The sequence below is a fragment of the Cavia porcellus genome, unplaced genomic scaffold (assembly GCF_034190915.1).
Source record: "Cavia porcellus strain 051 isolate PalLab524CR breed Dunkin Hartley unplaced genomic scaffold, mCavPor4.1 scaffold_31, whole genome shotgun sequence".
In the NCBI taxonomy this organism is placed as follows: domain Eukaryota; kingdom Metazoa; phylum Chordata; class Mammalia; order Rodentia; family Caviidae; genus Cavia; species Cavia porcellus.
In genome coordinates this window covers 8042436-8182086 of record NW_026947514.1, presented here as the reverse complement: position 1 = coordinate 8182086, position 139651 = coordinate 8042436, and the positions used below count along the sequence as shown (strand labels likewise).

The 139651-nt window shown below is 51.1% G+C and overlaps 5 protein-coding genes and 2 long non-coding RNA genes across 20 annotated transcripts; 5 read left to right on the top strand and 2 right to left on the bottom strand.

The window, feature by feature from the left end:
* Positions 1–2648: 2648 nt before the first annotated feature.
* LOC100726993 (plasma serine protease inhibitor) lies at positions 2649–11261 on the bottom strand. The gene is made up of 5 exons (XM_003463003.2): positions 11165–11261; positions 6578–7178; positions 4601–4871; positions 4135–4282; positions 2649–3656 (listed from the first exon to the last, which is right to left on the bottom strand). Exons 2-5 carry the CDS (start codon positions 7161–7163, stop codon positions 3471–3473), a joined length of 1191 nt encoding a protein of 396 aa, XP_003463051.1. The 5' UTR covers positions 7164–7178; positions 11165–11261; the 3' UTR covers positions 2649–3470.
* Positions 11262–36565: 25304 nt separating this feature from the next.
* Serpina12 (serpin family A member 12) lies at positions 36566–48111 on the top strand. 3 transcript variants are annotated; one of them, XM_063241564.1, is made up of 6 exons: positions 36571–36749; positions 39867–39956; positions 41084–41746; positions 43358–43628; positions 46347–46494; positions 47720–48111. In XM_063241564.1, the coding sequence occupies exons 2-6, from the start codon at positions 39929–39931 to the stop codon at positions 47909–47911; spliced, it is 1302 nt and encodes a 433-aa protein (XP_063097634.1). In that variant the 5' UTR covers positions 36571–36749; positions 39867–39928; the 3' UTR covers positions 47912–48111. The 3 variants fall into 3 exon arrangements, with proteins under 3 accessions (XP_063097635.1, XP_063097634.1, XP_063097633.1); XM_063241563.1 differs by having other exon boundaries at positions 41081–41746; XM_063241565.1 differs by lacking the exon at positions 39867–39956 and having other exon boundaries at positions 36566–36749; positions 41081–41746.
* On the bottom strand, positions 39111–50650 carry LOC106026016 (uncharacterized). 9 transcript variants are annotated; one of them, XR_010045003.1, is made up of 8 exons: positions 50411–50650; positions 50045–50239; positions 48647–48889; positions 48439–48557; positions 43092–46173; positions 42163–42267; positions 39973–41619; positions 39111–39899 (listed from the first exon to the last, which is right to left on the bottom strand). It is a non-coding gene; the product is annotated as an uncharacterized LOC106026016 (long non-coding RNA). The 9 variants fall into 9 exon arrangements; XR_010045005.1 differs by having other exon boundaries at positions 48665–48889; XR_010044998.1 differs by having other exon boundaries at positions 48439–48889.
* A 9070-nt stretch (positions 50651–59720) lies between these two features.
* On the top strand, positions 59721–74815 carry LOC100727548 (serpin A9). 3 transcript variants are annotated; one of them, XM_063241606.1, is made up of 5 exons: positions 59721–59836; positions 63645–64289; positions 69480–69753; positions 71399–71546; positions 72435–74815. In XM_063241606.1, exons 2-5 carry the CDS (start codon positions 63662–63664, stop codon positions 72636–72638), a joined length of 1254 nt encoding a protein of 417 aa, XP_063097676.1. In that variant the 5' UTR covers positions 59721–59836; positions 63645–63661; the 3' UTR covers positions 72639–74815. The 3 variants fall into 3 exon arrangements, with proteins under 3 accessions (XP_063097676.1, XP_063097677.1, XP_063097675.1); XM_063241607.1 differs by having other exon boundaries at positions 59740–59840; XM_063241605.1 differs by having other exon boundaries at positions 59799–59932.
* A 7490-nt stretch (positions 74816–82305) lies between these two features.
* LOC100724253 (serpin A11) lies at positions 82306–96924 on the top strand. The gene is made up of 5 exons (XM_003462994.3): positions 82306–82442; positions 83926–84571; positions 86138–86411; positions 94876–95023; positions 96573–96924. The coding sequence occupies exons 1-5, from the start codon at positions 82386–82388 to the stop codon at positions 96774–96776; spliced, it is 1329 nt and encodes a 442-aa protein (XP_003463042.2). The 5' UTR covers positions 82306–82385; the 3' UTR covers positions 96777–96924.
* Positions 96925–121229: 24305 nt separating this feature from the next.
* Positions 121230–129825, top strand: Serpina3k (serine (or cysteine) peptidase inhibitor, clade A, member 3K). 2 transcript variants are annotated; one of them, XM_013144836.3, is made up of 5 exons: positions 121230–121343; positions 125351–125976; positions 127085–127355; positions 128561–128708; positions 129552–129825. In XM_013144836.3, the coding sequence occupies exons 2-5, from the start codon at positions 125355–125357 to the stop codon at positions 129741–129743; spliced, it is 1233 nt and encodes a 410-aa protein (XP_013000290.1). In that variant the 5' UTR covers positions 121230–121343; positions 125351–125354; the 3' UTR covers positions 129744–129825.
* Positions 129826–133428: 3603 nt separating this feature from the next.
* On the top strand, positions 133429–134870 carry LOC134474191 (uncharacterized). Its single transcript, XR_010044854.1, has 3 exons — positions 133429–133603; positions 133901–134029; positions 134686–134870. It is a non-coding gene; the product is annotated as an uncharacterized LOC134474191 (long non-coding RNA).
* The last annotated feature ends 4781 nt before the right edge of the window (positions 134871–139651 follow it).

Below are 139651 nucleotides of genomic sequence, written 5' to 3'. Positions count from 1 at the left end.
AGTTGTGCTGACACTGAGGAGCATTCCCATTGGGCATCTCCCACTCCCCCGAGGTGAGCACAAGCATCTCTGGCGACCCCTGAGCATGCAGCCAGACTAGGAAAAGAGCCATGTGACAGCTGGAGTGAAGTGGGTTTCATCACTTCAACACAGCCCCATGTCACCCTGGTCACCACGTCTCCCTGTCTCCTCCAGTCTGCAGGCGGCTCAGGTGTCCTTTCCGTCCCCGACCTGACTCCTGAGTGACTGTCCCTCTGATTGGATGCGGCTGCTGCTCCCCATGACTAGATGGAGCCTTGAGACGGGGCAAGACCGTGTGGCAGTTCTCCTCCCCTGCTGCTGGGTGACATCTGCCTCTGTGCCTGGGCCACGGGCCTGCCCGGCAGGAGACGTGACCGCCTTTCACTTCCTGTGCAGTGCCTGGCTCACGGTGGACAGCCAGCAAACATCTCATCACAGTCTGCCATCCCACATTTATTCACTTGTTTACCTGGTTATTGCCCAGGCCGGTGTCTGCCGGGCTTCCCACCCTAGCCCGGCACTAAAAACATGCCTGATTTCTTCACCAACAGTCTTTGAATTGTGATTTGACTAAGCCCACAGTCATAGCTGTTCACTGGAGTGGGAAGTTTTTCCTAGGAAGAGCAAGGTCAGCCTCTCCTTTGGGTCTTTGCAGGGAGAGATGGGAAAAGCGGCTCTGGTTCTGGCTTTTTTTGTTGGTTTTTTTGGTAGTACTAGGGATTAAACCCAGGGCCTTCACACCGTGCTGTATCCCTAGCCCTATTTATTTATTGAGACATAGTATCTCTTTAAGTCACTAAATTACTCAGACTGGGTTTGAACTGGTGATCCTCCTGCCTCAGCCTCCCTGAGGGCTGGGATTACAGGTATGTACCACCACACTCTGATATCTCTGGACTTCAGCAGGGCATGATTTCTCTCCATCTGGTTGCAGCTCACCCAGAGGAAGAGTTAGAATCTGTGTGGCCAGAGGGCAATAAAAATTGGTTTTCTAAAACTAAGAATGAATTTGGCAAGAGCTTCAGGAAGTCAAAACTTTAGGTGATGCTACGGGCTGCATTGTGCTCCCTCCCAAACTCGGGAGCTAGGGTTCCAACTCCTGATCCCTCAGCATGTGACTATATTTGGAGATGGAGCCCTTAAAGAAATGGTTTGGTTAAAGTACAGCCCCTATTTAAATATAACCAGTGTCTTGATAATAAGAGAAAATTTAGATACAGACCCACACAAAGGTCGCAGGTGGCCACCTAAAGCCAAGGACAGAGACCTCAAAGGAAGCCCGCTTGACTTCCGGTCTCCGGAAATGTGAGCCAATCAATTTCTGTTGCATAAGCCTCCCTGACCCAGACTTGGTTATGGCACCACTAAGAATGGAATTCAGAGGCTAAAATGAAGGTCCCCAGGGAAAACCGAAGAAGCCCCAATAGTACCAAACGTTGGTGAGGGCGGGGGAAAATGAAGTCCCTGCATTGCGGTGGGAATGTAACCTAGTGATACTAGTATGAAAATCAAAATAGAGGTTCCCCAAAAAACAACCCAGATATTCTATTTGACCCAGATATTCCCCTTCTAGGTATTTCCCCAAAATAGTTAGAGTTGCCATATTATAGGGGTACACACATGCCTATGCTTACAGCGGTACAACTGCTGATGGCTAAATTTTGGAAACAGTGTATATGTCCATCAGCAGGTGAATAGGCAAGGAAAATATGGTATTTATGCAAAATGGAGTCCTGCTCTGCAGCAAGAAGGACAGACTAGAGGCATTCATGGTTAAATGGGTGTAGTACTTTGAAAATAATAATACACTATGTATAACTATGGTTTTTCTCTTATTAGTTCACTATGAAATTTTGGGGTGTTTTTCCATTAAAAATTAATAAAAAAGAAAGGAAATTAAGAAGCTTGCAAGGGGGACTGAGGCTGAAACCCTCGGATACTAGACCCCGATCTCCATCACAGAGCATGTAGCTGAGCTGGTGACCAGGGCCATGCCCCTCACCCACCTGTAAACAGACCATCTGGTGTAGGGAGCAGCTCAGAATGGCAGCTGCTGCCCTGCCCCTCCCACCTGAGGGCATGTTGTGTGTCAGCGTACATTTGCCATGATCCTCCCTTTGCCTACAATGCGCATGACGTAAGCAACTTCCTGCTTCAGCCTACATTTCCCATGATCCTCATGTCTGCCTACATTACCCACAATCCTCTCCTGCTTATGCCATATATCCAGATGTGTTGATGACCTATCAGATAACACTCCGTTCCCTCTTCCTGCCCCATTGGCCCGCCTCCACCCTATAAAAGTTGTAGCCATTTCAAGAATAAATGAGACTCGATTGGAATCTCATCCTGTCTCCATCTCTCTTTTCTCTTGCCCTGCCCTTCATCCCCGTCCATTCTCCAGGCGAGGCCCAGGGACCGATCCATGGGACGGATCAATCTGGTAACCACCAGACCTCTCTGGGCCTGGTCTTCCCTGTCTTTATAGCAGCGGTTTCTGGCCCTGTGCGGTCTTGCAGGGTGAATGTGAGCATCCAGGTGACATGACCCACACCAGGTCTGGATCATGGTAAGCACTCGTGCCTCCCTTCCTGGAGCTGCCTCCATAAAGACAAGGGTACCCAGTCTTTGCAAAATGCTTTATTGTAGAAGCTAACATAAAATTCAGCAGGTTAGCCATAGTGTCTGCAATCGACCCTCTATGGTTGGTGTAGACCTCAATTCTCTCACACCAGCCAGGCCCAGAAGGTTACAGCTTGATTTGTGGGATGGCACCATCCTGCACTGGGACAAGTCCAACCTGATGCCCAACTGCTTCACTTAACTCCTGACTGTACTGAAATTGACCAGGGTTGGCACAAACAGGCCCACCTCTTAGTGACATCCAGGGACCTTGAATGGGAACCTTGCCCTGATCCTTGGCTGTATACATGAAGAAGAGGTCCAGAGAGAGACAGTGCTATGCCAGTGCCACACAGTGGGTTACAGCAGGGACAATGGCTCCACTGCACACCTCAATCCAGTGTTCTCCCCACACCAGGATGAACTGACAGCTGGGGTGCTCACAGATGGGAGACCAGGCTTGCAGAATGCTTCCTGGTGGCCCACACCTGCTGGGATCATGCTGTCACAGGGGTTTTTGAGCACTAGACTCAGCCTCAGGGACTTGGACTCTGGGCCTGTAGGTGTTGCTAATATGCTATGTGAATGTGGGCAGGTGAAAGCATCCTGGATTTTCTGGGACCTCTGTGCTCATCTCCACTCCAAGCCACCTATGTCTTGCAGCTGAGTGACAGGCTGTGATCACCAGCTTATTGATCTTCTTAGGATTACTTGACACCTCTTTAGTAACTAAATCTAGGTAAATCTCTAGCTACCAGCAGACAGGCAGGCTAGAACACAGCTCTGCCCCTACCTGGATCCACGCAGGCCTGTGAAAAGGCCCTACCTCAGGGCTGGGCCACTTTGCTAAAGAAGAGGATGTTCATGTTCTCCACAATGACTAACAGAAAGGGCCTATTGAAGAAGATGGTCCTGGAGTTCGGATAGGCTGATCGGAAGCTGAAGACTGACCCAGTGCCTGACGCCGCCCTGGTTCCTGACTCGTCCACCTCCACCACAGCTTTGTGCACCACCTGTGGGAGACACCAGGCATCACAGAGCTGCCAGGGGTCAGGAGAAGGCTCCAAAGCAGACAGCAAGCCTTCTGCCTGTGAGCACCAACGCCAAACCATCTGTGCCAAAATAAGCCACAGAACAGGAGGAAAAGGACCCTCAGATGGTTCCCCTGTCCCAGGTGCCATGCCTGGAGCTGCCTGCACAGGTCGGTCGTTCAGTTCTTGTGATGCCTCAGAGTGAGGCGAGATTCTCCACCTCTCCAGATGGCAGAAAGGAGGCTCTGAGGCTCAGTTGTTTGTTGGAGAAGCAGCTACTTGCCAGAGTCTGAGTTCTGACTGCTTAATACAGGGCCTCCCCATCTCCCCTCAAGGTACCATAGAGAAGGAGGTGGCAGAGAAAAGAAAGGAGGAGAAGGGAAAGAAGAGGAGAGGATGGGAGGGGAGGGGAGAAAAAGGCAAGGCGGGCAGGGCGGGGCACAGTAGCTTTGGGACCCACCCGAGACAGCTTGACTTCGGAGTGCTTGAAGATGCCAGACAGATTAGCATTGCTGGTGAAGATGTCCCTGATGCCCAGCTTGGGGAAGAATTTCTCCAGGTGGTAGGAACCCTCAATGGAGAACTTGGGGAGATAAAGTTTGAGGCGCCTGGGAAAAGAAAAGAACCTTTCTTGGACTGAGCATTTACTAGACTGAGCATTCCAGTCACCTCCCCTTGGCCGCTCACACTTGCTGGCTCTCTGTCTAGGAAGGCGTTCCCTTTGGCCTGGGTTTGGGCTGACCACAGGGGTGCCACATAGAGGTCTTAGCTTCCAGCTCTGGCACCCTCCCCCCAACTGGAGGTCTCAGGACCTCGTGGGAAGTCTCTGGGTTTGGAGAGAGTTCACTGGCTGGGTAGGTCCTTCCCTCCATCACTGTGTGGCCCAGGGCATGGGTCTCCGGGGCGGGGTAAGGTCTGAGGAGTACCTCTGGGTCAACATCTCAGTCCACTTCTGCAGCTTTTTCTCCCTTAGATTATTCTCCACCTGCTCCATCTTGCCCTGGTTGGGGAGAATGAAGTAGGCGGTGGTATTGCCTTCGTAGGGGATGCCCACCACTGTGCAGGAGAGCTCCTTGTCTTGGAAGTAGAAATACTGATCCTCGTGTTTCATCATGGGCACCTGTAGCTTCTTCTTCCGGGTCACATAGAAGTCCTGATTCTGAGTTGTTTTGTTGTTGAAGCCAATCTCCCACTTAGCTAAGGAGGAACACGGGGTGAGGAGAGGAAGAGAACTGTGCGTAAGAATGAGAAATATTTAGCTGCCGATGAAGAGAGCCGGGCATGAGCAGAGTCACAGAGAGTTCCTTTTTGGGGTGGCCTCAGCAGCGGGGATCACCTGACCCCTTAGCTGCCAGGGCCGGGGCCTTTCCTGGCCTCCTGTCTTACAAAACAAGAAAACTGGCTTTCAGGGCTTCGGAGACTGGATCTCTACCGCTCTTTGATTCTCTGATACTATGTAAGGCCAGGCATTCAAGTGAAGAGGATTTCAAAAATATACATGGCTGAGAATGCTACCTGACCACTGCTCTGTTCACCTTGTTGCCCGCACTGGACTCTCGTCTAGGTTTGGGAGGGAATGTGTAAAGGCTCTGGAAATACATGAGCTTTGCTGTGGAGTATTTCTTTGCTTGTGTTTCCTTTCCTAGCTGCTTCCTAAGTGCATGTCTCATCAAATCCCTACAGGAGACTGGTTTTGAGTTCTTAATCCTAACCAAGGGTAGATTCCCCACTCTGCACCTGCTGTCGTGGGGTTAGCTCTGGACTGGAATCCAAGTTCCACCCTCACAGCTGTGGCCTGTGCTCCTTCCCTTCCTGGATTCCTTCATGAATATTGCAGCCCCCAAGGCAATAGTGTTAGGAGACCAGGCCTTTGGGAGGCAAGTAGACGGTGGGAGCAGAGCCCCTACAATGGGATTAGTGCCCTTATAAGAGGGTCCTCAGGAACCTTGTGCGTTCTTTCCAACCAGGGAAGATGCAGCTAGAGCTATAAATCCAGTAATTTGGCCTGGGAATTTAAACTTTCCAGCATCTAGAACAGAAAGAAATACATTCCTGCTGATACAAGCCACTCCCGTTTCTGGTGCTTTGTTAGAGCATCCCAAAGGCACTGGAGACCCTCATCCTCTGTGACAGCAGGAATGGGTCTGGTGCTAAGGATTTAACTCCCTCTCCTGTCCCTTCAGCCTTCCCCTCTTCCTCCACCCTCGCCTTCCTCCATCCACACTTCCCTTGGGCATAGGGCCCCTGGGGGCCACTCTCTGGAGGGACATGGGAGCCGCAGCGAGTGCCTGAAGCTGGAGATCAGTCACACGTGTAAGGCTAGAGCAAGGCCAGCCCTGAGAACATGGAGAGCCCAAAGCTGTGCCAGCTCCAAAAAGCCTAGAGGCCCAGGCCAGACAGGCAAGCAAGTCACTGGGCAGTGGGGTTGAAAGTGATAGTGTCCTCCTGCACAAATAAAGGTGCTTTGGTGACTTGGCAGTTTCTTTTCTCCCATCAGGAGACCTCAGCTTTCCTGTCTTCCCTTTATTTTCCCATCCTCTCGCTGTGCCCCATCCCCACCCAGAAGCATCATGAACTGGGCTGATACTGATGCCCAGCAGGGAGCAGGGCATCCACAGGGGATGCTGGGAGACACCAACCAGGCTGCTCTCACTGAGGAGCGGGGAGAGGGAAGCTCGGCAGGACAGTCAGAGCCTCAGGACAGCCTAAGACCCTAGAGGGCAGTGGGGCCAAAGATGAGGGTAAGATGGGGAGTTGGAGGGCCCTCCTACCTCCTGTGCTCCTGCCGTGAGTGGCATCTGGTGTGATGGCCTCAGCAGACTCCTGCTTCCCCAAGATAGGCAGGGGCATGGGTATGGTTTTGATCCCAACAGCAGAAAAGAGAAAGAGAGTACTGGGCTCACCTTTAAAGGAAATGTAATTTACCATCACCGTGATGTCAGTGCTGTCAAGGCTCTGGATCAGGTCTGCAATCTTGCCCTGGGTTTGCCTGGCCACATAGTCATTGATCTGCTTCTGGGCTGCTGCGGGGTCCGTGAAGTTGGCCGTATAAATGTCAGCCAGGTACGTGTCCTTTATGGCAAGCTGGAAGACGTTGTCGATGTCCAGCCCCTCACTGATGAAAAGGGCGTTGCCGAGGTTCAGCTCGAAGCCATTTCTGGGGCTTGTGAGCTCCGCCAGCTGACGCTGGAAGCCGTAGTGGAACTCGGCTGCTGTTTGGCGCTGGGGGTTGAAGCCCAGAGCCTTCAGGATCTGTGCCTGGGTGTTGCCTTTGGCCCCCATGGACAGTATGGCCAGGATCGTGGACACGCTCAGCGGGGAAAAGATGACGTTCTGGCCAGGGGAGGCAGAAGCCAGGCCCCTGTACAGCTCCAAGGCAAAGGCCCTGCCACTGGGCTCCCCAGGCTGCTGCTTCTTGGCCCGGAGGCGGCGGAAGGGGGCGCCCTGAAGGCTGAGGGAGGTCAGGCACAGGAGCAGAAAGAGCTGCATTGCTGCTGCCGGGTCCTGAGGGGACAGTGGGAAGGAGCTCTCAGAGAGGATGCAGGCCAAAGGGAGGAAGAGAGCAGTGAGCCAAGGGAGCTGTCCCTGCTTGTCACCCATCACAACCCCAAAGGGGATTGGGGGCACCCATGACGTTGCAGGTGAGGCTTGTGGATGGGGACCTCTGTGGAGGGGAGAGAAAGGAGAAGGCAGAGCCATGGAGGCCTGCAGCAAGGGCCCGGCCACCAGACAGGAGTCGGCCCCTCTTGTCCACACTAAGGCTGAGCCTGGGGGCCAGCCAGCGCTTGGATTCTGCCAGTCCCCGTCCCTGAGGTTGCCAGGCAGCAAGGAGCTGCCACCCTGTGTGGCCACCCACCGTTCCCTCTGCCCTGGTCCAGCCCTTGGCAAGGCCCTGTGGTCCCATCAGCACCTCTGGCTTTGTTCTGGGGAATTCGATGAACACACAGTGAGCAACCAGAATGGGTACCTGCTCCTGGGGCTGTCCCGGGCCACTCCTGTCCCTTCCTAAGGAACTTGCCCTCTTCATGGGAGCATCTCAGCTGCCCTCCTCTTCCATTAGGGGCTGCAATGTGTCCTTCAGGATTGCTGTGCTGAAACCTTCACCCTAACTTCTCATCATGGGACCATATTTGGGAACAGGGCCTTTAAAAGGCACCACCTGCAAGCCAAGCAGACCTGCCTGCCTGACTCTGACCCAGACTTCAACTGCAGGCCGTGAGACCCATCTAACGTCCTGCTCAGGGCCACTCAGGTGGAGCTGGCCTGTCCTGGGCCTTCAGTGCCCCTCTCCTCTGCCTCCTGCCTCCTGCTCCACCCTGGACCTTCCCCGGCCTGTGCCACCCCAGCCAGCCTCAGCCAGGGTCCTCTAGCACCAAACCCCTTAGTGGTGAGGAGCCTGCTGCCTGGGTTCGAATCCCAACCCGCGTGACCTCACGTGTGCTTTGGGGATGCCAACACTTCCGGAGCACTTTCCCACCCAGGAGACAGGGTGGTGGCAGCACCAACACAAGGGGAGCTAGAATAAGGCTACCACCACCAGTGAGGTGCCCAGCCCTGCCCTGTACGGAGCCCATGTTATGGAGCTGGGGGCATCAGCTGGCAGCATCTGGCCAAACTCCATCTGACACGCCATCTCCTTAGCCTTGCCATGGGCGCCAGCTTCGCACATGCTCTCCTCGGTGACACCCCAATCTGCAGCTCTTGGAGTGTCTCCTCTGTCCCTCCACATGCACCCTGGCCTCAGTCCCCAGGCCCAGGTATGCCAGGATGGCCTGCTGTAGTCACGTGATGCAAAGCAAACCAAACCCCAGAGGGCCCGCTGGAAAGAGCTGCACTGGAAAGGACAGCAGCTTGGCCTACGAAAGGCAGGCCCTGGGACAAGCTGGGCCCCAGGTCGGGCAGCCTGAGGCTGCAGGTATATGGCGTCTGCATGGAGCTGCGTGGCTTTCACGCAGACCCTCCCCAGCCCTGGTCTCCAGACAGCACCAGGACTCAAAGAAGGAGGCTCATGGACAGCACTCTGTCTGCAGAACCTGAGGACACCGGGACACAAATGGGCAGCCTCTGTGATCACCAGCCACGCTCTGCTCAGCCCTGGCTGCCTTCACCCATTAGCTCCTGTGGCCACACACCTGAGCCATTTTACAGGTGGGTAAGCCGAGGCTTGGAGAGTTGAGTCACTTGCTGGCTGCAGCTGCATCTCCTGCATCTTTCAAACCACTGTCCACTCCACTCCTCTGCACCCGTGGCACTCCGTTTCTGTGCCACAGCTCCCTGTGCTTGGGATCCCTGGCTCAGCAGCCACTGCCTTCAGCCCTATCTGCAGATAACTCAGCCTTGTCCTGCCTGCTCCTTAGCCACACTCCCCCTCTGTTCCCATGGTGACAGCTGCCCCTGGAGGTCTTTAGGGACACGTGGGGGTGTACTCTTGTGTCCTCTAAAGCAGTCTATCGTAGGGCACAGCCTGGCCCCTCCCACGATGTGAGAAACCTCTGTGTATCGACTTGCTCTGGAGAAACCGTTCCGATCCCGGCAGCTCTCAGGAAGCTGATAACCAGAGCAGCTGGGAAGCGGGGGCTGAGCCTGCTCCCCCAGGCAGCCCTGGGCAGCAGGCCGAGTCACTGCCAAGCCTCTAGTTCTTCCTCAGTGGCACTGGGTCTGTCATGTGCTGTGGCCACCACACCCTGCATCTGCAATCACCTGAAACCCAGCGGCAAAAGCCCCCTCGGGTCTCTCGGGAGATCGGGGTCTGTTCTGGGGAGAGGCTCAGGTTTGCTCAGGCTCCCTAGGCTGTAAGACTGGAGAACAGATATCTTTCCCCATGTGGGCCCCTCTTGTATTAAGGCAGTATTCAGGAAGGACCTACCAGATGCTCTATAAAGATTACTACCTCTGATCCTCACCAAAATTAAGTGTCATTAGTCCTATTTTACAGTTGAATAAACTGAGGTTAAGTGAAATGGAAGGGTGTGACACACTTGTGTCCCAGTTTCTCACACACAGCAGGCTCTGTCTCATCCCCAGGGCCTTTGCATGTGCTGCTGTCTGCTACACTCCTCTCCTGACCTTTGTCATCAAGCCACTCATACACATGCTTCAGCTCTGCTTGGATGTCACTTTTGGAGACACCCTTTCACGCCCAGCCCTCTCCTCTTCCATTGTTATCCTCTGTCACAGTCCCTGGGTTGTTCCGGTGTGCAATCATACACCCTTGTGGCATTGACCTCTTTTGTCCCATCCTCTAACCCAGAGAACATGTGCCCAGTGCGGGGCAGGCCAGACCGTGCATAAGGGTACATAAGCCTTTGCCATCATGGTGGGGGGCACCATGCCCATTGTGGCCGAGTGATGAATGAGTGGATGAACGTGTCAGCACCCCAGAGGCCTCCTGCTTCTGCCCTCCAGGTTTCAGCTGTTCAGAGGACAAGCTGGGGAACAACAGTTCCCCCTCACACTCCTGTTCCTACGTTCTGCCTGTTTAGAAAACTGCCGAGCGGCTCCGCAGCAGCTCACAAGCAGCTGCCCGAGCCTCCCGGGTAGCCCTCCAGCCCGGGGCTGCCTGTTTCTGGGAAACCTTGCACAGTTCTGCTGCTTTCTAAAGGTCTGGGGCTCCAGGCCGGGGTGCCGCCTGCCCATCAGATGCTTGCTGCTGCTACGTGGTTTCGGGGTTTCTCATCCTTTGCCCTGCTGACATTCGGGCCAGGGGCATTCTTTGGGGGGGGGGCTCCCCCAGGCAAGCAGGACGTTTAGCAGCATCCCTGGATCTGCCCACCAGATCCTGTAGCATCTCCACATTTGCAGAGGGGGCCGCTTGTGTCTGGGCGAAGCCTCCTCTTCATCCTCCCGTAGAGCACACAAACACTCCTACCTTTCTAGGAGGAAACTGAGGCCCAGCCAGTCCTCGTGTGCGGAGCCTAAGGTCACACCGAGGCTTCGGAGGTCCCAGTTTGTTCCAGGACCCCACAGAGGACCCTACCATCACTCCGGGTCTCCCCAGATGTTTGATGCCTCTGAGCCCCGTGCTCCGGGATTCCTCTGCACCCTGCCTCTCGTGACCTCTGTCAGGTCTCTGAACTAGACCCCCACCCAACTAGGAAAGAGAAAACCCCCCCAAACAGATCTCTTATTTGCACCTGGGGGGCCATGGCGTTCAACAGGAAGTCGGCAGCTGCCCCCACACAGCTCAACCTGCGAAGAGCTGGTTTCCCGAAAAACCACAAGAGACACGCTGTGCCTGCCAGCGCCCCGTACCCAACCCTGCCAATCACCCAGCCTTGGACCCCCTACTGTGCACCCCCTCAGCAATCCCCCTCCCTTACCTAAACTCCCCTATAAAAACGCCCTCACCCCTTGCTCAGGGCCAGTGGTCTTTTCACCCTTGACCTGATCGCACCCACTTGGCACCCGATCGCAGGTTACTTAACTTCGCCTGCCTCAGTGGCTGCAAGGCCTCATTTAGCTTCACACCCTCCCCTGGCATCTGTACTCACTCTGTCCCACTGTGGACACCTCAGAGATGGCCGTCCACCAGGCTCAGGAAGGGACAAGGGGCAGGCTGGACTGCAGTGTGCATTTGTACCCGAGGTGCTGTCCCTACCCCTCCCCTGGCCACGCCCCGACCTGCTGGTCCTTCCTGGCAGGCCTTCAGCCACTGGCCAGCTCCAGGTCAGGGGCTGCGCCAAGGCTCTAACAAGATACCCACTCCGTAACGCAATCCTAGCAGGGCACGAGACTCCAGAGTCAGCACAGTTGGCCCGTGGGTGATGGCCTCAGGTCCCTGCTCCCTGGCCCCACAGGAGACAGGCTGCAAGAATCCAGCCCTCTCTGCTTGCCGGGTTTGCACCCTGCAGCCAGCTTCCTCTGGGAGTCGAGTTGAGCCCATCTTCCACGGCCAGCTCTGCAAACCAGACCAAGACCCAGCATCCGATCCTCATGGCAAAGAGAACCCCAGAATGTCTGAGATCCGAGGGTCACCAAGTCCACTCCTTTTGGGCTAATAACCCAAGTGAGGCCTGCAAGACTAGTGAGACAATCGAGTCACACATGAAGTTAGCCGGGATTAGTACCCAAGGGGCCGACTTCAAGGCCAGTGCTCTTTGCCCAGGAGAAGACAAGAGCTGGAATCTCTAAGGCTCAGCTGCGTCTTCCTCTTCTGGCCCACACTGTCCCGTGCTGGGGAGGGCATTTCAAAGATAAGGCTGCAGGGCGCTGGCTACATTTCCAAGGTTCCTGTGTGTGGCTGGGTCCAGGCTGGGGTGGGTGCAGGCAGGATGTGTAACCAGCTGAGCAATGTAGGAGCTGGGAATCTCCCAGGGGAAGTGACCTTCACGGGCAGCCTGCTGCTCCCTGCACACCCTCCAGGGCTTTCTCCTGATCTCCAAGGCACTGGGGCCAGTTATGGGGCAGGGTGGGGAGGGTTGCCAAGCACCGATGAGAACTAGTTTTCACTGTTGCTTATACTCAACCCATGCTACGTGCGCATACCTCTCCCTCTCCTTCCAACAGTCCTCAGGGATCTTAGCCTCAGGGTGGCCTGGGAACCCAGGAAAGGGTCCTTTACATCACCGAGTAGAGACCCCACACTGCATCTCTAGCTTGGAAACGGACCTCACACAGAGCTCTGGGGTGGATGGCAATGCACATATCCCTTTCTAATCCTTGGATTCCGTGTGCCATACCTGCTATGACAAGGACAACTTTGCAGATGTGATTATGTTCATGGGTTATCTGGGTGGGTCTCCATAGTCTCACAGGTTCTTGGAAGAAAAAAGACAGAGGAGATGGAGTCAGGACATAATGATGAAGGCTCAGGGGACCAGCTCAGGGGATTATGGCGGTGTTACACAGAAACGACTTTAAGTGAGCCCTGCTCCCATGCCACCCGTCAGCCCAGGTCACCGGTAGGAATGTGCAGCTGGGCTTCATGCTCCAGAGGGCAGACTTGTGGCACAGATAAAACTCGGTGCCATAGTTGATGTTTGTGTGGCATCAGTGAGACACTGGCTTTAAGTGCTTTACACATAGAAACTCATGAGGTGACTTCAGTGGCTGGTGACCTGGGTTTGGGCATGCCCACTTCACAGAAGAGGGAATGAGGCTCAGGGTCCCAACCCACACCCAGAGTAGGGCTCAGCTGGGTTCCCCTCAACTCTGTATGTTGAAGGGTGTGGCTTTAGTGGTAAATAGAGTCTTTGCAGGTGCATTAGGTAAGTCAAGGTCTCTCCAGAGCAGGGTCAGTTCTATATTAATCATTTTCCATCACCGGGACAAAAAATCCCTGACATCCACAGCTGAAAGAGGGAGAGATTAATTTTGGCTCATGGTTTCAGAGGATGTAGTCCATGTTGTTGGTTCCAAAGCAGAAGCATCATGGCAGAAGCACGTGATGGCTCAACTTACGGCAGGCAGCGAGGGAGCAGGGGTTATGGTTCCCTTAGTCTCTGAAAAAGTTTAGACTCTCTCTGAAAGATCTGACAGTTGAGGGACATGCTTGAACCCATGTGCTAGGGCTGTGGTTTCCTCCCTGAGGATACACCAGCCCACACAGCAGGAAAGTGACAATGGGTCTCAGGCCACCCACTTGAAGGTGCAGGAGGAGGGATGTGAGCCGTGGCTGCAGACCTCTAAAGGCTCAGGAATGGCTCAACCTCTGCACCCAGCTGGGTCACTACAGATTTCTCCTGAGCTGTCTGTGAGGTTCAAGAGTCGAGGACATGTGTCACTGTCACATTCATCTCTCTGCACCCGGAGGGGCCAGGCTGCAGAAGCAGGGGCAGCACAGGCTCCCAGACACCGTAGCTGCTGGGCAGGTACTAAATAAGCTTAGCAGGAGGAGCTGCAGGGGCTGACCTCTGTCCCAAGTGTGGATTTATCACACTGAGTGAGGTGGCAGGCGGCACAGGGCTGGGAGCTGCTGCAATGGGTGTCCTTGGGCACATCAGGGAGGCAGGAGAGGCCGCTCCCCACAGCCTGGTGGCCTTGGCAACCTGGCATGGGACTCATTTTGGCAGGAACAAAGGAGTCCTGACAGTGCTGGGAGAGCCCATCCCCTGATGAGCCCTATGGAGGAGGAACAGGGTCACGGAACTGGCTCTGACGAATGTCCTGGGAGTGGGTATCAGAGGGCCCAGGTTGCAGCTCCTTGTCCACCGTGGATTGCCGAGCAGCCATCAGCGAGTTGCTTTCTCTTTAGGCCTCAGTTTCTCCATCTGTAAATTACAGTACTTTGTGCAGGTGCAGCTGAAATGTCACAAAACTGGACTGCTTATGTGACAATAACGCAAGCGCCAGGAGCACGTATGAACACGGCTGTCGGCTGTCCAGAGACTCTGACTTCTGACTGTGGCACTGTGTCGCACAGGATCGGAGGCTGGGGCTGGAGTCGCTGTATGCTAGACACTCAGTAAACATTTGCAGGAGGTCTGGGTGAACCTGTGTGTCCAACCTATGGGCTACTCCGGTAGACGTCCCGATAGGTCCAGGAAGTTAGAGATTGACATTTCAAAAACAATCAACTTTCCCTCATTTGTAAATCCGGACCCCTTCAATAAGCTAAACATTTTCATGCTTATCAAACAGTGCTAGTTTGTGTGAGTTTCATTAAGAGACCTCCAAGGTCAGATCTGCATTCTTGAAGGAACAAAAATCATTTACTCTAGAGCTGCTGACATTTCTGCAGGCTCCTGTGGTATAGAGCTGAGGGCACATCTGTGACAAGGCCAGGTCCACTGCCACCCCAGACAAGGCGCACTCCGGGAAGCTTAGTGTTCACCTTAGGGCACTGTCTCAGCTCCATGGTGCTGACATTCTGGGCTGGAAACTTCTAGGTAAGGTGCCTAGAATTGTCCTGGGCATGGTGGGATGTTTAGCAGCATCCTGAGCTGTACCACCTAGATGCCTTTGGCACCCACTTTGCAAATTTTAACAACCCCAAATTTCTCTAGGCAAGTGTCAGGAGGGGACCAAATTGCCCCCACCACGAACACCTGATCCAAACACGCCTGCAGCTTTTCACACAGGACCAGGTTAGCCCCACAGCCTGGCTTCTGCCCAGACTTGATATTATTTTCCCTCTGTTTCCACAGGTCGGAGCCTCTGAGCCAAGTCCAGGCCAGGCAGGCAGCCAGGCTGGGAGAGGACGGGGCTCTGGGTGGCCAGCAGGTGGCAGAGGACAGCTGTCATGGCCTCGTAGGTACTGCTCTTGCTGCTGCTTTTGCTGCTTTGAGTCTGCAGAGGATGCTGAACTGAGACAGGCCTTAGCGCTAGGTTTTCACACTGGCCAGAAGCTGTGGTATCTACTACAGTGACACTGGGGATAGCTCTGAATGTCCTAGAACTCAAGGACAGCCCCTCATGGCAAAGAATAATCCAACCCAAAATGTAGTCATGCCAAGATTGGGAAATCCTAGCTTGTGGAGGGACAGGGGAACATATCACTGTCCTGGCTTCCACTGTGGCCACGTCTTGTGGCTCCAGGACGGGAGCAAAGCCTCTGGTTTAGGTTGGGAAGTGTCTGTGCGCCATATTCTACATAGGATGCTTTATAAGGACTGGCTGGCTTTTGCAAAAAAAGGCTGCACTGTCTTCCATGCTATTTCCCATCATCTGTGTGACTGTCCAGGCACGGGAGGCAGGACCACTCGGACACAGTGACATTCCCTGGTCAGTCAGCAGCCCTGCCGGCTCGCTCTGCACTTTGCATGTCTGCTCACCTTGCAGAGTGACCTAGGCCTCCTCCTCCAAGGCCTGGGTCACCCTTCGCCCCTCTGGAAAACTTTCCCACCTCCCAGCCCAGCCCTAGGCAGGCCTCCTGTTAGGATTTAGAAATAGACATTTCTCATTTGGGAGAGTCGACTGGGGTCCGGGGTTCCACTGGGCGTTGTGTGTATCTCCCGCTTTTGAGACCGCATCATGGTCCTCAAATGCTGGGGCCTGCGGTCCCACTTTATAGGTGCAGAAACAGATGACCACACACACACGTGGGCAGGCAACAAGCCTGAGGGTGACCTCTTTGAACGTCTCTTTTATTGACATGGATCTGTTTTATAGCCTGGATTAAAAGGTCAAGAATTGGGATAGGAGATGACATCATGAATAAAATGAATGAAATAAAATTCCCTTGCATTTTTATTTGGCTGAATGTCATTGAAGTTGGCACATGTGTCCCTCCATGCCCCTGCCCTCCTGCCCTCTCCCAATGCCACTCAGCTCTCATCTTTCCCCAAGGCTGAACTGTCAAATGCTTGCGGTGTCTTTGGGGTAATCAATACTGCTGTCCCCCCCAGCCTGCTGCTCAGGGTGGCATCACAGACCCAGTCCATTTTCTGCTGAGACCGAGTCCACTCTGCAGGTCTGTTCTTCCCAGGGTCAAGTCACATGCGAGGCGCATTCTGCATTTCAAAATTTGGTACCTGAAGTTAATTGTACTGTAGCATAGGAGATGTTTTAATCACTCAGTGCAGCCAACAAAGCAAATCCTTTGTACAAAGAACTAAAAAATTACCCAAGACACAATCCCAAAATGGGTGCGTATCATGAATAGACACTTCGTGTAAGAAGCAGTTACAAATGGTCAGTGAACAGAAGAAATGTTCAACCTCCTCCCTGGCCATTAGAGAAATGTGAATCAAAACAGCAGTGACATCCTCTTACCCTGGAAAGAATGGCCATCATCAAGAAACCAAATAATAGCAAATCCTAGAGAAACTTCAGGGGAAAAGGGACCTTCTGTGCTGCTGGTGGGAATGTAGACTGGTACAACCTCTGTGGGAATCAGCATGGAGATTCCAGAGAAAATGAAAAATAAAAATGCCATTCAACTCAGTTATTTTCCTTCTAAGTATCTCCCCCAGAGAGTCGAAGACTTTGTGGTACAATGATACATACAGGCCGGTGTTTTTAGTAGCACAATCATAATAGCTAAATCTGGGAATCAGCTATCAGCAGATGAGTACAGAAATTGTGTTTACACACAATGGAGTATTACTCTGCCATAAAGAAAGATAAACTTGTGACAATTATAGGAAAATGGGCGTACCTTGAGACCTTCATGTTAAGTGAAATAAATCAGATGCACAAGCTTAAATACTGCATAATTTGATATGAAAACCCTTGAGTATAAATACAGAGCAAAAGAAAAGGTAGATAGTAGGGAGAAGGAAGATAGGCCTTTCTCAAATGGGAAGGGAACCAAAAGATGGAGGGAAGAGGGAGAGAAGGGAAAGGGGGTGAGAAGAAAGAACTGGGACGTGTTGTGTCCTTGCGCCAACCTCACACAAGGAACACAGACTGATAAAAAAAAATCCTGTGGGAACAGGGCTTCTCTGTGCGCCATGCGGAGCCCAAAGCAGGAGAAGACAGAGGACAGAGCCAAGGTCCAGAACCTGAGTTTGGACCCTGATTTTGGTTTTGCTGGCTGCGTGACCTGGGGCAAGTCCCTTAACCTCCGAGTCTCCAGGTCCTTCTCTAAGTGACCCAGGCGTGGTGGGGTGAGGATGAAGGACCCTAATTCAACGTCCAGCATTTGTCTCTGGCCCTGGGAAAGCTCAGCACCACATCTGCTTCCACACTTGCAGCCGTCCGGGAATCACATCTATTTGAAAAAAAAATTTAAATAGAACTATAAAACATACAAATAAAAAACAGTGCATTTACAACAGCTCTATTTACATTGCATTTGCATGTGCTAGACATTACAAGCCGTCTGGCTGATTTAGAGTACATTGCCGAATGTGTGTGTGCACTGGGGAGACACCGCACCTCTTTGGTTGAGATCCGTGGATTGGGCATCCGCAGGGGTCCTGAAACAATCTCCCAGGATTCCAAGGGACAACCACACACAAGCTCCTTCTTCCCCGTAACTCGGGAAAGTCACATCATCGTGCATTCTCATCGTTTAACTCTGCTAAATTAATTTGAACGGCAAAGTTCCGAGCAAGGACAAAGCATTAGCCCATAGCAACTGGGTCAGCGGTTCTTCTGGATGCTTCAGGAAGGCAGATCAGAGAATCACAGGAAGAAGAAACAGACCTGACGTTCATTTTCCACAGATTTAGCTCCATAATTGCAATCGCTGCACTTGGCTATCCACAAAATCTCTCAATATGAAGTATATGAAATATATGATTTCAATACATTTGTAATTAACTCCCTAAACAGAGTGAACATGTGGCTTTTTATCCTTTATTCCTAAAAGCTTATATCTTCATGCGGCCATCCCAGAGAATCCTCCCCCTCATTGGGCAAAGGGAAAGAGTAGGTTTTTAATTTCAAAGGAGTTGGAAGAGTCACTTCTCAGGGCTCAGGGCTCCTTTGAAGCGCAGATGGAAGTGGCAGAGAATTCCTGGACCGGAGGGCTTTGTGATGAGCGCGTGTCAGGACTCCTCCTTGAGTCGCAGTTCCAAGAAGACATTCCCAACACGCCCCTTGGGACAGAAGCGGAAAACCCACTCGTGCTTTTTTTGGAGGGCTGGTTCCACCCCAAGTCTTGGACTTGGGGCTAGAATGGGGCTCAGCTGATTTCCTTCTGCCTAATGTCCTGCAGATAGGGAAGGCAGGACACTCAAAAGCTGAAATCCTACCTTCGGTGTTAATGATCCATGGGAGATATTATCGCCATTCTTTAATTCATGTTACAGCATTAACATTTTCTTACTTTCGAAAATAAATTACAGAAAAACAAAAACCCCATAAAGCTAATATTTATTCAGCACACTGTAACTTAAAACAGAGAGAGGCAAAGTGTTTCATTTCTTTGCAAAAACAAACTTGCCCAAACTAGACAGAATGCCGCTTTCCTCTTGTATTCCTTTGTCATCCATCCAAGGCTGGAATCTGACACATTCCTTTCTGAGGCTGGATGAGTGTGTCAGCCATTTCCTCCTGTGTGCTTTCCATGTGGTGAAATATCTGAGTCTGACCTGGACCGAGTTCCCTGGCCGCTTCATCTGCAGTCTCTGGAGCAGCAGGATGTTAGCTGTTCTCGGATACCTCCCCTGCAATCTCACTTCTGTTCTATGCAATTTTCTGCATCTTGGCTGCGTTTCTGTCTTTGCTGCTAATTCTCTCCTTTAGTGCCTGTGACAGCTCACTGTGTCAGGAGACCACACACCTGCCTGCTCTGTGGTCCACGTGTGAGCCAATCTGCAGATGTAAAGCAACTGATCCACGGACAGGCATCAAAAGAAGGCGCGGATTGGCCGCTGATCCCAGTGCTCTTCTCCATCTGCTGTGCAGCGACCACTGATGCTGGCGCTTTGGACAACAGTTCACCCTGCAGAGGCTGAGGCTGGGCCCGCGCTGCTGGACTGCAGCTGCTGGGAAGCGGGAACCATGGACTCACTCTGATTTCGTGTGGAAAGTCTGAGTTCGGATTAGCATGTCCTTCATCTAGGACCTCTTTCCAGGTCACTCTGGAGTCCTGAGACCCTGGGATACAATACAAAAGACAAAGGAGGGCCTCGTCAACTAGTGTACTTTCATTATCACCATGAGTCAAAAGCTCCCAGGCAAAGGGCCAGGGTTGACCTTGTGTTACAGAGAGGTGCCAGGGGAAGGGCGGAAAGGGTGTTTTTCTTGGCTTTGTTGAAATAGAATGGGTTTATAAAATAATCCCTCATGTTTAATGTATACAGGCTGAGTTTGGATATATACATGCACAGACAACACGTGCCCAGCACCTCCAAGCATTCCCTGTGTTCCTTTGTGGATTTCCTTATTAAATGCCGCTTACCGCGAAATCTGCCCTCTTGTTTTTAAGTACCCAGGATGGTCCGGTTAACTGTAGGCTGGCGGGAGGGTTTGGATACAGGGCGGTCCCTGGGCAAGGCTGGCTTCCTCCCTGCAGTGAGTTGCTATTGTCTTCACCTTCCCAAGGGAGCCAGCCACTCTTCAGCTGTGCATCCCGAGGCCTAAGCGGTGTGCAATGAGCATTATCTCTGTGTTAAGGGAAAGGACAGTGTCTTAGCATCCTCCCCGCAAATACTTCTGGAGCGCCTACTCTGCAAGGCACGGTTCTCAGCCCTGGAAAAACAGCAGAGCTGTGTCTGTCCCTACATGGGCGACAGGGGTGTGGGAGTACACAGAGATTAGAGAAACAAGCACCAGAGACCAGATAAACAGGTGCTCAGGGAGGAATGCAGGAAGAGGGGGGCTGGGTCGCCATGGTCACTGGGATCCCTCTCAGTGCTGCAAAATGAACAGAGGTGAAGGCCACTGATCTAGCTGTGGTGGGTAGGAGGGAGGGAAATGGCTCCACCGGAAGAACATTATGCTGAGATGTGATTTAGGTGTTGAATTGTGTCTCTGCTCCAAAAGATGTGGTGCTGTCATAACACTCAGCATCTTTGGACAACAGAGTATTTGGAAAAAAGCGTCTCTCCAGAAACTGCATCCTTTTGGAGGTTACTGGTTCCCAGTTCTTCTTGTTGCTAGTGTGTATGCTCAGGGCCCAGAACAGTGTTGGCATGTTACCTGAGCTCCACCAATATCTATACAATAAAGAAAACTGATGTCACCTTCAGGGTCCCCAGGAAGCAGATGCTGAGACGGATGGAGCTCAGAGTACAGGATGCTTGGCAGAAATCTGTGCCCACTGAAGGAAGTGGGAGGCCACAGCAGGAGGCAAATGGAAAAGCCAAGCTGCAGTACTGCCCTGAAGAGCCTTGCCACCTCCTGAGCTGGACAGAGGCCACTGCTGCTGAAGTCCCCTGCTGGGCTGGAATGGCCAGACCTTTGTGTCTCCTTCTTGCTCAGCTCCTGGGTGCCATCTCTCCTGGGAAAGCCAGGCCTTGAAGGAGTCTTTGAGGAGGATGGGGCACTGTTTGCTGACCCCAGTTGATCCCTACATCTGCCCACAGATTTCTAGGGCCACAGTGCTGGTAGCGGTGGTGCTGAGACCCAGAAGTTGAGCTGCTGGTCAGTAGTGCGGGGGCTGAGTCCCAAGGTCAGGCCTGGGGTAGGGGAGGGAAAGATGCGGCCTATCCTAACCGTGGGGGTGGTGATCCGGGGAAGGGCAGACCCAGTGGGGAGGCCGTGGGTGCCAATTAGAAGCTTGGTGAATGCAGGTGTTCCAGGGGACAGGCTTAAGGCCCAGGAGCCACACAGCAGGGCCAAGGGGCCAAGGCTGGTCTTCCTGCATGCAAGCTCTGCTGGAAAGGCAAACTCTTTCCCAGCAACTGACAATGCCTTGGCATTGTCTTCTTCGATGCACCAGGGAAGCAAGCAGTGCAGATGGCCTAAGAAAGGGACAGGGCCACCAGGCAAGATGTGCAAGTGGAGGCCAGACTTCTGCAAAAAGCCAGCTCACGCAAGCACTCCAGCATTGAAGTCACATTAAGGGAGAAAGAAGCAGAATTCAGGAGAACATGGATACACAACGTTTTAGAGACAGCCTAGGAGGACAGGAAGCAAAGAGAATCAATCACCAGGTGAGGGCAGTACCGTCACCATCACCACCATCATCACCGTCATCACCACCACCACCCTCATCATCATCAGATCCACCAGCACCTGAAAGAAGTGATATCAAAACTGGATTTTGAAGCTGCATAACCTGTCTCAGGTAGATGACAGGCAGGAATTAAAAATCCAGTGTGCTGAGGGTATAAATATTGAAAGGGCTTGTTGGAGGTAAAGACCAAAGGTTTTGGCTCTTGCGGGGAACAGCGGTAGGAGAAGAGGCTGCACGGGCAGATGACCAAGGGAATCGGGGTGCTAGGTGTTGGCATTGCAGCTACATTTCTTACTGTTGCTGTTTAACAAAGTTGGGTTTTCCGTCATAGGCAGGGGTTTGGGGGCAGGAGATAACATTTATTCACTAATGCATTCAATAGATATTTATGAAGGTACTTTCCGTTCAAGGGATATAGGCAAGAATAAACCCATAAAATCTGTTTAATTGATCTCATGAACCCTCATGATAAATGCAGTGTATATTCCTGTTTCTGTTATTGAGAAAATAACTTCTAAACCTTAAACTCAGCATTCACAAGATTATTCTCTGTCACGGCCCCATATGGGTGCATGAAGCCCATTTTCAGCAAAGACTGAAGGCTGGAGAGAGGTTAAATATTCTGTCCAGACACATAAGCTGAGCAGAGCCGCAGTCCAGACTCAAGCCAGGCTGGCCTGGCTTTAAAACTCAGAAACTCTGCTTTCACGGCGTTGTCTGAGGTGAGTGCTTAGCGCTGCAGCTTCAGACCTGGGCCGTCAGCTGGGTCGGGAGCACTGTTTTTGACACTGAACTTGGTGTGCTTGCCGGAGGACACTGCTTTCAGCCTCCCCCTCCCCACCGTTTTTTCTCCCTTGCTTAAATGCAGTGACAAATGCTGTCTTGCCCGCATTTTCTGGTCTCCCTGAGAACCCGCTGGCTGGGTTTCGCTGTCCCTGGACCTTCCCTAGCCAAGGGAAGGTCAGAGGTGTAGGTCTTGGTGGCAGCAGCTTGAAGATATGAACCTCAGAGGATGGTGGGTGTGAAAGTCCCAGTCAGACGTGCTGACACACAAAGGGAACCTTCTCACAAGGATCGTCCCTCTCAGATCGTTCCTGAGAAGGGGTGGCTGCTGGCTTTAGAAAGAAATGGTCGGATGTTGTGAGGCTGGTGTGGACATCAGAGTTGATTTGTATCACTACCATAAGCCAAGCATAGCGCTTTAACACCCTCCAGGGCTCCTCCCTGTAATTTTCCATGTTCAGGGACAGAGAAGAGTGCCAGCACCTCCCAGAGCCATGGCATCAGCAGGCCCGAGTGACACGGGCAGGCTCTGCATGCTCTAGTGCCCTGAAGACCAGCATGACTTCCCCAACCACCAAGCCTGGGCCAACAGCCTGTCACAAACTTCCAGGTGAGGCAGACTGAGGGTTCTGGAAGCACTGCACCCCACCATCCCCAGGTGGAACCCAGGAGGCTCAGGTCACTGCAGGTGATGGTTCCCCTGAGAACACTCAGAGCCAGCCTCCTCTCCCAGCGTCCCACCTGCCCTGAATCCTGTGGCAGGACACAGAGTGGCTGGTGGCAGAGGATTGTAAGTTTGAGCTCAGCCTGGACAATTTAACAAGACAATGCCTCCAAACAAAACAAGCAAAGAGGGCTGAGGATGTAGCTCGGTGAAGGCCATGATTCCCCAGTGCACGCGCGTACACACACACACACACACACACACACACACACACAGTGCAGGGAATGTGACTGAGGGGAACTTGGGCCCTCTGAGCATCGAGGAGAATTCCTTGGAGGTGACAGTGGAGCAGGGCCAGCGAAGCCATGCTTCTTACCACACACTCTGCACGAGTATCTGCTTGGGCTGACTTAGTAGGTAATAAACAGCTTAAGTGTGGTGGATTAACTAATGGCCACCTTGTAACACCCAGCTGAACTGAATCAGCGTGGTGCTGGGTGTGGAAGGCCCTTTTTAGGATTGTTTCCAACAGCATAAAAAGAGGGCTAAAAGGAAAGATGATGTGCTGTTGGTTCTCCTGGAGAAGCTTATCACCCTGGTTTTCCTGATATGGACGCAGCTGCTCTATCATTAGAAGAGCTCGGGTCGTGGCTGTCACTGAGGATGGCTGTGGTTCTCTTTGAGGAGTGCTGGTCCTCACATTCAGTGTCACTTTCCAGCTCCAGTGCAGACCCCTCTGACTGCTGGCACAGATCCTTCACTCCAACCTTCTCGTTTCCATCACCGACCTTGGGGCCTTCCCAGTGCAGATCCTTGATTCAGACTTGCGTGAGACATTGTCACGGGCTCTAGGCTTCCAGCTGGACTTGTGGAGGGCATTGCCATGGGGTCCAGACACTCAGCTGGATTCTTTGGGTCTCTAGTGTGTGGACAGATCTCCCGCACTCTTCTGCATTTGACTTTTTGGGTGAATATTATAAAATAATCTATAAATTATGTGTCATATTTAATCTATTCCCTGACTACAACACTAAGGAAACATAGCCCAGACCAGGGTACGGCTGAGAGGAGGCGAAGTGAGTGGGGGGAGGCGAGGGAGACGGAGGAATGAGAAGGGAGGGGAAGGGGGAGCCACTCTGGCCCTGGGGAGCAAGCAGCTTGCAGGAAGCAATCTAGCCTTGCCCGTGGAGGGTGCCAAGCCCACTCCACACTGGCAGTAGAAGTGGTCATGGTACCAGGGCCACGACCTGGGGTAGGAACATGGGCAGCCTTTAAGAGCAATGGTAAGATAACCTTTGTTTTTGAACTTGTAGAAGCTTGAAGAGGTCTTGGATATAGAGCATGAGGTTGAGACCATGTGTCCGAGGGTTTTCTGTGGAAAGTTCAGAGGCTCCTTCCTTGGGCAGGGTTTTGAGCAGAGGATGATCAAATCGGAGTTGCCTTTTTAAAAGATCCTCTTGGTGGTGACATAAGAGCTGGAGTAGGACTTGGGGCAGGAGGACGTTACTGCTCTGAGACCCTCCCAGGAAGCAGGAGATGGAATCAGTGCAGGCTTGCTGTGCTTTCCACCACCTTCTCCAGGAAGCCCTCCAGGTGTCTATGCCCTGGCTCTCCTGAGCCCTCTTGCGTATCTGGCTCTTTCTGTTAATGGCTTGTCACTGCTGCTTGACTCTCTGCTATGCACATGGTTTGTGCATTGCACAGGTGTGTCCCTGTCAGCCTAGACATCACTACCCCACTTTCACTATTTGGAGGCCATGGTCACTATAACTGGAGCAGACCCAGCCTCACAGCAGGGAACCCCCTGCTCCCTGGCTTCCATGAATGTCCTCAGCCCATGGACTCCCTGCATCACCCAGGACATCATCCTGCCCTGACATTCAGCCTAAGCCTTCTTCACCTCCTCGCCCCATCACAGGCTGGGCTCAACTCCAGCAGCCTAGAAGCTCGAACCCTAACAACCATGGACTCTAACCTCCATCCTCTGTCTTTCTCAGCCACCAATGGCTGCCCCTGGGACTCTCTCCATCCTGCTATTCCTGATAGCTCCATAGACACCTACACAGATCTAGTCAAGTCCCAAGGAATGGACTAACTGGCTTAGAGCACATCCAGGCCAGTTCCTAGACATGGCATGGACTCAAATACAGTGCCTTAGGGTCCCCACCCCATGCCCAGTGTGCCACTCTCCCCCTTGCACCAAACCCAGTGACCCTGATGTCCTACCTGCTGCATTCATGACCTGGATGTGACTCACACAACCAGGGCAAGCCAAGGGTGCTGCCTGGTGGCTCTGGAATCCAGCTCTGCCCACAACCTATGGCATTTGCCTGGCTCAGGGCCATTAGTGTGTACTTAGGTGACAGCTGGCTGTGGTTGGATGATGGGGAGGGTGTGGGGTGCTGATGTGGCTGCTTCTGTGGAAATGTTCTGCTTTCCATGGCTCCATTCTTTTAGAGTTGCTGCCAAAATCATCAACTCCATCTTCTGTGTCATCATAAAATAATAATTAAAATTACAGGATAATAAGAACAATGGTAATGACAATAATAGGAAAATAGGATCAGCTAATGTGGAATGCTCACCTCACCTAGCCTCTCAGCAGTGAGGACGTGCATGCCATCTTCCCCATTTTGTCCCCATTTCACAGGTGATCAGTTGAGGCAGGGATGTGGTAGGAGGCAGGCTGTACTCTATGATGCCTTCACAAGTCAGGAGTGCTCCTCAGGTCCTGGTTGACCCCACCCCAGGAGCTATGGAAATGACCCTATCCAAGGAGGGAAACCACACTGGTCTGGAATATGACAGAGTGGAGCTGCTGGCTGCGGCTCCACTGGCCAGGGGGTGCAAGGACCTGGAAACTGCCTGGAGATGTTGGCTTTTATACAATACCACTGCTGCAAGTCTAACACCCAGTGACTGTTTTGTTTTTGGTTAACCCCAAAGAGAAGAACATAAAAGTGACTGCTCCAGCCCCGGGGATTGTAAAATCCCTAAATCCCAGAGCAGCTTGGGCATGGTGGTCTTGGTTTGCACCATCATTTTCAGGTGCCGACTTCACCCATGGAATTATTCAAGCAATTTCCTGATCCCGTGAGTGAGATCCCAAGAGATGGGGTAACTTGAGGAGAGTCACTCAGTCAGGACAGAGAAGACATAGAGCCTGGTCCAGTTCTCTGACCTCAGCCCTTCCATTTCTCTGCTCTGTAATCTCCCCGCCTCTTGCTCTTTCCTCTCGGTTTCAGATTTCAGATTCCCAGTGTCCTCTTTCTTTCTTTATATCAGTATAATGGAAATACATTGTGTCAACTTGAGAAGTCTAGAAGCTTAACTAAGTAACTCAACAGTTCTACATCCTGGAGTGTAGAGGACATGTCCTTACTACTCTAGGATGTGTGGTTCATTATGTCAATCTGAGAAGTTTAGAAGTTAACTAAAGGGAAAGGGGGTTTCGCTCAGTGGCATAATTGCCTGCTTGGCAAATGCGAGGTCATGAGTTGGATCCCTAGCACCAAAAAGAAAGAAGTTTACTAAGTGATTCACCAGGGAGCCAGGGTCCTTACGTTGTGAACATCTTGAGCCTGTGCAAGAGGAGGGCATGGAGATGGTGTGAATGCCACATCTGCCTTGGGGGCAGTGTAGCCTGCTTAAAATAAAAAGCAGGAAAAGAGGCTTCCCCTCTCTTTTGCTCTTGTTGCATCTGTCACCTTGAAGTGTTGCCCTCTGCCATGCCATCCTAAATTGGAGCCGCTGATTTTGGATTGAAACCACTAAAAACTGTGAGCTAAATAAATCTTTCCTTCTTAATTTTGGGCATCATTTATTTTGTCTCAGTAATGGGAAAAAAGTAACCCAGATGGAATTTGGTACCAGGAGTGGGGCTGTTGCTGTGATTTTACCTGACCATGTGGTTTAAGAGTCTTTGGGAATGGTCTGTGGGAAGAGTTTGGAAAGGTTCAGAGATGTCACCTGAAAAAGTATAACTGGAATGCCTTAAACTGTTCTATTTGGGAGACTCTGGTCAGGGCTCAGAAAATCAGAAGGCTAATAGAATCTTGCTGGTAAAGATCAGGCTTGAGAAGTTCCTGCTGGGAAGAAGGACTGCATTGGTTGTTGGCAGTCCAGATGATATGCATTATGGCTTTGCAAAAAGTTTGTATGCATTTTGCTCCTGTCCAGAGATTTTGCCTGAGACTGAGGGTGTTGCACTAACTAGTCTGGCAGAAGAAATTTCAAGACAGTTGAATTTTGAAGTGGTGGCATGGCTATTATTGGAGGCTTTTTGCCAAATTGATGTTGTGAATCAAGAGAAAAAGAGTCCAGCAGGATGATTTAAAATGTTGTGAGTGTGGCCAGAATGGAGACTACAGTAAAGCTATAGACTTCAGACACAGAGCAGAGGAGATCTTGATTGCTGAGAAGGAACAGGAGAATAGAACAGATGGCCTGAGGACAACACAAGAAGCAGCAAGTCTCCACCCTTTGCAGCCTCAAAACTGAAAAAACCAAAGGCTTTGCTTTGAGGAGAAAGCTGCAGAGCACCATGTTCCAGAGTGGTGGTGGCCACACCATGTTCTGGAATGGCAACAGCACAGCAAATTTCCTCCTCAGAATTGGATTTAGAATGCCCAGTTTTCCAAGCACTCAATCCCTACAACCAAGAGAGAGAAAAATCTGGCTACTGCTCCAGCTTACAACAGATCTTGGCATCATCCATATGGCACTGGTTTTTGGTGCATGCAGAATACAAGAGCTGTGAGGTTAAGAAGAAAGTCTTCCAACATGATTTTAGGAGGCCCGGGAGGCCAGGCAGTGTTCCCCTGAGAGGGTACTGTGTGAAGCTGTGAGTGTGAATCCAGAGATAAAGTCGAGATTCCCAGAAGTTTGGAAAAGCCAGAAACATGGGTCATCTAAAGTAACCTGCAAGGAGGGAACAATGGTGGCTCAAGAAAGAGCCATGGAATCCATGACCGCCAGAAGTACCGTAGGAGCCCATAACTTGCCAGATTGCCTCGGATGTTTGCCCTGCTGGACTATGGACTTGTTTCAGTCCCATGCCTTTGTACCCTCCTGCTTTTAACTTTTAGAATGAAATTATTTATCTTTTGTCATTGAATGTTGGAAGTACTTGATTTTTCATTTGTACAAGGGCTTGCAGCTAGGAGTTTGCCTTCCATCTCAGGGGAGACTTTAAACTTGGGCTTTTCAGCAATACTGAAACTTCTAGAGATGGACTAAATGCCTTTTGCATAAAGGGATGTACATGAGTGTTGCGGGGAGGCAGGGATGGAATATTATGATTCTAGTGTAATATAATGTTTTGGACTTAGTACAATTTGTTAAACTTGTATTATAATGTTCAGGTTGTGACATGATAAAAATAAACCTGCCTTTGTATCTGGAGACCAGGAAAAAGAAGTGTGTTTGGTTTCCAAGTTGACAAGGAGTGGATTGTAGTAGTTGATACTTTGAGACTTGAGAAGTCTAGAAGTTTAAGTAACTCAACAGTTCTACATCCTGAGGTGTAGACCATATATCCTTACAATTTGCAATCCTGATATTTTCTCCTCCAAAACCTTTGTCCCTCAATTTGTCTTAGATCACAAAGGCAGTCCTGAGGAGGAGGACTGCTGAGATAGAAGCCAGCAGTCCAGAAGGTACCTTTGCAGGTTGAGGTGACTTGCTTACCATCACACACTAGGCCTTCACCTGGCTGTCTCTTCTTATCTTGGAAGAAATTCTGGAAACCTCACCTCCATGTGCAAGGCGGGTTATATGGTGACTACACCCAGAACTGCCGCTCGATACCACTTGTGCAGGTGCTTGTGCTGGGGATTGTGTGGGTGTCATAGTCAGGGATTGTGCAGAGAACAATTAGAAACAGGACATGGAGTTTATAATATTTTTATGATGGTCACCTAGTAACACATGAAAATGCAGAAAATCTATTCACAACACTAAAGAGATAGGCTATTTAGCCAAGGGCCTGAATCCCACAGCAATGTCACACATGAGTGCAGATGAAGACCCAGAGCTCATGACAGTGCCTCCCATGAGTCCAGCTGGAGGTCCAGAGCCCACAAAAAGGACTCACACAAGTCTCTTTTACAGATCCATGCTGGGAAGGTCCAAAGGTCAGCGGTGGAAGCTAGGAAGTCTATGCCAGCAGGGTGAAGGAGCTGTGCTGGTGGGTTGAGGGTTCTATGCTGGAGCAGAGAAGTCACACTCACAGCAAAGACCAGGGCTATCCTGAAAAGCACCACAGCCATCCTCAGTGACATGGAGGTCCTGAGCTCCTCCGATAACAAGCTAGTCAAGTACCTGCCAGGAAGCCAGTGTGACGAGTTCATTCTGGAGACCAAGGAGCACACGTCATCCCCTCTGGAGCCAGGAACCAGTGCTTGATGTGAGGACCAGAGCTCCTCTAGGAGAACCAACGGCTCAAACAGCAACTCGTAGGAGAACTCACAGTGCCTCAATGCCTCCATGCACCAATGTGTAGCTTCTTCTCCATGTTTCTATTTATGTTGGCAACTTTCTTCAGGTGGAACATCTATGCTCAGCATCATGGTGATTTAATTCTGCTGGTGTTAAGTTGACCACCAGTTTTTAATCCATAACAGTGGGTGTCCCTGGGGGTGAGTGCTGGCCTGTGCCTCCCTTCCTTCTCTCCCCTTGGTGCCCAGGGTCTGCAGCCCCAGGACTAAGCCTGTCCTTTGTGTGAAGCCCATACCACTCTGCTCTCCTGAATATTCAGAACTAGGCCTTCTTATCCTTAACTATCCTGCAGCACACACACACAGTTAATCAAGCGGGAGGGACATCCTTCCGGTGCTGAGCACACTATTTACAGCTCTTGGCCTCCTTGAACACTGCTCCTGCTGTCTTCTGGGGGCTTGCTGCTGCCATCCGTGAAAGGGACAGAATCCAGTACATGAGCTCTAGAGGCAGAAGGAGAGACCTTGGGACCAGTGGGCATTCACTAGGCCCATTGAACAGGTGAGAACCATGAGGCACAGAGAGGTGAGACCTCTTGGGCATGAATAATGCTCTGAGGGTAGGACTGGTGCTATTGTCACAAGTCCTTCCTGAGAGCAGGAGGGCAGGGGACAAGTGTTGAGGGGCGAGCCCCAACCCATGTGCATCTCAGATAAGCCTGTGCCCTCCAACCCCCGGCCCCTTCCTGTTCCCTGCCTGCCCTTCCTGGGCTTTCGGGCCCCAACCCTACTATGACAGGTTAAGGTGACTGGTACTGGCCAGGGCCCAGCTGTGAACCCCTTCTGCTCTTCCTCAGCAGACACCAAGAGCCCCCATCCTGCCCCCCTGTTTCCAAGCAGGGCCGCCACACACCACTTCTCTTGGCAGAGGAGCCTACTTAGAAATGGGCAGAAATCAGCCCACTGTAGGCACAGCTGCTGACTCCCACGGGGGCTGCTCCAGGGCGGGGCAGGGAGCCCAGGCTTCCATGCTGCTGGCGGGCTGCTCACTCCCTCTTAGCGGACATATCACAGACACTGAGCCTGGGTTTCAGCTCTGCCACTCTGAAAGGAAGCAGAAGAGGAGGAGGGGAAGCCAGAGGCGGTGCTCAGAGGTGGAGAATGACCGCTGGTGGCAGCCCCCGTCCCCTGCCAGATCAGAGGATCCCTCAGGGAACACTGTAGGCCACAGACTCGGCCCTGAACAGTCACGGCTTTGTGTGGGGCTCCGGTGACCATCCCAGATTTTCCCCTACCTGTTCCAAGCTTTCTCCACTAAAAGCAAACACATTTACAGAAAAATCCAACAAAACAAGACAGAACAAAGCCAATCAAAACAATGCAGCAAAATTGGTACAGAGCTTCAGAGCAGGATACTAGGAAAACAACAATAGCTACCATAGTATATCTTGTTATCTTTACAATAGTTGTCCATTCCATCAGGTATAGAAAACTCAAACCAAAAACAAAACAAAATAGAACCAATCAAAACAGAACATTGAGTAAAGCAAAACTATCAAAACAAACCAAAATAGTAAAAACAATATTTGACTTCAAAGACAAGGGAAATCCCCGTATTTGCTATATTGCATACTGTCATCCTCCCAAGAGATGCTCAGACTGCTGGCCCCAGGCCTGCAAAATCAACCAGACAATACAAGCATTCAGTTGCTTTTCGTACCTTGCTATCAATTCAGCCTGTCCTAACCATCCAGTTGCTTTGGAATGGGGATGGAGGAACACAACTGGAAGAGGGGACATATGAACAGTTTTTGATTCTCAGCCCACGCACCAGTAGGTTCATGGGACACACTGTCTGGTTTTTCTCTCTTTGGAACCCGTGCATATTCAGATAGCCTTAAAAGGTGGAATACCCACTTCATAGCTGTGTGGTGTTCCACAGACTACTCACTATCCTGAGCTTGTTTTCTAATGTGTGTAGTGAGATGATAGTCGCTCTTTCATAGTACTTGTAAAAATTAAATTTGGGTGTCTGCACCCCTGTGCCAGGGCAAGTTTGCCGACAGCTAAAAGTGGGGGTCTTATCTCAAAGGTCATAAAACACAAGAGACACTTACTTTGCAACATGTAATTGGAATTTTCCTCCCATACTGTTCTTATGCAATGCTCTGCCCTTGTAGCCTCTGTGATCCCAGAATCATGTCCCGGCTAGAATAATATTTAGCAGAGACTCAGTCTGTATTGTTTTTGTGTGAGATTGTTGGCATCATGACTTGCAAAACCTTGGCTCCCTCCAGCAGCCATACACCCAACACACCTCCCTGCTGCCAAGTGCATGGGTGGATAAACTGAGAACCTGGGCACGGAATGGTTTCCCCAGTCACTTGTGCTCCCAGAGCTGGGAGCTGCGGAGGGCATGAGCTGCCTGCTTTCAGCCTTCGCCCGAAAGGTGGGGCCAGTCAGGGTAAATATCTGTGCCAGGCGACTGGTATTCAACGGCAGTGCCAGAGCACCCACACCAACTCCTCCCCTGTGGCTAAGAGGAATGCGGGGTGGATGAGTCTATTCCAAGTCATTTCAGCCACCAGGCTGTGGGACTCTAGGTGCAATGGAGGGTGTCGCCCTGGTCCCCAGGTAGCCTGCCCTTGCCTTTCCCTATGTGGTTTTTTTGAGCCCGGCCCCTTTGATGGATGTGCAGAACACCCACGGTACCTCTTGTGGTGCTCAGCGCATCTGGGTGGGATGGGAGAGGATTTGCAGTTATTTGGGTGTGGAGCCCAAGGGTAACCTGGCCAGGCTGACACAGTGAGGTGGAGGTGGCAGAGGCTGGCTTGGCAGGTCGGGTCAAAGCCCACCCAGGATGTAGAAGAGGCTTGTGGGGCTGGAGAGAGCAGAAAGAATGCCAGGATTGGAGGGCAGCAAGGTGGGGGGCAAGGGGAGAGGAGGGCCACGTAGGTGCCTCTGTGTGTACGCTCCTGCGTGTGTGCATGTGTGCGTGCATGCGAGGGTGTTTGCTGTCTGTCTTAGGGGAAAGATCCAAGGGTCGAGGTGGTTACTCAGACAGACCATGTCCGTTTCGCATGAGGCCTAGCTGTGGGTTTGGAGTGCCAGGCCAGGCAGAATGGCAAGAGCCAGGGCTGGCTGCTGAATACGGTGGCTTCAGCTTCTCTGTGGCCTTCAGAATTGACAACAGAAAGAGGGGTTCAGAAATCCTGCTCCCTGAGTCTGAGGAAAGCTGATTATCTGGCCCAGAAAACTGAACACTCAGTTTTCTTATGTGTCAAATGGGCCTGCAGGACGGACTGGCAGACTCGATGTAAAAAATACATCTTAGCCATCACTAATGTAGCTACTAGGGAGGCCTGTTCTGCAGCCCCATGGAGAGTGCAGACAGGAGGAAACCAGGAAATCAAAGCGGGCCTCACAGGAAGGTGACAGTGCGTGCTCACCCTTGCGCGAGGCTCCCCCCATTGATGTGCACTCACCCGTGTGGTTCCCCCCATCAAGGACCGCACATGTTTCTGCTATCCAGGGACACTCCATGTCTACGAGCCCTCGCACTCCGCCCTACACGTGTTCTAATGTGTGGCTTCTCCTTATTTTGTGTCGCTGAGGAGTTCTAAGGTTTTGGCCCAGAACTGCAGGTCCATCCCTTCTTTCACGGTTTCTAGCTCATGTATCATCCCCGGGACTTCCTTTCTTAGGTATATTGAAAGATTTCCTCCAATTCTTTCATTTCATTTCCAGATTTTATGTTTGAAATGACTTGCTAGTTTTCTGGTAGCATGTATAGAACTTTTCAGCTTCTCTCCATTGGTTTAAAATGCCGTGTTGAATGTTGCTATTACAGATTGTTTCCTGATTTTTTTTTTTTACTTCTAAATCTTTTTCATACCTGTATTTTTGCTTTGAAGGATTTTCAACATTTTTGTATTAAAACCTCTTTAACATAATGTAGGATCCTGCTGAAGATTTCTTTAGAACTGTAAATTTTCTTTTAAAACCAATGATTTATCGATTTAAACAATTTATTGAATAAGCTCCCCAGCTGGAGCACATGTCAGTGAATAAAGTTAGGTCTCTGTGAACTCAGCCTCCAGCGTGTTACGCTCAGGTGTTACGCATCATTCTCTTGTAACCTGGGCTTGGAGGTGTCCACACACAGTTGATCCTCAACTGGGGTTCCATGAACAACAAAGCCTAGCGTCACCCAGGGAAGTGCCCATTAGGAGCTGGGTTGGGGCTAAGTGGCCCCCACACTTTCCATTCTGTTACTAATGGACCTCTGACTTGCTTCCACTTTGGAGCTGGCCCAGAAGGCTGTGCTGGGGGCCATACGCACATCCTTGTGGACTCACCACCATTTCCTCTGGGCCTGGGGGACAGTGAATGGGTCAAAGGGCAGCCAGGGGTTCAGCTTTCTTGCCAGGCGATTCCCCCCACATGTGCCAGGCTACGCCCCCCTCAGTGCTGCAGCTTAAGACCAGCGTCCCCTTGCTCCAAACGTCCTCTTCCTCAGTCCTCCTCATGCCGCCCATTTCGCTGGTGTGTCGTGAGGTCTCGTGCAGTGTTATTTTGCTTATTCCCGATGACTGATAATTTTGTGTACATTGGAAGCTGCTTGTGGGACACCTGGATCTCTTTTGTGCAGCATCTATGCAAGTCTTTGCCTATTTTTAAAGTTGTCAGTTTCTTATTGATTTAGAGTCTGGTACAAGTCCTTCATCGTACGTATGGACAATAAGCACCATCTCCCAGTCTGTGACTTACCTTTGAGATCTCTCAGGAGATTTTTTAAATGATCAAGTTCTTAATAGCATTCATTATGTCAAACTTTTATGATTAGTACTTCTCGTGTGCTGGTGAAGTCTTTGTCTACTCCAGAGTTGTGAAAATAGGCTACAATATTTTCATCTAGGAGCTTTATTGTTATGATAATTGTGGAATCTTTCACGGGGCGGGGGACCGGTATTGCATGTCATCAGCTTTGACACAGGTCACCTATGATTTATGACGGTAATGTTTGTGGATCAAGTAAAACAGGCTCACAACTCATTCCTCTCATAGGGACATTTGGGGGTCCCAACGCCACTGCTGGAGGAGGCTCCCCTTTCTCACTGAGCTGCAGGGATGCCTTGGCTGTGTCTCAGACACCTCTTTCTGTGTGAATCTGTCCTGGCTTCTCCCGTGGGCTGCTCTATCTGTCTCTGCTGTGCCACAGTTGGTGGTCTAAGGAAGCCCGTGGTTTAAAGACTTCCCATATGGTTCCCAGGGCCACCAGATAGGACTTCCCTATGTGAAAACAGGGATTCTCAACTGTAGATGTTCATCATGACCCTTTAGAGAAGTTCCTCAGAGATCCTCTCCCTGGCTTTACCCCGCTCTACCAATTCCAAATCTCTTTAAGTGCACGTTCAGGGCGTGAACATGGTTATAGCATCCAGATGACCCTAAAGAGCTACTAGGAGACAGTCTGCTTCACTGGTAGGTTGCTCAGAGTTCCAATAAAGGGACCCAAAGTTCAAACTCACCTTTACAATGTCTGGAGGCCTTAGATCAGCCCTGGGCTGGGGCATCTTTGATGTGCTGCTTTTGCCCTTGGTTTTCATCTGGAGGACTCTTACTTGTCACTCAGAAGCCAGCCCCTGAGTGCCCATCATGACACCATCCTCAGCACCGTAGGTAGGACAGGTTCCTTCTGCACACTGTGTAATACCTTCCTAGATGCCTCCTAAGTTCTGTATCTGGCAGAACCAATGGGGAGGAAGACTGGAAACTCCCAGCTCCCTCTCTCACCCCAACAAGGCCACGCTGATGAAATTATGCAGGTCCCTCCTCAGCCTCAGGCCAGTGCCACTGGTCCATCAAGTCACAGGAATTGCCCTAAGCTGGGCAATCACCTTTGACCTCTTGGTCTGGGCCCTGAGTCTCCCAGGCGCTCAGGTCTAAGCCCAGGCCCTTGCTGGGCACTAAGTCGGGCGGGTCCTCCCACAGACATCATCCAGGCCTCCCCCTAATCCCACCTGCAAGGCTTTCTCTCAAGATAGGGTGGCCAGGTTTCTTTTCGGGCCTGGATGCACCCAGCCGTGGCCGCCCTCCAGTGGAGCTGCCCTCCACCCATGGCCTGCAGGCCTCTGGGTGCTGTCTGAGTTCAGGCACCCCCGAGGAAGCCAGTGTCGCTCGGTGGTCACCCTCTCACCCATGCTTGTCCCTGCACGTCTGCTGTGGGGCTCTGGCCAGGAGCATAGAGTGTCTAGACAGGTAGCAGGCGTGACCTGAGACTCCCACAGGCCTCACCCTGTCATTAGCCGGCTGGGTTCTCCCCTCCCAAACCCCGAATCCTTCCCCAGGATCAGCTTCCACCTGGCTGGCTCTTGCCCTCCATCTCTGCAAGCCTCTGCCACCACGGGACCACCTGCCCTGGCCTTAGGACACCTGTTTTCACACATGCATCGCATCTACAGCCTCCCATCTGGCCCTGTCACTGGACGCCCTGGCCTGCACACATATCAGCAGGCAGGGAGGATTGTCATTAGGGGCTCCTGCAGCATCTTCTCTGATTCTGGAAACTAAGGGACCTCACATTCCCGCAGCCTGGAAACCTTGGGTCAGGAATGCATCTGTCCATGGCCAAACCATGCCCAGGCGTGAGCCAGCATCACCTCTATCCAAGGAACCCTCATTGGCTCGCCTGCTGTGTAGTTTCAGGGATGACAGCCACATCCCCTAAAAAGTAGAACACACACCTCCATCCCCCACCTCACCCCCTGCAAGCAGAACAAACACTTTGCGGACCTCTAGTGGGGCCACCAGAGTGAGGTCACAACTGCCATTAGGAAACCATGCCCCATGAGGTCGGAATCCTTGTTGATTTTTCTGATCACTGGAGTTCATCAGAGAAAACAGAACTGGGAGTCAGCCCGCAGGCGTCCGTGCTCTTCTGTCCCAGGATCTGCAGTTTGGAAGACACTGACACCATCTACAAGGTGTCTCTCTTTGAATGACAAAACAGAAAATCAGAATTTAATTTTATCTTGAATGCAACTCTAACCTAAAGCAGCTCCCTTAAAGACAATTTAGAAAGTACACAGAAGTAAGGGGAGGGAACAACAAAACTCAGGCGCGGACTACAGAGCCGGCACCACTGTGCAATAGGAAAACGGCCACTTTCTCTAATGATCGCAAGTCTGATGTGGACGTCTGCTCTCTGTTACCCCGAAGAGACATCGGTCATATCGCTGACTGTTCAACTCTCCTCAGTCAGAGACTCTGCAAGAGCTAAGGTGACAGAGCTGACACTTTGGAGCCCGTGAAAAAGAAGCAAAGAAAAACGAGAAAAAGGGAAATGAGCCCCCAAGAAGCCCAACTGTCACTCTGCCTCGATGACAAACGTAATTGGGGGTCACATATTCAGTGTCTGATCCACTTGTAGACTATCGCAGCCTCCAGACCCAGGCAGTGATTGGGAAATGGAGGAGTTGCAAAAGACATGAGTGAACTTCATTAGGGTAGCCCCAGCCCAGGGGGTGTGGTCCTACATATCAGGCAGCGGCATCCAGCGGCCAGGAGAAACCCCCAGAGAAGCGGTGCGGCCACTGCTCCCGGAGCCCCTCCACCTGCCCTCTTAGACTGCTGATTCTATTGGCCTGCACTCGGCCTTCCCCAGAGACATGGAGGTATAAATCGTACAGCAGGAGGGCTGATCGATTTGGCTGGCCCAGTGGGTTTCTTCTGGATGTACTGTGAGTATGGAGGCCCCTTTGGCAAGGGCGAGGGTTTCTCCTCTATGGCTGGGGAAGTTGGCTTCAGATTGATGACAGAAAGCTAAAGGGACCCCACCATCTAAGGTGGGTGTAATGGGAGAAAACTCTTAGAACGTTGCCCAGATCTGGGGGCCTCTCTTGGAGGAGTTAGCTGGGGGGCTTGGATTCACTGCCGTTAACATCTATTTCCAGAGCTTTCTTTTAAAAAAAAGAAGCTGGGTGAGTGTGGATATAGGAGTGGTCTTGGGGATATGGTAGACCCTCCAAGTGGAGCCTGCCCCACCCCACCTTCTTCCCTGGCTGCAGTGAGCTGTCTGTGGCCTCAAATGCTCTAGCTAGCTATTAAGTCACCACTTCTGGGAGAAAGTGAGGCCAAGCAACCTGTTTGATTCTTCAGACTGCTTTGCAGAGTTGCCCCCAGTCTCCGATCCCCACTCTGATCTGTCCCTAACACATACAGATCCCCTTGGTCTCTTCCCTTTCCCAGCACAAGGGGCCTGAGCTTGATGGTCATTCTGGCTTTCCAGTAAGTCCCAGGAAAGGAGGACAATCAGGCTGGGCAGAGCTAGCCCAGGGATTTGGAGAAGTCTGTGAACTGGTGTGGGCAACACTTCTCGGCCAGCAGCCTCAACTCGAGTGTTCCCTGGGCACTGTTCAGGTGCCCCAGGTCCTGGGGCTCAGGGCTAGGGCTCAGCCACACGATGAAGGCAGAAATTCACAAGGCAAAGCAAGCAGGCTCTGCTCCATCCTTTGTTTCCACAGCATAAAGTAGACTGCCGTGGCGATTAGCGTTCTGCCCTAACTTGGGGCTCCTCTCACCTACAGTGGGGAAAGGGTGCCCAGCACCACCCTTTAGTTCTAGACTTGCTTAACCTTTCAGCCACAATCACCCAGCATGATTGGGTCTTAGAACGCCAGCTGCTTAGGCCAGGTGGGCTGCACAGCATGCCTACGATGTGTCTTCAGGATGTGTGGCTTTGGCAGTGGTCTTCTTTGGGGATACCAAAATATATCTCTAGCAAAATCCTTCACATCTCTCAGCCCAAGGAAGGTACTGAGTGTCCCCAAATGCCTGAAAACTACACAATTGTGTGAAAACTACACAATGCTACACAATTGAAACTCTGGAAAAAAATCTGAGGAAAGCTGGAATCTCAGAGGGCCCGGGGTAGGAAAGGATTCCATGCATGCAGCCTGCAACGCTGCCTGAAGTTCCCTCTACTGGGAGGGGACGCGGGATGGGAGACTAAGGGGCACCCTAACTTTTTGCTCTCACTGGCTGAGGAAAGATATCACAGCAGCTTCATCACAGAGGGTGAAGTCTGACAGCAAACTTCAGGAGAAAGGCAGGTCAGGAAGGGGACAGGAAGGCCACCCACCAGAGAGGATGGTTCCAAACCACGGTGCCCTGTGTGGATCACCTGTAGCCAGCGAGTGGTCTCTTTGCTTAACGTTTCGTTTCCCCCAGCCTTCTGGCGGTAAACAGGAAAGCCATCTGTACAGTGTACAGTGACAGACACCATGGCTGCCCCTAGGTACCCTCAGGCTCACATCTGAAGATCTGACCAACTTGAAAATATTTGGGAAAAATAATTTTGGTGGAAATATTTCTGAAGATGTCTAGATGTTTTTGTCTTGCTGTATTCCCTAAACGATACAACATGAGAACTATTTAAGTAGTGTTTGCATTGTGCTCATTACTATAGTAATCCAGAGCTTAAAGTATACAGAAGGGTCTGTACAAATAGTACAGCGTTCAACATAACAGACGTGAGCATCCTCGGACTGTGATGTCTGTGGGTGTCCTGGGGACGAATTTGCTGTCCCATCTCACTGTCCTTAGAGGGTGCTTCCAGGGACTGTGCACATCAGGACAGTGCCAGAGGAGGAAGTGGTGCCCCCGCCTGACCCGAGAGCCTGCCTTTGGGGGCCTCCTGTGGGAAACTGGAGCCACCTGAGCTGCCGTTTCTTGCCTGGCTGGGATCTGACTGAAATGAACGGCTTCTAAGGTGTCCTAACTCAGGGGGTGCTGCATCTGTCCATAAGGGAATAGGGAAATTATGGGGAAAATTGTTCCCAAGTTAACAAGGGTTAGACCAGAATAGTCAGAGAATTGAAGCCCTGATTTTTAGCTTGATCTGCCCCCAAGGGTGTCCTGCTGGGTCCAGCTCTTCTCTCTCTCTCTCTCTCTCTCTCTCTCTCTCTGTTTCTCTCTGTCTCTCTCTGTCTCTGTCTCTGTCTCTGTCTCTGTCTCTCTCTGTCTCTCTCTCTGACAGCCACACACAAATCCAACTCACAACACACAGAAACACACACAATCACTCCAAACTAAAACCCATAGAGAATTGCTCAACCCAGGGAGCAACCTGTCAGTTTATTAGGCATTAATTAGTTGCTCAGCTATTTTAATTGATGGAAAGAAGTTTAGCCTACTTGGGCGTCTAACCTACATGACAAATTTGGGTCAGTTTAGGGACCAGGATGAACGATGGGAAGGCCCAGGCTGTTTATACCGGGTGGAGGCAGGGCAGAAGGCCTGAGCGGATCCAGAGGATGCTCTCTGACCCAGACTCCTGGGTAGGAGGAAGTTAAGACCCCAGGGGTGGCCTCCAGCTCCAGGGCAGCCTTTGCGGGGAGGAGGATGAGCTCTCGCTGACATTTACTAGGTGAGGGTGCTGGTGTCCGAAGGACCAGGGAACTGGCCTCCTGCTGTCCAACCAGCAGAACAGTGCCATTCCCCACTCAGACCTCACCTCAGAAACTCAGGGAAACAGGAACGCTTTTGGGGGTCAGCAAAGGATCTCTGCCACTGATCTGTGTGCGTAGGGTGCTCCAGGAGTGTCTTCCGGGCGGAGCCCAGCAGTCTCCCCACACTGGGCTGGGCGGGCACAGCCTGCCTGACTCACAGGTGCAGCTCGGCCAGCTCCCTCTGGGCTTCGCAGCTTCGCGGCCACCACACCCTGCTGAGCGAGTTCCTCGGGCAGCCAGGGAGCTCCTGCTCATCCATCACCAGCTTTCCTAATTTTACCAAAGGTAGTCCCTGGAGCGGAAGGTGCTTTGAGAACCCCTGGGTTTGAATTGAAAATTTGTTTTCAGGAGGCCATGGGACCAGAGGACAGAGCTCCTGACCTGAAAAAAGAATTCTTTGAATTGTCAGGATGCTTTCGGCCTTAAGTACCCGGCCAGGTAACTTGATACTCACACAGGGTAGAGGGGGCGCGGCTCCAGCGCCAGCTCCCCTGAAAGCCCTGGAATGTGTGCTCTTCTCTCCTGCTTGGTGCTCCAGCGGGCAGCATGCAGTGCCAGCCTGCCTGCCATGCTCTGCTGCCAGGAAAGACACAGAGGGATCTGATGTTAGCTAGCCTCTCATTCTTTAATAACCCACAGGGCAAAGGTTGGAGGATTAAAGTGGCAGATTCTAGGCATCATGTCCAGGATGCAGAAAGCTACAGTGACGGACAGAGGTCCCTCAAGGGAACTGAATCACTGCCAGGGTGATATGGGAGAGGAGGGGACAAGAGCCGGAATCTTCTTGAGGTTATTGGTATCACCCCTTTCGGATTCCCCATTATTATTATAAGTGGACCATCGTCTCCCACCCACTAAGACTAAGACAAACTAAAACTAAGACTAAGACTAAAGACAAGACTCTAGGTCATCGGCCAAGGTCAGTGATGTCATCCGTATGCCCTTGCTACCACAGGATCAATACTACTTAAGTGACCATACTTTTCATCTTATTAATTGATCATAATTTTGACCCACATTGTACCTGCCTCATAATTTTGTTCCTTCGAAAAGCAGGCTCACTAAAGCCAGGCATTGTGGCATACCCCCTGGAGTCCCAGCCCTCTGGAGGCTGAGGCAGGAGGATGGCCCAAGTTTGAGTTCAGGCTGGGCTACAAAGTGAGTTCAAGGCCAGCCTGAACTGCACAGAGAGACTCTGTTTTAAAACCACCCCCCACAAACAAAAAAAAACTAGAAACAAAGAAAGAGAAGAAGGTTCACTAACAACCCACCGAGGGTCAGGGTCCCCTCCGGTCTCTCCTGTTCCCTATTCCCATTCCTCATTCCTTTCTTCCACTAAATTCTCCTGCTCTTCAAAAACAAGCAAACAGTGCTCAACTCTCACGCGTGAAGCGAGGCTAACCATTCCTCCTCCCTGGGATGGCACTAAAGCTGAGTGGTGAGATGCCTCTCCACATCGCTGGCCCCTCCACTGGCCTTTGTACCTGGGCTTCTTTGGGAACCAGATAGAAACAAGGGAGCACCTTTGTGATTTTTCCCGCTAACTCAGATCTGCTACTCAGCAGGACAATCTCCAAGGACAATGAACCTCACGCTGGGCCTGAGTCTGGGCCTGGGCCTCTTCCTGGCTGGCCTCCTCACCACAGAAGGGCAGCGGAAGCCCATCTTCTCTTCTCCGATCTTGATGACTAAGGTTTACCCCCGAGGATGGAAGGAAGAAATGAACGCCCAGAATGTGGCCAAGCGCAACATGGAATTTGGCCTCAAGATGCTCAGGAAGCTGGCTGCCAACAGCCCCAGGAAGAACGTCTTCTTCTCGCCCTTGAGCATCTCCTCTGCCTTCTCCCTGCTGTGTCTGGGGGCCCAAGACTCAACGCTGGCCGAGATCAAGGAGGGCTTCAACTTTAAGGGGATGCCGGATAGGGACCTGCACCAAGCCTTCCACCGCTTCCTCTACCAGCTGAACCAGGAGAAGGAGGACATCAAGCTGCTCTTCGGCAACACCATGTTCATGGACCGGAAGCTGGAGCCCCAGCAGAAGTTCCTGAGAGTGGCCAGGAACATATACAATGCGGACATTCTTCCTGTCAACTTCCACGACCTGGAAGACACCCAGAAACAGATAAATGAGTACATCAGTCAGAAAACCCACGGCAGAATTGACAACCTGGTCAAGAATATCGACCCTGGCACTGTGATGCTTCTTACGAACTATGTTTATTTTCGAGGTAAGGCTCAGGCGTGCTGCTATGGAGGAGAAAGGGTGTCCAATAGACTCAGGTTAGAAATCTTGCCTTTCATTGATCTGTGGGCTTGAAGTCCCATGCACCTAACCTCTCAATCCCTATCTGCAAAATGAATACCATGACAGACAACCCTTGCAACCCATTACGGGGATGTTTGTGAGGTGAGCATTGTGCAGTCTAAGTTATTCTCCATATGTAAATTTTCATTATTATTGAGTATGCTGACAACATTGGCTGTGGAGGATGGACTGGCATTCTTCTCTCCATTTTTTAGGTGAGCAAAGAGAAACTCAGAGATTAGTTACTTATTACAAGTCCCAAAGCCAGTCAATGGCAGTCAGGATTGGAATCCACTTCTCTAGTCCCTGGGGCCATGCACCCTGTACCACATGAAGTACCTGCCCAGGATGGTGACTGTGTGGGTCACAGTGACGATGGTTACTTAGGTAGATGGCTTCATCTCCCTATCAGACTTTGTAGATTCTCGAGGTCGAACAGAGAAGCTGAAAAAGAAGATAAAAAATGATCCCAACTCAAATGTAATCTCCTCCTCTTAACCACCCACATACACACATGCACACTCACACACAAATTAGCCCAAAACAGGTGAGAATCCTGAGGTCACAGCAAGGTCACTCCTGAGTCGTGGGTAACATGGTCCTGAATAGGGAAGTCTGAGTCGCCCAAATCCCATAGGAAGAACTGATAAAATGACAGTCTGAAATGACAGTCTGCCTAAACCAGAGAGGAGAAAAGAAGAAGGAGGACTTTCTCAGAGTCCCTTTGTTCCGAGATCACATCAGAACACAGTGACAGTAATGTTTCGGATGATGACTAACACGTGCTCAGCACTCACTGTACACAGTCACTGAGCTGCACTGTCTTACCTTATTAGGTCCCAAAGCAGCCCTAGGAGGTTCCTGTCAGTGTCCTCACTCAACGAATTAAGGACTCTGAAGTCCAGGGAAATTGGACTCTTGTCCAAGGTCTCCTTTCAGAACAGTGAAGCCAGGACTGGAACTCATGGAGTTGACCCCCAGAGCCCCATACTGAGGCCTCTGATGATAACAGGTCTGAAAAGATACTGTGCTGAGCTTGGGTGCAGTGGAGACGATGTGTCCTCAGGATCGAGAGGGAGGAGCTCCAATGCCCAGCCTTGAGTGCTCGCCATGGCCAGCACTTCTGAGGGCAGCCGGGCTCGTTAAGTTTTCTTAACCGCTCAAGACAGTGACTCCTTTAGGGTTAATTTAAAATAAAGTGAACTCATTTGCACTATGTCATACCCAAAGGAGCTCCCCCATTGAAATCTCTGTTGGGAGATTCTCACCCTCAGCAGCATTGGGGCATGGAGAGGGCCTGCTCCCTTTCCTGGTCAGCAGTCGAGGTCCTGGCTTCATTTAGAGCTGACCCTACCACCCCAGAAGTCTTCAGGACATGGAAGAAGGGCAGGGATTCCTAGGGTCTTACTGTGACATCCGAATATCCATATCCCTTACTCTGAATCTCTGTAGCCAGCCACCAATGGAAGTCAGATCTGGTCACCTTCTTACCATCGGGACACTCATGTTACTTTTGTCCTTCTTCAATCCTAAGCCAGGTGGGAACATGAGTTTGATCCAAAACAAACGAAGGAGGAAGACTTCTTTGTGAGCAGGACCCAAGCAGTGAAGGTGCCCATGATGTTCCGAGCGGGGCTATACGACATGGGCTATGACAAGCAGCTCTTCTGCACCATCCTGGAGATTCCCTACCAGGGCAACTTCACGGCCACCTTCCTTCTGCCCGACAAGGGCAAGATGAGACACCTGCAGGAGAACCTGCGGGCAGACGCTTTCGGCAGATGGAAACAACTCATAACAAAACGGTAAAGAGGGCTCCTGGTGCGCAGGCTTCTTCCTGCTTCTCTTCCTCCATGCTGGATTCCCTCTGGTTGAACTACGTGGTCAGGCCCTTCCGGGCACCATGGTGAGCGGGAGGTAGGCTGGGAAGCAAGTGAACAGCGAAAACCCGGTGCCTCCAGGGAGATGCATGAGAACCACGGTGTCCCAGTGTAGGGGAGAGGTCAGAGAGGGGGGGCTTCCTAGAGAGAGCGGTACTTGAGCTAAGACTTCAGGCTGTACAGAAGGCAGAGGAGCGGCAGAATCCTAGGCAAAGGGAGACCAGGTATCATAGGAAGCCGTGAGGGTAGGCTTAGGGTTCATTAACAATGGAATGAAGTCTTCAACTATGGTGTCTCAACCAAGCCATGAAGTGTGTCTCAGGCAAATGATGCTAATGACAAGTAAAGGACCAATTAGGTGAACTATTTTCTTTGAAAACATCAAACTATAGCAGGTGTATGGTAACCCCACAGAATTGCTGCCTACTGCAGATTTTCTTGGGAAAGGAAAACCTTCCCTTGGTGTTAGAGTTAAATCTTGAGGAGTGGGTGGCACCTTGAGTGTGGCTGGGCTGGGCAGGGTCCGTGGCAGCCAGGGAGGGGCCAGGAGGACGAGGTGGAGAGGGCCTCAGTAGGAACAGGATCAGGACTCCCCGAACTGCTCTCCAAGCTCTGTGTTCCACCGTGGCCCTACCACGCTCTGTCCATCTGGAGGAAGGTGTTTATCGAGAACCTCAGCCGTACAGGACATGCTACTGGGTACCAAGTGGGCAGAGACCAGGCAGGGACCAAGCTAGGACCCAGGGACTGAACTGAGGCTACTTCTTTCTGCTGGGTGCCCCTTGGAAGAGCCACAGAGCACATCCCTGCTGGCAGAGTTAGCTGAAAGAAGGCTCACGAAGGGAAAGAATGCCAAAGGCTTCCGGCCACATCCCAGTTCCTAGGGAGGTGAAGCTAAGTGTCAGGGCGTCCCAGGAGGGGTGCTGCACCCAAGCTCTGCTTGCCCCCTCCTTCTCTCCTGTTGCAGGAGATTACAAATCTAGAGTCCAACCTCCATGGAGACTGGGTTTCCTGTCATTACTATGTGGCCATAGTAACGCTAGACTGCTGGGACTCTGGACAGAATTAGACCTGCGCAGCACCGCCCCACAGAGCATGCGCACCAATGCACTTCCTGCCTGTACTCCAGAACGCAGCTGCTTCCGGTGTTCCCTGCCCTGAGGCCCCACCCCCCACCCCAGGACCATGGCAAGGAGGTGTCCTCTCATCACAAATGCATCCTGCCTCCCAGGCACTTCCAGGCTGGGAATGTCCTGCAGCAGTCCACTTCCATCTCCTTGCAGGACAGTGGATTGGCTGCCAGTCCCCACGTTTGGGGTGCAGGTTCCTTTCATCAGAACAGGGGAGCATCATGTTCCCACCTCCTGTGCCCACTCTGTCTGCAGACACGGTTGCTTTGATCTGCTGGCAGAGCTCTTAGCCTGGCCCCTCCTTCTGCCCCCGGTGGGAGTAGAGAGGTTGGCTATCATTCTGTGCTCTTTCTGTGGTCTTCAGGAGCCAAGACAGACAGACATACCCCGAAGATATACCCCCCAATTTACAAGTGCATGCAGTATGTCAGTGTTTAGGCCAGAGGTCCATTCAGTGTCCCGCCTCAGCACCGAAGCAGACACCCACTTCCCCTTTGCCTAGCCCCCTCTGCTGCTCTGATTCCCAGAGGGAAGTCCCGTTTCTCCCGGAGGAAATCCAGCCCCCACCCCACCCTTCAGGAGGCAAGGAGCTGCTGTGTCTTTGAGAGCCATTGCCTGATAGGTTTGGAGGGTCTGCTCCTTGCAAGATGCCCCGCTCACTGTTGCTATGGCCTGGATGGACATTCCTGCCTCCCAGCAGCACCCACGGTGTCTGCGTTCCCACTTAGAGCGGATGCTGAGGTCCTTGTTTGTATGCAGCGTCCTATGTGCCCTTGCACCCTGGAATATGACCTTAGAGTTGCCTGCATCATCCAGCACTCTCGCCTGAGTTCCCATCGGCTATGCAGCTCTAGCTTCTCCCATGGCATCATCTCTAGGGCCCAGGGATAGCTCACAGCATACAGAGGGGGCTTCTCCACGGGAAATGCCAGGCAGGCAGCTGCAGTCAGGGTCCATAGGCATCTGGTATACAGTAGGCACTTAATAACCACTTGCTCCATGAATGAATGAGTGGAGAGGTAAATTTGGGAGCTTTAAGGTCTGTTGACGGTAACTGAAGTCACAACACTGAGGAGATTCCTGGGCGGGAATAAAGGCAAAAAGGAGGTGAGGACCGAGGTCCCCAGTGGTGACAACTGGCATCCTGCTCTTCAATTCCATGGCCTAAGGGCTGCGATCCCGTGTCCCAACCCTGGGGTTCCCAGAAGCAGCATGGACTCTGCGTCCCTGGCTTGGACTTGGCAGGGTAGGGCTGGCTCGGGGCATGGGGGACATCATCTTGGCTATGGCCCACAGGAGACTTCAGGACATTTCCTCATACCGGGTCCGGGCCTGGTCAGCTAGGAAGCAGAGACATAGTTTAGAGAGCACAGGTGTTTTCAAACCAGGTCCCAGGTCAAGGACACCCTCCTTAGCCCTGGACAAAGATGTGAGGCGCTGGGAGGACAGAGGTCTCCTTTGTCATCTGTCAGAGGGTACCACCTGCCTCACCCTTGTCCCTGTGACTTTGCAGGGTTGTCAACGTGCACGTGCCCAGGCTCCTCATTTCCAGTACCTACAACCTGAAGAAGACCCTCTCCGAGCTGGGCATCAGCAGGATCTTTGAGCAGCATGGTGACCTCACGCGGATTTCCCCTCACCGCAGCCTGAAAGTGGGGGAGGTGAGTAAGGAGCCTCAGACGGCCGGCAGGGCCACTGTCACAGCGGCAGGGCCAGTGATGACGCCTCCTCCACACAGGCCAGGCTGCAGCCCTGCGCTGCCCCGGCCGGCTGGGCAACCCTCGGCCAAGTGGAAAGCATGCCCTCGGCCCCTAAGCTTTTGATTCCAGCTTTGAGAACCAGAATTGTCCCTGGTACTCCTAGTGCCAATTAGAAGTCACTTCAGTGGCACAAACATTGATCAAGCCAGGGGACATTTATTAAGTCCATTGCTCCCTCTCAGAGGCCTCACAGGCTTCCTGGATGTAAGGGGTAGACAGGTTCCTGTGGTGACAATTTGGGTACACAGAGGTCCTGGCAAGGACGGGCACCTCCTGGGACAAGAAGAGAGGAGCACGCAGGCAGGGCCCTCAGACTGAGCAGATGCGATAAGCGATATGTACTTGGCCACTTCTGGGTTTCAGATAAACGATAAATAACTGATAATGTGAGCACCTGCTCAGTATTGCTTGGGGTGCTTTTATCCTCAGCCGTATTTACGGCCGATCTTGAATTCAGGTTTCCTGGGTGTAACGTAGGAGCCCAAGCAAATCTTTTGGGTTAAGGGGGTGTGGAGGGGAGAAGGTTTTGGAAGCGCAACATAGCGTGGGGAGATCGGACAGCAAGGGAAGGGTTGGGTCGGGGGCTGGAGGTGGGGCAGCAGCTGGAGACGGTGTGGTGGGGACAGGAAAGGGGAGGGGAGGGGGAGGGGAGGGTCAGCTGGGGGAGGAGATGGTTCAACTTGGCCAAAACACAGAGGAGGAAACACAGTCCATGGACTCTTCTAGATTTGAGTGTCTGTACCTTAATTTTGAGATTTCTCTGAAACATTCCATGGCTGCTCTCCCTCCTGCAGCTCTTTACTGATTCCAGTGGATCTTTTCTCCTCTGCAGTTAGGGGAGCTGGCAGTTGTGTTCTCAGCCCCTGAGATTTGCTAGACACCCACCCTGCTCTGTGTCCCCTGCTACACGGGTCCTTCCCCAGCAGCTCCCTTTGCTTGCTCAGTGTCATACAGCAGTGACAACACACGAGCCCGGAGCCCCAGGCCACAATCACCAGCCAGTTTACAGCTATGCTGGGCAACTCTGGCCCAGTTGCAGCCCACTACGGGCCTCCTGCCCAGCCCAGGGCACTTTCCCTGTGAGCAGCCAGGCAGGCACTGACCTCGCTCTGCTCCATTCCTGCAGGCGGTGCACAAGGCCGAGCTGAAGATGGACGAGAAGGGGACCGAGGGGGCCGCAGGCTCCGGGGTGGAGACGCTGCCCATGGAGAAGCCCGAAAACTTCACGATAAACAGACCCTACCTGATGGTGCTTTATGAGACCAGAATGCCGTCCCCGCTCTTCTTGGCAAAGATTTCTAACCCGAAGGGGAAATAGGATTTCTTGAGCACTGCAGAGCTCAGCCACCAGTTGGGATAAACACACTTTGTCCCCGTGGGGGGCGGGGTGCACAGGCACACTCTGACCTCATCCTGCCCTGGACTGCTCCCATGGCTGCCCAGAAGTGCTGCCTCCCAGGCCACCCCAAACCCCTCTCTGCAGACTGGGTTTCCTGCATTAAACACTGTGCTCACCCACCTGACCATGTCCCGGCCTTGTTATTTAGCAAACAAGCACTCCTTCTCCTGCCAAGCCCACTGGCTGTTAGATAATTTGGGGAAGGTGGGAGCCACAGCAGGTGCCTGGGGTTTGGAGTGAGGGAGGAGTGGGTTCATGTCTTACACGATCATCTTCCCAGAGCTTCCACACAAGAGTGTTGGGCCAGCCAGGCTTGCAGGTAAATGATGACACAGGTGGGGAGCCCAACCCTTCAAAAGCTTTAAGAGGAGCTTTAAGAGGGAGGATTCCCTGCCCGCAGTGTCTGTAGCAGACACAAAAAGTAACCTAGTACATCTCGGCCTCACCTCAACAAACTGGGCCTGCAGTCCTCTCTGTGACCACGAGGGGGCACCCGTGGCTCCCATGGTGACTTGCGCCTCCAAGTGGGTGATTGGTTTCAGGTGAAGGCTCCTTTGCGGCTGCGCTGTGGGAGGAGCAGATGCTGAGCGGCTCGGCACTGGAAAGCCTGGGCCCACGGCTTGCAATTGCCTTTCGTAGCAGTCCACAGCTCACCGAGCCCTTTGTGGTCACCTTGGGCAGCTAGAGGTGGACACTGAGGCTCTGACAGCTGGAAGGAAGGGCCTCATGGGAGCCACGAGCAGTGGCTACTTCTGGTTTGGGGCAGGGAGGAAAGGGTCCCGCGCTGACCTCAGCTCCCCTCCGAGTCCTTGTTGGTTGTCCAGTGAGGTTCCAGCCTCTGTCCTGGGCACCGTGCAGGCCCAGATCCCCAAGGCCTCAGGTCATAGAGAAGGCAGCCTGGAGAGGGGGTAGGTGGTCAGTGTGGGGGTGCTAAGAGACTCTAGGGTGCAGTGCTCTGGGAGTCAGAGGATGATGCTGGGACCCAGGGATCACCAAGCAGGGAAGAGGCCAGTGGACAAGGACACCTTGGTGACATCTCAGGTGTGCAACCTGGCGCCTTTGAGTGCTGGGTGACCTGGGTAGTGGGTTCATCAACCTGCGCCTCGGTCTCCTCACCTTTGAAAGGAAGGTAAGACACGTCTCCCTGGCTGAGGGGCCCTGCGAATGATCTCAGCCTGCCAGAAACAGGGCCCGGCCAGCGGGCTCACCGGAGAGCTGCCGTCCTGTCCTCCCTCCACCCCTCCCTGTGCCCTGGAGACCACCAGTGATCTTCCAAAAGTGCTGAGGTCCAGACACTGGGTCCCCACCCACCAGAAGGAAAATTCCTTCCTCCTGCCTGACGAGCTCCTGCTCATCCTTTCTGGCCCAGTCCTCTGGCACCTCTTGATGAGCACTTTACTAGTCCTGCATGCAGTCAGTCCGTCCTGCATCAAACAGTGACGCACAGAGCTTGGGTGCAGCCTCTGGGCTGCGGCTCACGCAGCAGAGCTGGCTCTGTGTCCAGGAATTCACCTTCCAGCAAATGTTGCAGCCCACCCCTAAATCTGCATGTGGCTTCCCCCTGTGTCCACACCCGTCCGTTCAGTATCACCAACCCCAGCAAGCGTGATGAAGGCCGGGTGTGTAGGCAGAGGGGTCCATAGTCAGGAAGAGGAAAAGCCTCACTAGGCTTTCTGGTTCATCTTGATTAGAAAGAGCTAGAAGCTTTACTTTTGGAGCCATAAGAAGGAACCTACATCAAAAGACCTGAGGAAGAGCCAAGGTTCAGAGCACAAAAAGAGCCAGATGCTCAAAGCCAAGGTTATTGCCTGTCCACATCTCCAATAAAATGCAAAGGAGACAAAAGGACGGCTGCATAATCTAAAATACAGCTCTTATTTAGTATATAGGGTTTAGATTGCACCACACACGCGCACACACACACACACACACACACACACACACATATACGTTCCTGCTCTAGGGTCACTACATTACCGCACTAGACACACACACCGCCCCACCTAATCACTAACTCAGTCTTGTATGTGCCACTTCTCCCTCCTGACCCACCTATAAATCCCAGAGGTCGGCTGCTGACAAAGACAAGCCAGTGAGAGGAGATCAAGCAAAGCCCACAAGGAATGTGCACACAGACAGCGGCACCTGGGCTCAGGTCCTGTGGCCTGGGGTTTGCAGATGACAGTCCAGAGAGCCACTCAGGTTGTGACAAGTTCCAGGAACTGACCTGAGAGGGACCTCCAAAACCTGGTAAGGAAAAAAAACAAAAGGCTAGAGACAAGGGGAGTCTGTAGGAATCCACTTTTTTATGGGTACCAGGGATCAAACTCACAACCACCTGCTTGTAAGGCAGGCATTTATGCCACTGAGCCAAACCCCCAACCCTGTCTTCCCTTTTTAAAAACTCTGTCCCTTTACCTTGTGACTGGTGCCGAGCTGTGGGGCTTTCTTCATCTTCCTTTTAACTGATGCTACCTTCACAGCCACAGCTGCGGATTTTAAATAGTTTTCATTAAGATTTCCTACCTTTGCAGCCCTATTTTCATTCTTCACTGCAAGAAGAATGTTTTGAAAAGGAAAAAAAAGAAGAGTTTGGGTAGGAGAAGAGGAAAAGTTTGAGGCAGGAGGAAAAGCTTGTGCAAAGGCCAGGAAATAAAATGAGATTAATGTTGCCAGGACAACGTGACTAAGGCAGGAAGTGGGCGGTGGGGCTGGGGAGCGGGTGGGGCCGTCACAGCTTCTCAGGTGCAGAAAGATGGAGGCAGTCAGTCTGTGTTGTAAGTGACCCTCTGGCACTGTGTTATGGACCCTTCATGGGCCACCTTTCTCCACACGTTTCTGTCACCTACCCTGCCTGGAAGCTCTTCTGCTCTCACCACTGTCTCACTGAGCATCACCCAATTTTTCAGGAAAAGTCAGTGACTTCTCTACAAGCTTCTCAGGCCACATGTTTGAGACCTGACCAGACTCACGAATGACGGAGGGGAGGCGTCAGTGGGTTTGGCTTTGATATACTTAGATGCTTAACAAAGCTTGCTCTGCGTGAGTGCTCTCACCAGCCCGAAGACTCACCAGTCGTCAGGGAGCTGGAACAATTCCTGTCATATAACTTGCAAAAAGACCCACACATAGAAAACCATAGAGTTACGACCACATGCAAGTCTCCTGAGTGAAAATCCTTGGCTTTCATTTGTCCATCCAAGCATTCATGCATCCCTCCATCAATCCATGTATGCATCTATCCATCCATCCATCCATCCATCCATCCACTTACCTATCCATCCATCCATCCATCCATCCACCCATCCATCCATCCATCCATCCACACACCCATCCATGCATCCATCCATCCCTCCATCCATCTAGCTATATATCTATCCATCTATCCACCCACCCTCCCATCTATCCATTCTTCCATCCATCCATCTAGCTATTACCTATCCATTCATCCATCCATCATCCACCCACCCATCCATGTATGCATCCAGCCACCTATTCATCCACCCATCCATCCACCCATCTATCCACCTACCCATCCAAGCATCTACTCCGTGCCAGCAACTTTCCTAGGGATTTGAAATATGCTATCGAACAAAATTTATAAAGGCCCTCACCCTTGTGAATGTTTCACGCTAGTAAAGAAAAGCAATCAGCAAGAGGTGTGGTAAAGAAATAAAAACATTTGATGGAGTGAATTGAAACTGGAGGTGTTGGTGCCATTGGGGGAAGTCAAGGTCGACCCTTCTGAGATGACATTCATCACCAAGACAGATTTGATGACTCCACTCTCCAAGGCCTCTGTCACAGAGTCCTCCTGTGCAATTGGGATGACACCTACCCATAGGTGCACTTGATGACCAGGACAAGGAAGAGCCACACCCAGGAAGGCACACACCCAGAGGCAGAGCCCTGGGAGAAAACCCCTAGATGTGCTCCACCTGCCCTTCCCGTGATGCAGGAAGCCTCTGCATGGGTCTGAGTTCAGGGATTTTCTACATCTCAAGCATACGCAGAGTGCCAAGCTTCTGTCTCTCTCCACTCAGCCACAGCACCACCTGCAGGCTAGGCTGATGGGTTGGTAAGGATGATCACAGTGGACAGTTCCTCATTTTTTTCAGTAGCACTAGGATCAAATTCGGGGCCCTTTTACTAAGCTACACCCCAGCTCTTTCATGAGTTTTGTTTTATTTTTGAGAGTGAGACTCAGTAAATCACCAATTGCCCAGACTTGCAATCCTCCACAGCAGCTAGAGTTCTGGGATTGCAGGCATGTATCACCCTGCCTGACGTTTGATTCTCCAAGACCCTGACCGTGTGGTTTAGCCAAATCCCTTCTCCTTGGCAGGCTTCCATCTTCCAATTATGCAATGACAGGGCTGACCTCAGAAGGCTCTTCCACATCTGACAATCTGTTCCACTGCTGCTGGAAATCATGGGACCAGCTCCAAAGCTTCATCTGTGTCATCATTCTTCCAAACTATGATTTACTCTGAATACATTTCCTGAGCATCTCCTGCGTGCCAGGCATGGGAATGCTGGGGTGAACAGGGGAGACAGGGACCCTCTTCTGGCTGAGCTTGCACTGCAGGGCCCGCTCTCTCCATCATCCCAGGGTCCTGTTCATGCCAAGCCAGGAGAGCTTGCCTTGCCCTGCCTGGTGCCCACGTTGGTGCCAAGAATGTACTGCAAGAATGGCCTCTAAACAGAGGTAAACTGAAGACAGCTGTATGAAAATGGATGCACCTTGAAAACCTAATGCTAAGTTAAACAAATCAGACATGCAAGCCAAATACCGCGCCTTGCTTGCTTGCATAATCCAAAGCACAGATAAACAGCAAAAGAAATGATTGATAAAAGGAAACAGGGAAATAGATCTTTGGCAAATGGTAAGGGCACAAGAGACCAAGGGTGGCGTGGGGGATTAAAGATAGATTAAGACACAAGGTATGTGCATATCGACCTACAAGATGTATGATCACCACATGTCCCAAAGGGAAACTGAAACATAACAGGGGAAGGGAAATATAAAGTTTGAAGATATATTCTGCACACGTACCCCGTTCCTGGAGGAGAACAGACTCCATGCAGAGCAGACATGTACTAATACAGACGAATGCAGAGCCGGGCCTTCTCGCCCTTTGGAAACCCGTTCTCCGTTAGCTGTCAGGTCCTCAATTTCACATGCTGCAGAACCGCTTCCGTGATCACGGCTGAATCTCGTCTCTGCTGTATGACAGTTGTTCCTCGGCTTGCCACGGGTTCACGTGTTGATCAGTGAGCCTGTCACACACAGAAGACACCTGACACTCGACACCTGCTGATGTTACAGGGACGCGGTGTCCCTCCCATAGACCCTGCCGTTTCTCTTGCAGTCAGGGCAGGGGTGGGGGGCTGACAGGGAGGCCAGATCACCTGTCCATAACTCCAGGAAAGATGAAAGTTCAAAGTACAGCTTGGGGGGGGGGAATCAAACTTTGCAATTTGAAATACTGAGTGTGTATCAGTTCTGCACCATCATAGTTTCAAAGAAGTGCCACGGAGCCAGTGTCAGTTGGCACCGGAGCGAGACTCTCTCCTCGAGGAAATCAGGAAAATCAAAAGGGAATCGGGGCAGGAAGAACGTTACCCATTGGGGCTCCATGCTACGGGTAGAGATTGTTAGGCGGGAGTTCCGAAGAGTCACCACCGTAGTCAACGAGTCTAAGTCACGGTGGGAATGGTTTGATGCACACGCCTCACCGCCTTTCTCCTCCTTTTCTTTCTCCTTCTCTGCTTCCTCTTTCTTTTTCTTCCTCCTCCTTCCAAATTTTTTTGGGGGGGACCTGGAATTGAACTCACGACCTTACACTAGCCAGGCAGGAACTGTGCCACTGTCCCCAGGCCCTGTTCTTCTAAACTTTTAAGATTCCAAGTTGCGTCAGGTGCACGGCAAAGCTGTGACGACAGCACGCGGTTTCTGCGTGTCCCTTAACAGCATCGTGAGTGTCAGCATCTCCCGGTGTTGTGGGAGGAACATCTCCCTGAGCTGTGGGCTGCCTTTGCATTGTACTAGGTTTTTGTGACATTCTTCCTTTGCTCCAGGACTCTGGTCAGGTTTAGTGACCTTGCCTTTCAAGGGCTTTGACGGGAACCTCCAGGAGCTGGTTTGATGGGAGTTCCCAGCTGGGTCACGTAGTTGCTGGGCAGTAGGTGAGTCAGAGGCTGCCTCAGCCCTTAACCTTCCCCATCTGCGAGGTGGGCATTATAGCATCGCTCCTCAGGGTGTCTGGGGGTGCTAATGATGTAATGAGCACACACACAGGTCCTGGCTGCCACTGGGCTCTCATCCACATCCGTGCAGAGGCCAGGGTGGGAAGGAGCTCCCATGGAGCCTGCCGGGTGGTCCAGCACAGGGAACCATCTAGTGGTTGCTTTCTTTGTTGTGATGTGGACAAAGTAATCACATCCTGAATCAGGCTGGGGGAAGCTCCTTTCTTGGACTGGACTGAATCCCATCTCTCCCACGATGCTGAGAAAAAAACAAACAAACAAACACAAGTCCTCGGGCCTGGGTTCTGTCCAGATCTATCCCCTCCTCCATCCCAGTCCATCCTGGTCCTCAGTGCAGCTCAGGTGACCTCAGCTAGAGCTCAGGCGACCACACTGGAAAAGCTGAGAAACCAGCAATGTGTTGGCAGCAAAAAGGGCCGCAGGAGGCTCTGGGCTTCCTTCTCCACAAAGCGGTCCCGGCTGAGGCCTCTCGACAGTCTGAACGGTGGCTTCTGCTTGTGGTGGCTTTTCTAGCTCGGCTTTGAGGCGCCCGAGCAGCCTCACTGTTTAGAGACAGAATAGAAGACATAAACATAAGTGTAAAAGCCGAAAGACATAAAGATGTAGCCAGATTATAAAAAGGCTATGACTGCCTCCATAAAACCAAAAATGGGACAGGCACATAAAGATGGCAAGGTGGACAAAAGGTTCTGCAGCCAGGAGCAGAGGATTCTAGAAAGCTGCTCCCGCCACGTTGCAGAAGAGGCTCGATGGAGACGGCCAGACCTGGAGGGCCTTGGTGGGCTCTGCTCCTGCGCTGGTGCTGCTCCCGAAGGCTTGGTTTTCTGAGTTTGGGGAGAAGCAGGCCTCTGCTTTCCAGCTGGCCAGAGGCTCCAGGAGCTGAGGTGCTCGGGGGTGCTGTAATAGTCAAGGGTGTCTCGCTGGGGGAGAGACTGAGGTACGGGCGGGTGGGGTGGGGATGGAGCACCCAGACCTCCCCTCTAGAGTCTTCTCATCTTTCCTGGAAGCTCTGACCGGGAGGCTCTGAGGAGGGCCCGAGTTTACATACTGACAAGAACCCAGTTGACCAAGCTTGGGAAATTCCAGACTTATGGGTCACGGTCATTGGGTCGCCTCCGTGATTCCAGACTTATCGGTTACTGTCATCGGGTCGCCTCCGTGCAGGGTCATCGATTGCCGGGCTCCTGGGTGGGGTCAGTCAACAGGCCTGGCCCTCAGGTTCCGGCTCTCTCACGCCCTCTTCCACCTTCACATTTCTCTGGGATCTTCTCCCTCTGGCTCCCTGTGATGTGCCGGTCACCACCCCTGCCTGCCCCGGGGGAAGCTGAGAGAGGCCAGGCTGTCTGATCGGGGAGAGATACTGGTGGGGGTGCTCAGCAGGGGCGAGGCAGGCTTCCTGCGGGACTGGGCAGGCTGGCGTGGGTGACGTGGGGCTGGAGTGGCAGAGGGCAGGCGTCACAGGTGAGGAGTGGGGGGTGGCCCGTGATGGTGCAGAACAGGGACAGAAAGGACAGGACTGCCTTCCCTTCATTTTATAGCACTTAGTGGTTGTTTAAATTTAGGTACAGTTTCTGTGGAGTGAATCACGTGGTGTCTTTAAGCCTGTTATTTCTTAACACCTTTTTCTGCTCTACACGGCCACCCCTTTTCCTGTCTAGGACCCCAGATGTTAAACTGTCGCTGGGTAGGTTTCCAAGCTGATGAGGCCCCGGGAGGAACAGACTTACCATCTTTGGTGACAGGAAGAAAATCATTTCGGATTGCATCAGTGACCAGATGAGACAGAGTTAGAGAGTAAGCAACTTCAGCCTGAGGAGCTGCGAGGGCACATTTCTTTCTTTTCCGGGACTGTGGCTTGAACCCAGGGTCCCTGCACGGAGCTGCATCCCCAGCCAGCTTTCTACTCTTTATTTTGAGACACTAAGTCATTAAGCTAACCAGGCCAGAAGGAACTTAGGACCCTCCTGTGTCAGCCTATCAGAAAGCTGGGATTACGCACACCATGCCTGGCTGTAAAGGGGTCACGTTTCCGATAGAGAGGACCAGACTGGCCTGTTCCCAGAGGAGCAAAGCCAGTGAACTAGTGGAGGCTGGCCTGGGTCTGATTGGTCACCATTTTCATTCTGGTTTTGCAAGATGGTGCTGGGAGAAACTTTTACCACCAAGGGGCAATTCAGGCTGCGGACCTCTGCTCACGGTTTCTGTCTGAGACAGCTCCAGTTTAGCAGAGGCCCCATCGGAACCCCAGGTGACTGTAAGTTTAGGCAGTGACAGAGACTGCTGGGCACAGCTGAACGCCCTGTAAAACCCCTTAACTTGGTGTCCTCAATCTTGAAGAGGAGGTGCAGGTTAGGTAAATTCAAGGCTGGCCGACAGATTTTGCAGTATTTAGACAGACACTACTCAAGTGAGTAGGATGCTGCGTGCAAAGCTGGATCTGCCCACGTTTTTAAGGTTAATAAAATGAAGGTTGAGGTTTGTTCTGCTTTTCAGTTAGCACTGGGCATCTATTAGCCCAAATGAAGCATCACTTTTTGGGGGGTATCAAAGACCACTTTCAGGTTCTCAGCTGCCTTAGGAGGAAACAGAATTGCGTTCTTCATGAGTAATAGGTGAAGGACCCAGGAGTTTTGTTTATCTTTTTATTCTTTGTTCCTGTGGTAGTCATTAGGGTAAAACCACTTGGTGTTTTCCTGCAAGTCTACTGGGACTATGTTATTTTTTCTCATCCATCTCATCTATTTTATTTTATTTTATTTTCCAGCGTGCTGCTTTCAGCTTAATCTGTTCCCACTGATACGTTTTCAAGAGCACTGATCTTTTCTTCTATAGTATTAGGTTGCTCTTAAATTTGTCTGGTGAATTTTAAATTTAAGATGTTGAATTTTTCCTCTCTTGAAGTTCAGCAGTTCAGGCTGTCCTTGAGCTCATTTTGTAGCCCAGGCTGGTCTCGAACTCGCAATGATCCTCCTGCCTCAGCCTCCCGAGTGCTGGGATTATAGGCATGAGGTTCATGACCTTGATTCTTTCCACAACTCAGGTCACAAACTAAATCAGATGAGAACGGAATCAAATTCAACAGATCGATTCAGTGTTGAGTTTCTGAGAACAGTGGATAGAACCCAGGACTTGGTGTGTGCTGGGCAAGGACTCTACAGAGCTACACCCCCAACTGAGTTTATGAAGAAACTGGATTCACTTCTCATCCAGCTCAGTTTGTGACTAGAACTGTGGAGAGATTTGAGTTCATGAACCAAAGCATTACTTAGTTTTATTTATCTTACATTAAATCGACAGCCCCCCTCTTTAAGTAGATTTGGCTGGGCATGTTAAAGTCCTTGCTGGCTCATTTCTAAAATCAGTCTTTGTGGGCCTATTTCTATTGCCTAGTTTTGCTCCTGGCCATGGGTAACATTTTCCTGTCCTTAACTATCAAGCGATTTTGGGTTAGACGCTGAGCCTTGTAACCTCACAACACCGTGGTCCAGGGTGGTTGTTTTCCTTTACAGTGCGGTGATGTTTGTTTTTGACCTACTACCAGGTTCCTTGAAGATCCACTTGGTTCCATCAAGGCACATTTTTGAGCTTTGCTGGGGTGTGTCTAGTGTAACTTTAAAGTCAAGTCAGTTCAGCACTGATGACAATAAGTGATATTTCTGGGTCTGTCCACGTTAGCCACAAAATGAATGTCCCCATGCTGTGTGACCTGCTGTGCACAGAAGTCCTGTGTTTTAGTTTGTGTTTATGAATCTTAGACTAGCCACGGGGAAGCTTACCTCGCACACCCAGAACTTAGCACTTAGCCGTAGCCACAAGCAGACTCTATGCACGTTTCTGCAGCTCTGTAGAATTCTGCCACGAAATTCAGCTTTCTCAAACTTCCATGTCTGTCTCCTGAGCTCAGGAAACCTTCTATGTCTCCTCCTTTTCCTTTCTGTGCCAGAAAGTGCTTTGGCAGAGAAGTGAAATAATCAGAAGGCTAACGTATTTTGTTTCTCTTTCCAGCCTATTGTCTAATGTCTGAACTATTTCATGTGATTTTCTTTGCTTTTGTTTTTTGGGGTTTTTTGGGGGGGGGGCAGAGAATGATGCAGAGTCTTGATATGTAGTCCAGGCTGGCTTGAACTCACCATGTAGCCCAGAATGGCCTCAAACTCACAGCAATCCTCCTGCTTCAGCCTCCGAAGACCTGGGATTATAGGTATGTACCACCACATTCTGCTTTTATATTTTTCAATGCCACAATTATTTCATATATTGTCCCCTGGTTTCTCTTATCTGTTTATAATTATTGATAGCTCCAAGATCAGTTGCTCTGTTTTGGATAAATATATAAGTCACCTGAAACGATATCTGTAGATGCCTTAATAGGTACAGAAATCCACATCACCCTGACTCAAAAGAATCCTTCCTATTCATTTTCAATCACGATCTCGTCCCACAGGCAAAGTATTTGTTTTCTTTCGTTTCAGTTCATTCATTCATCAGACACTTACAGGACCCACAGTACTGGTCACACACACAGTGGGTGAGCAGGGAAAACAAGCTAGTCAGGTCCTCTGATTCAGGAACTGGGCAGTCTCATAAATAAGCATGAAATTATGGCAACGATACGTTTCACTCGGAGGCTGACGGCAAAAGACCTTCGGTAGAGCCGGGCGTGGTGACACACGCCTGTAATCCCAGCCCTCTGGGAGGCTGAGGCACTTGCAAATACAGTGAAGCCAGGACAATTACTGACTTCCTGAGAGCTCATCTCCAAAAGGAAAACAATGGGTTCGATCCCCACTAACAAAGCAAAACAAAACAACAAAAAGCAATTAGTAGGAGGAATTTTCCCCATCTGAGTGGCACGTTTCTCATGGCAGTTTCCATGGGAAAATTGTATGAGCCAGGTCTTAAACAAGGAATAGGCATTAACTCAGGAGAAACTGGAAGAAAGAGGTGGGAAGAACACTCTAGAAACAGAACAGGAATGCTACGTGAGCAGCCCTAACACAGACATAAGGTCCTGACAGAGGAGGCAGGAGCCAGGGCCTCTGATGCTTCCTGGAGCCCAGGGGCCATCAATAGGGCCGGGGGCCGAATTCAAGGATTCAGGGTTCACTCTGAACCATGGGAGGCTATTGGAACATCCAAAAATAGGTACTTGACCTGGGTTGGGTTTTAAAAGATTAGCTGCCCTTTGCAGAGAGAGTAGGGTTCCAGAGACCTGCTAGAAGGTTTTCAGGGTTGAGGCAGGAGGCCGTGACAGTCTAGCTAATCTTCTGGTGGGAGCTGGGAATTTAAGATACAGCTGCTGGAATGACCCCCAGGGGCCACCAAAGAGGGGAAAGCTGGAAGAGGTTTTGCAGTGACTCTGGGGAGACGGCCTGTGGGAAAGTCTGAGTTCACCCGGGTCACAGGGCAGGCATCAGGATTTATTTATAAACTCAGGAGGAGCTGACGGGCAGGCAATTAGCGAGGGAGTTCAGCGGGCAGGCTGGCACGAGATGAAGCCTCGGTGCCGTCTGTGTGTTTTAGAGAGGAAGCCGCCGTGGGTGTGGTGAGACCAGCTGGGACGGCAGAGCCGAGGCAGGTAACCCAGTGGAGGCCTGAAGACATATAAGGCCAGGGCCAGGGTGGCGGAGGAGAGGACCCTGGGCACGGAGCAGGCGGAGCAGCGGAGGGGTGAGAGGGAGCCTGGAGCCGAAGGGAAGGGAAGGGCTGCATCGGGAGCCCGGTGGCCTCAGCCCGGTGGCCGCGGCTGGGAAGGAAGGGAGATGAGCATCAGGTCCACGGGTCCCTGGCTTTAAACCTGGGGGTCAGGTTTCTGTGGGTGCAGAGCCAGGTGGGCAGAGGAGGGGAAGCTATGGAGGCTGTGAGCACCGGGGTACCCAGCCGGATCTGCGGAAGGAAGCCCCTGGGAACGAGAGGGAAGGGATGCTTCTTACTGTTTTGACTCTGGAAAGCACCAGTTTGTCCAACAGAAGCAAGACCTCAATACGTTTAAAAGCCCAGAGCAACACTGAGGGGGGCGCTCAGCGTGGAAGAGAGAGAGAAGGGTGGAGATGGTGTTTCACAGCCTGGAGGGGCTCGAGGGACGGAGGGGCGGGTGCCTGGGAGCAGGGATTTGTGTTCTGCAGAAACAGAGGCAGCTCGTTCTGTGTCTGAAGGTTCCCACCCTTATGAGGTAGGACGAGGCTCTCTGCAGGGAGGAGATGCACGCGCATGGTGTGTGTGTGTGTGTGTGTGTGTGTGTGTGTGTGTGTGTGTGCAGGCATGTACCTTGTGAAGGAAGTAGAGAGACTGAGCTTTGCTCTGCAGTCAGGGGGAAAGCGAGTCCATGTCTTACCAGGTGGATAGAGATTGGACATCGGATCCCACTGATTAGGGGCCACTTCCCCAGAAGGGACAGCTGGGTGGGTCCTACCCAGCCGGGAGTGTGCAGAAGGGATGAATCACAGACGGATGCCCTGCAGCTCCAGGGCCCTGGAAAGCAACAAAGCCTTTGACACCCAAGTCAGAAAAGGCGCAGAGGATGGTGCTGGGAGACCAAGCTGGGGACAGGGCAAGGTGGCACAGGGTGGAGGACCCGCACACCAGGAACCTGGCTCTTCCCTGGGCCTGTGAAGTGCTGCAGAGGGGATGAGAAGGAGGCAGTGACACACAGGGTGTGCACTGAGAAGCTGTCCTGTGCAGTGACCAGGGAGCGGGGCTGGAGCTGCCCCTGAGCAGTGGGCGGGTGAGAGACAGGGCCAGGGGGGCCAAGGCCACCCAGCTGACAGGAACCAGGGATGACCCAGAGAGGTAAGAGCCTGCCATCACCCTGAGGGTGGAGCTCATACACATGCAGGCCCCACAGCAGGACAAGGACCACCACAGGAGAATGGGAGGTTGGGTTCTAGAGCCCACCAAGGGAGCCATTGCCAGGATTTTCTGAGAAAGCGCCCCTGCTGTGGCCCTCCTTCCAGATGTGTCTCTTTCTTTGAGACACAGTCCCCGCAGCCTGAAGCTCAGCACTCAAGCCCTCCCACGCTTTCTTCTTTTTGCTCCCCAGGAATCCAGTTGTGCACAAGCTGGGCCTCTGTTACGTTATTTCCTTTCATTTCCACCTTGCTGTCTTCAGTCTGGGTGGCCCTTATTGATTTGTTTTCAGGAGTGTTGACTGATCCATTGCTTCCTAGGCAGTATCAGGTTTGTTCTCAAACCCAGCTGGTGACTTTGAGGCTGGGAGGGGAATGTGACATCTGATTGGACCAACATCAGGCACTACAGTCATGGAGTGCACGGCCCCTGCAGACCCTGACGTGTCACAGCAGCCCCCAGGCCCTGCCAAGTGTGCTGCAGACCCCACCTCAGTCCCACTGCCGGTCTCACCTTCCTGGTGGTGGCCCCGCCCACATTCCTTCATGTGCTGTCCCCTGCCTTATGGCTTGACTGCCGGGGCGGGTGAGGGCCAGAAGCAGGTGCATCGCGCAATGAAGGAGGCTGGTGGCTGCAATAAAGAAGTATGCCCTCCACCTAGGTGCTGCTCTGTGCCAGCTCCCAGCAGACCAGGCCCCTGCCCATGGCCTTCTGTTTCCTCTGTCTCTCTTACCAACCCCTGCCTTGTGACTGGCTGCTCTAGTGCTGGGGTCCTGCTTCACACAAATGTCTCTCTTCTGCTCCTCAGAGCTGTCCTCCTCTCATCCCCGCTGGCCCTCACCATGGCCTAAACTCTCTTCCTTGCTTTTCCTCTGTACTCTGTGTGTAAGTCAGTTTTCCACTGCTGTGACGAAATGCCCGAGAAAAGCAACTTGAAAGAGGAAAGGTTTACTTGGCTCATGGTTTCTGAGGTTTTGGTCCATGGTCTCCTGGCTGCATGGCTTTTAAAGGAAAGGCAAAGTAGAACATCGTGACAGCAGAGCAGATGAAAAGAGGAGGCTGCTGACCTTGGGGCACCCAGGAAGCAGAAAGGGGGAAAAAGCTCCAGGAGCAAGCATGGCCTTCAAAGCCATTCCTCTGGTGACCCACCTGTTCCAACTAGGCCTCCTCCAGAAGTTTCCATCACCTCCCAATAGCATCATTAGTTCAGGCCAAGGCTTCAATATGTGGGCTTTGAGGAACATTCCAGACCCAAAGTATAATGTCCTGTTTGCTTTTTTCAAGTCTCAGTCAGTTGCCACGTCCCCTGGAAGCCTTTCTTGTCATGGGAACAAGTCTGCTCAGAGTTCATACTTGTCCACCACATCCACTCTCCATACCTAGTGGCATTTGCTGATCGCCCAACAGCCCTTCAGGGACCAGGACCCTCCAGTCTGTCCCCTGCTCACACAGAGCCTTGCCTAGGCCTCCACATGTGTACCTGTCAACCCAGGGCCCTGGATGCTTGCAATCCACATTCTGAGAACTCACAGACCATAGACAGACATGCATGGCCACTGGCCATCTGTCTGATGATAAAGGTCTAGCCACCTTTCAGGTGTGGGGGAAGAGAGGAGAAAAAGAGAACTCAGGTCACCTATCATGCACATCAGAGTTAGGTGCAAGCCCCAGCCTGTCTTCCTGGAGTTTCTAACTGCCATGAGGCCTTCAGTCTTGTTAAAAGAAAAGTTACAACACAACTGGTTTTGCAGCTCTTCGCTGGCTCTAATTGTAGCTATAGAATTGATCTGCAATCTGAACCAAGAGTGGTTCAAAATTATTTCATGTGGGCGGGTTTAATTAATAAGAAAAGGAAGTAATATATGGAAAACAGAAGCAAGGTACAGAGACATCTGGTTTGGTCACAGCTTATTTGAATCTTGTTTGAATATGGTTTGGACAGTTGGCAGCTTGTGATTGGCTGAGACTCAGCCATTTGTTACAAGTCTTCTTACCTACTAAGTTAGATTGCAGTTCGCTACGTATGGAGAAACTACTGGGCCAAACTTAATTCAGTTTAACACTTTGAAATCTCCCTGGTGCCCAAGTCTTGCCAGATAAGGATTGAGAGGGGGCAGGGGCAGGCAATTGTGGTTGGAGCTGAGTCTCCAACCTGGGGCCACAACTCCATGACAGATGCTTGCTCTAGGGATCCGTTTGGTGACAGACACAAACACACCCAGAAATGCCTGTGTTCTAGACAGGCAGTCAGAGTGAGAAAATGACATAACAACAGCAAAGATCATGAAAAGGGGGATCTGAGACCTGATTTTGAATTCCAGGCAGCACACAAGCCAACCTGGTGACCTGGGATAAGTTACATGTCATACCCTCTCAGGTGCCTCTACAACCAACCCAGTAATGACCTATTTTGTGGGCTTACCTGGGTTTTGAACAGGATTCCACTGGAGAGCTGTCAGTTGGTAATGTGTGGCATGTGGAAGGGTCCCTGCCCGGACCCTAGCTTACCTCTCCTCTGTGGTTCTGTTTCCTGCAGACTTATTTTGTTTCCAAATGGCTTCTTCCCTTTATCATCTCCTCCTTTTTGTTGGTCTCTGGACTGCCATCTACTGCAAGCCCCCATCCGATCCCCACAGCAGAGGGTCTCCACGCCCTCCCTCTGCCAAGGACAGCCCTGCCTCCCTGGTGTCTTCTGGCAGTACCAACTTTGCCTTCCACCTGTACCGGAGACTGGCTCTGCACAGCCCGAGCCGGAACGTCTTCTTCTCCCCCGTGAGCATCTCCACGTCCCTGGCCATGCTGTCTCTGGGGGGCTACTCAGCCACCAAGGCTCAGATCCTCAGGACCCTGGGCTTCAACCTGACAGTCACACCAGAATCCGCCATCCACCAGGGTTTCCAGCACCTGGTCCATGCACTGAATGCCCCCAACACAGAGCTGGACTTGAGGATGGGCAGTGCCCTCTTTGTCAAAAAAGGGCTACAACTTCAGGCAAGTTTCCTAGACAGAGCCAAGAGGCTGTATGGGTCAAAGGTCTTTTCCATGGATTTCTCCAACGCCTTCAGTGTCCAGAGGATCAACAGATATGTGGAAAAGGAGACCAAAGGAAAGGTGACAAACTTAATCCGAGACCTTGACCCTCTGACAGCCATGGTCCTGGTGAACCACATTCTCTTTAAAGGTAAGGATCTGTTATGCTCTTTTGTTTGTTTGCTTAGTCAAATATGGAAGCCAGACAAGTCCTAGACAGCAAGGCGAAGCTGTGGGAGGGCTTGAGCTCTAATTGGCCTTGCAACAAGCTGGCTGGAAACCCTTGAGTATGTCACACACTCTCTGCCAGTATCCGTTTATCAATCAGGAGAGAGGCTCAACCGTTAGATAGACAGACTGGGCATCCCAAGTGGCTGATGTTTAGTTTAGTAGGCACCATCCCCTACCCCCAGAAAAGTCTTCTGGTGATTAGCTTGTGAGAAAGTTTAATCACACACCATCAGCAACTGTCACACAGAGGTTCTAGAGGAGTGACATGGAGCTCTCTGAGCAGAGGGTAGCTCATTCCTTTTGCATGACTGAGTGGGTGTACAACAAAGACACTCTGTACTCCCTGGGCTGGGTTATGGATACTACTGTATCATTCTTACCTTCCTTCTTCTCCCATTCCTTTCTCCTTCTCTCCGTGTACCCATCAGCCCATTTGTCCATCCTCCAGCTCATCCATCCTATTCATCTGTCCAGGCAGCCAGCCAGGCATGCGCCCTTTAACCTCCTCATCTTTCTGTCCACCCTCTGTCTTAGTTACTTTAATACCTGATGCCCAAGTTGGGAAAGGAAAGGTTTATTTCTTACAGTTTTTGGAGGTTTCAGTCCACACTCAGTTGGCTCCAAGACAGGCAGGCATGGCTGGACCGCCGTTCATGGCGGCTGCAAACAGCAAAGAAAAAGAGAAGAGACACACCTTCTTCCTGCCATTACATCACATCCTGGCTCCACCCCTTTGTGGGTGGAGCACTGACACCATCAATCCAAGCACTATACAATGAACCATCACAAATGCACAATTCAAACTCATGAGGCCTGGGGGACACAAACATAAACCATGACATTCCACCCCTGGCCCCCAGGACTCATGTATATCCTTTATGCAAAAGACATTTAGTCCACCTCCAAGAGTTTCAAAGTCCTAAGTTTCAGCATTGCTGAACAGTCCAAGTCCCAAGTCTCCTCCAAGATAGATCTATGGCAAACTCTTAACTGTAACCCCTATACAAATGAAACAAGGTTAAACATTTCTGAAATACAAAGGCACAAGATAAACACTACCATTCCAAAAGTTACAAACAGGGGAATATAAAGCATTGGAAACAAAGCAAGTCCATGATCCAGCAGGACGAACATTAAGTCCTAGAGTTCCATGCTCAGCATCTGAAGCAATCTGGTTGCAAGCTCCAAAAGCCTTGGGTGACTCCACCCCCAGGGCACTTCCAGCAATTTAAACTCCCGCAGCTTTTCTCTTAAATCTTCTCTGCTCGCTTTTTGCAGCTTTCCTTGGATCATCCACATTCCTGGCTTTTCCAGACTTCTGGGGTCTCCACTGTACCTTTGGCTTCACACTTACATCTTCACAAATTGCCCTCTCAGGAGCACACTGCTTGGCCAGCCAGGCCCTTTGCAATCGAGGTGGAAGCCGTTTTACCCTCAGAATTCGTGCATCTTCCTTGCACCTAAAATCAGCACCTCGTGGATGCCACCAAGGTTTGCTGCTAGCTGAAGCAGTAGCCAGGCTTTTCTCTCTCTTGGCTGTAGGGGTCAGTTGCCTGGATTGCAGGGCTCTGTTTACCTGATTGTGATGAAAAGCTTCTCTGTGTTGCCACCATTCTGTAACCTCACGTGGCCTCTGTCGCCATTCTGGGAACTCACATGGCCTCTGTCACCATTCTGGAGCATGGCACTCTGCAGCTTTTTCCTCTGAGCAAAAGTTTTCATCTTTGCTATGAGGCTGCACAGGGTGGGCACTGCTTCCTGGGATGCCCCGGGGCCATCTTTCTTATCTCTCTGTTTCTCCTCAGGAATCAAAATCTCAACTCTGTCTTTACAATCCACACCCTTTGTGGAATCTTCCTTCGGGCCAAACTCACAGTATTGGAAATTATCCTGCTTGGCTTTTTGCTCCTGATTTGAAACATAAAGCTGGCTAAAAGCCCCCAACAATAGCCATGCCACAGCCTCAATGTTCGATTGCTTTTTAATTTCTTTTTCAAGGTTAATCAGTCCATTGCCCTTTGTCTCAGTCTCAGGCAAAGTCTCTGGGCAGGAGCAAAATGCAGACAAACTTTCTGCCAAGCCATAACACACATCATGTGGAGTCCAACAACCAATGCAGTCCTTACCAGCAGAAACCTCCCAAGCCTGGTCTTTACCATGAGGCTTTCTATCATTAGCCTTCTGGTCTCTTGAGCTCTGACCAGAATGTCCTCTACAGAACAGCCTAAGCTGCTCCAGCTCTATGCATCCAGGCGACATGTCCAAACCTTTCCAAACTCTGCCCACAAGCCATTTCCAAAGCCTCTCGAAAAACATGGTCAGGTATAGTCACAGCAAATGACCCCACTCTTCAGTACCAAATTTCTGTCTTAGTTACTTTATGCTCATCGCTGAGACAAAATACCTGATGCCCAAGTTGGGAAAGGAAAGGTTTATTTCTTTGGAGGTTTCAGTCCACACTCAGTTGGCTCCAAGACAGGCAGGCATGGCTGGACCGCCGCTCATGGCGGCTGCAAACAGCAAAGAAAAAGAGAAGAGACACACCTTCTTCCTGCCATTACATCACATCCTGGCTCCACCCCTATGTAGGTGGAGCACTGACACCATCAATCCAAGCACTATACAATGAACCATCACAAATGCATAATTCAAACTCATGAGGCCTGGGGGACACAAACATAAACCATGACACCCTCTGTCTATCTATTCCTGCATTTACCAAGCTACCCACCCATTTATCTATCCCTGCCATAAAAAGATAGCATATTTTGCTTCCTTCCTAAGTTACCTTTACTTTTTATATGTTTTCCTATTTAACTTAATATTATTGAAGTGTTTTTTACTTCCCATAACATTAACCAACTTAAAGTGTGCAATTTAGTGATTTTGGTTTTTAGTATATCCACGAGATTGTGTTACTGCACTACAGTACTATGAAACCTATTTATCCCCTCAAAAAGAAGTCCCTTGCCTATATTCCAATTTGACCAGCTCAGAAAGAAAACTGATGCTTAAAAAATGACAGGAATAATCATTCCCAACCTGCTGTTTCTCTCATGCCTGTAATCTACTTTACTGCCCCTGCCACCTCTAATCTGCTGCAGAGCCTCCCCTGTGAATTTTTCATTTCAATTATTGTACTTTTCAACTCTAGGATTTTTCACTGGGCACTTAAAAGGCAATTTCTCTTTATTGATATTCTTTATTAGACATGTCATCATTGTCATACTTCCCTTTAGATACTTACGTATGATCTCCTTTAGCTCTTTGAGTAAGTTTTGAAGAACTGGACAAAGAAGGCCAACATCTGCAATTCATGGAGAACCATTTTTATTGTTTCCTCCCACATGTAGGACATACTTTCTTGTTTTATTTCACAGCTTTTTTTCATTAAGCTGGCCATTTTAAATAATGTAATACAGCTACTCTGGAAATTGGCTTCTCTCATTTCCAAAGGTGGTTGTTGCTGCTTACTGTAATTACTGTTTTTTGTTTGTTTGCTTAGTGATTTTCTCTGAACTCATTCTTTAAAGCCTGGGCTTTCTTATATGTGACTGCTGAAGCTCTTTCTTGGTTAGTTATGTGATAAGTTCTGATACGACAGAGACTTTTTAAATCTCTGAAACGAATCTCTCAATCTTTGCTGATTGGGTCTCTGTGTATATGATGGATCTTGCCATGGACACTCAGCAGAGGAGTCTACAACTGTCTTCACTTTTCTGATTGTGCAGACTCCCAAGGTCAGCTGAAGGTGAGAGCTGACAGCCTTGGCTGAGAGTTAATGAACACGCATCCAGCCTCATTGTGGGCTCAGGATACGTTCGAACTTTCAAAACTTTCAAAGTTAGAACTTTCCAAAGTTTTGTGGACAATTTATTCCTTAATCTTTTATTTTCAATTCTTTGGTTAGTCTCTTGTTTGTCTTATCTGTTCTCTGTCAGCCAGCAGATATGAAGTTAAAACACCTGTCTGTAATTGTGTTTGACAAATATTCCTACATTGCCACAAAGAAATCTCCAATCAGATGTGTGAGTGAGGGCTTTCCAAGAACCATCAGATACGTTCAGTAACAATAAATTTTAGTCATTAAGCTATGAAAATGCTCCAGCTCTAGTCTTCTGCTTGTGGTATCAAGAACACAGACTACTATTTTTCAAGGCTACTGCTACCTTGAGGAAGAAAGAAAGGGACTGGTGCCAGCTAAAATGCCAAAAAGCTGGCTGTTTGCATCAAGATGCTTTCAATTTCTTCTTGAGCAAACTTCCCCCAGTTTGCTTTAGTTAATTTCAAGAGCTCTAAACATGCTGATTCTGAATTTTTTTCCCTAGTTATGCTAAGGGAAGGGTAAATATGCAAAGGTCATTGCACTGTCATTGTTGATGTAACCACCTTCCTGCCCTGTTTGTCTTTCTAACCTCTTTGGTTAGTATACAGCTTGTTCTAGATGTCATTTTCAGCCTGAGGCAGCTGCAAAATGTATCACTCCTGTAGCTATTTTGGAAAATACTCTCTGGGGAAATGGATTTTTTGCACTGGCCAAGTTTGGAAGCAGGTCAAACACAGCTTCACAAGTAACACTTTCTGGGATAGCACATATTGGTCAAATGTGACAATTCTTTGGGAATAAAATTGTAAAGGGCTCTGGTCACATCTTTTTCGTCCACTGGCCACCAGTCTGCTGGATTTCCATGTAAGTGTGGGATGTTATCTTTCAAAACCATTGCAGACCTGGAGAATATAATATGGGACTAGGATAAACTTAAAAAACCATGAAATTTATTATCTTTACCAAAATTCTGCTATTTGAATTCAGTAATTTGTTCTCTAGTTGCCTATAAGCATTTGGTTCTAAATACCCTGGCATTTCTTTATGTCATGTAATTCATATCCTTTTCATGCCCCCCTTAATAATTACAGAACTAATGATGTGACCATTAATTTAGTTCTAATTATCCCGAGTTCTAAAGAAGTTAATGCTGACCCCGGTTTTGCAATGTTTCATTGCTTTTGTGGAGAAAGGAGTTCTCAGAGGTCCTTATCTGTCCCCCTTTTGTGTCTTCACCCCACTAATCGCACTTAGACAAAATGCCCTCTCTTTTCTTTGTGCTAGCCAAGTGGATGAAGCCCTTTAACCCTGCAGATACCCACAGAAGCTTCCCATTTCTGGTGGACAAACAGACCACCGTGCACGTCCCCATGATGCAGCAGATGGAAACTTTTGCTTTTGGAGTAGACCCCCAGCTGAACTGCTCTGTGCTGCAGATGGACTACAAGGGGGACACCAGGGCCCTCTTTGTCCTCCCTGGTGAGGGCCGGATGCGGCAGCTGGAAAAGGCGTTGTCAACCAGGTTGCTGCGAAGGTGGAGCCACTTACTCCAGAAGAGGTGGGCATTTGTGAGGAGGATCATGGTAACGGTTCTTAAATAATCAGTCCTACAAATTGAGCACCTATTGCATGCCGGTCAGTGAGCTCGGTACCGTGCGTATATGTTCACACCTGAACACCACCGAAACTGTCGCTGGTAATCGAGGGGTATCATCATCTCCTCCTCTCTCCACATTTCACAGATAAAAACATAGTGGTTTCTTGAGGGTAGGTGAATTGCCCAGGGTCACATCACCTCAGAGTGTTCCTATCACGTAGCTACCCTGTGCTAACAGAGTGCACTCCAGAAGCCAGGCCATTATCCACTTACGAGGGAGGATTTTGTAAAAGCAAACAGACAAACAAGAAACACGTTAGTCTTCACTTACAAAATCAGGATGATAATAATAATATTGCTGTGTGCATCGTTGGTGGTGGAAAAGATAAAATGTTAGTATCTATAGAGTACTTACACCGGAAGCGTAGTCAGTCAATGTTAGTTAATGGTCACATCATTAGTTCTGTAATGATTAAGGGAGGCATGAAAAGGATATGAATTACATGACATAAAGAAATGCCAGAGTCTTATTTTTACTTCTGAGCAACACTTTCTCGGCAGCAACAGCATCACTCTGAGGTGTTTGTACCCTAGGAGTAGAAAGATAAGATTGACAATAATTATCATTAAAGAACGACAGTGGCCCTTGTCTGGGGGAGGGCAGGCAAAGTGTGGGAGGAGCTCCTGAGCAGAGGACAACCATGGTCAGCAGGGACTTCGGGAGGCTTTCAGGAGGGGGTGACAGCACCTCAGTTAACTTTAAGGAGCTCAGTGGTTAACGGAAGCACAGGAAAGCGTGGAGTTAGAGGGGCGTGTTTAGTAAGGGAAACACAGGAAAAGACGTGCTTCGAGGCACCCAGAGCCTCTGCCAGCCACTAACAGCAGTTTCTGCTCACCGCAGGCTGTGCAGGCCGGGGTTGGGGGGAAGGTGGGGAGGCAGCGGGGGCTGTGTGGAGGTGGAGCTCAGAGAGACTGGAGATGCCAGATAGGCACCGGGACACTGAGGACAAGAGGAAGCTGTCCCTGGTGTCCGAGAGGTTTTCCAGACAGGGCTGAAAAGTGTGTCTGGCAAACTTTCCTTTTTGTTCTGGGACTGAGCTTTCCCAGCTGGGAGTGAGAGGCGACTCTTGCTGCTTCTGCCTGGGACAGAGTGTGGGTGCAGCTTTTCTCTTGTGCTGGCCGTGTTTCTGCTTGCTCGGGTTGCCCAGCCTGGCTGCGGGTGTCACATCGGGCGGCACAGGGAGAGGAATATTCCCGGTGGTGCAGTGTTCTCTTGGCCTTGGCTCCTCGGAGGGTTAGCAGGGCTCAGGAAGGGCTGCTGGGATGGCACCCAGCAGGCGGTACAGACGAGATCCCATCGCCCTCTCCTGCCTTCCACTGGTCTCTGCCTTGGACTCCGTTACTGGGCCACCTTCTCACTTCTGTTCCCTGCTTCATTAGGGACCCTGCTGGTCTTCTTGTGTGGCTTTGGTGCTGGGCTTGCTTGGCTGGGAGATGGGCTGGGATAAGCGGGCCCCTTTCGGAATCTGACATCTGGAGGAAGAGCGGGGTCTCCTGAGAGAGCTGGAGCTTTGCCCTCACCTTTTCCCCTCTCCCTTCTCCACAGGCAGATAGAGGTCTTCATCCCCAAATTTTCCATTTCTGCCTCCTACAACCTGGAAACCATCCTCCCAAAGATGGGCATCCGTGATGCCTTTGGCAAGAATGCTGATTTTTCTGGAATTACAAAAACAGGCTTTCTGCAAGTTTCTAAAGTGAGTTGGTGGGGGAGATTATTTCTAGAAAGCCCACACTGGAAACACCCATAGAATTGGTTGGTGGAGAGTGGAAGGCTTTCCTTTCATTTGAAACAGAGGCCCATGCCCATGAGGTAAGAAGATTTCTTGATGGCCTGTAGAAAGGGCTGTGGCTCTGTGGCCACCAGGCCTCTGGCCCAAAGGCACCTCTCACCCTTCTTCAAACAAACAGGCCTGACTGTGGCTTTGCCTTGGGCATTTGACCATGTCCTTCCTCCCCACAGACGCCCTCGAGAGGCTGCCCGTGACCATGGTAGCCATGGCATTTGGTCTTCAGGGCTGAGAAGGGGACAGAGGTTGGGGAGGGGAGACAGGGAGAAGGAGGGAGGGGAGGGGAGGGGAGGGAAACACAGAGAGAGAGGTGTCACTGAGTTTATTTCCCCAAGGTAACAGTGAACCCAACCCCAACACTGCCGCCTGTCACCAGGGCTGAGCTGTGCCATCTTTTGGTGACTACGTGCTGCATGCCCTGCAGGACTCCCCATCTCTGGGGCTGACCTGCCCTTGTCCACATGCATCCTTCCGACCCTTGACCTGAAGTTTTCATTCAATAACGGATCATAGTGGTCAGTAGTGGTCTGGGGCACAGAAGAAACTTTTACCATCGGCCCCCAGGGAGGGAGTCCCAGTAGAACACAATGAGCAGAATGGACCTTTCCCCCAAAAGGGAGACTCATGTGCCCCTGTGGAAAATCACACCTGTGGTCACACAGTCCCCACCCCTGAAGCTCAGGAGCACGTGAGTCCCAGGTCGGGAGCCTCCTTCTGGAAAGATCAGCCTTTGGGAGTCCAGCCCATGTGGCAGTGTCACCACAGGACCACTGGTGTTTGTTTTTCCCTTATCAGGCTACTCACAAAGCTGTGCTGGACATCGGTGAGGAGGGGACAGAGGCTGCGGCAGCCACCGCCACCAAGCTCATAGTCCGGTCCAAGGATAGACCCTTTTCTACTGTCTTACGCCTTGACAAACCTTTCATAGTTATACTTATGAAAGAAGATATAAACTCACCTCTCTTCATAGGAAAAATTGAGAATCCCACTAAAGCCTAGTGGGAACCTGACCTGTTGATCAATCATCCGCTTTTAAAGATGCACAGGAAATGACATCCGGCACTGCCCGTGCTCCCAGGTGACCCTGAGATCCTCCTCCTCCTGGTCCAAGTATCCACCTCACCTGTACCTGGGATGCTGTTCCCAGGTACAACATCCGACTGACAGCAGAGGTCCTGGTCCCAAGCCCCAACCCAGGAACCAGGCAGTGCGGCCCTTTCTGCCAGCTCCCCACCGGGTTTGAGAAGCACGGCTGGGCCGGAAGCTCCACCCCTCAGAGCCCCGAAGGATGCAGTGAGAGCGGGCAGCTAGATTGCAGAATTACGGTTGTGCAGTCAGATGTGAATCCAGCCACAGCAGGGCTCCTTCAGTACCTGCAGAGTCCTGTTTTGCCTGATGGGCGACTCAGCGGCTGGGATGCCACCCCAGGGCATAGCAGCAGCTGCGTGAATGAATTCATTCTTCATTTGCTCAACAATAACCTAGGAAGCATTTCCTGTGCACTAGGAGTGAATCAGCCGGATGGGTCCCCGGGATGTTGGACCTGAGTGGAGAAGGCAGGTCAGCCAAGCACAACAGAGTGAAATCCACACATCAGCAAGATCTTGGCAGATGAGGAGCCACATCCCAACCACAGAATTCCAGGGGAGTCACGGGAGGGCGGGGCCGTGTTGCATGAGCAAGGAGATTGGTGAGCCAGGAGTGAGCACAGGGGTTTGGGGGGACAGAGGGAAGACCTTTTGCCTGGGGCATCCTGTGTCATACACAGAATGGCAGAAGCTGGGGCACAGAGGTCTGAGGAGGTAGACTGTGTGACGAGGGCACAGTGACCAATGAAAGTGGTCTGGGCTTGGGGGCAGCATGCAGGAAGCCAGCTGGACACTTCTGGCAGGAAAATGACAAGGCCTGAAGGTGTCCCCTAGTGCTGGCCACCTTCCTAACTGACCCTGTCAGACATGCACGTGTGCATAGCCCGCTGGGTGCTCAGCTCCTCCCTGGTGCCTTGTGGAGCAATAGACAGTGCCATAGGCTATAGTGACCCCTAGGCAGTGGCATCTTTGAGCTGTTGCCACCATCCCTCCTGATTCCTGTATCAGGTGCCAACATCACCTCTCAGCTGCAGTATATCTGCATGGGTATCCAAAACCCAGAAACCCCTTTCCTGGGGTACCAGTGCCCCTACCAGCTCACAGATGAATCATCTGAGGCTCACACTGGTTTCCCATGCTCTTTTATATGGAAATAGGGTGCAAGGGCTCCTGCTGGACAGGGGCACTGAGTTCCCACATGCACCCCCATCCCATCTGGTCCACATGAGTCCACTCCAAGCAGGAACTCCAAGCAGGAAGACAGATGACTGGCCCAGGCCGCTGGCACAGGATCAGAACCAGGAGCAGAGCCCAGCCACAGGAGGCGACAGCCGCAGGAGGGGCAGCCACAGCTGAGCTTCCTCTGTGAGGGTCACAGTGGAGGACAAGTCACCCTGCCTCTCAGCACAGGCCTCATACAAGGCTTGGTGCTGTCCGTGCCCAGAATAGCAGGCATGGAGAACTGGCGAGGGACGTCTGGGTTGCTTAGAGCACATCCTTTCCAGTGACCCTCGGAAGCACTGTGGTGGGGTGGGAGAGGGCCACCACCTCCCCCAGCCTCCTTGCAGGTGACACTGCAGCTGCAGGCTGGTGCTGCTCACCAGGACACATGTGAGCCCGCAGGTGCAAACTCCACCACAGACCAGGTTTCCTTGCTTGGGGGGCTCCGCTCTCTGTGGACTGAGATGCTTCTCTTCATCTGTTTTCAAATGCACCTCACTGTGGTTTTGACATTTGATGCAATCAGGTATTGTAGGACATCAGCCTGAGTCAACTGTTTTCGGAGAAACATTGGATTACCCAAGAGGAGGAGGCTCATCACCCCATGCAGTGCCACTTGGGAGCACCGAGGTTGTTTTGGAGGAACAGGGCCAAGGGAAGGTGTGGGCAGGCCCTCTGGGACCGCAGCGTGGGAGGGAGAGGGTGGGACTGTCCCTAAGGGCTGGAGGTGAGAGAGCATGAGGTGTGTGGTTGGAGGGTTAAAAAGACTCGCTCTCCTCACCCTGTTGTGGTTTCATTTGATGTTTATTCTTTGTGATAGTTCCTGTGCAATCAGGGTTTTGTTCATAAAGTCTTTGCCTACCTTTACGTCTTCAAGAGTTTTACCTATTCTGTCTTCCAGCAGATCAAGTGCTTCTGTTTTAATATTTATATCTTTGACCCATCTTGATTTTAGTTCAGGGCATGGTGGAAAAAAATTTTACCAGCTATTCTTCCAACAAAAGCCTGATATTTAGAACATGTGAAGAACCCCTCAAAAATCAGCCCCCACAAATTCAAAGACCCAGTCCAAGAATGGACATCCGAAATAGATACTTCTCAGATAAACACAAACAGCAAACAAACATAAACAAATTAAACCAACACTGAGATTCTATCTTACTCTAGAAAAACATAACTATCACCAAGAAATCAACCGGTAACAAATGCTGGCGAAGCTGTGAGGAAAAAGAAATCCTTCTCCCTTAGTGGTGGAATCAGTACAACCAATATGGAAATCAGCTTGAAGATTCCTCAAAAAGTTAAAACTAGAGGTTCCATCTGACCCAGCTATCCGCCTTCTAGGTATTTTCCTGAAACTGTGAAAAGCATCATACCACAGTGCCATGTGCATGCTCATGTTCACAGCAGCACAATTTTATTAGCTAAGTCTTCGAGACAGCCCATCAGCACATGAATGGCTAAAGAAAATGAGGTATTTGTACACAGTGGAATACTATATTGCCACAAAGAAGGATAAACTCGAGACATGTTTAGGTAAATGGATGCATCTCGAGACCATAGTTTTAAGTGACATAAATCAGGCACACGAGTGTAGCTATCCCACCATTTCGCCTCCGTGAGAAAGGATACCTAAGGAGCAAAATGGACAGCAGAGATTGGGAAGAGCATGTTCAAGTGGGAAGGGGAATGAGAGAGGGGGAGGGGAAGGGAAGAAAGACTTTAAAAAGGGAAGGAAAGGAAACGTGGAAGCCAAGCTTTTGTCAGTGGGCGAGGGGGATAAAGCTTTGAAGGGAGGGAGGGGCTGGAAAAGGAGGGTTAGTGAACTATGTACAGGTGCGAATGCTCCACGATGAGTATGATCATTACGTATGGGAAACTGTACTAACAAAAAATAAAATTAAATAAAAATTTTACAAGAGAAATACAGGGGGGAGAGGGGGGCTCTCTCAAGGGACTGGTGATACATTCCTGGAATCCCAGCACCCTGAGACACGGAGGTAGGAGGATTACAAGTTCAGTGGAAAATATCTTGTCTCAAATGAAAAAGGCCTGGGGGTGTAGCTTAGTGACTGGGCGCTGGGTTCAAGTCCCATCACTGCAGGGAGGGAGGGACAGAGGCAGGGAGAGAGAGACAGAGAGACAGAGACAGAAAGGACACAACAGTGCCTGTGAGTTTGGCCCACGACTCCAAGATGCCAAGTCACTGATACAAGATTCTAGGCATGATTATTATTGTCTGGCACGAGCATTTCACTCCAAATAGAACCACAATATTCAAAAGGTGGATTCACCTTAACTGGTGTGAGCAAGATGATAAAACCTCCAGAGTGCATCCCATACAGACAAGTACACCAAAAATGGGTCCAGGGCAGCAGACCCCGGTCGGTACACAAAGGCCAGAGGCCTGGCAGTGTCTCCAGCCTGCCCGTGCGTCCCGCACACCCATCATTGCCTGGGTGGAAATCTCTCTGTTTCGACATTCATTAGGGTCGGAGTGCTGTCTGCAGCCCGCCTTTCCGCAGCTGCTGGCCCCGGAGTGCACTTTTCAGAGGCTAAGGAGCCCTGCAGGGTTTCTGCGCTCCTAGAGCCACGACTGTTGAGGAACCACCCTGGCATGTAAACAAAAACAACCCAGTCCCTTCATGTCTGTGTAGGAGTATTTCAGGGTGCATCGCAGACACCGTGGGCCGATTCCCCCAGGCAGCAGGTGTGGAGATTTGTTTTTTTTAATTTAAAGAAAAAAAAAAAAACCCAAAGCAGTAAAGGGTAGAAGTCATACAGAATTTCAAGAAAAATAAAATATACAGTAAGAAATCACTAGTTAATAGATTATATATTGTCATCTTAGAGACAGTTGTCCAAATTACAGAATTAAAGCATACAAAGTGGACATTTATACAGTGAGATTGCAGACAGTTCCATGGGTGTGGACATTTGCTGGGTGGATGCGAGTTTTCCACCTCCCCCACCACAGCCCAGTGAGCCCGCCTGCAGGTGTTTCAGTGAAGTCGCCCCAGCAGTGTCCCTGCTCCACAGGACACAGGCACAAGCGAGGGTGTGTGACACACACAAGACAGTACACAGCATGGGACCAGCACTGGGCTCAGGAAGGAGGACTTCACAGGTCTCTAGTTCCCGCTCCAGGGTTGGAGACCCAGCCCTGCACTGCCTCTCTGTGACCATGTGGACCCGGCACAATCTCTGTCTGCTCCACTTCCCTCCTCTGAAAACTCCGAGCTCCAGGTCACTAGGTTGTCCTGTGAGTAGCACAGACAGCGCTGAGGAAATCACCCATCCTTCTCACCGCTGTCCCTGTTGCAGATCAAAGCTGCTCCAGCCCAGCTCATTTCCCAGGAGTTGGAAGCAAAGCCCTGGGTTGCCCTGACGGCCTCCGTGCGCCCCTGAGGCTCCCCTCACATGGGTGGCCAACATCCTCTCTCCACGCACAGCTCAGAGCTGTCTGCGGATGGGGTCCCGTGACCGTTCCTGGCATGTGGCTGATCTCTGGTAGCAAACTGCTCGCCCCCTGCCCAGAGGATCCCACGGCAAATGGCTCCAGAGTCCAGCTTGAAAGTGAAACCCTGCAAGCCACATGGATCAGCTGAAACCAACAGTAGAATCTTTCTGTGCCACCAAACTAGAAAAAAAGTTAGGTAACAAAGATGTCGACTTTGCCTTTCTCAACAGAACTATAATAACGAAAGACAAGCAGAAGCGTTTAAAGAACTTTCCAAAGTCCTTGAGTCTGCTCAGTGGCTGTTTAGTCTGGGACGTCTTACCCAAGATGCAAAGTCACAGCCTGGGAGCTCTGGGTTAGGGCCACAGCTGTGACGCCAGGCAGACATGGCGTGGCCCCTCCAGCTGTATGACTGTAAGTCACTGACCCTCTCTGTGCCTCGATTCTCATCTCTAAAGTGGGGTTTCCACAGAACCCGCTTCACGCTATGGTGGTGAAGACTGAGCGGATACTGCAGAGCAGACTGTGGCGTCCAGCATGGGAAGTGAGTCTGGTCAGTGCTGGGGGACCACTGGTGCTGGCCAGCATCACAGAAGCACCTGGGCACGGGTCGTACAGAGCGCCACATCTCCTTCCTCTTAGATCTCAGCCCCTGCTCCCTGGGTGGCCCTGACATACTGGCAGAGAGGTCTCTGGGGGAATGCAAGTTTGTTCTGGAAGGCGAACACGGGTCCTTCTAGGGAGTAGGGGGCCCTTGTGCTAGGCTTTGGCGTGCCTGCTGTGTGCTGGCATGTGGGAAAATCATGGATTATGTCTGGGTTACACCAGCAATGATTTTACAGACAGTAAGTACATAAAGCAAGGAAGGATTTTGCAAGGCAGCCTGCTTGGGAAGCCCAGAAACGGCGGGGGCTCCCCGGAGGAGACCTAACCCAGCCGGGATGGAAGGGGAGGGGGCAGCTGTCAGGAAAGGCTTCCTCCAGGTGAGGTCTGAGCTGCACCCTGAGGAGTGGGCAAGAGCTGGTGCTGCTGAGGAAGGGAGGAGTGTGACAGTGTTCATGGCCAGAGGAAAAGAGCATGCAAAGGAGAAGCTGGCTGAGATGCCAGGTGGGCCAGGCACCAGCGGGACATCATGCAAGTGCTGAAGAAGGGGTCTCCCCAGAGGTCTCGGGTTGGAGACGAAGAGATTTCAGAGGGCAGAATAAGGGAGCAGTGCCTGGGCTAAACCAGGGGACCAGAGAGGAGGCTGGGGACATAAACCAGGGCGCAGGTCGTGGAGGAGACAGGGTCGGCAGGAGCCCAAGGCTGGGAGCAGACACTGGAGAAAGGACAGCAGGGGAGGCTGGGCAGCAGGCAGGGAGGTGCGGTTTCCCCAGGCGGTGGGCCCCGCTGTCCCAGACAACAGCCACGATGGCCGCAGTAGGGACTGGGCCCTGAGGAGAGGAGCCTGCGAATCAGGACTCAAAGTAGCCATCAGTTCCTGGAAGTGGGGCACAAGGAGCAGGGAGATTGTTGGGGGAAGGTGGACGGTTCGCTGGGCTTCATGGTTTCTCCAGTCGCATTGGCTGCCAGGGGCACCAGGACCGCAGAGAACACTGCACAGTGTGTGTGCTGGATGCCCACCGAGAGCATGGTGGGATGGAGCTCCAGACCAACCAGCGAAACAGGTCCCATCTGACCTGTTCCAGCTGAGGACTCTGAGGCTCAGGACTGCAGGGCCCGCCCGGAGAGGACCCTGGGCCCCGAGTGCCTCCTAGGAGCCCAGGCTGAGGTGCTGTGGGACCCTCTCTGCACAAGAGCCAGGAGGGTCTGGTCGGGGTGGCATCCACACACAGCCTCAAAACTCACCTTCTTCTTCCATTCCAGCCCTCTGACTCTTCCTCAAGTGCTCCCCCAAGTGGGGACGTTGGGGACAGAGAAAGGGACTTTCCCAAGGATCCCCAGCCTGGTTTCCCTGCTCTGCACTCCTTTTCTTCTCTGCACCCCCTCTTCCACGTGGGTGCAGCCCCCCTAGCGCCTCCGCTCACTTCAGGTCGCTGCTGCCCTGCAGGTGGTGAGCGGTCCCTTCTCTGCGGTAACTCGGAGGGACCATGGTCTTGCTGAGCAGCCAGTGGCCACCTGCTCTGGGCTTGGAACACTTGCTGATGGATAGCCACGTCCACCCCGAGGGCAGCAGGGCAGAGGTTCCTGGGTGCCCCTGCCTGCCCTCTTTCTTTCTGCAGGAAGGATTTCAGGACACAGCAACACAGCCACTCTCATCGTGGACAATGCCTCAGTGAGCAAAGCTGTCCTGTCCCCAGAGACAACGGCTGGCTGTGAGGCCAGCAGAAGGGTTCCCAGGACAGCTGGCACACGTGCCCTTTATCCTAACTCCTCTGGGAAGCCCCAAATCCCCAGGGGCTCCCGTCATCCTTTAGTTCAAAGGGTGCTTCCTGGCGCTTGGCCAGGACCTGAGCTCCCCACAGTCTCTCCAGGAGGGACCATCATTCACCCCACACAGCAGGCCAGTGGTGAAGCCACTGAGGTTTCCAGAAGGGATCAGCCAGCACCAAAGTGACAAATAGGAACAGCCGTGTGCTGGCAACAGGAGCCGGGCACTGCTTTACCCGTGCACTGTAATCAAAGCCTAGGGGCTCGACTCGGTAGCCATAGGAGCTCTGACCATATGGTGCGTCAGGACCCTGAGTCACGATCTCAGCATGTCAGCCACTGGAGAGCAGTGAGAAGCACAAAACTGAAAAAATTCAGGGTCCAAGGAGGATGCCAGCACTGGCTATTTCCATCTAGGAGCTGCTCCAGGGCAACCAGTGTGACCACAGTAGACTCACAGGCATCCCCTCCTCACCGCAGAATCAGTGCCATGTCTGGGCTGCTTCAGGCTTTAAAAGCGCCCCCAGGAGGGCTTGGGATGCAGCCCAGTGGTAAAGTGCTTGCCCAGCATGTCTGAGGCCCTGGGGTGGGCCCCAGCACCCCTCCCCCTAAAAGAAACAAAGAGAAAAAGGTGCCCCTTAGTGAATTAAATGATTCTGCTTTTCAACAATGATGCTTTATTGCTATGAACAAGTGTGTGCTCTCTGTAAGAAACTTGGAGAACACGGAATCCCAGACAGAAGAACACAAGCGTTAACTCTACCCTCTCATTCAGAGATGTTCATAACAAATATTCATTCAGCTCCTGGCTTCTTCCCAAGTGTCAGGGGTTGGGGTGACAGGACCCCTTGATCCCACTTCCTGGGCTCAACCCAGCAGGAGGGGTGTGTGTGCTGTGTCTCCTGAAGCCCCTCCAGTCCCCTCTTGGTCTCCTGTCTCTCTGTCTCCGTGGACTGTTTTTATTCAAAGTGTCAGGAGAGCGGGCTGGGTTGGTGTGGGTCAGGGCTGGGAGGCAGAGCCACCCTCACCCTCCCTCTGTGAAGGGGGCAGAGCTGCCCCTCTCCTGCCTTCTCTGCTCCAGGGTGACTGATGCCCCAGGGCAGAGGACCTCATCCCCGGGACACACTCAGACCCAGCAGCATCCTGAATCACAGGTCCCCTGCTTGTCCACAGGACAGACGGCCAGGACAGACACTGTGGGAAAAATTCCTTCCTGCTTGCCATGCTGTCTTCAGAGCAGTGCCAAGAACCGACCTGACAGATACTGACAGCACTGCTGTGACCTGCAGAGGCCAGTGTCCCTGGGGCCGGTGGCCCTGTGTTCAGCCGTGCTGGGACTGTGCTCCAGGAGTCCCGCACCTGCATTAGAATGAACACCTCATTTGTGTCTGTCTCTCTGTCTGTCTGTCAGTCTGTCCGCCTGTCATCAATTTTTCTCTTGACACAGAGACAGGGATAGGAGAAGTGAGTCCCCAGAAGGAAAGCATGTGAGTACTGCCCTGGAGTCTGAAGTTGGAACTTCGGGTGCTCAACCACCTCTTAGGGGAAACTCAGCCTCCTAACTTTGAGAGAGGAACTCTCAAAGAATCCCTGGTGACCCGACAAGAATGCACAACAGATAACCCTAAGGCAAGTGACCCTGCTTGCCGGGAGCTCTGGCGTGGGACCGGGGTCTTGCTCAGAAGCCCCTGTCAGGAGCTAAATCTTGCTCCTCCTGCTAACCAGGTGCTCACCTGACCCCGAGTCTTGGTTTCCCCCAGTGTGCTTGTATGAGACCCCTTGGGCCGGGCTCCTCTGCAGTACTTGTGACTCTGCTGGGGGTCCCCAGAGCTGTCATGTGTGAGTCACCTGCTAAGCCCCAGTGGCTGAGATGACCTGAATACCGCCCACCCGCTCTCACACGCCCCTCCTGCCACACTTGCAATGTGTCCGGTGCTCAGTAATTGAGAATGCTATCAATGACCAGCGTCTTTCATTTTCTTCTGGAATCTTCCAGGAACACGAGCTAAGAAGTGCGCTGGACATCATCATATCCAGCCTTGGAAAGGAAGCAAACTCCCAGCGTGCCCTTTCTCCATGCCAGGGCTTGGAGATGACTGTCACCAGCTTAGGCGACCTCATAACCCCGGGAAGCAGGCATCTCACTTGCAAGACACTGAGTTTCAGTGAGTCACCTTCGTCAAAACTCAGGCTCTTGTCTGCAACTCGGTCCTCTTGGGAAACACACCCTGGGCAGAGCAGGGCCCTCGAGTACAGAAGGGTGGGAGATGGGCTGAGTTTAATGGGAGCACAGAGCAACCCAGAAATAGCTTTCTCGTCATTGCATTTCTGGTTTTACCCAGGGAGGACCAAGTTTTAAACCGTTGTGCATCTTCCAAGTCTTTCCATCAGGGAACTGTCTCTAAGCCACCAGCCCAGCGCTGTGCGGGAGGGAGGGAACGACTCGGGGAAGTGTCCACTGCACTTTGACCAGCAACCAGGTTTCAACACAAGGGGCGAGCGGAGAAGATCCGTCACTTCCGGGAGGCCGGCCTTCTTGGCTGGGGAGCATATTTAGGGCACTGGGGGCCACAAGCCCAGCTTCTCCAACAGTGTGCCCTCTCCCCCATGCTGCAGCTGTTGGCCCTCATCCGGAGGTCCCTGGGCCCAGCGGAGAGCATTAAGGTGAGGATTAAGATGCAGGTGATTTCAGGAGTTGCTGGCAACTCTGATGGAGCCGTGGCCAGGGGGTGGCCACAGTGGGTGGCCACAGGGGAAGGGGTGGTTTTGAGGGGAGCAGGAAGACACTAGGGTGTGGAGAGTTCAGTGTCTCCATGGCAGAGCTTTGGGGGTGTGGGGAGGGGGTGCAGCTGAAAGGGAATGGGAGGCACAGGCCAGAGGGCTGCGGCAGCACCCTTAGTTTGGGGCTGTCCCCTGTCTGCATCAGCCCTGAAGCCGCCGGCTCCGCACCATGCTGCCCCCAGAGGTGACGAGAGGCTCTGCACCCCACCTGCCAACTGGAGGGTGCAGGGCTGTCCTGTTGATTTGCAGTCTCTCTGCAGGCTGGGGTCCTGGCCTCTGTCTGCAGCCAGTTCCTCCTGAGACCAGGAGGAAAATCCGATGGAGGCCCCTCCCATGGCTTCTCTTGCTGTGATCGCTGGTGTTTCTCAGACTGCAGAGTTTCCAGGGGCCCTGCCCTCACCTTCACGTGGTGTCCCCCTTCCAAAGTCCACCTTCTCATAATGGTATCCATCGCAGTGGACTAGGGGCCTGCTCCAGGGACCTTGGCTTAACTAATGACAGCTCCCAAGGAAGATCACTTCAGAAGGCCTGGAGGCTGGGGGTTCAGTGTGAGTTTTGGGGCGACACACTTTGACCACTAACAGACATCTTTTCTAAACCCCTGCACTGACGCAGGCAGAGCTTTCAGCCACGGGGCACAGCAGTGTGAGTCAGCCCAGGCAACAGTGGCTTGAAGGAGACCTGGAGACAGTGACCTCCCTGTCACCTCTCCTCCCGGGGAGCTGATCCCATGTCTTTGGCGTCCCTCCTCGGCTGCCGTCATCTGCACAGCCCTCATCCCTGACCCTTACAGCCAGTGAAGACCGGAAGGATAGAGGCTCTCCCCCATCCTTCACATGGCCCCTTTCCCTCATGGCTCCTGGCCAGGGCTGGGTCCAGGCAGCCCAGCCTCCTCCCAGTGTCCAGACAACCGCTCTAGCATTCTAAGGAGTCAGGAATTATGTTTGTTTCTTTCCCCATTAGATCCCCAGTACTTAGAGCACTTCATGGACCAGGTAGACCTTAGACGTTAGGAATGAGTGAGCACCCCTGGAAAGAAGAAAAAGGGAAGAAAAGGGAAAAGAGGAGGGAAAGAGGAAGGGAAGGAAGAAGGAGAAGAGAGAGGAAGGAAGGAAAAGGAGGGCAGGGCAGGGAAGGGAAGGGATGGGAAGGGAAAGTTACTCAACAAAATCCATCAGCACGTGGAGCAGCCAAAGGGCTACTGCTCTGACCAAGGCCTTGGAGGACCGTGTCCAGCATCTTACGCAGACTTCCTCATCTTGTCCTCCGCAGTGGGCCCACGGCATCCCCCGGGATACAGCTGGAGAGCCTTGGGGAAGGGTGGGGATGTTCATAAACAGTGATGTGTCCTCGTTCTTGTTTTCAGAGAATGGGCCCGGCGTGGCCGTGGCTGCTGGGAGCCGGGGTCCTGGCCTCTGTCTGCTGTCAGCCCTTTCCCGCCCGTGGAGATAAGAGCCCCGGGGTGCCTCAGCACCCGAGTCACCAGCTCACAGAGCTGGCCCCTGCCTACCACAAGGTTGCGCCCACCGTTACCAGCTTCGCTTTGCGCCTGTATAAGCAGCTGGCGGCGCGAACCCCGGGAAACATCCTCTTCTCCCCAGTGAGCGTCTCCAGCACCCTGGCCCTGCTGGCCCTTGGGTTCCATGGTGACACCCAGACTGAGATCCTGCAGGGTCTCGGTTTCAACCTCACGGAGACTCCAAGTGCCGACATCCACAGGGGCTTCCAGAGCCTCCTACACACCCTGGACCTGCCCAGCCCCAAACTCGAGCTAAAGGTGGGGAACTCGCTGTTTCTAGACAAGCAGCTGAAGCCTCAGCAGCGCTTCCTAGACAGCATCAAGGAGCTATACGGAGCTCTGGCTTTCTCTGCCAACTTCACTGACTCTGCCACAGCCGGCAGGCAGATCAGCGAGTTCGTGGGGAAGCAGACTTACGGGCGGGTCACAGACAGCTTCCAGGAGCTGGGCCACGACACGCTCTTGGTTCTCTTGAATTACATCTTCTTCAAAGGTAAGGACCAGGCTCAGCAGACTCGGTGAGAGCACGCTCGCCGTCCCTGGACAGCCCGAGGCCCTCTGCCACAGCTCTGTCGGATTTGCTGGGCCCCTTGGGAACATCTAGGAATAAGACAGTTTTTCTGCCCTAGTATAGCTCAGATCCCGTGTGGTTTGGAAATGAGAGGCCATGCAGGTCAGAAAGACACTGATGCTGCCCTCCTCGAGCAGGTCCCAGTGCTGTGGCAGCTTCATCCTGGCTCAGAGAGAGAGGCAAGATTGCCTGGAAGAGGAGGCATCTAGGGGAGACAGGAAGAAGGGGGGGGGTCAGTGCATGGAGGCTGGGGGAGAGGTGGGAGCACAGGTTGGGCTTGGACAAAACACCAGCATGTGGAGCAGCCAAAGGGCCATTGCTCTGACCAAGGCCTTGAAGGATCGTGTCCAGGGCCTTATGCAGGCCGCCCTATCTTTTTTTTTTTTTTTTTTTTTTTTTTTTTTTTTTTTTAATTTAAGAGGAAAAAGAGAAAAACACAAAACAAACCAAAGCGGCGTAAGGGTACACGCAATACAGAACTACAAAAAACAAAACAAAACAAAACAAAAAAACATAACAGTAAGAAATCACCTGCTAGTAGATTACACACTATCTTCTTGAAAATAGTTCCTCAAATCACAGTATCAAAGAACACAGGTGGACATTCAAACAGGGAGACTGCAAACAGCTGTGTTCAATGTTCCAAAAACATTGATAAAGTCAGCTATTTAACACCCCCAAACACACTTGCTGTTATATCCGTTTTTCTTTTTTTTTTTTCCCCTCTCTTTTTTACAACAAAATTTACACATCTTGGATTTTATTACTCCTTAGTGCTTATTACTTTCTTTGGGGGGGGGGAAGAATACAGTCAAATATGGCAAAACAAAGCTGTCAGTCAATACCAAGGATAGACATAGGCCGCCCTATCTTGTCTGCTGCAGGAGGTGGAGAAAGGAGATACTATTGCATTTTCAAAGAAGCCAAGATGGCAGAATTCCACTGAGGGATGCAATGCAGGAAGGTATCCAGAGCTGCAAAGTTGAAAAAGCGGGGGTCACCCGGGGGATCCTAGACCTGCTCAGGGAGCTGCAGCACTCCCTGCCTTAAGCAGCAGAAATCCACACCACAAATGTTTTAGAAGGCTCAGTGCAACCAGGTGCCGTGACATGTGCCTAAAGTCCTAGTTCCTTGGGAGGCTGAGGCAGGAGGATCATTTGAATCTGGAAAACAGAGAGACCCACCTTAAAAAAATAGTAATTCCAATTTGGGTACAGTTTGGAAAATGGGCGGAGAGTGCCCTCCTGGCCCCAGTCTCCTTCCCCGATTCTCCTTGGGGGCCTCCACAGCGCAGGTTTGCAGGAGACCGGCAGAGCTCTAGGTGTAGTGATGCTTCAGCGGCCCGGAGCCTGGTCTTGTCCTGGCCCTACATCCAGGCCACTTGGCTCCCTGGGGGTGGACCCCCTGGAGGAAGTCACCTTCCGCGTAGCTTTGGGGACTCCCTCTCTGGGAACGCGTTCTCACGATGTCCGGGTCTTGCATCTTCAGCCAAGTGGAAGCATCCTTTCGACCGCTACCAGACCGGGAAGCAGACGAGCTTCTCGGCGGACGACGGGACCTCACTGCGTGTGCCCATGATGCAGCAGCGGGCCATGCACAGGTTCCTCTACGACCAGCAGGTGGCGTGCACAGTGCTCCAGATCGAGTACAGCGGCAACGCGCTGCTGCTGCTGGTGCTGCCCGACCCGGGGAAGATGAGGCAGGCAGAGGCCGCGCTGCAGCTGGAGACCCTGCGGAGGTGGGGCCAGCGCTTCCAGCCCAGGTAGGTGCCGGGGCTCCGGGCTCGCTCGGGTGCTTCCTGGGCGAGCTCTCGCCTCTCCGGACCTCCGACTTCCTCCCCTGTGCAATAGGGCTCAGAGGAGTCATTGAGTGAGCATTAGTCTGGCACTTGGACCCTAAGGGCTCCTTGCACATATAGCCCAGAAATCAGATGTAGGACAATTACTAAGAACATTTGGGGCTGGGGATTTAGCTCAGTAGTGTGGACACCTGCCTGGGAAGCCCGAGGTAGTGAGTTTGATCCCAGTTACCAAAAAGAAAAAAAAAGGAATAATCATGACTCCCGCAGAATAGAATCTGTGTTTAAAAGCTCTTTCTGTTTAATTAAAACGTATTTAAAGAAATACTGAAAAAAACAACAAGATAGGTGTGGTGGCTGAGGCAGGAAAATCTCAAGTTCTGGCCCTGCGTAGGCAATTTAGGAAGATCCTGTTTCAACATAAAAAGATAAAAAGGGCTTGGAGGGTACAGTGTGCCCTGAGTTCAGCACCCGGGAACACGCACACACACACACAGAGGAAGACCAATAAAGCAAAGCACCAGTTGTATGCGATCTGTGATCTTTTACCTATGACTTGTTTTCTTTTTGGACAGATTTCCACTATTCCGTTCAGGTTAGACTTGAACTCACCTTGTAGCCCAGCCTGGCCTCAAATTTTTAGCAACCCTCTTGCTTCAGCCTCCCAAGTGGCATTACAGGCGTGCACCACCACACCCAGCCTCACCTGTTCTTTCCAGCTCACGAGCTCTTTGGTGTGTGGTTTTGTCATGGCAAGCTTACCTTTATCTGGTTTCTTTGGATCTCCTTCTCTGACCAGCCCCGTCTTCATATAGGTGCTTTGGGGTAAAATCTGGTATTGAATTCTAGACACCCCCAAACTACCTTGCTAAAGAAAATGAGTCCTTCTCCCTCGGTGCTCCAGGCTGACTAGGCTTCCCTGGATGGTTGTCATTATTGACGTCTGGTGGTATCTAGGCAGGAGCCACCAAGGCCTCCATCAGTTGTGTGTCTGCAGCCTGGATGGAGCACGCTGCCGAGATGCTCCGAGCACGCTGGGCTCCCTGAAGCAGGGCAGCTCAGTGTAACTGGCATTACTACATATAATGCAGCTCAGGGCTCCAAGAGGCAGTGCTCCCAAAGACAGGAAGCAAAAGCTGCCACCTCTTAAGGCTCCCAGACCAGCTACAGATCTGCCCCAGATGCCAGGGCAGGGCTCAGAAGCTCCACGGCTTGGTGGCCATTAAACCAGCACAGCCTGATGGCACCAGGCCCCCTTAAAAACCCACAGGCTTCTCTGAGGTGCCCAAGATAGGGAAAGGGTGCTTTGTGTTTGGGCGGAGATTAAAGCACCAAATAAAAGAGAGGTGGTCAAGAGGAGAGGCCTGGAACTGTCTGACTCCTGGAACTCCTATCAGCCTAGGTTCTGGTGTGGTGTGAGCCGGCCTCCCACCCCACCCCACCCCACCCCAGTGGAAGAGAGGGCTGCAGAATCTTCCAGATGCGAAGATTTTCCCCAGGAAGTGCTTGCTTGGCCTGCTTCTCATTCTGTTCTTCAGAAGGCAAGGTGAACCCAGGTCACTGTGCTGAATCTCGGTTGTGGATTCCTGGGTTGGAAAGTTCCAGTGTCATAGGATTTTCGTGGGCTTTCACACAGGAATGCTTTATTAATTTTTTATTAGCGCATGTTTGCAGTACACAATGTTCACACTCCTTCTTAGGGGTTGATACATGTGCATAACACATCTTTTTAAAAAAATTTTATTTAAGGAGAAAAAGAAAAAATAGAAAAAGGGTACAAGTTATACAAAATTTCAGAAAAAAAATAAACAATAGGAAATCACTAGTTAATAGATTACATATTGTCATCTTAGAAATAGTTGTTCAAGTTACAAAATTAAAGCACATAAAGTGGACATTCAAACAATAAGACTGCAAACAGTTCTGTTCAATGATCCAACAAAAACTCAGTAACATGGTTATCTATCTTATACACTTAAATATACATGCAGTTATATTCTTTAGAGCACTTTCTTTTCCTCTCTTTTGTACAATGACAATTACACATTTTGGGTTTTATTACTCCCACAGTTCTTATTACTTTTTTTGAAGAGAGTAAAACCAAATGTGACATAACAAAACAGAGTCAGTCAAATCAAAAGGATGGACATAATACAAAATGTAAAGCCTCTTGCTATTTTAAAAAGAATTGGCTATATCATCAGTTGTAATAAAATTGAACAAAACAGTAAAGAACAAAACCAATAAAACCAAAACCTTGGAGACATTACAGGAGTTCAAAAGAAGATAATAGTCAACCAGAATGGGCGTCATAATGAATCTTATTGTCTTCACAGTTGTTGCCTGTACCCTCAAACTTGGTACTATCAAGCAAAACAGAATAGAGGAAAATCAGTCAAAACAAGATGGTGAGAGCAATACAGGGTTTCAAACCAAGTTAATAGGAAACCAATGTGGGTTACTATAATATATCCTGCTATTTTTATTTATTTTTCCCTTAATTAAAAAGATAAAAATAAAAAAGTAAATAATAAAAAAGGAGACTGAGATAAAAGAGGACATAACAACAAAACAGCACAGGTCAAAACATAACCATTTAAGCAAAGTAGAGTTTCACCACAAGATAATCCTGACATAAAAGTAGTTACCATAGTGTCTCTTTCCTTGAAATCTTTGAGTATAACTTCATGTACTGTAGTATCAAACATATCAAGACAATGTAAAACCATTCAAGAGAATGACAGTATTACAGGGTATTTAGAAACAACTAACAGAAAATGAACAATGGTTTCTGTATAATCTCCTTGTCTATAAAAGTTTTTGTTTATATTATCACATATAATAAAATCCAATAAGATACAACATGTTAAGACTGATGGAGACAGAAGAATAAAAGCTTGATGGGACTTCAAAACAAGATGATATTAAATCAGCACTAGGTATTATGATGTCTTGTTTTCTCCAAAATAGCTGTTCCTACCATCCAACCTTCTCTGCCTCATTTCTGTTGAGCTCTTTTTCTGTCAGTTTGTCTTCTTCATTTGGCTTTCTGCTCCATTCATTGTGGCCTCTCTGCCACTGTTTCTGGAATCTTGATATTTTTCTTTTTTAGAATGCCCTGCAGTATTCTCTGTAGAATTGAATTGGTGGTTGCAAATTCCCCTAGTTCCTCTTTATCCTAGAAGCACCTTGTTTTTCCATTAATTTCTAGGGACAGTTGTGCAGGATATATCAATCTTGGCTGGAGGTTATTATCTTTCAAAGCTTGAATTATTTCCCACCTTCTTTGTTGATGGTTTGTGCCAAGAAGTCTGCTGTAATTCTGATGGGTGTTCCCTTGTAAGTGATCTGTTTCTTGCCTCTGATGGCTTTTAAAATTCTGTTCTTATATTAGATTTCTGGAATTTTGATTATTATATGCCTGGGTGTAGCTCTGTTTGGGTTGTAGGTGGCTGGGGTCCTGTATGCCTCATACATCTGAGTATCTTTACCTTTTGCTGAATTAGAGAAATTCCCCTGGATTATTTCTGTGAATAGCCTTTGTAGTCCATTTGTTTGTGTCCCTACTTCTTTTATGTTCTTAATTCTTAAGTTATGGATCCTCTTATCATCTTCTAGCCTTTGTATTATTGCTGTTTGTTTCCTTATTATTTTTAAGAAGTTTTTCATTTCATGCTCCCACATTACAAATCTGCCCTCCAGTTCAGATAATCTATCCTTAGTTTCTTTCAAGCTGTTATGCCAGCTTTCAATAGAGTTTTTAGTTTCCTGGTAATCTCTTTGAACCTGCTTCACGTATTCTATGTTTTCTCTATTTTCTCCATTAAACAATTCTCCCCTTTTTTCTGTTCTTCCATTCCACCATCTGTTTTTTCTTGGGTGGTGCTTAGCATTTCTCTAACTATTCTACTTATATCTTGCTTTACTTCATTAAATAGTTCACTTTTGAACTCATCTATGAGGCTTTGGAGATATTGCTTTATGTCTGTTGGTACCGTGTCTGATAGTGCATGTTTTCTTTCCTCATTCTCCTTTGCATTTACCTTTCCTAGATCAGTGTTCTCAGGATTGGGGACTGAGGACCTGTTCTTGTTGCTCCCTCTTCCCATACTTTTTGTTTCTTCCATACAAGCGTATATAGGAGGCCCAGTTTCTTTCTTTGTTGGTTACAGTTTGTTTGAATTGTGCCGGCTAGGTGTTCCCGCCCACTGCAGTATACTAGGGAGACACAGACCTGGGTGGCCTCTGCTGGGCCTGTCCCTCCAGGTCAGTCAACCTGCTGAAGACTTCACTGTATTAGGGTGCACCTTCAGGCGCTGGGACCTGGTTTGGGCTAGCCTACTGGGTCTTAGTCCGCGGCGTCACCCAGGCCAAGCACTCACCACCAATCCCACTTGAGAGGGGAATATGTGACTGAAGTCACTGCAGCATCCTGTTCTGGCTAGTCTGCCCAGTCCCAGAATGTCCTCTGTTGAAGCCTCCTTATCTATGGAGGGGTCCTGATCCTCTCACTCACCACAGGTCAATGCAGGGCTCCCCACCAATTCCGCTCTCAACTCTGTTTGCCGATTCCCACTCTCAGAGCTTTCGCATATCTGTCCCTGCCATGCCAATTCAGACCCAGCAGCGGCAGCAGGAAATTCAAATCTCGCGGGTTCCAGCTTTGGACTGAGATTTTATCTGTTCCTGTTATAGCACTGGGATTGCATTTCCAGTTGGTTTCTCTCAGCTGAATTTGTTCCTGGGTCGGCAGAGTACATCTCCCCTTGTTTAGGACTCCTCACACCACACCATTCCTGGATTCTAAGCTAGCTATCTCAGAGAGCCTCCGTAGCTGCTGTTATCTATCCACCATGTTCTCCTGGAAGTGACACATTTTAATTCTTTCTTTTTTCTTTCTATTAAATGCCAAATATTTATTTCATTTTTTAAGTTGTGGGGTAAGGTACGGTTTTACTTTGTAGAAGCAGAAAGTTGGGAAGACTGATATAAGTCATTAGAGGTTGTCAGTAGTCAAAGATTTCAGTTATTAAAAAGTCACTTTTTACATCATTCACTTTACAAAGACAAGTTTTTGCTTGAGAAATCTTAATATAACGATGTTGACACCTCTGAGTTTGTTTTATAGAACAGAAAAATTATGGGATTTGTGTGCATATGTGCATTTGTGTGCATATATGTATAATATAGAGTCTCTTCAACTTTCTTTTCTTTCTGTCTTTCTTTCTTTCCTTCTTTTGTTGTTGTAGTTGTTTCTGCAATGAATGCTGGGAGTTGAACCCAGGACCTCCTGAGCGCTAGGCAAGTTAAAAAGTTAAAAATATGAACTACACATCTTTAAAATCTTTTAACAGAGATGAAGTTTAATCGGTGTGTAAGTCAGCTACCTCTTGATGTAAGGAACTGAATTCTTCCCTCCAATATTCTGGTATTTCCACTAATGAAACTGACTCTTCTGCTTTCTTTCTTTCCTTTTTTGTACTAGTATATATCTGCAGTTCTTGCAGTTTACAATCATCTTGGGAAACTTTGATTGTGACCTCTCACAGAGCAGTTCAGTACTGCACTGTCCCAGTGATGTTACCATGGAGTGTTTAGGTAAATAGCTCAAGGGGCTTGTTGCCAGTGTGACTGCTCATGACAAAAAGAGAACCAGACCAGCTCAGTGGCACAGCACCTGCCTGGGAAGTGCAAGGTCCTGAGTTTGAGTTTCAGTACTAAGAATAGAACAAGACCGGATTGTTTATCGCAAGGACTCCTGAAATAGACTGAGTTCTCTGCGGAGTCTAGAGTTTGTTATTTTCATAGTCACTGAGAATTCATGACTTCAACTGTGGTAAGTTGTTGTAATAGTTAGTGTAACTACCCTGAACACTTTGAAGGAAAAAAAAAAGTAAGGCACAATGTCAGAGTCTCCCTAAGGAAACCCAGGATCTCTATGTGCATATTTTTAGAGAGTTAAGTATGTTTCACTTTCTTGTGGAGTTTTCCTGTCCCTCTGTGTGTTAGTGACATTTGCACACTGGAAACTAGTACTTGTCTATGTGTCCCACCATCAGTTCACTTTACCTGCCCATCTGAATCTTAGCATATTCCACAAACCTCCACCCCTCATGCCTTTCTGTCTTTCCTTCTGTCTTCCTCCTCTCTCTTTTGTCATGGTTTATGTCTGGTGGCCCCCAGGCCTCGTGCCTTTGCATTGTGCATTTGGGACTGGTTCATTGTCTAGCGCTTGGATTGATGATGTCAGTGCTGCACCCGCCTAGGGGTGGAGCCAGCATACAATTCGATGGCAGGAAGAAGGTGTCTCTCTCTCTCTTGTCTTTCCACTTGCTGTTTGCAGCCACCATGAACTGCAGCCCCGCCATGCCACCCTGCCTTGGAGCCAACTGAGTATGGACTGAAACCTCCAACAACTGTGAGAAATAAACTTTTCCTTTCCCAACTTGGGCATCAGGTATTTTGTCTCAGTGATGAATAAAAAGTAACTAAGACACTTCCCCTCTTCCATTAGTTCTTTCTAAACATTTTGTTTAGGTGCACTTGTGAGCACATGATGTCCACGTCGTTGTGTGTACTTGGTGTGCACACGACGTGTCTTAATTTCTTTATCCACCCTGTCTCCCCCTCCCTCCATCTCTCGGTCCTCTCCCGCTTTGAGAAAGATCTATGTCCCAACTACCTATTATCTATTTCTTATTTTGCCCTTTACTTATACATTTGGTTTTTTGTGTCAGAGAAACCGTGTGATATTTAAGCTCATGCATCTGGTCTGTTCCACTAACCATCGTGGTCTCAGGATGAGCCACCTTCCTACATGTGGCTTGTGCTTTTCTTTCTCCATGGCAGAGTAGTACTCCATTGTATATAAATGCCACATTTTCTTCACTGTTCATCTGTTGATGGTTTTATAGGTTTAGCTATTATGAATTGTGCTGCTATAAACATGGGTGTGCTTGGCTCGCTGCAATCAGATGTCTTAAACTCTTACAGGAAGATACCTCGGAGGGGAATAGCTGGCTCAAATAGAATTTCTAGTTTCAGTTTTTTGAGGGATTTTCATAGTGATTGTACTAGTTTGCACTTCCAGCAACAATGTAAAAGAGCTCCTTTTCCCCAAAAGCCTCACCAGCATTTATTACTTGATTTTTTGACATAGGCATTCTTTCTCGATAATACGGTATCTCAGTATTGTTTTAATTTGCATTTCTCTAATGGCCAGCGACGTTGAACATTTCTTCATGAATTTACTGGCCATTTGTACTTACTCTGTGAAGTTTCTATGCATTTCACTTACTTGGTTTTGATTGGCTCTTTTATTTGGGGGAATCTAATTTTCTGAGTTCTTTATGTATTCTAGATACAAGTCCTCTGTGTGAGGTGACAGCTGTCATCTTGGCTTGCCTGGGAGGCTCAGGTGTCACGCTGGGACACGCTTTTTCACTCATCTCTCACACCTGCTATGTGTCGAGCTCACTGCTCCTGGCTCTGCCAATGACCTGGGTCTTGCCATCCAGAGCTGCTGTGAAAAATATGTCCAGTTGTCCAAGATGTCCTTACCCTCACTTAGGCATCTGGACCTCCCATCAGCTTGCAACAGTAACAATAAGCCAGATTAACTTCCTGATCTAAACTGATTAGAGATCGAAGCTTCCAAGCTGATTCTTAACTAGTTAATTTTGTAGACACCCTGGCAGTTTTCATAGCATGATTAAGGAAAAGAGTAATCCTCAGGAGAAACTCATAGATGAACCCTGGGTGACAAGACATTCCCAAACATAGTGTGGGCTGTGTGGCAGTCTGATGCTTAGTCAGGGAAGCCCAGCTGCAGGGGGGACCATGATCTTGCTGGTTTGTGATTCGGGGTGGACGCACACACTGCCTCCCCTGATCTGCTGAGCTCCGCTGCAGAGTGGAGATTGCTCCAGGGAAGCTGAAGCCCAGAGGGACGAGACTCTTAGGTGGTTTGAGCTGGGGGGAGCCAGGAAGTGCAGTTCACATGCAGCTGGGAGCCGAGCCCACAGAAGTTGCTGATAAATCAGATGCAGGGGCGGGAAAATAGTCTCTGTACTTTACACGGCTGCCATGGATTCAGTAAGTCAAGCCTTGGTGAAACCCACTGGTTGCGTATAGCACCCGGAAAGCCTTCCACAAGCCTGACCAAGATGGTGGAGATGGTGGCTCTTCTGTGCCCCAGCCCCAGATGCGAGGGCTAACGAGAGGGGAGCACAGGGTGCGAGCCTGATGCAGGGGGGCAGGGAAGACTGACTGGACCCATGCTGGGAATTACTGTTCTTTGCCACAGCTCAGGCTGCCAGCAGACAGCGTGAGAGGCACATGGGTACAGGACGGTTCTCTCTCTCTGTGTCTCTTTGTCTCTCTCTCTGGGTCTGTCTCTCTATCTGTGTCTCTCTCTGTGTCTCTCCAGCCTGCTGGATTTGCACCTGCCACGGTTTTCCGTTTCTGGAACATATTACCTGGAAGAGCTCCTCCCCCTGCTCGGTCTCACCAGCATATTTGACTTGGGAGCCAACTTTTCGGGAATCACCGGGCAGCTCAACAGAACCATCTCCCAGGTAAGGCTGTGACTGTGGACTTTTGGCGAGCGGGACTGCTTCTCTTCTCACGCAAGGTGCCCTTGAGAATTATTTTCCTGTACTGATGCGTCCTAACCTTGATCTTTTGATTTCTTTCAGCTGCCTTTCTACCTTCCTCATCTAGATCTATATTTTTCAGGGAAGAAATACGAGTTTCTCAATAAAATAGTCTCCTCAAGGTCATCCACCGAGCCAGAGTATGAGATGGCAGTGCTTTTATTCCCGAAACATCTTTCTCGGGGAGCAGTGAGATTCTGTTGGCCTTTGTTGCAGCTGCAGAGCGGGGTGTGACCCGCAGGTGTGTGGTCAGCCCTACAGCTCAGCACCGTACCACAGGAAAGGCTTATTTCTTGTTCATATTACACAGCAGAGGCAGGTCTGTAACACTGACTACACACCTGGTTCCCGTGTCTCCTTCCTTCCAGGGGAGCCCCACCCCTGGGAGATGCTATTCTAGACACCATTCTAGAAATCAAGAGAAAATGTGCAATGACTCTTAACACCTCTCCCACGCGTGGCCTATGTAGCGGTTGCTCAAGGCCTTTCTGAGCAGGGGGTTCTATGTCCTCCCTGGCAGGAGACTTGGAAACTAGACTGAGTGCCACAGCCCTAACAGGAAGGAGGAGTTGACATTTGGGAATAATAAGACAGGAGGAAGGCGGCCAAGGCCCTTCCCTGAGCTTTGGTTGACTTTTTTGGTTTTTGCTGACGTTGCTCCTTACCACTTGATTCTCCCATTTGGAACTTCATAAAAAAAGCATTCTGTCTCCTTCTAGGAAAAGCCCAGCTGGGGTTCCTCCAGCTGAGGATTCCGTGTGCCACCTGGGCAATGAGGCCATGGCCTTATGTGTGTGTTTGCACTTTCGTGTGAACACATGTGCATGGTGGGAGGGTAAACAAGAGGGAAAAAAACGTTTTTGTTTTTGAAAGAACTTTTCAAAGCAATTTTAAATCCTCCATTTATTTTTCATAGTTTTTAGAAATAAAAAGGATCATCAAGGCTAATGTTTTTCAACTTCTTTTAAAGTGTCAGAAATTGTGTGAAAATGAGGAGGGGGAAGAAGAAGAGAAAAACAAAGAGGAGGAACAGAAGGGGGAGAGGAAGAAAGGAGAAGGGGGAGGTGGGGGGGAGGGGAAGATGGCAGAGTTCTACTGAGCCCATTGAGAACGCTGTGGACCCAGCCCGAGCGTGGCCTTTTAAAGATGAGAGAACTGAGTCCCAGAGAGGCCCTGTGTATCTGGAGAAGGAAAAGGACACCCAGGCTGGGGCCTCCTGTGCCCAGGTGTGGAGAAGAGGCGTCCCTGGCATCTGGTACGTGCAGGCAGCCTCAGCCTGGCTCACACCCAAAAGGCAGTGTGCATCGTTGGGCAGACCCTCAGTAGAGAGAAAACGAGGCGGCTCCAGCCTTCCAGGCAGTGGGGCTTGAGCCACACTGTCTGCCTCGGTGTCTGCAACACCCCAGAAGGCGGCCTCGGCCCTGGAAGCCCCCTGATCCATGCTGTGTCTGGCCCTCTTCTCTTCCTGTAGGTGTTGCACAAGGCAGTGGTGGACATGAACGAGAAGGGAACCGAGGTAGGGGCCGCCTCAGGCCTCCTCTCCCAGCCGCCGGCCCTGAACACGACCTCAGCACCCCACGCCCACTTCAGCAGACCTTTCCTGCTGCTGCTGTGGGAGGTGACCACCCAGAGCCTGCTGTTCCTGGGCAAAGTTGTCAACCCGGTGGCAGGGTGACTGTGCTGAGGGTCAGAGGTGTCTCCTGTCCCCTCGCCAAGCAGGAAGGGCAGCCCCCGCCTGCACGGCAGGGCCCGTGTGCACAGACACTAATAAAGTTCGGGTTTGTGAACCCTGAGCAATTGGGCCCATCCCCGGGAAGCTCGTAGCCATCGCTCCATTGTCATCTCTGCCTGGTGTTGCTAACCGTGGTTAGAAAGTTAAAGATGAGAACAGCCCATGTTATGGTCTCGTGGGACATGGTTACCACTACCACCATCACGATAGCCGTCTGCTGAGTGTCCACTTGGTAAAGGTCGCCGTGAAAGACACAGGGGACATCAGGAGTGGTAAGCAAGTCTCTGGCTTCACAGAAGCCCACCTGGGCTGATAGCCGCGTCTTTGCTCAGATGTCAGGGGCTGGGTCACCTTGGGGAAGGGGTTGCGGCCGAACCTGGGTCAGGACCTCCCATGTGCCATGAAGAGCCCGGGTGTGGATAGAAACGTGCACACATGTGGCCCCTAGCAAGGAAGGCTACTGGAACAGCAAGGGCAGAGTGTCAGGGCCAGGGGGCAATCCCCAAACCAAGGACGTGTGAAGGTCACACAGCCAGGAGCACAATGGGCATAGGTCACAGCCTGGTCAGCTGTGTGCATCTGGAGGCCGTGTTCAGGGGGGATGGGTGCCCTTCCACAATCAGGAGACTAGATCCCCAAGATTCGCCCATCCAAGAAGTACCCGCTAGGGACAGAAGAGGATGGCAGCAGAGCCCCTTGTGGGCATCGTCACGGGGCTGCCGGAGGGACTTCTCGGGCCACGTGTTCTCAATGAGAGACTTCAGCCAAGACACCGAACAGCACTGAGAGAGCAAAGGCAGAAGTTACTGCCAGGCAGAGGCACCACAGGAGGGAAGCGTGGACAGGAGTCGCCATGGCAGAGGCACCAAGTACAGGTTTCAGTGTTAGTGACTTTTGTTAGGAGGTTCTGTCTTTTCAGGTCTGTCCTCCTGTTTGGAGTCCTTTCAAATGCTGATGAGACAGGAAATGACCCCAATGCAGGTTATTTGTTCCAGAGCCCGTAAAACCTTCCCAAGGTCTGCTTGGCACCAGCACCCCTTAGCTAGGTACTTTCAAAAAGACACTGTTGCTGGGAATGTGGCTTCATTCCTGTGGGCAGATCTTAAAATGTTACTCTACTCCTCTGTAATCAGGGCCCTCAGCAGCAGCAACTGGGAACGCTGAAAGCTTTGATTCATTTTTTAGAGACAAATACCCCAAAAGTCTTAGCTGACCACACAGGCAGCTGTGCACAGTGCCTGACTTTAAGGTTTCACCGTCCTGCAGAGGAACAGTTCTGATCTGAGACCTACTAGATGACTGCAAGCACAGAAATCTTTATTTCTTTGCTTAACTCTAAGTAGCAAAGTATGTTATTTTGATTTCCTTGGCCCCTTCGGGCTCCTCGTGTCTTAGGTATGACAATGCCTGGGTGAAATGCTCTCATGTGAGATGACCCGAAGTGGTAAAACACACGATTCTGTTGCAGGATAGCATGGTGTCTGATAGCTCCAGGCTCTTTCTGTCCCACCCAAAGAATTGGCGAGACCCTCAATGAATAGGTAAATGTAACTTTTATTTGAAGTAAAGGAAGAAAAGGGAAAAAGCAAAGAAAAGAGAAAGAACAAGGAAAAATGTGTCCTTCAAGCAGGACAGACTACTGCAGACACAGGAGGACAGTGGAATCACAGTGGCAGCAAAATCAAAAGCCATTGCCTTTTGTACCCACCTTGACCTCATCCCTTGGAAGTTGCTCTGCCCAGGCATCCCAGCTGGGACTGACAGGTCGCAGCCTGTTGCTGATCTGCCTGTTTTCCGGATCAGGTTACATCCGGCATCCTGTTTTCAGCCAGCCTGCCTTGCCCTAATCGCCTGCCTCCATTCTCTTTTCTGGATCTTCTGGCACTATAGAACAAGGTGTTTATGTTGTCGTTACTCAGTGAGTGTTAAAAGCTAGTGAGCTATGAGGACTGCAGGAGGATCTGGAAAGACCACGCTGTGCTCCAGCCTCAGCCTCGTCTCTCCAGTTCTCTGGCTATAATTCTGAACAATGCCCAGAAGGAAATTGAAGTCCTGGGTTTGCTGGTTATGGTGCTGGCTGTGGCTTTCAGTCAAGATCATTCAAAAACCCTAGTCCTCTGAATTGGACTCCCTGAAGATAACCAAGACCCAAGAGGCCTTTTTTTTTTCCCAAAGCCGAAACCCTAATCTTGGGTCTGGTTGATCCAAAGTAGCCCGTGACAGTGAGGGATGAAGGAGTGTGGGGTGGAGATGCAGAGAGAAAACAGGGAGAAGGAACATGTTTCTGAAAGTGGCTAAATGATTAAACAACACAGATGCAGCCTGAGTTTCAGTCTTCTGACCTCAGTGTCACCTAGGAGAAGATTCACAAGCCAATGCTGAATCTCGTGTGTGTGGTGACTTATGGCCTGCTCCCCATGAAAGGGAGGCAGCGTTTCTCATGGTGGCTGAAATCCCTCTCAGCATGCTTTTATCACACATCCTTTGAATGGGGAAGGGAGTGAGAGGAAAAGACGATTCCACATCCACTGCCCATCACCAAAAGCAAGCCCTGCCCCCTGCTGGTTACAGAGAGTCACTGAGGACCCCAGAAGCCTGCAGGAGCACCCCTCCTCCTCTTAGGCAGTGCAGGAAGGGAATGAAAGAGGGTAGAGAGCTATGTAAAATACCGGGCACCAAGCAGAACTTGAATTTTAGATAAACAGCAAATAATATGTCCCAGGCAATATTTGGGCCATATGCACACTAAAAGTATGTTCATTGTTTATATAATATTCAGATTAATGGAATTTGTCCTTTCACTTGCTCAATCTGGCACCTCAGGGAGGCGGGTAGGTGGATCAGAGAGAAGAAAGTCACAAGAAGCTGCAGGGCAGGCAGAGGGTTTCGGAGCAGACAGAAGAAGGTTTAGAAGAAAGAGCGGGGAGGGACCCTGCGCCCGGGACCCTGTGTCTACCGGAACACAGATCCAGGCTGGCCTGCTGAGCACTGCTGTGTTGGCATCAAGCTCTATCCAGCCTCCTGTTACACTGTGGGTGCCCCAAAACTGCGCACATGTGCCCCAAAATTGTGCACAGATGCAAAGTGAGCCCTGGCAAGGCCAGCCACACCCAGACAGGCCAGAGGACCTGGATTTGTGGCTCCAATCCACCAAGGGCTGGGGCAGCTTGTTAGGTGGCGAAAGGCAGCTAATGCAAGGGGAGAGGGGTGCTGGGAGTGGGCCTTGGAGATTCTGGACTGAGAAGCCACATGACACATGATGACACCCAAGTGCCATGTCCTGGAAGATCGATCCCCTTGCTCTTCCCAAGGACTGAACAGCAGGTGCTGCAGTTGCTATTTGTGTCCCCTGTCTCAGGGGACCCACTGACCTGAAGAACCTTGAACAGAGTCATTGAGCCAGGAACAGAACTTGGTCAAAGGAAACCCACCCTTTGGCTGATCACTCACACATTTTCCGAAGTACTTATTTTAAGACCTTTTGGAAGAAGAAACCACTTTCCCAGGAGGCCAGGGCAGGCAACAAAGAAGTTGTGGCTTTGAGAGGAACACCTGTTCAGCCTGGCTGCCCTGGAGGCACACAATGGTGACAGAACTCGGCTTGGCTGATGCACTGGGTGTTGGTCCTGGTGGCCCAGTGGGCAGGGACAGTGTCTCTTACTGGTCCCTTTGCTGGTGAGGCCAGAGAGAGTGCTCCTGAGAGCTGCCAGCTCTAGAGACACAGGCTTTGGGCTGCCAGATGGGCAAAACCCAGGGGAAGCCTGAGCCAAGCTGGGTGTCTCTGCAGATAGCTGCTGGGGCACTGCAGACATCAAGGACACTGCAGAGGCCGCAGAGGTCACGATGGAGACATAGCATGCAAAACTCAGTGATGCCCTTTCTAGGACTCTTCCCCAAAAGCTTAAATCATCATCCTGAAGCAATGTGTGCACTCCAGTGTCTACAGCAACATAACCCATCATAGCTAAGTCCTGGGAATGGCTTGTCTACCCATCAACAGATGATTGGATAAAGAAAATACAGTGTCTGTATTTCATGAAACACCATGCTGCTGTAAAGAATGACAGATTTAGACATTCGTGAGGCAATGGATACATAATGGAAAACATAATGTTGAGTGAAATAAGCCAAACGTACGAACTGAAATCCCATATAGCTCTCTTATGCGAGCAGAGCAAAGTGCATACAAAGACAGTATGGACTAAAACCATGAGTCAAAATTAATCTCTCCTCTTTTAAGTTGTGAAGAGCATGAGACTCAGACAGGTGATAATGTCTGAATTTTGGAGTAACACATCATTTAGAGCACGGCACCACCTGAACCATGGCATCCCTCTTACCTTATTAATTTTCAGTGGAAGTAACCAAGGGTTCTCCCTCAGAGGGACAGACATCGCACACTGACAGAAAGTCCATATGGTTGGCTTTTGTCCCACAGTGGATACGCAGGACCTACCCTAACCTCGAGACAGTCAGGACATCAGTTTGTTCAGTGGTAGCTAAATTTAAACACTGTTTTCACATCAAAACAAGCTCTTATGATGGGACAAAACGTAAACTTCCAAAAAAAATCCATGCTTCAGAGGAAACCATCCTGCTGCAGACTTTGTGGAAATATAACTGTTTTCCCCTGTACCATGGTAGACTTTGGTGACAAACCATTGGTCCTGGTAGTGTGGTGATCCACTTCCCAAGGTACGAAGGAGCCAGAGAAAATAATTTAGAAAGAAAAAAATTATTAATTAAAGCTGTGCTGGCGATGCGGCCTCCAGTAGCCAATATGGAAGACTGTGCACCTAACAGCTAAAGGGCAGGGTTTTTATGCTGTAAAACCGCACACATCTGCTGGTCTCACAATGCAGGGGGGTGGGGGGTTCGAGGTGCACTACAGAACAGGAACACGGCGGTTACATTTCTTGGGAAGAGGAAGGTTCAGGTAAGGGTTGGGATAACAACCAAGTTTAGATTAGGCAGACATCCTCTGGGGAAGGCACATCCTGCAAACAAGCAAGTCATCCTGCAAACAAGCAAGTTACCCTGCAAACAAGCAAGTTTAGATTAGGAAGACGTCCTATTCTGCTCTTAGAGTTACCTTTGATCTTTCTCTTGCCTCTGAGGAGACTTATGAGGGTTTTTTTTAAATATATAGGTTACAACACTGCCCACTGATTTTATGTCTTCTTCTAGAAACCTTTGGGGAAGAGTGAGAACTAATCTTGATGGTGAACCGGTAACGTTTCATAACCTTGTTGGCTTAACACCATCAGCCTCACATCTTGCACTTGCTGCCTCATAAAGGTAGTTAGCCTATTGACTGCACAGCGCCTATTAAAACCAAGAGTAGCAGTCCTAGCAACGGTCCAAGCAGGGGCAGAAGATAAGGCAGGATTCCATTCCAGATGCTCCAAAGGGGGTTTTCACATAGCTCTCTTCTTCTTTTTACAAGCTCTTCATGCAATCTTCTGATTTTATCTCGAACAATGCCAGACTTATTTACATAAAAGCAGCATCGTTCCTGCAATGCCACACAGATCCTTCCTTGTTCTGACGTCAGGAGTCTAGCCCTCTTCTATTTTGAAGGACCACTTCAGCTAATGCATCTATCTGATCCTGAATGTCCTGAATGGTGCTAGATAATGCCTGTACATCTTTAATGATCTGGTTGGAAAGTTGAACAGAGACCCCCCACTCCTGCTGCCCCCATACCCAGGGCTCCTGATATTCCCAGACCTACCAATAAAGGAATAAACTGAAGCGCCCTCTTTGAGTGGGCTGTAATGTAATCCAGGGTAGGAATGGGGACAGGCTCATCCGGGTAAAACCTCTGTGTCAGGCAACAGGACAGCTGTAACACATATTCCTGACCAGTTAGTTGGGAGGAAAGTATGGGCCAGATTGCCTCCACAGATGAATGTCCTTTGGCAGGACAAAGAGAGGTAGTCAGGTTAAATATAGAACTACACTTAGCAAAGGCAACGAACCCCACGTCAATGTCAGAAGTATCGTTATTAAAACTTCTTTGGAGACAGGGAGAGTTTCTAAACCCTACTGGTTGTACTCTGAAGGGGAGTCCAATGCTACAGTTTAAGTGGTCCAGATCTTCTGGCATTGGCAAGGTAGCATTGGAGGGGATCGAAAGAGGCATGGGAGAGCCTCATGTCTTGCATAGCCAACAATCTGTAGCTAAAGTTGGGTTGGAAGCATTTAGGGCCTTGTAAGTGGCTTCCAAAATATCAGAAGTCTGAGCATCCAAATCAACTCCCCATGATTTAGGCAGCATCAAGGGGTGATAATGCACCTGGGGAAATATTGTCTCCATAATCTGTTTAACCCGTTCTTTAACCATGAGTTCTCTGGTCTTATCTTGTGGACAGCCTCCATCAGAAACATGTATCGGGGCCAACCTGCTCCAGCACACTGGTTACCAACTGTGCTGCTACATGCGGCTTGGGCGTATTTTGAATTCCCTATTACCTTCGGGATGTTGGCCCATTCGCTCCAGCACTTCCAGCATATATTCTCTGAAGCTCAGCAGTGAAATAAGGCTTATTGTCTTTGCCTATGCACTCCTGCACTGAGTCATAGCAGGAAGAATGCATTTCTGAATAAGGACAATCTTTAGGGCGTGGCACTGGTTGACTGTCAGTACTAGGTAACATGCGACTCATGCGAGGTTTTACCTTGCACATCCGCATTTGAGTCAAACCTGCTGTAATGGTGGGCATAGCAACAAGGAATGCTAACTTGTCTCTACAATCTATCTGAAGACTATATGTATATAATTTGTCATTCATGCAAGAAGGATTGCTTTTTCCTCCTATGGTATGTATAAGCAAGCTACTGCTCCTCTTACCACTGGTATAGCCTCTTGTGTAATCACAAGGGCTACCATACAAAGATTTCAACAGCTGTTCTTTGCTTACAGGAGGTCCAACCCACTGTGTGAGGTCAGTAACAGCGCTACTAAAATCCCCAGTAGTGGGATAGACGGGGCAAAAGCAAGCAAGCTGAAGCGGTACATGCCTGATACAATTCAACTATGCTCAGTCAATTTTAACTTTAAGGGGTTACCAGTCTGCTGCACAGTCCAGTTGTCCTGGGAAGGTGGGTCTCCTTGGGGGTCCAGAACTTTCACATGACAGTGGTGGATCCAAGGCGTTTTTCCAGCTACCTTCACTGCAGTGGGAGAGCTGAGCACTACGGTGGAGGGTCCCTCCCAGCGAGGCTCAAGAGTGTCTCCTTGGTGACCCTTGACTAGGACCAGGGTACCGGGTTCCACCAGCGGGTTGGACTCAGAGTGAGAGTCTATTCATGCTTCAGCCTGAATAACGGATGTATAGAGGTCAAGATGGGCTGAAGATCCTGCAGGGACTTAACAAGGTCTTGGTTAGTCAATTCCCCCAATTTTTCCTCAGAGAGCTTTGGAACGAGAGAAGGGGGCCTCCCGTACATTGCTTCAAAAGGTGATACACCAGAAACAGAAGGAGTGCGTCGGGTCCGCAGGAGGGCAAAAGGAAGGAGACTTACCCAATTATCGCCAGTTTCTAGACACAGCTTTGTAATCATATTTTTTAATGTCTGATTCATCCTCTCTACTTGCCCTGAGCTTTGAGACTAGTAGGTACAATGAAGTTTCCAATCAATCTGTAAGGCCTGGGTTAGTTTTTGAGTTTTCTGGGCTATGAAAGCCGGGCCACTGTCAGAGCCCATAGATAACGGTAGGCCAAAACGAGGAATGATCTCATATAACAACTTTTTAACCACTGTGAGATCTGATTCTGACCTGGTGGGAAATGCCTCCACCCACCCACTGAAGGTGTCGACCATCGCTAGCAGGTATTTGTGTCCCTGGAGACCCAGCTTCTTCATTTCAGTAAAGCCTATTTCCCAGTGTTCTCCTGGGGAAGTTTCCCAAAAACAAGTAGTTTCCATGTGGAGCTGTGGTTTTGGGTTAACTAACTGACACTGAGGACATCTTGAACTGGCAGCCGCTGTCACTTCAAACAGCTGGGGTATAAAGAATCAGTCCTGAAAGAGCTCGGCTAGTTTTGATCCTCCCAAATGAGTGGACTGATGAGCTTGCTGAATGAGCTCCCATCTGAGGACTTCGGGCAGCAAGATTCTCTTATCTGGTAACTGATACCAGCCTCCTGGAATGTCAGGCTTCGCATGGAGTTGGGCGGCCAAGGGGAGGTCCCGGGGGTCAGGAACCTCCCAAAGCGGGCAGAGTGTTGACACCATTGTGGTGGATTTGGCCACGGTTGACTGAAATAAGCCAGGAACACGAACTGAAATCCCATATGGCTCTCTCATTTGAGCAAGGCAAAGTGCGTACAAAGACAGTAATAAAGGATGGACAGAGGAGGACTAGAAGGTGGGTCTCTTGCAATACGGGAATGAACCAGGAGAAAGCACAAGGGCTGAGGAGGAGGGGAAGGGGAGGACAGGAGAGTAAGGATTCGCCAAGTACAGGAACCCAAGAACCTTGAATACCTTAAAGACTATACATGGTGGCACAAGCGAAGGTTAATAACAGCAAAAAGAACAAAAACACAAAATGGGGGAGTTGGATGGGGAAAGGGATTAAAAAGAAAGTAGCAAGCTGTGGTGTGGATGTGTACCCACTCCCCAAGAGCACAGTAAACTGATGAACCACAAACATGCAGTAGTAATAATGTTTTTAAAAAAGAAGATCATGAATACAAAAAAAAAAAAATGGCCCCAGAGGATGCCCTGGTCCTACAGGGGCTATCATGGTGCAAAACTGGGCAGAATCAAGGAGGAAGACAGAGGGAAGTTAGGAAGAGCAGGTGAAGAGATGAGTCCACCCGCGCATAGGTCAAGAGAGTTGCAGGAGCTGTTCAACTATGGACTAAAATCGTGAGCCAAAATTAGTCTCTCCTCTTTCAAGTTGTGAAGAGCATGAGACTCAGACAGGTGATAATGTCCGAATTTTGGAGTAACACATCATTTAGGGCACAGCACCACCTGAACCGTGGCAGCCCCTCTACCTTAGTAATTTTCCATGGAAGTAACCAAGAGTTCTCCCTCAGAAGAACAGACATCGCACACTGACAGAAAGTCCATATGGTTGGCTTTTGTCCCACAGTAGATATGCAGGACCTATCCTAACCTCGAGACAGTCAGGACTTCAGTTTGTTCAGTGGTAGCTAAATTTAAACACTGTTTTCATGTCAAAACAAGTACTTGTGATGGGACAAAAGGTAAACTTCATGGTATTTTCCCAAAAAAATCCATGCTTCAGAGGAAGCAATCCTGCTGCAGACTTTGTGGAAATATAACTGTTTTCCCTCGTACCATGGTTGGCTTTGGTGATGGACCATCGGTCCTGGTAGTGTGGTGGTCTGCTTCCCGAGGTATGAAGGAGCCAGAGAAAATAATTTGGAAAGAAAAAAATTACTTATTAAAGCACAGGCCTGGCGACGCGGCCTCCAGTAGCCAATATGGAAGACTGCACGCCTAACAGCTAAAGGGCAGGGTTTTTATCCTGTAAAACCTCACACATCTGCTGGTCTCACAATGCAGGGGGGTGGGGGGTTCAAGGCACACCACCGAACAGGAACACGGCGGTTACATTTCTTGGGAAGAGGAAGGTTCAGGTAAGGGTTGGGCTAACAACCAAGTTTAGATTAGGCAGACATCCTCTGGGGAAGGCATATCCTGCAAACAAACAAGTCATCCTGCAAATAAGCAAGTTTCCCTGAAAACAAGCAAGTTTAGATTAGGAAGACATCCTGTTCTGCTCTTAGAATTACCTTTGATCTTTCTCTTGCCTCCGAGGAGACTTATGAAGGATATATATATATATATATATATATATATATATGTATATATAACAACAGGTAGCACTGAGCATCCGTGATGACTCCTTGGCTGGAAGATGTAGTTTCTCTCATTTAGATCAGAGGGATCCACATCCTGTGTTATAAATGTTTGGTGGGCTCTCGCCAGTGTCCTCTTTCCAAAGATCTGGTCACTGTAAGCCGCTGAGTTACAGCTACTCATTTGGACCAGGTTGCTACACACAATTCCTGGCCAGTCCACATTCCTACTGAGCCATGAAAGACTTTCTAACAGTTGCTTAAAACCCGGGAGTCCTTGCTATCAAAGGAGGTCAGCGCCCGCCCCGAGGTAAGCCTGCCAGCATGAGAGGGCCAGCCGGCTTACAGAAGCAAGAGGCCAGCCTGCATTTCTCCCAGCCTCCCTGCAACTTTTGTTTGTAACTCAGCGGTTTTCTTCACCTCCGCCCACTCCCCCATGAGCCAGTGAGGCCACCCAGTTCCGTCATCTAGCAGGTGATGAAGGGCTGAATTTGTCCTCAGGCCCTCTGTCAGATAACCATGTGTGGCCCCTTGTCCTGCAAACCCCACCTTGCTCTTGCTACAGCCTCTGTTCTCCAAAGCTATTTCAACCTTCGCTCTGATTTCAAATCCCTATTGTTCCATACAACCTAGGTAGGAAGAGCACAGCTATACCTCAAAGCAGGCAACACAGATAGCTTCCTTGCATCCACCCGAGGAAGAGCTCGAAATTTGTCCTGGCTCCTGTGAGGGAGATCAAAGCCCGGTCTCAGAGACGCAGTGCAGAGCCAGGAGGGTACAGCCGGCCTCAATTCCAAGCCTCCCTTCAGGCCAAAGTACTGAGTGGCCCTGTGCCCAGGAGCTCCGTGTCCTCCTCGGGAAAGCTAAAGGACTTCCTACTTCTGACTGTTTCATGGGAAGTGAGGCAAAAACACACACAGAAATGCTAAAATCACTGTTCTCCTTGTACTAAAAACACAGGAAAAAAAAACAGGGAAAATGGGATTCGTGTGTAGTAAATGACACAGTTTAGATTTGTCCCCTGTCTCTGCTCTTGTGTGTATCTTTCCTCTGCATTGTATGTGGTTTGAGAGCAAATTGAGAAGACTGCAAAGGAGCGTTCCCTTTCTGGAAAGACCCAGTGTTGTGATCAGAGGCTGCAAGGAGAACAATAACATACAGGACACAGGATTTGTATTATTTTGTGAATGTCACCCAGAGTTAAATACAACAAAGTGCCAACACCAGAAAATCTGGTGCATAGATTTCCTAAACAGATCAGTGCAGGAAATCTGTCCACAACACTAAAGAATTTCCAGCCAAGGGCCTGGATCCCACAGCAAAGTCCTACATGAGTCCAGATGAAAACCTAGAGCCCATGACAGTGCCTCTGAGGAGTCCAAATGGAGGCCTAGAGCCCACGACAAGAACTCGTGGCAGTCTGTTTTTGGATCTGTGTTGGGAAGGCCCAAAGATCAGTGATGGAAGCTAGGAAGTCTATGCCAGCGGGGTGAAGGAGCTGTGCCAGTAGGTTGAGGAATGTACACTGGAGCCAAGAAGTCACATTCAAAATAAGGACCAGGGCTGCCCTGAAAAGTATGACAGCCATCCTCAGTGACACTGAGGCCCCGAGCTCCTCCAACAGTGACAACAGTCGAGTACATACCAGGAACCCAGCATGACAAGTTCCTCCAGGAGAACCAGCAGCTCCAAACAAGACCACTTAGGAGAATCCACAACACCTCTCTCTTTCTCTTCATGTCTCCTTTTATGCTGGCAACATATGCTGGCCCCAGGTGGGCCATCTACAGTCAGCACCGTATTGATTTAGATCAGCTGGTGTTAAGTTAACCACCAGTGTCTAATCCATAACACTCGGTGTTAGAAATTCCATTCCATGTGCAGATTGGGAGGATTAAGCTCAGCAAAGGGGACTCAGCCTGCTGTGAATCCCCTCGACCTGGTGTTGGCATGGTGCAGGTGACCTTGCAGCCCCAATGACAGACAAGCAATCGGGTCAGAGCCATCTCTGTCCAGGGAGTGGGGTCATTCTGTGCAGTGTGAGGGTCCCTGGGGCTGGAGCTGTGCTGGGGCTGGGGCAGTGAAGGAGGGCCTCAGCAGGTGCCAGGTGCTACTGGAAATTCCTTCTGGCCATGCACTTTCCAGTCTACAGCCAGGAGATGGCAGCAGCCCCATCTGGGAGGTGGCAGTGAGCTGCTGGGGTCGCCCACACACTAAGCCAGCTCAAACCTCAGCACTCCTCCCTTTAGCTCTCCAGCCCACTGTCCAAGCAGGCAACCTCTCAGGCCAGAGTAGCCTGGATGCTGACCATCAAGTGGGGTCACCAACGTGAGATTTATCATTGTGACATAAAATTCTGCAGGCAAAGAAGCAGGAGGAAGTGACTTTGTTTCTTCCTCCCAGGTGGCCACCTTGACAGACTCCCCCAGGTGTGCAGTGCCCCAGATCCAGGAGTGCAGGTGATTTCTCTGGTGGCCCAGCCTGTAGGGTATGATAAACAGTACATTCATTGGTCAGCCGTGCCCTCCAGTACCTACTTCCAGTGGATTTGTTGTGGGAGACAACTCCAGTGACTCCCCTTGAATGCAAAACAATTACTGCGACTTTGGGTATTTGGAGATTTGTTTCATTATGCTGATATGTAGAGAGCTGGCTGTGGTAGTTCCTTCTCTGTTCAATTGATGTCAGCATTGCAAATAAGGCGGGCCGAGGTGCTGGTGTGTAATCACTGAAAGCTGACAGACAGTCCTGTTTCCTCAAGTAGTGTTCTCCATACTGGGTACGAGCACAGTGGGATGTTTAGCGCCAGTCAGCTCTAGGAGTGTCAACTGGGTAGGAGCCTCTAGGTAAAGAGGCTATGACTCCCAGGGCACAAGAGTTTGCATATCAGAAACTGAAGCAACTGCCTCCCAAAACAATTGCTACCTTAGTGAACTGACCCTTCTGCATATCTATATCTCTGCAATGTACAGAGGTGCCTTCTCTCACCTGGCCAGCTCAACTTACATAATTCCCCCCATCCTCACCTGTCACCCCTGAGCATCCCCCTTCTTCACCAGATAATAAATTCTGGGAGAGGCCTAGGATCTGGGCCTTTGTCTGCATGCCCTCACGAGGATTGGGCTTAGGACCCCGTGGCTGATCTTAACTTGGAATATGTCTTGGTGTCTTTACTCTTGCTGTGGGTTGCATTTGTGGTGGTAGATTGGAATTAACTTGCTGGCATTCCAATGGGATTGCAAACATAACTTTTTGGATTGTGAGGAAGACTAAAAAGAGGGTTACAGGACTTGGACGACTAAACTCCATAATCGGGATTACAGTACTTTGTGACCAAATTCCTTTAGTAGACATCGCCCTTAAAAAAATATTTCCCAAAAACCCTAGGAGGTGGGTTTCCAGTAAGTCCTTGAGAGAAAATTCTGAGAATTTCTGCAGACCCAGGACCACAGTGACACCTCTGTTCTTCCGAAAGTGATGGCTCCCCCTCATCCAGTGAGTCCCGCAGCTTAGCTTGGGCTTGGGTTCTGTCTCAATCCTGAGATAGTGCCGTCTTGTATTTCTGCTCTTTCTCTATCTTGTAGAACCCTTTACAAGCCAGCATCTCATCACTGTTGCAGTAACTGTTCTTACGTTAGATGCTTCCTGTTAAAGTTACCGTTGGTTTCTTTCTTAACCGGACACAGGCTGGTGCCAAGAGTGAACCCAGAAGACAGACGTGAGATTTTGGACATGACATGGTTGTGCCCTTGGGCTTGACACAGGGCAGAGCTCCTTGCCAATGTCAGGAGTTGGTGGCACATGGTGGCGTCATAGTCAGGGTCTCCCTCCTGCGTGACTGTGATGGAACCCAGGTCATGACACAGGGATGACCGGGAGCAGGAGGGAGGCACTGGGGCCTGAAACAACATGAACACAAGGACATGAAAATGTCAGGCTCAGGTCCGCTGGCTGCCAGTCCAAGGCCCTTGGTGGAGACCACAGCACTTCCTAGACACGCTTGGGTTACTCACTGCGGCTGCCTGGCTGAGATCACTGGAAAGCATCACAAAGGTGGACTGCATGTGTTTCTGAACAGCAGTGAGAATTGAAGTCAGAGTCTGCACAGGTTTCTCCTGTGAAAAGGCACTGGAACCAGGTGTGGTGGTGCACACCTGCAATCCCAGCACCTCGGAAGTCATCTCACCGATCAAACTTGAATCACAAGAGGACGAGTGCCACCTGGCAATCGAATCGTCCGTGTGTACTCAATTCTTCTCATGCTTCCAAAACACGAGTTCCCTCTTCCTCCTCTTTCCTGAGACTCCCAAAGCCTCATCCCTCTGTGACGCTCAGCTGATGATGTCCTCTGTGATGCTGAGAAACTGGAAGCTTGTGGAAGAGAATTCTGACAAGCGTCCAGCACACCTGTCTCCTGCACTCCTGCAAATAGTCCCTGAGGCTACCCCTTCTGCACTCTGAGCTGGGTGGGGGTCCTGCCACCCCCGAGCCCTGCACTCTGCTCCTGACCGAGGCACCCTCCATGACCAGCACTCAGACATGAACTCCAGTGGTCTTTTCCCTCTCTGCTTCATCATTGTCCTTTGCCACCAAGCTGCTTTTTCTGCCACCCTGTGCCCCGTACCCTGGCATGCGCAAAGGTGAGTTCACAGCTCCCCAGTCCCCAGCACCTGGGACAACAGAATCATCTCACCTGCAGGACTGATAGTTTTGAGCAGCTGTGACTGGAAAGAGAAAATCAGGATTCTGTGTCCCTGAGGGGACAGAGAAGAGACAGGAGCTGGTCTTACATGAACCATGTGGAGTCAACATGTCTATTTTTGGCTTGGTAAAAAAAAAAAAAAAAAAAAAAAAAAAGTAATAGACTCAATCATTCCAAAGCAAACAAGCGATTTACTATTCTAAGCAGAATGGCACATTGCTAGTTTACATCTTACCAGTACATGTTTGTGACACATGATCCTTACACAGCCCTTGGGGAACTGCACGTACGAGTGTCACAGCCAAATGGTTCTTACCTCCTTCCTATCCTACCCTCTCCTCCCATCCTCAGGCCCTTCCCCACCTCCCTGTTTTCTATCATCTAAATTTGCTTTTGCTCTTTCAATTATTTATATTTTAGGTTTCTCAGATAAGAGAAAAATGCAATATTTAACCTGCATTTGATTTATTCATTTAGCATTGCTGTCTCAAGGTGCATCCATGGTCCCACAAGCAACTCCTCTTTACGGCAGAGTAGGACTCACTTCTCACACACACCAGATTTCCTGTTGCACGTGTCTGTCAGCGGACCTACAGGAATGCTGAGGTCCCGAGCAGGCTCTAGCATGCATTGGCTTCAGTAATGCATCAATGTCTTGTTACATTAGCCAGAGCTGATTAGATTATGTGGCAGCAGCAGCAAACCCCCAGGATCTTGGTCACTTCTCCTGCCCTCTGGCTGCGGATATAAATGGTTCTCAGGCCATCCGACCTCTGGTTCATTGCATGTGAGGCGCCCAGCAGCCCACGACATTGACCCTGTGGCTATGTCGACCCCTCTGAGGTACACTGGGATGTGCAGTATTTCCTCCAGCATTTCTTGGCCCAAGGGAAAGTGATTGCCTCCTTAATGCCCAGAAGAAAACAAGCACCCAGAGCAAGGTGCATAGTTCTGATGTCCCCCACATCCAACCCCTCCCACCGTCTCCTGGAACTTTCTCCTTATCTGCCTTTTGCCTGGAACCTGGCACACAGAATACCCTCAGAAAAAGATGTGATGTTCTGATGTGCGCGGGGATAATTCACTCGCTGGAGCCAGTTTATGGAGTCTGCATCGGCAGTGCTGGAACTTCAGAGGACCTGGTCCCATGGATACTGCTCGTTGTGCACATTGGGTAGGGTTCTTTTTCCAATGGGCAGCCAAAAAGGAGGGCCTCAGGTCACTTTGGCTGGGTGTAGGACACAGGTATTCGAGAAATGTTCATGGCTACTCACTAAGCCTGGTGGCCTCTCGGCCTGGCCTAGGGAATTTAGGAGGATTTATGGCATTGTTCGTTTCTTTCTGCTGTATGCTTCATGACTGCTCTTACTGGTCTGTTGTTTCTAGTCACAAAGGCAGAGTGGGTATGATTTCCAGGTATTTATATGGGGAGTTATCAAGAATCAAACTCAGGACTTTGTGCTTGCCAGGCAGGCACTTATGCTACTGAGCTGCATCCCTGACCCCTATTTTCCAGGTATTTAAATGCCAAGTGTTAAATTGGGGTTTGTGTGTGTGTGTGTGTGTGTGTGTGTGTGTGTGTGTGTATGTGTAAAATGTACTATAGTGTCTCATTACAAGCTCATTGCAAAAGGTGAGACTAGCCCATAAAACTATAAGGAAATGGAGAGTCCCGACATTCATGTAAATCATAAGATCAGGTTGTTGATCCCAGTTGCCGTGGGGGAAATTTCTCAGGCAGGACACATGGCAGATTAACTAGTTATGCTTATTGCATGGTGTGGCAGACAGATAATCGAGACTCTAAAACTGGGTCCTGCCTGGATCCTCACTGATGCCAAACTGAGGCAAAAGGAGAAAGATGTCACAGAAACACATGGAGAATTTTAGGCTGTAGAATTGAATATGCACATTCAGAAACTTCAGATTAAGGCTTTGCAAAACCAAGACACAGAGACCCAACCCCATCATCCCAGGGGCCCCCAGACCTGCGTCTCCTTCCTGATGTGACATAAGACACTGGGCTCAAAGTTGTAAGGGGAATACATGAATGATGTATTTGTGGATTAATCCATGTGGTTGGACTTATGATGGAGAAGTCATACCTGGGGACCTGTTTCAGGACTGTTGGGAGGTCAGGAGAATTGCAGATCCCACAGGATTAACAAGCTGCAGGACAGAAAACCACTTAGAGTTTCAGAAGTACTCATCCTCAGTGAGCAGCTGACTTATATAAGCAGATATTCAGAGCCCCACACTTAGTGAGGCTCATGTATTCATGTAGCTTATCTTAACAACCATCTGAGAACCTTGGAACCATAAGGTCATTTTCAGATAAGGGAGCTGAAGCCCAAGGGGTTGGGTAACTGACTTGTTTGCAGTGAGCTGACCTCACAGGTCTTTGGCTTTGATTGTGCCCACATCCCAGGAACCTGAAAAGTCCCTACTGTCCAGCAGGTATCAGCCCATCAGTTCTCCAGGGTGCTTCAGACAAAGCAGGACGGAGACCCCCAAAGCCTTGGGCGCGGGTAGCTGCCTGGCTGGTCTGCATGTCCAGAGAACTTGCCTTCCCAGCCCGATGGGCCTGTTCGTTAATGACCCAGAAGACTTCAGCCACACGAGGAGGGCGATTTCCCACCTGTGCCCTCTCCTCCCTCGCCCTGGGCACATGGCCTCCTCTGATTGACCCTGGGGTCTCAGCACGACTGCCCCAACCTGCCTCTTATTTACCCCCATGGAGGACCAGGTGGAGGGGACAGAGGAGCCAGGGCCCACACGTCTCACTGCTTGCTCTGTGGGGACCTTGGTGGCAAGAGGCACTGTTGACACCCAGTGCATGCCTGGCTTGCCCGACACTCTGCAAGCATGCAGGGATTTAAATACCAGCCCTGAGAACAGGATCCTCAAACCAGAGCACCAATTTTTCACAAATTCCTACAACAATTTTGGTTTTTGTTCCCAGCCTTTTCACTAAATTATTTATTTCTTTTTGCCTGACGATCAAATAAGTCCCACCGCAACAAGGGTGGAGCAGGTATTTACTGAGCCAGGCCTTTCCCAAGGGCACCCCATGGAACCAGGATGTCAGGACACCTCCGTCCACTGCACAGAGAGAGGACACAAAGCCTCCACTCCAGGGTCCCCAAAGTTGAGGACGGATTAGGGATTTGCACTTTGTTGCTCTGGACACATCTCCTCTGTCTTCCTGGAAGCTTTTAAGAGAGCAGCTGTAGAGGCAAGAGAGGAGCTCCTAACCTCTGACCACCCTAGAGAAGCGAAGGCCCAGGTGGACAAAGACACTGAGTGTGGGTCCGCTCAGGAGCATCACCCCTAAAGCTGACATCAGGAGCAACGCTGATGTCCAGCAACAGATGGGCTGACTGTGGTCTGTCTACAAAAAGAACCCTAAGCCCAAGCACACAAGGGAAGTGATATGGTTATCGGCTAAGGAAGCCAGACACAAACATGTTCCTTAGTCATTCTCTCATTTCTGTACTGTTCTAGAGAAGGCAAATCCTGTCTTCCCAAGAGAGAAGAGGAAGAATGAAGTGGCTCTGCAGGGTGATAGGGCTGGGTGAGATGTCACAGGGCTTCCTTCCTGGGTTTGTTCTCTGTCTTGCTCAGAGTATGTTTTCATGGATGTGCAAAGTGCAAAAAGCTCTGCAGTTACTCCCTTAGGATCCAGGCTTCTCCTACATGTTAAAGACACCTTAATAAATCTCTGGGACGAGAGGCAGGGAAGAGACTCAGCGCAGCAGGATGGTGCAGTGGAGGGGTGTGGCCAGGAGGGACCCAGGAGGTTACATGGTAGGAATGATAAAACACCCTTGGCCTAGCCTTGCAGGAAGGAGAACTATGTACACAGATTGGCTAACAGGGTGATTGTCACTCACAGCTAATGGGGAAACGGAGGGCTTTTCGGGAACCTGCTGGTCAGTGCCTGGGCAGGGAGGTCAAGGTGACCGGACAGCCAGTCGGAGCCTCAGGAGCAGAGGTGGAGCAGGCAGGGGAGGCTGCACTGATGCAATCTCCTCCGCCACTGTGACATTTCATGCTCTTAGCCCAGCCTGGCTCCCTCATCCCACCGGGACCTGTTCCCTTTCCTCAGAAGCGGTGTCAGGGAAGCAGCTTTGGGTGTGTTGAGACCTCGATCTGCACTCCGGGCCCACATCCTGGCTGATGTCCTCTCTCTCTCCAGTCTCTCCTTCCAGCTTGAGTAACAAAACATCACTTCTATTCTATCCAATTCTATTCTATTCTATTCCATTCCATTCGAGACAGAACCCCACTGTATTCTCCAGGCCGCCCATAAACTTGCAATCTTCCTGCCTCAGCCTCCCCAGAGTAGCTGGAACTATAGGCATGCACCCCTGCCCCTCAGTCAGTTTTGCTATTTTATCCTAAGAAGTTGCATTCCCCATACAAGCATTTAGCGTTCTACAACTCAGCACATTCCTAACCTGACAACACTTTAACATAACTTATAGAAGAAATCATTTCTATTCTCCTCAATGAACTCAATGGGCTCCTTTTTGTGCTCATTAAAGAATCAAAAAAATGCAAAAACACAGCTCCTGCACTCACGCAACTTGAGGTCTGGTGATGCTGCCCTCACAGGGGTAGCATGTCCCTCCACCCCTGCAGTCCTGAGCTGACCTAGAGCAATTTGTTGGAGCTCAGAGATCCCACTTGTCTCATCTGTAGAATGGGGATCACAGAAGCCTGGGCCTCAAGGGCCAGACCTGAGGGTGGGGAGTCCAATGTGTGAAGCGCTCAGGGAGCCTCTGTGTGCTGAGCTGTTTGATCACATCACAAGGCACAGCAGAGGCACCAGAGGGAGAGAGGCAGGGAGGGAGGAGTGCACCTCCAGTCCCGTGCTGACACTGTGCCTTGGTGTCCCCACCTGGTCTAAGGATTCACAACATAAAGAGCGAATGAGCTGAGCCTCCCATTACCTAGCAACAGCGGTAGCAGGTGGTTTACAAGTTCAAATCCTGCCTGGGCAATTTACAGAGACCCTGCCTCAAAATAACACGAACCAAAAAACAAAGCTAAGGATGCAGCTCATCAGTAGAGCACCCCAGGTTTAATCCTTGTAATCTCCCCCAAAATCAGAGAGCGAGACATCATGTCTAGAGCCAAATCAAAAGGAACACTTTTCCAGAATCTAATAGTTTTGCAGTTCGAGAAATACTAGTTTGGCCAGTGTGAACTCTCCAGTAGATAAAATTTATGCTGACCTGGTTTGAGTCAGTTTCTGGCTTCTGAATTTAGGTCAGTCCTGTTCACCCAAAAGAAAGATCCTTTTCATCAAAAAGCCTTGGTCCTGCACGGGCACCTGGGGGGAGAATTCACTGGGCTTGAGTTTTCCCAATCTGCATATCTATGCTGTGTCTGAATTAAACACTGGCTACTTTATTTTCATCTCGTGCGTGGTTTTTTGGTGTTTGGGTGATAAGAAGAGCAGCCTTTGCGTGGAATTATGCGAGTTCATACACGTACCCTGCTTAACAGCAAGCCTGGGAGATGGAAAGTGTGCGGTGCCAGAGGTGATGCCCTGTGTCACAGTCAGCATTGTAGTGGAAAATGACAGCCTTGAGAGTCTCAGTAAAACCGAGCAAACAGAAACACTCAAAAGTCAACATGCAAAGGTCAACAGAGTTGGTGGTGAAAACAATTCCAGCCAAAGTCTGAGTTGGGCAAGTTCTAAGAGCAAGGGCTGTCTGTGATCCTAGACCCCCACAAGGGGCTCTTGATTCAGAATAACAAGACCCAGAGGGCCCAGGCCTGGGTGGATCCTGCACACTCAGCCTGCCTTTTCCCAGGGGAAGGCATCAGTATCATTCATGGCACAGGAGAAGCTGAAGCTGGTCCTGAACGCTATGACCCAGAGACATGAGGTTCCCGAAACATCAGGGGATTGCTGCATGGGGAGGAGAGAGCGTGGAAAAGGGCTCCTCATGGCCAAAAGGTGGCGAATTGACCTTCAAAAACAGAAATTGTGGGCCAGGGATTTAGCTCAGTGGCATAAGCGCCTTCTTGGCAAGTCAGAGGTTGAGTGTTTGATCCCCAGTACCAAAATTTTTTTAAAAAATTTAAAAAAGGAAAGTGTGATTACAGTTAAATAAGACAACTAAAATTTCTTAACAGCTGTAAGTCCACAATGGCCAGCATGGTTGAGAATCTAAGAACAAGGTTCAAATGTCAGAAAGGTTAGTGGTAATCGGTAGCTTCACTGATTTTAACAAAGTGACTGAGCCATGGTTCCCGCTGTAGTGGACACTGTCATTCACCCACGAGGTGGGATCCCCTTGTTTCTGCACTCCAAAAGAGGGTGAGCAGGAAGTGGATTCCAGACAAGGTAGAAATTGTCCCCCGCAGGAAGTGGCTCTGTGGGGTTACATACATCCCCGCAGCATGCTGCATGTTGCTCCATTTGCAAGCTGCCAGGAGGAGGAAGAGAAGCACAGGGCCAACTCAGCTCCTCTCCTGAGATAAAGCCCAGAACATTTGGATTTAAACGAGCTCAGGGAAGACGGATGTGGGGACCACACTGCTGACACAGCAGACTGTGTGAACCACGTGCCTGCACCTTGTTCAAACCTCACAGCAGCAATACGTGAGAAAGCTCGCTGCTCTGTTGCACAGGGGGAGAAACTGAGGCTGAGAGCCCCTCCCCCTAAGCCCAAGCTGCCCATCACACATGCTCAGAAAGAGGGCAATACACCTGGCCCTGTGCCTTTGGGAAGCAGCAGGAGCACAGCCCCCGGGGAGGTGGAGCCTTTGGGTAAATGACAGCCTGGGTCTCAGGAGCCCCCCGGGTACAGTGCTGCTCCCCTCGGCAGGGGCCCCACACAGCAAGTCTCCTGCTCAGATGCCAGGACTTGCCGGGAAAGCTCTCTGTGCCCATCCCTATGAGTCACATGTAGTCCGGTGGCAGGGCCACCGTGTGCTGGTAGTGCTTCTATGCGGTCACATCACGTGCTCTTCTTCCCTGCCCTACTTCTAAGTGGCTATTCTAAGCCCTACTTCACAGGCAAGGAAACTGAGGCACAGGGCAGTTATGGGGCTTAAGATGTCACAGAAGGAGTGGTCGAGGTGAGGCTTGAGCCCAGACCCTTAGTTTCAGCCCTAAACCCACACTGTCCTCCACGGGGACCTGCAGTCTGGGTGGGGCCATGGATACCCACACCCTCCCGGGAGCTCTGCAGGTCAGCTGCCCCGAGGTCCACCCCTGCAGCCTCCTGTCCTGGGTCCTGGATCTGCTAGCTCAGGACCTCTCGAATGCCCTGTCCCCACCCCTTCCCTGTTGCAGACTCCAGGCCTCCTTGCTCAGTTACCCTCCAGCCCACACCACAGGACTCCTATCTTGAGGCCCAGGTACATCTTATGACACATCTTACTGCTAGGGACTCAGCACAAATGACGCAATAGATAAGTACAGAAATATCAGCAGACAAGACTCCCTGCTGTGTCCTGGCCTGTGGGGCAGTGTCCTGGAAAGCAACCCAGCCACACCCCACCCTGGAGATTCTACTCAATCCTTCTCCCTGGCTTTGTTTCCTGACAGATGAAGGCTGAGCATGGAGCCCCGAGTCAAACGCTCATGGCCCCCAATCCTGAGCCTCTTGGCTGCCTACTCTAGGCCATTCCCCATTCCCCCTCCAAATGCCCAGGCGCCCCTTGGCACCCCTGCCAGGCTTGTGACACATGCCACCCAGTACTCATGGACCCTCCATGGTCTCAGGGGCTCCACTGGGCACTCCAGGGTAGTTCTATCCTCCTCCCTCTGCACCTGGTCCAGGAAACACGCCAAGGCACTGGTGCCCATCGGGTTCCATGCCAGGAGGGAGAGGCTGTCAATCCCAGTAGTCCTGAGTGAGTGCAATGCTCCTCTAGTGTGAGCTAGACAATGGCTCCTCTTTGGGGATGGTGTGGGTGATGGCCTGCGTTACCCAGCCTGGACAGAGCAGGTCCATAGGGACACATAGGACTGCCTGGACCAGGAAGGGCCAGACTGGCATCTGCCAGACAGGAGGTAAGACCCCTTCCTGTCCCAGCCTTTGCCTTCCTCTCGGACCCAGGACCACTGCCAGCCAGGGCTCCCCTCCTCTAGACAGAGCCCCACACACTGGGAGCTTGGGGTGCATGGGACCAGTCTCTGCACTGCAACCCGAGAGCTGACCAAGGAACTAGGCAGCCATCGCCATAGGAGACACACCTGCTCCAGGGTCACCAGGATCCCGGGCAGAGGGGCATAGGGCAAGAAGGGCCTCAGGCTGCCTGCCTATCTAAAGAGTCTACATTTGAGAAAATAGGGTACCTGCCACTGCCCACTCTGTGGAGCAGACATGACAGACAGCTGGCTGCCATGGACTTCACTGTGCATATGGAGAACCAGAGGCCCAGAGAAGGCAACACATGCCCAGGGCTACCGAGGGCTGGCCTCCCCAAGGCCACAGCCGAGCTCTCTCAGCTGGGACTGGATGTAAAGCAGCCAGGTCCTGGGGGAGGGGTCCATTCAGTGCCAGGGAACAGACCAGGACCCTGAAGCCAGGAGATGTGGGGGAGGGGAGTGGGAGAGGGGAGCATGAACAGGTTCTACTTCCTGTAGGAGTCACTGAGGGACTGAAGGAGGCATTGCCGGAAGCTCCCTGGCCACCGCAAGCCCACCCGAGTGACCTGACGTGGGGCACAGCTCTGACAGAGCTGGCCGGGCACACTGGGCCCAGGCTCTGCTACTGGTGCATCTCATCCTACAGCAGCCAAACAAGGCATGACTGTCACGGTCCCCACCATATGGACAGAGAGCCAGACCCACAGCCTCACTGATTGAGTGTGCTCCCTAGTCTGCGCCTATGCACTGGAGTCCCATGGGGCCCTCATCCTGCAGAGCCCCAGGGTGGGGGCAGCAGAGAAAGCCATCCACCAGTCACTCAGCAGGGAGCCCCTGGTGCAGTCTGGGTACCCTTCTATCACGGGGTGCACAGGGGTGTCAAGGGGAGACTTGAGCACTGAAATCAAGTGGGGCCCTGTTAGCCAGCCTGGCAGCCACACCACACATCTGGCTGCAGCTGTACCCCACAGCTTGCATTCCCTGGGCAAGGTGCGTTCCCAAGGAGACTTCAGGTGGCCTGAGGAGAAGAGGCCCAGGAACAGCCAAGGGGACCCTCTTGCCATTCGGAGAAGCCAGGTGCAAACAACAGAGGTCTGGACAGAGGCAAAGACAGGATCTGCTGTGTGCCTGGCCTTCCCAAGGACTTTCTCAAGGGACACCCTACCCTCTGTGATGCAGACAAACACCCTTCCTGGTTCAGAGAGGGGACAGTGTCTGCCTGAGACAGCACAGCTTCCCTCCCCATCTGGCCTGTCCCAGAGTCCCCTGCCCAGCCTGCTGGAGCTCTGTCTCATTCTGCATTTCCCTGGAGAGTGAATCCAGAGGACTTGGGTGTCTAAAGCTGGGTGGCTCCCTGTGGAAGAGCAGACTCCCTGCTTTGGGGCTTAGTTTCCCCTCCAGTCAGACGGGATCATAGCCCACTGGGTCTTTCCCAGGGTGGGAGAGAATCGGAAGCCCCAGGATCTCCAGGCAGCTGGCTCAGGAAATGATGGATCTGCTTCCAGTGGGGCAGCCACCATGGATGCCCCAGGGAGGATGCAGGGCCAGCAGAGTGGCACTGGCCCAGAGGCTGGCTGACTCAGGCCAGCCACCCACCTTGGGGACAGGATGCCCTCAGTCACGCTGGCTGTGGTGCTGGGAAGAACGGGTGGCAGGCGGCGTGGGTGGGAGCTCGGAGCAGGGCCATGAACTTAGGCCCTGTCTGTTTGCTCTCCACTAATGAGCAGGCCACCTTGGTTAATATTCACTAGCAGCTTCCTGGTGCCCCTCTGCATCGCTACTTAAGGACGGACCAGGACAGGGAGCTGCTCCTCAGCCTGCATCTCTGCCGCTGGGCCTGGAACCGAGTGGTAAGTGTGCCTTTCCCTGGGTGGGACGCTGGGGCCCCGAGGGTCCTCTCCCATGCAGACTGGGCCCTGCCTGCCTCCTTGGTGAGGAGGACAGGAGAGAGGGGTCCTGGGGAGCCAAGGTACAGCCACAGTGGTGACCGGAGGGAAGTTCCCTGTGCCGTGTCCACCAGGGCCTTTCCTGCCCTCAGTCTCCCCACTTCCTGCTGCCTGGATCCAGCCTCTCCCTTCAGAGGATGAGGAAGGAGGCCCCTCCTCCTCCTAACGCCTCGGGAGTCCTTGAGCACCCTGGGGGTGGGAAGCCCCCACCAAGGGCACTGCCGGGGGTCCTTGGAGCTGATATCCTGTGTGACCCTTGGGCTGAGCCCAGCTGTGTCTGGGCCCAGGGCACAGGCTGGCATAGCTGAGCCGACTCACAGTGCCCTTGGAGGTGGTCGCTATGGTTACCACCATTTTACACGGGAGATGGAAGGGAACAGAGAGATCTGAACCCTGCTCTGAACCCCGCACAGCCCAGGACACAGCCCTGGGGTCTCAGGATGGCTGTGGAGCAGAAGGCCTGGGCTGCCCGAGGTACCCCCTGTCCCGAGGCTCTGTGACAGGGAGTTGCTCCACTGCTCTGCCCTATGAGCCGAACAAGAAGACCTTTGCCCTCCAACCTTGATCTCTGCAGAGGGCAAAGGACTTTGCTTTGCTACTGCTGTGTTTTGGAGATGAGAATGGAAAGATGCCCCTGGCCAAGGCAGCCTGGGTCCCACACCCAGCTGCACAGAGACCCCAGCACGGTCAGAACCAGCTGGAGCTTCTATGGCATCTGCTTCCAGGCACTTCTTGAAACTTTGTGCATATTAGTTCACACAGTCACTCTGTGAAGCTGTACAGAGGCACCCTATCACTTCCAGGAAACTGAGGTTCAGAGAGGCTCTATAACATGCCTAAGGTCACCCAGTGAATCGCAAGTTGGATTCAGCAACTTGGCCTCAGAGCCCCTAATTTTAGCCACCAAGCTGTTGCCTCTCTTCATGCCAAGTCACCTCCGAGGTTTCCTGACCCCAAGTGTGAATGAACATAGAGAAGGATCAATTGCCCAGTTCTGACAAGAAGAATTAGCGCCTACTTCGGTAGGCAGCTGGCTCTGTGATTTTTAGTAAGAAGCTTACGTGGTCAGGGCCTAAATTTTTCCATCTGTAAAATGGGACTAATAATAGTCTCCACCTCACCAGATAAATGACAAGGACGCTTAGATGAGGCTGCATAGATTGCGCATAGTGCTTAGTAAATGCACAATGAGGGTGACACTGATGCTGAGGTTTACTTAGCACAGGATGGGGCAGCAGGCAGTGCAGGAGGACATGGAGAAAGGAGGGGACATTTGCCAGCCCTGGAATAGTTCCCTGCTGAGCAGCACTCCCTTCTCTGGCCCCCAGCAATGCAACAACTGGTCAGAAAGACACTTCATATCTACAGGTCCCCAGGAGGGCTCCCAGCCCTGCCAGCGCCCCACCACCCACACTGCTGGTGCTGTGCCTCTGTCTGCAAAGGCTTTCCTCTCCAGTGAGACACCTGGAGGTGAAGTCACCGGCCGAGGCCACCTGCAGGGAAGGCCAGGACTGGCTCATGCCTGGCCTCAGCAGCACCTGACCTTACCTCACCCTGGGCCACCTCCCAGAAAGGGGGTTCTTGGCCACTCATTTTATGCTCCTGGGTGGAAATAGTGGGAGCTGAGAGCTGGGGTGACCTGCCGCTGTGCCTCCTGCCTCACAAAGGCTGCTGCAACCCGCCCTGGGTTCCACCCTGACCCTGTTCCTTTCTTGATCCCTCAGCGGGAAGCTGGGCCTCTGCACCTTCACGGCCACTCTCTCCTCCCAGCTCTAGGCTTAGGGTGCCGGGAGAACAGACTGAGGTGCAAAACGAGCCCCAGAGGATACTGGGGATCAAGGCCGGGCTCAGCCCTGATGTCCTTGGAGCCTGAGCCCCTAGGCTGTGACCCAGGTGATAGAAAAAGCCAGGCCCATTGTAGCGAGTTGCACTTTGGGGGCCGCAGACCGGTGGTTTGTCACCTGGAAGTGCATGGAGCACAGGGTGCTCTGTGGGCAGGCAGCTGGCTGCTGCTCTGGGTGACAGCGACCCTGATTGCCTCTGGACTCGGGGGGTTCAGCCCTTTGGAAAGTGAGGTCCCCGGGACAGTGTAGCCACAGGTGTCACTTGAGGCCAACAGGTAGCAGCAGTGCTGTCCCCAGGCTCTGACCCCAAGGCCACTGGTCACAGTTCACATCCCCGCCCTGTGGTGTCCCCCTGATCCCTGTGAGGATGGGGGATTTCCATGGGGCTGCCCCAAGCTCCAGACCAGAAAGAAATACATGGTCTAAGGGGGATGGGAACACGCTGTTTTCAGGTCTACACTCGGGCTAGGGGGTGAAAAGTGGAAACCCATGATAGCCCTCTCTCCCTCTCTCTCTCTCTCTCACACCTTTCTCTCTTTTCCTTCTCCCTTTCTCTCCTTCTCTCTCTCCCTCTCTGATATACAAAGCCCAGCGGTGGAGTTTGGTAGAACATGACTTTTTCCCAATGACTCTTTTTTCCATCTAATGCAGATGAAACTCCCAAGAGCTCCAGAGTCTGAGTGGAACTCAGGGCCTCTTAGGCCCAATCTTTCCTTTCCCCTCAAGGTTTCAAATCCCCAGTTCCCGGACAGCTTTCTTTCTGTGCTGTAGTAAGGTGGTGGTTGTAGTTAAGGAGCCAATCAATAGCTAACTGTGCAATTCCAGGCACGTTGTCTGCAACTCGAGCCTCAGTTTCCCCATATGTAAAGAAGACAAGTGCTGCAGACCAGAGGCTCCTGGCCGGACAGGTGTGGGGTCGAGGCAGCCTTGTGGGGAAGGCAGGCTCTGGGTTGCTGTGGGTGCTGGCGGCTGTGGCCACCTCTGGACGGCCACCCTCACTGGTTCGGCTGCAGATCTTGCTAGTCCGTCACGTACCCCTGCCAGGAACCACGTAACCTGCAACTGCTTGTCACCTGAAGGCTTTGGGTCTGTGACACCTGCAGTGACTTCCCTCCACCAACACCCCAGAGACCCTCTGTGCCTGTAGCTATTTCGCGGAACCCTCCTACAAACCCACATTACAGATGGGGCCCATTTATAATCAAACACTTTTGTCCCGAGCACTTTCCTACCCTGGACGGGAACTCATGGCTGTCGGAAGCTAAGCAATGGTTCTCCAACTCTGCCTTCCCACTTTCACCCTCATTCTAAAGGAGCGATGGGCCATCTCTGTCCTCTCCAGAGCTGGGCCATGAGAGGAGCGAGATGGTGAGGCATTGATGGCAGGGGCCCCAGCCCATACTCAGCTGGATCACAGCAGAACAGCACAGCCAGCCCACAGGAAAAGCCTCCAGGCAGGAAGCCCTGGTGAGGGAGGGTGGAGTGGCCCTGGGACCTTATCCAGCTCCAGGCCTCAGCCTGGTTCCCTCCCTGCTTCCATGGGCACCTGGGTTCCCCACTGTTAAACAACGGAGTTGGATGGATGCCCTCTAGGGGCTGTCCTGGCTCAAAGCAATGCTTGAGTCTGATCTCTCTGGACTGCCCTGGAAATGCCAATCCCGTCCCCCTCTGCTTTGTTCGGTGTCTCCGAAGGTGATTTCCGATGAAAGCAGAGCTGTCAAGGACACAGGCTCAGCACCAGACAGGCTGCACTGTGACTCTGCCCTGTCACTGAGTTGCAGACCTGGGCTGCGAGGCATCCCTGGGGTAAGCACAGGAAAGTGGCCCTTTGCTTACAGCGCTGTTACAAGCAGGGAAGAGCTGGAGTCACGTGAGGACCGAGCTTAGCCCAAGGGTATCACCGCGACCCATCGCAGCTTTTCTGATTTTTTAAATGAGGGCAGGGTAGGAAAGTGCTTGGGACGGGCTGGACGCATGGCGGACACTGCTGCACTGTGTCACTCGGCGGCCATGGGCAATGTGACAGGTCCTAATGCAGGGCTCCTGTCCCCTTTCTCTGTCTTGCAGGAAAATGCCGTCTGCTATCTCCCGAGGCCTCCTGCTCCTGGCAGGCCTGTGCTACTTGGTGTTTGGCATCATGGCTGAGGATATTCAGGTGGCACAAGTACCCAGCCAACACATGCCCAGCCACAAGGTCCCCCGGAGCCTGGCTCACTTTGCTCACAGCATGCACCGGGTGCTGACTCAGCAGTCCAACACCAGTAACATCTTCTTCTCCCCCGTGAGCATTGCCACGGCCTTGGCCATGGTCTCCCTGGGAGCCAAAGGGGACACTCACACGCAGATCCTGCGGGGCCTGGAGTTCAACCTCACCGAGATAGCTGAGGCTGACATCCACGATGGCTTCCAGAACCTTCTCCACACCCTCAACAGGCCCCACAGCGAGCACCAGCTGACCACCGGCAACGGCCTCTTTCTCGACCAGAATCTGAAGCTCAAGGAGAAGTTCTCGGGGGATGTCAAGACCCTTTACCATGCAGAAGCCTTCCCCACCAACTTCAGCAACCCCAAAGAGGCGGAGAAACAGATCAACGCCTACGTGGAGAAGGGAACCCAAGGGAAAATTGTGGATTTGGTGAAAGACTTGGGCGCAGACACAGTTCTTGCCCTGGTGAATTACATTTTCTTTAGAGGTAAGTTTGCACAAGTGGCCTAAACTGAGCTAGACTTTAACACCCTAATGCTCACTGGGAATCCTTAAGAGGGATATAGTCCCTGCACCCTGGGAGGCTGAAGCAGGAGGATTGCAAATGGGAACCGAGCTCAGGCAATTTGAGATCCGGTCTGAAAATTAAATTAAGTTAAAGGTGGAGACATGACTCAGGGCGAAGACCCTGGGCTCAATCCCCATGATAACAAAAAAACTTGTTTTTATATCCACTACGCATCAGCCTTGACATTGGAGAGGTCACTCTACCTCTTTGAAGTGAGACTGTGTTGTCTTTTCATGCACAGAACAATACCATTGTTGTCAGGTTTTGAAAGGGGAAACCAAGGCACATTACACAGGGGCATGGACATAGAATGCATAGCTGATCCACTAATCCTCAGCCTACCCTCCCACTTCTGAGCCATGGGGGGCCAGGACCCCATGGGACCCAGGGAAACAGCCTGGGGAGGAAAGTAAGGCTCCAGGCCAGGTCCTCATTCCTGGCCTGTCTAGCAGAACAGAGCACACAGGCCATGGTGCTGAGGCCCCAGCGCTGATGCCACTTGGGACAATTCCTGTCCCCTCACCAGTCTCACCACCTCCTCCTGTCCAACGAGAAAGGTGGACTTGGGCTACCAGAGTCACCTGCACATGCCAACAGCCTGGAAGCCGGGGCACACCGTTACAGCAGAGGGCGCCTCTGTACTGCATATGTGGGTCCAGGCAAAGGAGTAGGGTAAACCCAGAAAGTCCTGAATGAGACTATGGGGCACCCTAGATGAGGAGTCACCAAAATGACTACTACCCCAAATTTAACTTGTAATCTCCATGCAAACCTTAAATATATAATCCAAGTAAAAATGCTTGCTAGGTGCCATCAGGCTGGTCCCCTGCTCACCTGGCCTGAAGACTCCAGGGCCCCCCTGGTCTGGAGGTACCCTCCCTCTGTCCTGCAGTCCCAGTTACAGTCGCATGCAGCCCCTTTTGCCCTCCATGAAACTCAGCCTTGGAGTGGAGGATGTGGCCATCTCCTTGACGCCATCACACTCGCTTACACCTCCGTCCCACTCCTGCTCCTGTCCCCTCTCCAGGCAAATGGGAGAAACCCTTTGACGTTAAGCATACCACGCAAGAGGACTTCCACGTGGACGCGAATACCACTGTGAAGGTGCCCATGATGAAGCAGCAGGGCATGCACAAAGCCTTTCACTGCAGCACCATCCAGAGCTGGGTGCTGCTCCTGGACTACGAGGGCAATGTCACCGCTCTCTTCCTCCTGCCAGACGAGGGCAAAATGCAGCACCTGGAGGAAACACTCACCCCGGAGCTGGTCTTCAAGTTCTTGCGCAAGACAGAGACAATGTGAGTCCCGAACCAGGGAGCAGGCAGAGCGCACAAGCTCTGAGCTGGTTTAGAACCAAGTTGGCCACCCTGACCAGTAGCCACGGACAGTGGGTGGCCCACATCATTTGGGCCTCAGGTCCCCAAAATGACCTGGGGCTTTCAAAAGACAAAATAGCAGCGCTTTGTTCCATTAGCACCGACCAGGCTCTGGAAGGTTCGATGGGCAGAGTGACGAAGCACAGGGCTTGCTGAGGGGTAGGGGGTGAACTTCCCAGAATGCACAGAGTCTCCTCCCCACACCCAGTGCCTGGGGTGGGGACAGCAGCAGCAGGGGTCATGGCAGAACTCAGTAGTACCAGGAGGAGGTGGTGGCCGAGTGTGGCATCCAGGCTGGGCTGTGCTTGGGTAGAGAGGGGATGGGCCCAGATGGGAAAGGCCACCACGGGACAGTCCAGGGAGCTTTGCAGAATGCGCCTCTTCTCTGTCTCTTAGTGTGGTTTACCGGGTCCCCAGAGCCCGTAGTCCCCCCAAAGGACTGCAGACGAGCACAAGTTGATACATCATTAACTGAGCCAGCGCTCTGTGGCACGTTTTCATGGAGGTCACTGTAAACAGATGTGTAAATGTACCTGAGGCTAAGAGTGAACTGTGCAGTGTCACTACAGTGTCATCCTGACTTTCTCAGGGTACCTATTTCCAGGCTGAGACCAGAAGTCCGGGCTGCTCCTGGAGCTGGTCGCCAGACCCGGGCCATCTCCTCCCTAAGTGCAGACCATCTGGGGCCTCACCTATGCCCACTGGACACTAGAGCTGGGCCTTCACTCTCACTAGTTCCGTCTTGTTTCAGCCTCTGCCCCAGTGCCACATGCCCCCCTGGGAGTCAGGTTACAGAAAGTCCCTGGCTGGGACAGAGGGGTGACCAAACTCTGCAGGGCAGGATGACAACTGCTCCCAGGAGAGCAGCCTGCAACTGCCCCCAGGACTTCACAGAGGTGGTGGCATCTCAGAGGCTGCCGGGACACATGGACCCATGATGTTAATCTTGTCTGTCCCCAGGACAGAGGAAGATGAAACTCCAACAACTCAAGGCAGTGTCCCATCCTGCTGTGCAGGGACAGGACACTAACAGGAGACAGGAGGGGAGGGAAACACTGTCACAAGTGATGGTCTCCACGGAGCATGAGCGATGCTGTGAATCACATTCATTCACACTTTCATGCCAGGCCTGCCTATGTGAGTCTCCCTAAACTGTCCATTTCTGGAACCTACGACCTGAAGGAGGTCCTGCGCGACTTGGGCATCACCAATGTCTTCAGTGGTGCTGCCGACCTCTCTGGGATCACAGAGGACATGCCCCTGAAAATCTCCAAGGTGAGGTCACATGATGGTGATGTCCTAGTATCTGAAGGGCAGAATGCGGTGTAGGACACAAGTTGACAGGAGAATGAGGAAGGGAATCCAGGACACCCACCAGGTCCAGCTCCTCTGCAGGAAACAGGATTCACTGGGACAAATCAGGGTAAGGCAAGAGAGCTGGGGAGGTGGCTTCTCGTGCTGCCGCATTCGTAGGGACCTCTGTTCAGGTGCCTTCCCAACCCTCAGTCTCCGTTTCTCTTAGGACCTTCAGGGTCCTGGGCCTCAAGTCACCCACATTCACATGGAGAGGCTTTGGCCTCCAGCAACGCACTGGGTGTTCTGGAATCTTCCATGTGTGAGATTGAGAGCTACCGGTGACCCAGCAGGTCTGTTTGAATGAGCTCAGCCAAAGGTGCCAGCGGTTCAGGGAAATCAAAGGTGACCAGGAACAGGCACAGAGCAGTGCGGGCTGTGTGCTCAAGAGGTCTAAGCAGGAGAGTCACCAGCAGAGTCCTTGTCCTTGAGCTCACTGCCACACACTGGAATGGGCAGCTGTGTGGAGAGGCACAGCCTCAATGCGACCTTCTCCTCCTGAGCAGGAGGGCTGTATTCAGGGTGTGACAGATGGTGGTTAGGACTAGAGCTGAGAGGTCAGCGGGCCAGGTCAGGCAAAGACAGAGACAGGGGAAAGGCTTCGGGTGACCCTTCGGGGACAGGGCTGCGGACAGGGCAGAACCGTCCAGGAGGAGAAGGACTCCTGTGAGGCCTTGCTGGGAAAAGGCTCCCCGCTGGGCCTTGGTGCAGCCTGAGTGGGGACAGCCCAGTCTCAGCGCCTGCCTCTGCCTCTCTCCCCTGCAGGGCTTGCACAAGGCATTGCTGACCATCGACGAGGAGGGGACAGAGGCTGCTGCGGCCACAGTGTTGGAAGCCACCCGCACAGCTCGGCCACCCCGCCTGTCCTTCAACAAGCCCTTCTTCTTTCTCATCATCGATCACTCCACCGACACGCCCCTCTTCGTGGGGAAGGTGATGGATCCCACAAAGAAGTAACTGCTCTTGGGCTTCACTCCCCAGGCAGCCCCATCTGCCTTCGCCCTGGTGATATTAAACAATACGAAGGCCTACCTGTGAATGGCCAGTCCTTCTCCCTGTGTCTCAGTCTCCCTTTACACCCTGAGGTTCTGAGAGGACCAGGTCATGGGGTGTCTTGGTGTCCTGCACCCACAGGTGTGAGGTTTTGTGCTGGGAAGGGTGACTGTGGCTGAGGCCGCACCCCACAGGCCCTGGGCCCCTCTGCCCCCAAATCTCCAGCCCTGCCTGGAAATCATGAGGGCGCCATGGAGCTCAGGTTCCAACCCAAGGCCCCAGGATCCAGCAAGTCTCCTCAGCATCCCTGAGGGAATCCACCAGCCTAGTGCACAACCCTCACCATCCACACGCTGGCGCCCCCTGCAGGCACAGTCACACCCGTGCTGCTGCCCCTTTTGCTGCTCCCAGAGCAGCTCTGTTTGCACAGGTGTCCTGCTGCTGCATCTCCAGCCCACATGTGGCGAGAATGTGCCCTCCCTGTCCCAGTGTTCTGTTCTACTGGGAAGCCCTTCCTCCCCCTGGGCTGTCCTGGCACCGACCTCACCTCTCCTCCCTCCTCCGCTACACCAGGAGCCTTGCCAGCCTCCTTGTGGAGCAGCGCCTTCTCCCCAGGAAGGGCTCTGGGTCCAGCCTCTGTCCCCTCTCAAAATCACCATGACCACCAGGCCCTGTGTGCCTTCTGCTCCCAGGATGTGTGGCCATGGTGCTGCAGGAGGTCGTGACCTGGACTCCTGGGCTGAAGGGCAGGAAGCACTTTCAATTCCCAGCCTCCCCATCCCATTTATTTATAAGGAAATTTATTAACTTACGGGGTCAATTTATTCTACGTATTTCTGCTATTTTGTTAATGCACAAGGAAAAAATCCACCAAAGGTTGAGCGCAGTTCCTGGAAACAGACCTTGATTGAAATTGAAATTTTACAAGTGTTTGGATGCAAACTCTATTGCTGGAAGAAATGCCAAGAAGTCAAAATAGAATTAATCATTGATTATCATGTAACTCTAGGTCAAAATTCAATAGCAAAACAGGAATCGTAAAAAGTGTGACTATGCCACTCCTGTGACTCCTCACACTGAAAAACACACATCAAAGGTTGGAACATTTGATTCCAGCCTAGACAACTTAGCAGGACCCTGACTAAAAAATGTTTTCTAACTTTTTAAATGGCTGAGGGTGGGGTGAGCTATACCCTTGTAGTAAGCCAACCACAAAACACAACAAAAACTAAAAGCAAAAGTGGCCAAGGATACCCAAGAAACAGAGGGTCTTTCCTATTAAACTACTGAACTATGGGATAAATGTTCCATGACACATAATTAAACAGAGACACATTTTCAGCTAGAAAGCTACAATGTGTCATGACAGTGAGAAAACCTACAAAATAACAAATTATAAAATAACTACAAATAATATAGCTGTATCTCACTGACAGATAATATATTCAAGGTAGTATGGGCAAGAGTTACTGAATGCTTTCATTGTAAGCTGTCTCAATCATTATGAAACTAGAAGCAAATAACCTACTGTCATCACTCCTTTGTGCCAAAATAAAGGAAAACGTGATCAAAATGGGATCTGCCCCGAATCTGAGGGGGAGATATAAGCAGTGGGAATAGAGGGACCCCGCAAGAGGACCGGACTCGGCAATGTCAGTCCACACCAAGAGGGACTGAACGCGAGGCCCAGGGCTCTGGTGGCCTTCCTGGCAGAAGATCTGATGAGCAGGGAAAAGAGCAGAGCACTGAGGAGTGGGGCTGGGTGGGAAGGGTGGATGAGGAGCAGGCGTTTCACATGCCAGGTATTGAAAACAGCACACCCGGCAAGCGCCACATAACAACACAGAAACAAACATTACATCTCTCAGCTTCCCTGTACACGTGCAGGGCCCGAATGAAAGTTTGTGGTAAGAAAAAGTGTGCACTGGACACAGAAAGAAGAAAGAGGACTTAGTAAAGATCCCTTTAAACTGCTGGGGTTATGCTCAGTAGTACTATGTCACTCTCAGAGGCCCCTGGGACTGATGTAATGACCCACCATAACCTGGGGAGCTGATCACAGGAATCTGTTTCTCAGTTCTGAGGGACAGGAAGTCCAAAGGAGCCAGCAGATCACCCGGTGATACCCCTTCCTGGTTCCCAGGGGAAGCTGCTCACTGTGCCCACAGAGTGGGGAGGGTTGCATGAGGGCACTGAGGAGCCAATCCCTCCCCAGGACGCTGCCTTCTCCCAGCTTCACACCCCAGATCAGGTGTCCACACAGGACTTTAGCAGGAAGAAAGGGCTCTGCACAGTCAGTCTAAGGGATGAGCTGTCACCCCACCACCCAGAAGTCAGGATAGTCTGTGTCTGCCTTTGCTCATCTAGGAATTCATCAGGGAATGCCAACATATAAAGGGTACCCAAGCATTTACTCTGGGGGCACCCATCTGTGAACTTCCTGTGCTGTGTCTGAAGGGGAAAGCAGTCACTAAAGGGGTTCTTTTCATACAAGGACACATATTCAACTGAGGAAGGATCACTGACACTAACAGGAAAATAAAGGGAATCTAAAAATATAATTCACCCTGAGTTTGGGTCCATCTGCTCAGAATGTAACATGCCTACTGACTTAAAGAGGATAAGAAAAAAGAAACATTCGGATTGGTCTCAGTGAAGAAAGGGGGGAAATGATTGAGGATGACAAGGTATGTCATGGTACACGCATGATTTCCTGGTTCAAATATTCACAAAGGAAAAAAAACTCTTCATTTAAAAAAAAACATAGCAAAACTATTGAACCATAGTGTAAGACATCATGCTAATCTTCAAAATCAAAAGAGAAGCAGCTAAGTTGTATTCACAGACAAACCAGGACTTGGTCCCCTCAGGGCTAAATGTTCCCGTGGGCGAGCCGCATCTCGAGCTCTAGCAGTCAGGGTCACCCAAGAGTGGCTTGTGTGAGCTGCGTGGCTGTCAAAGCAAAGGCCACAAGGTAGGCTTGGGTGGCTATTGGCAGAGGGGCTGCTGAGCCATTTAGCCCAGATGAAAGGGCAAACCCAGAAGCTGCCACAAGCATCTCCCTCAGGCCCAGCCTCAGGGCCAAGCGTCGATCAGCCTGGATGTCTGCTGCATTGCCAGTCTCCAAGGAACCCTGTCACCTGCTGCTTACAGCAGTGGGTGGGCTTCTGAGGGAGGGCTTTGGCTTGAATGGCATTCCTCCCTGGAGTTGGGCCATGGAATGGACCTCACATCTCTGACAGGACGAGGCAGGTCTCTCGCAGTGGCCACTTGGTTTTCACTGAACCAAGGGACCTGTGCTGGCCAAGGATACAAACTTGTGCTGCCTAGGCACCACGCTGAGCTCCTGGGAAAGCCAGTCAGCCCCATCACCTGCTGAGCCTTGCAGTCCAGCCAGAAGCAACAGTGGCACTGCCCGTTGTGTAGCAGTGAGGGCTGCTCGGGTGTCGGGCATCCTTAGTGCAGGAGCCAGGCCCCAGCCAGAGGCTCCTTCTTGATGAGGGACAGCTCAGAGGCTTTCCAGACCTCCGGTGGCAGGTGAAGCAAGGCCTAGAGGCCTCCAACAGCAGACACTGCAGTCAGTGTGCGCATGCGTGACTTCCCAGCCCTCAGGATCTCCCAGAACTCAGCGCATAACCGCCAACAGATCCCAGAGCAGGCTCTGAGCCACGAGGGAGGTTGAGGGGCTCCCTAGTCCTCAGAGCGCTGCGGATGGGCATTTGAAAGAGGTCCTGCAATACACAGACAGCCTGGAGAGCTCATCCTGAGGATTCATGGCAGGGAGGGGTAACCTTGGGCCAAGCCCCTGCTGGAGAAGCCAGGAAGTGAGCTGATGTCTTTGTGGGTTTCAGAGCATCCAGCGGCATGGCCAGATGAGCAGGCTGGGCGGGAAGGGCTGCAGACCACTCCTTCAATGGTTGGTCTTCCTAGCCAGGCCCTGGCAGCCCATGGTGATCGTCCAGCAAACGCTTCTGCTGCAGGAGCCTGTAGAGGAGGTCATGGGGGGCAACTACTGCTCTGGGACTCCTCTCCCCTCCTCCTTTCCTGCACCTCCTCCTCCTCCTCTCCCCATTGCTTTTGCTTCTCTTCCTCCCACTCTCATCTTCTTCCTCCATTTTTAGATTTCTAGCAACAGTAAAAATCTGCAGGAAAGCCTGAAGCACAGTTCCAGAAAGTATCAGTCACAGAAGGCAGAAATGTAAAGAAAGTCCCAAATCTGAACGGAAGGACATCCCTGTGTTCCAAACATGGTGAGTGGTGGGGGCTGCCCCTCAAGAGCAGGGACAGTAGCCTGGAATCCTGCCCTAGCAGGGTCCCTGCTAACACAGCGTTTAGGAATCCACAGAGCCACAGCTTCCATGGCTTGGTTGATAGGATGCGCTGCCTGACTCAAAAGAAAGCCAGGACTTTCTCAGTTTCTGAAATGTGAGTTCCAGGGTGGTCCAACCCTATAGAGCCCACTTACATGGAAGCTGGCACTCAGAGCTGCCAGGGAGCACCTCTGACCCCACAGAGCGCTGAGCACTGTGTGAGTCAGACTTGCTCTGTGCTCACTGTTGAGGCCCTGGGGTCCTCATGGATGGCTTTCTGGCTGGGCACCTGCATGACCAAAATGCAGGAGCAGTGTGCAGTTTAGCTCCGCACAAGGTCTCTGCCAAGTCATAGCCTTCAGGGGCCAACTGTGAGTGGGAGAGTCATCGTTCAGTGCAGGCTGAGGCTGTGTGGGTATTGGGGAGTCTGGAAGCCAAAATAGGGACTCAGAGCCTGTTTGGCAGTTATAGCGCCTGCTGGGAGGGCAGCCTGGCAGCAGAGAGATGCTGAGTAGTCTCTGCCCACACCCAAATCACAAAGAGGCACGAGGGCCCCTGTTCCTGCCAAAACCCCCTGTCTTCCCCTGTCTTGAAAGATTCGCATAAGGGCAGCCCCACGAACTCGAGGAGCAGAGGTGATGTGATTTAAGGTCACCCCATCACACCGAGTGGCCAGCACAGGAAGCCATGCAGGCAGCACTCACAGTCTGCAGCCAGCCGGAGCCCGGAGCTCTTCTGATTTCCCTCTGAGTAAGGAAATGACTGCGTGTCCTGTCTCTCAGGATAGAGGAATACAAAAGGAGCTCATGTGTCTCAGGGAAAAATAAACAGAAAGCTTCCTTTTGTACCATGTAGCAGGTGTACACTGTCCCCTCTGAGATCTCAGACAACCTAATATTACTACATTACTGTGGATGTCTACGGCGTGAGCACCTGCCATGAGTCAGGTGTACCCAGGCTAAGCCCAGGAAGGGAGGAAAGCAGATTCCCATCACTGGCCGACTTTCCCAACACAGGCAGCAGCTGGTGCAGAGAACCCTGTCACACAGGTCCCGGCCACACTCGGGCCCTGCAGAAGGGGCAGGGGCACTGCCTGCTGGAGCAGTCGTGGTGGATCTGAAACCTTTGAGTTCCTTGACAAGATAGGAGTGTCCTACAGGGTTCTAAAGAATTACCACACATTGGGTGAACTGAACAGCACAGGTCAAGGGACCAAGGTTACAGTCAGATGTCACCAGGGCTCATTCCTTCTGAAAGTTCACCATGTTCATGGGCTCAGAGCAAAAGAGGGGAGAGTATTGTTATTGAATAGTTATTGGCTGGTGGGCACCTTCCTTGTCTCCAGTGCTCAGGGAGCACCACTGACTGTCTTCAAGGAGTTCAGGGCACAGGAACCATTGTAAGAAGAGTGTCACAGACGAGTGACAGACAGGGATGTGAGTGCAGACAAGGAGTCCCAGGTTGGGGGCAAGTGGGACAGTTAGGCTTCCAGAGAGGCCACCTATAACCCAACCCAGGTGAGGGCAGCTGATCAAAAAATGGGGGAAGAAATGTTCAGGACACAGAAACCAGCCAGACACAGGGCTGGTCAGGTGTGCAGGTCAGGAGGGAGGAGCTGGAGGAAGGGAAAGAACCAGCCAGTTATGGAGAGCTTGGGGCTGGAGGGCAGGCGTATCAGGAGGATGCAGTGTGACCAGCAGAAGAGAGCTCACTAGGCAAGGGTGACAGCGTCGTGGGGCCCACTGAAGCTGGAAAATTAATCCATTCTGGGCATTTACTCTAGCTGTGCCCAGAGGATTCCTGCAGAGCAGGCCCAGAAAGGCTGGCAGATTGCTGCAGAGCTGGGTTGTGCCTGAGGCATGGCCATGGTTTAAGCTTTGGGCTTCCTGCCAGGCTGTCGATGTGGATACAGCTGAAACGGGCAGGTAACAAGGCAAGGAGCATGTTCTTCAGCTGTGCATTGGTCTAAGAGAACACCAGAGGTACTCAGCAAGGGAAAAGTTAAGCTGTGAGAGGCCCTAATACACTGGGTCTGGGCAGCACAGGACCTCAGGGAGGGTCCTGTGGAAAAGATCTGCTCGCTCATGGCAGTCAGGAAGCACAGAGAGACAGGAAGTGATGAGGGTCAGCACATCCCTTCAAAGGCACAGCACAGTGACTCACTTTCTTACCACCAGACTACACTACACGGTGGATAGTCCAGGATGTGACAGGATGTGCCTGTCATCTCTTTTTCAGACATTTACTGTGCAAAGTACAGATATTACACAAAAAGCACAAAACCAAATTAGTCCTGGGTTCCATCTGCTACGCTAGGATCCATCACACCCTCACTAAGGCTTCTTATGTAACACATAAACAGTAATTAAAATCAGCACAGTTTCATTTTGTGGGTTCCTTTGTTGTTGTTGTTTTTGTTTGTTGTTTGGTATTGAGTAATCTACAGTCATAGATTTTGACTTGTTTTTCATTTGAGGCACAGTCACACTAAAGTCTCTAGATTGTGCAGGCTGGCCTAGAAATTTCAATCCACCTCCTTCAGCCTCCAAGAGTGCTGAAATTTCCCACCTATCCAGCCAGGCCCGGCTCCTCACAGCTCTGTAAGGAGGCTTAATATCAGCATGTAGAGCTGAGTGTGGTGATCTGTGCCTTGGTTTGAGCCCAGCCTGAACAGTTTAGCAAATTAGCCAGATGCTATCTCAGGACAGATGAGAGGAAACTGTGTGACAATGTAGCTGAGTGCCATTATCCTGGGTCCAGTACTCGGCCCTGGAAAACAACAGTGTATGTAGAGCGGCCCACACGTCACAGAGCCTGGTGAGGACACACACAGCCTAATATGCTCACTGTGCTGCTCTCATGCCACACACTTCAGATGCCAGAGTGGGGACCACTGACCCCTCAAGTCAGGTTTTGGGGTCCCCAGCATTTCCCTTTGCCAACAAAGCAAAGGGCTGGATCCTGTGTAGGTGTCATTTCTGGTTCCAGAAACTTGTTTTCAGTGACACACACACAGTGCACACAGTCGAGGATCACTGAGGCACAGGCATTTCAGATAAGAGATCAGGGGAAGAGACACAGTGTGGATTTCACAGCGCTTCACTGTCCTACAGGAATCTCAAATTGACAACATTTCACGAGAGGCCTGATGCAGGCCTAGAATTGAATTCATATGATCTCAATGTTCTTCTGAGTATTTCTGCTGTAAAGAAGTGCATGAATTAGAGGACAACGTGCAGTGTACACACCATTGTTACCCAGGATGGACTTTTAAATTTTGTGGTACTTTTTTTCTTTCTTTTCTTTTTATCTATCACAAAATGAATTTGAAAAAATAAAAAGTAAAAAACAGAAATAGATGAGTTGCACCTAAATAACTTTTCTCTAATTAGTAGGATGATTAAAAACTTACTCTCCAAACAAAATATTTCAAAATGTCTCGTAATGTGAGGAAGCCTCATTCAGATGCTGCGTAGGAAACCTTTTAAGTGAACCACACCACTGCGAAGTAAACGTTTAAACACACACAAGAACGGTCCTCTTCCAGGCCACTATCAATTTAAAATGTGCCAGTCCCCTGAGATTCCCACCAATGCCGCACCCAGAATTAAGCTGTTGTTTTCTGGGCCCTACTTGCTCCAAACCAACACCCTTTCCCTTCAGGAACTGCATCCTAGTTCGTTTTCTTGGAGCATTTTAGAAAATCTCGTGTGATAATTTCAAGCCTATGCTTTGCTTATTTTGTCTCATTCAATACCTTCCATAATATCCTGCATAAGTGGGGAGGAGCTGAGCTGTGCATGGCTTCACTCTGTAAGACATGGTCACTACCTTCCCTACCTCCTATGCAGCCTGGTGATGCCTTCTTGTTTAGTGGCCGTGAGCTCCAGTACTTTGTTGTACTTTCTTGGAATGATGCGGTGTTCCCTGGCCTTCTTGTTCGGGTCTGCTCACGGGCACTGTTTCTCACAGAGCAGGGCTACAGCTGTCCTTCAGTGTCCCCAGTGTCCTGGGTGGAGGAGGGACGCTCTGGTTCTCTGAGCCCTGCTAGGTCTTCCTTGTTCGTTAATGTCAGACTTCTCTCCTTCTCCTCTTCAGCGTGGTCGTTCAGCTGTAAGGTACAGCTATCACGTCATCACGGTTATATACTTTCACGTCTTAAGCCCTGGGGTGGAAATTCACAAACTCTCACCAAGGGCCAGGGCAGGTCCAAGGCTGTGTCTCTCAATGCAGCTCTAGGGAAACACAGCCCAGCCCTTTGATTCACACTTTACAGTGCAAGAGCTTTCCTCTGCCACAGATGACAGGGCTGGCACAGCCCAGAATCCCGGACTGTGCAGCAGAGAGTGTAGAGCCACTCCACCTTGACACCAACCACAACACTACTGAGGGAACTACAGGGAAACGCCAGCTCTCCCTGTAGCACGTTTCCCATAGTGACATCCACTGACTGCCCTGTGTTACCTGGGACTTCACTGTCCTCAGGGCAGCCTTACATGGGCGATTTCCTTATGTTTGCATATTTCTGCTCGATGCTGATGTCTGAACTTGGCTATTTTTGCTTCATACAAACTCTGCAACACTGCTATCTCATTTTGATGGTTCTCAAGGTCTTCGTTTTGGGGCTCCTGAAGTACCTTAAGAGTTATTCAAAAACTTAACAGCATTTGTGATCCAGACATTTACCTGAGCTATTTATTTCAGAGCTGTCCTAATCTAGATTATTAAAATTACTCCTCTGATCCAATTGAATCGGAAAAGATTTACAGAGTCCACAGAGAAGCACAGTTCTGAAGGATCTCATTCCCTCTCTCTGATACCTAAAAAGAGGTGTTTCGGCTAGGCTTGGTATTGCACAAGATAATGACAGGACTCTGGAATGCTGATGGAGGAAAATCACAAATTCCACCACAGCCTGGGAACTTACTGAGACCCTACCTCAATTTAGAAAGGCTGGGGATATGGCTCAGTGTGCAGGTTCCGGGTTCAGTGCTCAGTACCAGATGCGGAAACATGTGTTTCTCTTTTTAATGAAGGAACCTCCACAAGGATCCTCGAAGCAAAAGAGGAGCCAAAGTATCTTTGCCTGGAGATGTCTAACCAAAGTGACTGAAACCAAAGTATATGCCTCTGCTTCCCACAAGATACCCACTGCACCACGGCCTTCAGCTAAAGCTTATCTCATTCTTGTAACTTCTGTTATCCATTTTTTAAAAAGTTTTTTAAAAGCTCTCCATAATCAGCACCTTGGACTTAGAAGAGTACTCCACTGGGAGTGTCAATACAACTGCCACTTTTCTCCTGAGCTCATGGCTCCTGTGGACTCAATATTCCCCGAAACACGAGGACCCACGAGTGGTGGCCTTGGGAACATCGGTCTCCTGCGCTACCCCTTTAACTGTAGCCTTTCTCCCTGGGCACCACCGCATGCTGGTCCTCTCAGTGCTCTGCACAAATCCAGGCTTGGGAACCAGAATCCCACCCTACTCTCCAAAGAGGAATTGGTGCTCAGAGCTAGCAAAGCCTGGGATTTCTGCCTTAAGATTACAGACTCTGTCAGTC

Excerpts from the sequence above, each read along its gene's own strand:
- LOC100726993 (XM_003463003.2), bottom strand. The coding sequence starts at position 7,163 with ATGCAGCTCTTTCTGCTCCTGTGCCTGACCTCCCTCAGCCTTCAGGGC. Across the intron at positions 4,872-6,577 it reads AAATTACATTTCCTTTAAAG|CTAAGTGGGAGATTGGCTTC; the intron begins GTGAGCCCAGTA and ends GTTCCTCCTTAG. Across the intron at positions 3,657-4,134 it reads CCGAAGTCAAGCTGTCTCGG|GTGGTGCACAAAGCTGTGGT; the intron begins GTGGGTCCCAAA and ends TGTCTCCCACAG.
- Serpina12 (XM_063241563.1), top strand. The coding sequence starts at position 39,929 with ATGCTTTCGGCCTTAAGTACCCGGCCAG. Across the intron at positions 39,957-41,080 it reads GGCCTTAAGTACCCGGCCAG|CAGGACAATCTCCAAGGACA; the intron begins GTAACTTGATAC and ends TCTGCTACTCAG. Across the intron at positions 41,747-43,357 it reads GAACTATGTTTATTTTCGAG|CCAGGTGGGAACATGAGTTT; the intron begins GTAAGGCTCAGG and ends TTCAATCCTAAG.
- LOC100727548 (XM_063241606.1), top strand. The coding sequence starts at position 63,662 with ATGGCTTCTTCCCTTTATCATCTCCTCCTTTTTGTTGGTCTCTGGACT. Across the intron at positions 64,290-69,479 it reads GAACCACATTCTCTTTAAAG|CCAAGTGGATGAAGCCCTTT; the intron begins GTAAGGATCTGT and ends TCTTTGTGCTAG. Across the intron at positions 69,754-71,398 it reads AGCCACTTACTCCAGAAGAG|GCAGATAGAGGTCTTCATCC; the intron begins GTGGGCATTTGT and ends CCTTCTCCACAG.
- LOC100724253 (XM_003462994.3), top strand. The coding sequence starts at position 82,386 with ATGCTGCAGCTGTTGGCCCTCATCCGGAGGTCCCTGGGCCCAGCGGAG. Across the intron at positions 84,572-86,137 it reads GAATTACATCTTCTTCAAAG|CCAAGTGGAAGCATCCTTTC; the intron begins GTAAGGACCAGG and ends TTGCATCTTCAG. Across the intron at positions 95,024-96,572 it reads TCAACAGAACCATCTCCCAG|GTGTTGCACAAGGCAGTGGT; the intron begins GTAAGGCTGTGA and ends CTCTTCCTGTAG.
- Serpina3k (XM_013144836.3), top strand. The coding sequence starts at position 125,355 with ATGCCGTCTGCTATCTCCCGAGGCCTCCTGCTCCTGGCAGGCCTGTGC. Across the intron at positions 125,977-127,084 it reads GAATTACATTTTCTTTAGAG|GCAAATGGGAGAAACCCTTT; the intron begins GTAAGTTTGCAC and ends TCCCCTCTCCAG. Across the intron at positions 127,356-128,560 it reads TTGCGCAAGACAGAGACAAT|GCCTGCCTATGTGAGTCTCC; the intron begins GTGAGTCCCGAA and ends CTTTCATGCCAG.